Source organism: Prionailurus bengalensis, chromosome D2, assembly GCF_016509475.1.
Source record: "Prionailurus bengalensis isolate Pbe53 chromosome D2, Fcat_Pben_1.1_paternal_pri, whole genome shotgun sequence".
Classification (NCBI taxonomy): Eukaryota; Metazoa; Chordata; class Mammalia; order Carnivora; family Felidae; genus Prionailurus; species Prionailurus bengalensis.
The window spans coordinates 19,344,612-19,488,790 of NC_057351.1; the positions used below are offsets into that span (position 1 = coordinate 19,344,612).

At 37.8% G+C, this 144,179-nt stretch overlaps 2 protein-coding genes and 1 pseudogene across 7 annotated transcripts; 1 reads left to right on the forward strand and 2 right to left on the reverse strand.

Annotated features, from left to right (window-relative positions):
- LOC122492607 overlaps positions 1-9,753 on the reverse strand; it is an 18,361-nt pseudogene extending 8,608 nt beyond the window's left edge.
- Positions 9,754-17,571: 7,818 nt separating this feature from the next.
- On the reverse strand, positions 17,572-85,826 carry IPMK (inositol polyphosphate multikinase). 4 transcript variants are annotated; one of them, XM_043596361.1, is made up of 6 exons: positions 85,201-85,826; positions 71,840-71,934; positions 56,914-57,010; positions 50,664-50,836; positions 24,830-24,911; positions 17,572-23,349 (listed from the first exon to the last, which is right to left on the reverse strand). In XM_043596361.1, exons 1-6 carry the CDS (start codon positions 85,388-85,390, stop codon positions 22,727-22,729), a joined length of 1,260 nt encoding a protein of 419 aa, XP_043452296.1. In that variant the 5' UTR covers positions 85,391-85,826; the 3' UTR covers positions 17,572-22,726. The 4 variants fall into 4 exon arrangements, with proteins under 4 accessions (XP_043452296.1, XP_043452297.1, XP_043452298.1 ...); XM_043596362.1 differs by having other exon boundaries at positions 71,849-71,934; positions 85,201-85,740; XM_043596363.1 differs by lacking the exon at positions 85,201-85,826 and adding an exon at positions 73,321-73,491.
- Positions 85,827-86,762: 936 nt separating this feature from the next.
- On the forward strand, positions 86,763-106,056 carry CISD1 (CDGSH iron sulfur domain 1). 3 transcript variants are annotated; one of them, XM_043596366.1, is made up of 5 exons: positions 86,887-87,032; positions 89,713-89,926; positions 92,253-92,347; positions 93,750-93,955; positions 102,792-106,056. In XM_043596366.1, the coding sequence occupies exons 1-5, from the start codon at positions 87,008-87,010 to the stop codon at positions 102,879-102,881; spliced, it is 630 nt and encodes a 209-aa protein (XP_043452301.1). In that variant the 5' UTR covers positions 86,887-87,007; the 3' UTR covers positions 102,882-106,056. The 3 variants fall into 3 exon arrangements, with proteins under 3 accessions (XP_043452303.1, XP_043452302.1, XP_043452301.1); XM_043596367.1 differs by lacking the exon at positions 89,713-89,926 and having other exon boundaries at positions 86,794-87,032; XM_043596368.1 differs by lacking the exons at positions 89,713-89,926; positions 92,253-92,347 and having other exon boundaries at positions 86,763-87,032.
- Positions 106,057-144,179: the final 38,123 nt, after the last annotated feature.

Consider the following 144,179-nt stretch of genomic DNA (forward strand, 5'->3'; position numbering starts at 1 on the left):
CAACAAAAAAAGCTTAAGGCCAGACATAGAAGAGAAATAATAAATAGTAGAGTAGAAGTAAATTATACAGAAACAAACAAAAACACAGAGAACAGATCAAGAAATTAAGAGCTGGTTCTTTGAAAGAATAAACAAAATGATAACTCCCTAGCCAGTCTTATCAAAAAGAAAAGAAGAAAGACCCAAAAAGATAAAATCATGAATGAAAGGTGAAAGATCACAACCAGCACTACTGAAATACAAACAAATATAAGCAATTATATGCCAAAAAAACTGGGCAAGTTGGAAGAAATGGACAATTTCCTAGAAACAAACTACCAAAACAGAAACAAGAAGACATAGAAAATTTGAGCAAAGAAATTGAATCAGTAATTAAAAATCTCCCCCAAAACAAGAGTCCTCCAGATAGCTTCCTAGGGGAATTCTACCAGACATTTAAAAAGAGTTAATACCTATTTTTCTCAAACTGTTCCAAAAAATAGAAATGGGAGGAAAACTTCTTAACTCATTCTATGAGGCTAGCAGTACCTTGATTCCAAAACTAAACAAAGACTCCACTAAAAAGAAGTACAGGCCAATATTCCTGATTAACATGGATGCGAAAATTCTAAACAAGATACTAGCAAATCAAATTCAACAGTACATTAAAGGAATTATTCATTACGATCAAGTATAATTTATTCCTGAGCTGCAGCGTTGGTTCAATATTTACAAATCAATGTAATATTCCACATTAATAAAAGAAAGGTTGAGAACCATATGATCCTCTCATAGATGCAGAAAAAGCATTTGACAGCATACAGCATCCATTCTTGATAAAAAAAATCCTCAAAAAGTAGGGATAGATGGAACATATCTCAACATCATACAGGCCATATATGAATGGTCCACAGGTAATATCATCCTCAATGGAGAAAAACTTTCCCTTATGGTTAAGAAAAAGATAGGGATATCTACTCTCACCATTCATTAATATAATACTGGAAGGCTCAGCTTCAGTAATCAGATGACAAAAAGAAATAAAAGGCACAGAAAATGGCAAGAAAGTGGTCAAACTTTCACTATTTGCAGATGACATAATACTCTAGGTAGAAAACCTGAAATACTCCATCAAAATTTGCTAGAATTTTGAATTGAGCAAAGTCACAGGATATAAAATCAACATTCAGAAATCTGTTGCATTTCTATACACCAATAATGAAGCAGCCAGAAAAGAAATCAAGGAATCAATCCCATTCACTATTGAACCAAAACAATGATACCTAGGAATAAACCTAAATAAAGAGGTAAAAGATCTGTACTCTGAAAACTATAGAAGACTTACAAATGATATTGAAGAGAACACAAAGAAAAGGAAAAGCATTCCATAGTTATGGATTACCCAAAGCAATCTACACACTTAATGCAATAGCTATCAAAATACCACCAGCATTCTTTGCAGAGATCGAAAAAACAATCCTAAAATTGGTATGGAACCACAAAAGACCTCAAAAAGCCAAAGCAATCTTGAAAAAGAAAAACAAGACTGGAGACATCATGATTCCTAGTTTTAAGCTCTATTACAAAGCTGTAGTCATCAAGACAGTATGGTACTGACACAAAAACAGACACATACATCAATGGAACATAATAAAAAACCCAGAAATGGACCTATAACTATGTAGTCCTCTTCAACAAAGCAGGAAAGAATATCCGATGGAAAAAAAGATAGTCTCATCAACAAATGGTACTGGGAAAACTGGATGGCGACATGCAGAGAAAGAAACTGGACCACTTTCTTACACCATACAAAAATAAATTCAAAATGGATGAAAGACCTAAATGTGAGACAGAAAACCATTAAAATCCCAAAGAATAACACAAGCAGCAACCTCTTTGACCTCAGCCACAACAACCTCTTACTAGACACTTCCATGGTTTCAAGGGAAACCAAAAGCAAAAATGAACTATTGAGATCTCATCAAGATAAAAGGCTTTTGCACAGTGAAAACATCAACACTAAAAGCCTATGGAATGGGAAAAGATATTTGCAAATGACATATCTGATAAAGGGTTAGTTTTCAAAATCTCTGAAGAACTCTTCAAGCTCAATACCCAAAAAACAAATACTCCAGTTAAGAAATTGATAGAAGACATAAATAGAAATTTTCTCAAAGGCATGCAGATGGTTAACAGACACATGAAAAGATGCTCAACATCAGGGAAATACAAAACTATGATGAGACACCACCTCACACTTGTGAGAATGGTTATAATCAACAAAAGAAACAAGTGTTGAAAGGTTGCAGAGAGAAGGTTGCACTGTTGGTGGGAATGAAAACTGGTGCAGCCACTCTGTAAAACAGTATGGAGGTTTCTCAAAAAAATAAACAAAGAACTACCTTACTATCCATCAATTACACTGTTATTTATCCAAAGAATTTAAAAATACAGATTCAAATGAGTACATGCATCCTGATTATTATAGCAGTATTATCAACAATAGCCAAACATCAAAAGAGCCCAAATGTTAATCAACTGATAAATGTATAAAGAAGATGTGGTGGATAGATAGATGATAGAGATACAGAAATAGAGATAGAGATATATAATAGAATATTACTCAGCCATTAAATATAATGAAATCCTGCCATTAGCAATGACATGGATGGAGCTAGAATGTATTATGCTAAGTGAAATAAGTCAATGAGAGAAAGACAAATACCATATGATTTCACTTATAAGTGGAATTTAAGAAACAAAACAGATGAACACACGGGAAGGTGGGGGGAGAGAAGAGAGGGAAAAAAACACAAGAGACTCTTAATGATAGAGAATCAACTGACGGTTGATGGAAGGAGGTGGGTGGGGAATGGGCTAAATGAGTGATGAGTGTTGAGGGACTTTTTATGATGAGCACTTAATGTTGTATGTAAGTGATGAATCACTGAATTCTACTCCTGAAACCAATATTGCACTGTATGTTGACTGAAATTTAAATTAAAAAAATAAATAAATGCCTGGTAGAATGCCCCTGGGAAACCTTCTGGCCCTGGACTTGTGTTTGTTGGGAGATTTTTAATTACTGATTCGATTTCTTTGCTGGTTATTGGCCTGTTCTAATTTTCTATTTCTTCCTATTTCAATTTTGTTAGTTTGTATGTTTCTAGGAATTTATCCATTTCTTACAGATTGTCCTGTCCGCTGGCATATAATTTTTCTTAGTACTCTCCTATAATTGTATTTAAGTGCTGTAGGTTGTGATCTGTCCTCTTTAATTTTGATTTTATTTTGTTCAGTCTTTCTCTTTTCTTTTGATAAGCCTGGCTAGGGGGTTATCAATATTAATTCTTTCAAAGATGTAGCTTTTAGCTGTTCATCTAGTCTACTGGGTTTTTTGTTGTTATTTCTATATTGTTTATTTCTGCTCCAGTCTATATTATTTCCTCTCTTCTGTTGGTGTTTAGGCTTTATTCTTTCTTTTCTAGCTCCTTTAGGTGTCATTAGGTTGTGTATTTGGGTCGTTTCTTGCTTCTTGATGTAGGCCTGTGTTGCAATATACCTCCCTCTTAGGACTGCCTTTTCTTCATCCCAAAGGGTTTGGACTGTCATGTATTCATTTTCATTTGTGTCCATGTACTTTATTACTTCTTTAATTTCCTGGTTAACTCATTCTTTCTTTAGTAGCACGTTCTTTAACCTCCATTATTTATGGTCTTTTCAAATTTTTTCTTGTGGTTGATTTCAAATTTCATAGAGTTATGGTTTGCAAATACACATGGTATGATCTCAATCTTTTTGTACTTGTTGAGGGTTGATATGTGACCCACTGTGTGATCTCTTTTGGAGAATGTTCAATGTGGACTCAAAAAGAATGTGCATGGATTCTGCTGCTTTAGGATGAAATGTTCTGAATATATCTGTTAAGTGCCTCAGGTCCAGTGTGTCATTCAAAGCCATTGTTTCCTTGTGATTTCTTGCTTAGATGATCTGTCCATTGTTGTAAGTGGGGTGTTAAAATCCTCTACTATTATCGTGTTATTATCAATGAGTTTCTTTATGTTTGTTGTTAATTGATTTATATATTTGGGTGTTTCAAGTTTGGGGCATAAATATAATTTTTAGATCTTCTTGATGGATAGACCCCTTAATTATGATATAATGCCCTTCTTCATCTCTTGTTACAGTCCTTGGTTTAAACTCTAGTTTTTTTTTTTCTGATATAAGTATGGCTACTCTGGCTTTCTTTTGTTGTCCATTAGCATGATAGATGGTTTTCTAGCCTCTCACTTTCAATCAGCCAATGTCTGTAGGTCTGAAATGAGTCTCCTATACACAACAATTAGATGGGTCTTGTTTTTTGGAGCATTTTTTCGTTTGTTGGTTTTTGTTTTTAATCCATTCTGCTACCCAATGTCTTTTCATTGGAGCATTTAGTCCATTTATTTTCAGGGTGATCATTTAAAGATGAGTTTAGTGCCATTGTGTTACCTTTAAAGTTGGTGTTTCTGGTGATGTTCTCTGGTCCTTTCTAGTCTCTGTTGCTTTGGTCTTTTTTTCCCCCCACTCAAGGAGTCCCCTTTAATATTTCTTGCAGGGCTGGTTTAGCGGTCATGAACTCCTTTAGTTTTTGTTCATCTGGGAAACTCTTTCTCTCTCTTTTTATTCTGAATGGCAGCCTTTCTGGGTAAAGTATTCTTGGCTGCACATGTTTCCCATTCAGCACATTGAATATATCTTGCCATTACCTTCTGGCCTGCCAAGTTTCTGTGGAAAGATCTCCTGTGAACCTGGTATGTCTTGTCTTGCATATTAATGATTTTTTCCCTTTGTTCTTTCAGGATTCTTTCTTTGTGTTGTAAGGGTTAAATTGTAGTGTAGGGCTAATGCTTAGCTTGAAAAATAACAGCTTTGTGTTGACACTGAAGGTTAAGAGATAACAGCCTTGCTTTGCTCTGGTAAACTACGCCTCATACCCTTGTAAATTAGGCTTCACCAATTAAGGAAACAAAAGTTCAAAGAAAAGAGCATCAGAGGCAGGGTCAAGGAGATCCACTGGTTGCAACTTAGAGGCAGAAAGTCTAAAGTAAACACCTCATTAGACAACTGTTTCTAACTCATCTGGAACCTGTTTGTTCTGTTCCCAGGTGATGATAAAACGATGTGATTGGTTATAAAAACTCTGTACCCCGGCTGTTCGGGGCCGCACTCTTGTCAAGAGTGTTGGTCCCGATCGGTCGGCCTTGCCTCTCATTGTAATAAACTTTGTTGTGACTGTCACTGGTGCCCGTAGCATTCTGTTTCAGGAGTCGTGTGGATGCAATATTTGGTGCATTGGCCGGGAAAGTTAAAGGTCTGAAACAGGGCCCTTTTCCTCGGATTGCTCCGCCAGAAAGTTAAAGGTCTGAAACAGGGCCCTTTCTGCGGATTGCTCCACCGACCCCTGGGAAGAAGCTCAGGATTGGGAGAAGTAAGGAATTCTTGGGGCGCGCCATTTGGATGACTCAGGAGGGTCTGCTGGACGCGGCTATAGACCCAGAGTCAGGGATCCTACCGGGACGCTGGTGGACCCCATTTGGTTTGGTTTTTGTCAAGAAGGATCCTATTTTCAGGTGGCTGCCACAGCCTACTGGCCTAGAGATCTCAAACTTGTGTTTTCTTCATGTCTTGTCTTCTTCCTGTTGACTGTGCGTCCTTGTCAGTTCTGCCTATCTTTGTCATGGGTCAAAATCAGAGTACCCCCACCCCTCTGAGTCTCATACTAACCCATTTCCAGGACTATAAGAGATCTACCTCAGTTTTCCACCTCCACGTTAAGAAGCCAGTCCTTCGAATTCTCTGCGAGGTGGAATGGACCAGCTTTCAGGTGGAATGGCCTCCACAGGGGACCTTTGACCTTACATTGGTATATAAGTTTCATGATATTGTCTTTTCTAGGCACGAAGACCAAATCCCATATATTGGGGCATGGAGGACCCTCATCGAAAACCCTCCTGATTGGTTAAAACTTCTCTTTCCCCTTCCCCCTTGCTTCCCTAAAGTACAGGTTTTACCACTCAAAGGCAGCCCATCTGGAGCTCAAAATAAGAATCTTGATGGGACTAAGCGGCTGCGCCCTCTATCACCTGCACCGGAGGAAGAAGAAACCACCCGCCGCCCTATAGTTCTCGCCCAAAAAAAAAAAATACGGGTCAAGATGCTTCAGATCAGGAGGCAAGCCCGAGTCAGGACATTCCCCTGAGCTTGTCTCACACCCAGTCAGGGACTCCCTTCCACCCCCCCTCCCGCTGCCCTACCACTTTGTCCGGGGTCACCCCTGCAGGGTGATATCCAACCCTTTATGACTTACGTACCCTTCTCCAATAGTGACCTTTATAATTGGAAGCTTCAAAACCCCTCGTTCTCAGAGAAACCCCAAATATTAATTTCTCTTCTTGAAACTATATTTGTGACCCATCAGCCAACCTGGGATGACTGCCAGCAGCTCTTGCAGGTTCTCTTCACCACTGAGGAGCGAGATAAGATCCGTCGTGAGGCCCAGAAATTAGCGATGGGGTCAAACGGGCAACCCACCGAGGATCCTGCTGTGCTGGAGGAAGTTTTTCCTTCCTCACATCCTGAGAATTGGGACCAACACTCCTCACGGTAGGCGATCATTAACCCTATTTCGCCAGACTCTACTGGGAGGTCTCCGAGCGGCCGCCCGCCGGCCCACAAACATGTCTAAGGTAACAGAAGTAATTCAGGGAGCTGAGGAAAGCCCCTCAGCCTTCTTAGAAAGGCTCATGGAGGCGTACCGCACCTTTACCCCTATTGACCCTGAGGCACCTGAAAAATAGAAGGGCATTAAATCTGGCTTTTGTCTCACAGGGAGCCCCAGACATTCGGAAAAAGTTACAAAAATTAGATGGGTTTAAAGGAAAAAATTTATCTGAGTTGAAATAGCCCAAAAAATTTTCAACAATAGGGATTCTCAGGAAAAAAAAAAAGACAGACAAAAAATTAAGCAGGGTGCCCGTCCTGGATGCCCGTGAGGGAAGAGGACCCAGAACGCCCAAAGAATTCTGGTCTAGACAAAAGAAAAAAGATAAACAAAGGGTTAAAGTGTCACTAGGAAAAAAAATTAGTGTGCATATTGCAAACAAGAGGGACACTGGAAAAATGATTGCCCCAACTTAGTTCAACGCAAAACTCGGCCACCCCAGGTATCTGTGAGGGGAGTCAGTTTCGACTGATGGGGCCGCGGCTCGGTGGCCCCTTCTGAGCCGTTGGTTACTGTTAATATAGGGGGCCAACCTAAGACCTTCTTGGTGGACACTGGGGCAACATTTTCAGTTCTAAAACAAGATCCTGGCCCTACCAGGCAAGGGGCAACCCTGGTGCAAGGAGGAACTGGGTCCCAGACTTGTAAATGGACCACTGACCGACAAGTAGATTTAGGCTGTAAAACTGTTACACATTCTTTCCTAATCATGCCTGAATGCCCCTACCGTGGATTACTAGAGACCTACTGCATAAACTAACAGCTTTGAAATTCACTGAAGGGGGTTTGCATATTAAAGTCGGCCAGGATGGCCCAACAACAGTAATGGTGACTGTGCCACTTGGGGAAGAGGGCCTGCTCACTCCAGTGCCTAATGAAAATGTCCATGCAGTTGATCCCCTCCTTAAAAGCCTCCAGGCAGATTTCTCCAGGTATGGGCTGAAACCTATCCACCTGGGCTGGCAATTCATCAAGCTCCCATAATAGTGGAACTTAAGGCATCCGCACTTCTGATAAGAGTAAAACAATATCCCATGTCCCGGGAGGCTAGGCGGGGAATCGCTATTCACATCAAGCATTTGCGCGACTCTGGCATTTTGATCCTATGCAAGTCGCCATGGAATACTCCGCTCCTTCCTGTCCGGAAGCCTAACTCATCTGATTTCTGGCCAGTTCAAGACCTAAAAGCAGTAAACGCCAGGGTAATGGACATTCATCCCACTGTACCCAACCCTTATACTCTCCTTAGTTTGCTTCCCCCTTCTCAGGTGTATTATACAGTTCTGGACTTAAAAGATGCCTTCTTTGCCATCCCGCTGGCCCCACAAAGCCAGCCACTATTTGCATTTGAATGGACTGATTCTGAAGAGAGAAAAGCCGGACAGCTCACCTGGACACGACTCCCCCAAATATTTAAAAATTCTCGTACTCTTTTTAATGAAGCCCTGCACCAAGATTTAGAGCCATTTCGGATCTCCAACCCACAGGTAACTCTACTGTAATATGTTGATGATATCTTGTTGGCAGCCCCTTCTCATCTGAAATGCCTGAGTGCCACCAAAGAACTCTTGAGTCTTCTACAAAAACTGGGGTACCGAGTGTCAGCCAGAAAAGCACAGATGTGTCATACTGCAGTGACCTATTTAGGTTACAACCTTAAAAAAGGTAAGCACTATCTTGGTGAACAAAGAATCGGCCTATACTCGATATTCCTCAGCCTAGAACTCGCAAACAAGTCCACAAGTTCCTTGGGGCAACAAGCTACTGCAGACTGTAGATACCTGGTTTTGCTGAACTGGAGGCCCCTTTATATGCCACTCTCAAACGATCTCCAGAGTCCTTCATGTGAAGGGGAAACTCTAAAGCTTTACGAGATGCTCTCATAACCCCACCAGCCTTGGCTTTGCCAGATCCCACCAAGCCATTCCATTTGTTTGTAGCCGAAAAAGGGGGGGTAGCCAAGGGAGTTCTGACTCAGCGCCTAAGACCTTGGCACTGACCGATGGCTTATTTATCCAAACGGTTGGGTCCAGTTGCTTCCGATGGCCCCCATGCATTTGACAAATTGCCGCCACCGTGCTTCTAGTTAAAGATGCAGACAAACTAACCTTGGGGCAAGCATTGTCTGTCACGGGGCCCCATGAAGTGAAAGCTTTACTGCAGGCTCCCCCAGAGCGATGGCTGTCAAATGCTCAGATTATTCAATATCAAGCATTGCTACTCGACCAGTACGTTTTTGTGCCCCCACAACCTTAAACCCAGCCACTTCGCTGCCCGAAGGACAGAATCCCCCTCTGCACTCTTGCCCAGAAACCTTGGCAACAATCTCGTCCCTCCGCTCTGATCTTACAGACGTTCCTTTACATGACCCTGATAGCATGTTTTCAGACGGCAGTAGTTTTGTGTTTCAAGGGCAAAGGTATGCTGGTGCTGCGGTGACGACAGACCGTGAAGTTTTATGGCAACAGACCCTTCCCCCAGGAACTTCAGCCCAACGCGCAAAGCTCATCGCACTAACAAAAGCCCTAAGACTCAGAAGAAACAAGTCAGTTAACATTTATACGGACAGCCGCTATGCTTTTGCAACCGCGCATGTACATGGATCCATTTATCAAGAGCGTGGTCTCCTCACAGCAGAAGGCAAGGCCATCAAAAATAAAGCTGAAATTTTAGATCTCCTAGCAGCCATCTGGGAACCTGCGAGGCTGGCATTCACTGCCCGGGACATCAGAAAGGCAACTCCCTACAGGCAATCGAAAACCGCCTGGCTGATGCAGCAGCCCGAGAAAGCTGCCCCAACTAAAAGTAAAAGTGCCTTGGAGCTCCCCATCTTGACAGAGCCCCTGCTTCCACAGGAGCCCAGTTACACTCCTAAAGATTTGGAGTGGATTTCCAGAAAAGGGGGAACTAAGATGCTGGGACAAAAGTGGTTTCAAGATCCTGAAGGTAAGATACTCTTACCAGCGGCACTCGGGAGGCACATGGTGGGTCAGCTCCACCAAGGGACTCATCTGGGAAAAACGAGGATGGCGGAATTAGTGCGGAGAAGTTCAGGGTGCAAAGGGCTGGGAAAAGAGACTAAAGAGACGGTTGAAAGGTGTGTAAATTGTGCCCAAGTAAATCAGGGTGCAAATAGGAAGGTTTCAGAAGCTAAAAGAGATAGAGGAATTGAGCCAGGCCGCTTTTGGGAAGTAGATTTTACTGAGATTAAACCAGGGAAATACAGATATAAATGCTTGCTTGTTCTTGTAGACACCTTCTCCAGGTGGGTCGAGGCGTTCCCCACTAAATCAGAAACGGCTCAGGCGACAGTTAAGAAATTATTAAATGAAATAATTCCTAGATTCGGGCTGCCTCTGACCATAGGATCAGACAATGGCCCGGCCTTCACAGGGCAGGTGTCCCAGGGTCTAGCCCAGGCATTGGGAATAGATTGGAAATTACACTGTGCATATAGACCCTGGAGCTCGGGTCAAGTAAAAGGATGAATCGGACCCTAAAAGAGACCTTAACCAAATTGTCCCTTGAGACAGGCGAAAATTGGGTTGATGTCCTGCCTTTTGTCCTTTTGCGAGCGTGTTGTACTCCATTTGTCAAGGGATTTTCCCTTTATGAAATTTTATTTGGCAGACCTCCACCTATCCTGCTGAGGCTAGGAGACAACGTAATGGAACAGTTGGAATGGGACCATTTGCTGGCTTCGCTCATGGCCCTGCAACATGTACAGAAGGAAATAACCAGGGCCTTGAGAGAAGCCTTCACTCATCCTCCTGTTCTTCCCCACCCCTTTCAACCAGGAGACTTAGTCTGGGTCAAAAGGCATGAGCCTAAAACCCTGGAGCCGTGCTGGAAAGGACCACACACCATGATTCTGACTACGCACACAGCCGTCAAGGTAGATGGTGTCCGAACCTGGATTCATCACTCTCAGATTAAGAAAAACTGCGTGAAGGCGGGAACAACCCAGACTGATACAGAACCAGATAACAAACAGCAACGGAAGTTTCAAAGGCACCCAGAAGATCCTTTAAAGCTAAGACTGATGCGGGCATAATTTTTTGGGTTTGTATGGTGTTAAGTGTGGGGGACTGTATGAAATTGCATCCCCTATCTTTTTGGCCATACCAATGGGAACTCAGGGACACTGTCATGAGGAAGGTGATAGCATCTAATACCTCTTCCACTGTGCCTTGTTTTGTTTGTTTGATTTATGCGACTTGGTGGGGGACTCATGGGGGACTTTAGTTACTAATTATAAACAGCCAACAGGCTTTGCTCCTCCGGTCCCCGAAAACCCCTATATGGTTACCTATGGATGTGGACACAGGGATCAAGAACAAAAGTTGGCTAACATACCAGGGTAAAAAGGGCAGCACCAGTCCTCATTCCACTCCTAGTGGGACTGGGAATTGCGGGATCCACAGCTATTGGAACTGCTGGACTCATTGTGGGGGACCAAAATTTCAAAACTGTAAGCAAGTAGACTGAGACCTTGGAAACTTCAATTTCTCGGCTAGAACACCAAGTGGACTCTTTAGCCGAGGTTGTATTACAAAACAGAAGAGGGCTTGATTTACTTTTCATGAAGGAAGGGGGCCTCTGCATGGCCCTCGGAGAAACGTGCTGTTTTTATGCGAACAATTCCGGAGTAATCCGACACGCTCTCAGTTTGGTCAGGGATAATCTTAGGACCAGGGAACATGCCAGGGAGGCCAGCAATAATTGGTATCAGAGTTTATTCTCTTGGTCCCCCTGGCTCACATCACTGCTTACAGCCGTAGCTGGGCCACTGCTGTTGTTACTTCTCGGGTTGACTATTGGCCCGTGCCTTATCAATTGGTTAGTACAATATGTCAAGAAGAGAGTTAGTGAAATAAAAATTATGATGATCAGGTCCAATTATATCCCCTTAGTTCCTAATGATGAATCAAGGGATTGATTCACTGACAAGAAAAGGGGGAAATGTAAGGGTTAAATTGTAGTGTAGGGCTAATGCTTAGCTTGAAAAATAACAGCTTTGTGTTGACACTGAAGGTTAAGAGATAACAGCCTTGCTTTGCTCTGGTAAACTACGCCTCATACCCTTGTAAATTAGGCTTCACCAATTAAGGAAACAAAAGTTCAAAGAAAAGAGCATCAGAGGCAGGGTCAAGGAGATCCACTGGTTGCAACTTAGAGGCAGAAAGTCTAAAGTAAACACCTCATTAGACAACTGTTTCTAACTCATCTGGAACCTGTTTCTTTGTTCTGTTCCCAGGTGATGATAAAATGATGTGATTGGTTATAAAAACTCTGTACCCCGGCTGTTCGGGGCCGCACTCTTGTCAAGAGTGTTGGTCCCGATTGGTCGGCCTTGCCTCTCATTGTAATAAACTTTGTTGTGACTGTCACTGGTGCCCGTAGCATTCTGTTTCAGGAGTCGTGTGGATGCAACAGTGTATTTTGGGAATTTGACTATATGTTCAATGATGCTTAACTTTTATTGAATTTAATGGGAATTATCTCTGCTTCTTGGATCTTAATCTGTGTCTTTCCCCAAATTAGATAGTTTTTCAGCTAATATGCTCAAATAAAACCTCTGCCTCTTTTTCTTTCTCTTCATCTTCTGGGACTCCTGTTATATGAATGTTATTCCTCTTATATAAGTCGCCGAGTCTACTATTGTGATCCATTACCTTTGTTTCCCTCTTCTTTTCAGCTTTATTATTTTCTGCAATTTTATCTTCTGTATCACTAATTCGTTCCTCTACTTTATCCTCACTGTTATGCACTTGAGTGCATTTCAGTTATAGCATTTTTAATTTCAGCCTGACTAGATTTTAGCTCTTTTAGGTCTGCAGTAAGGGATTCTCTAGTGTCCTGTATGCTTTTTCAATCCTTATAATTTTTGTTTTAAATCCTCAGATATTTTGTTTTAAATTATATCTGTATTGATTAAATCCTGACCATTACTTCTTGTTCTTTTTGGGGGAGTGAATTCCTCCATCATGTCATTTTGGAGGGAAAAAATAATAGAAATTTAAACTTAAAAAATAAAGGAAACTAGACACTAAATGTGTTTGGGTCTGCTTGTTAAGCTTGATAGGAAAAATAAAAAGAGATAGAAAATTAAAAACTTAAATAAAAGTTGTTCTTTCTGTATCCAAGGGAGGGCGGGGGAACCAATAAACAACAACAACAACAAAAAACAAAGGAAACAAGATTCTGTTTCCCCTAGAGCTGAAGTTTTGCAGCACTCTATGATCAGTAAACTACTGCATGGGAGGTGTTTGTGCTGGTTTTCTGGGGTTGGGGCCTGTTGCTCTGATCCTTAGGTGGATTTGCTCTAGTGGAGATGGGCCTGGAGGGCTCAGAGCTCAGGGGGGTGGGACTTGGTGTAAGAAAGCTGTTTAGCTCACTGAGGTTGATCAGTGCAGAGGGACTAAGGGTTAAAATGGCTTAGCTCCACTCTGGTCTCTGGAGGGGGAAATTCAAGTGTTAACAGATGTGCAGTCACACCACCCCCCCCACCCCCATCTGACCTCTGCCTTCACCCTGTGTCTGAGCTGACTGCCAGGCAGCACAGCCCTCCTGGAGTTTATCTCAGGCATGGCTATGTTTCAAAACCCCACACTTCAGGGACCCCCACAGTATGGCCCCACTGATTCTCTAGAGGAGGATGTCACTGTGCGGTGGCCAGTGCGGACTTGTCACAGAAAATAGGTACACAACCCACAGTGGCAGTGGATCAGAGTTTATGGTAAATTGCAATACACAGGCTACACCAGGGTTTGCTGCCCTTAGTCATTAGTAGGGCAATTCAATGGCACCCATAGGGTCTTTTGCCCATGAAGAGGCCATATCACCTCTACAAAATGCACTCCAACCAGGGCAACTGCTTCTCCCAGAGGAACCCAGGAGATCCTCAGACTGTGCTACCCATTCCTGAGGCTCTCCCCTCCTTCCTTGTTGGAGCACTTCCAGGCACTGACCTCCCAAACTTCAGACTTTGCACTCCACTGTTTATAAAAAACTGGTGGTATTGAAACCCTCTCCTTTTTCCCATTAATGGTTTCAGGGAACAATTTTCTTGTGCAGTTCCCTGCATGAGTTTTCACTCTTTTTCCTTCACTTTAAAAAAAATTTTTTTTAACGTTTATTTGAGACAGAGACAGAGCATGAACAGGGGAGGGTCAGAGAGAGGGAGACACCAAATCTGAAACAGGCTCCAGGCTCTGAGCTGTCAGCACAGAGCCCGACGCGGGGCTCGGACTCATGGACCAGGAGATCATGACCTGAGCCAATGTCGGACACTTAACTGACTGAGCCACCCAGGTGCCCCTTTCCTGCACTCTAACTACTTGCTTGTGATCAGGGATCCTTCCCCACCAAGCACCCATGTCTCTTTTCTCCCACAAATCAACTCTCTGTATAGTTCCTACCCTCCACAGGTCATTTTTTTCTGTTGTAAATGTACAGCTTTGTTCTCTAAGACTTCCAATCGATTTCTTGGGAGTCAGAATGATTTGATATTTATCTAGCTGTTCGGGGGAAGGGGCAAGCCTAGGGCCTCCCTATTCTTCTGACTCTTAACCCTCTCCACAAGAGATGTTATTATTTTTTTTTTAATGTTTATTTCTGAGAGAGACAGAGTGCGAGCAAGGAAGGTGGAGAGAGAGAGAGAGGGAGACACAGAATCTGAAGCAGGCTTCAGGCTCTGAGCTGTCTGCTTCCAGACAGACTGGGGCCTGACAGTCCTTTTCAGCAATAGGAGTTCCTACAGAGATCCTCACTTGCCCTGCTCCTCCCTAGCTCCCTGGAATAAAATTGAGCCACTTTTGTTGGAAAAATGAAAATAAAAACAGAACAAAAAGTACTCGTTCAATTAAAAAAATAGTTTTATCACCAACTAGGGAACTGTATCTATAATATGCAATAGAAAGTACATGTCTTTTGCATAATTTTTGTCACAGAAACATAATTCATATATACACTTGAAAGAAAACTGACATTTAAGTCATCTCTAAGTAAGTCCATTAAGACAAGACTTTTTAGGATACTATTGTTTAGGATACTATACACACACTACACAGCGTCATATTATTCAGCCATAAAAAAGAATGAGTCTTGACATTGCAACATGGATGGAACTAGAGTATTACGCTAAGCGAAATAAGTCAATCAGAGAAAGACAAATACCATATGATTTCACTCATATGTAGAATTTAAGAAACAAATGAACAGAGAGGGAAAAGAGAAGAGAGGAAAACCAAGAAACAGATTTAACTATAGAGAAAAAAATTGATAGTTACTGGAGGGAAGGAAATGAAGGATGGGTTATATGAGTGATGGCTATTAAGGAGTGCACTTGTGATGAGCACCGGGTGTTGTATGTAAGTGATGAATCACTAAATTCTATACCTGAAACTAACATTACACTGTATGTTAACTAAATGGGATTTAAGTAAAAACTTGGGGGGAAAAAGATTGCTTAAGACACCAACCAACCCCCAAATGACAACATAGTACTACAAATTTAAGATGGCAACACTGTGAGACTACCCAGAGGGTTCCACCTTGGGAAAGTAATGAGAGGAAACCGGGGTGAAATTTTAAAAGAGGGAAAACAAACAAGATTTTAAAATTTGCAAATAGGGGCGCCTGGGTGGCGCAGTCGTTTAAGCGTCCGACTTCAGCCAGGTCACGATCTCGCGGTCCGTGAGTTCGAGCCCCGCGTCAGGCTCTGGGCTGATGGCTCGGAGCCTGGAGCCTGTTTCCGATTCTGTGTCTCCCTCTCTTTCTGCCCCTCCCCCGTTCATGCTCTGTCTCTCTCTGTCCCAAAAATAAATAAAAAACGTTGAAAAAAAATTTTTTTTAAATAAAAAAATAAATAAAATTTGCCTATACTGCTTATCTTGCTGCCCCTATTCTGATCAACACAATTAGTGCCCATATTGTCCACTTAATCTGACATTGCTGCCTGATGAAAACATAGACCATGACAAGCTAAAACTCCATATTTTTGTGCCCTATATGAATTGATCTAAGATTGGAACACATGGTTGATTGCATTGTGTCCTTCTTCCATATCTGCCCAAACTGACTCTGAATTTGGCAGTAGTAGCAAACTTGACTCAAACAAGCTTGAAACTTGTTTGCACATTTCAGCATCTTCTCTTGAACCCCTACCACCAAAAGAAAATACCAGGGCTAGCCTACTGAAAGAATGTGACATGTCATCCCAGCCATCCTAGACTAATTCACAATCCAGCCACCTTCCCAGCCCCCAATTCAGCTGACCTGCCAGCTGATTGTAAAAACATAAGTCTAGCCAAGATCAGCAGAATCACCCAACTGACTTGCAAATCCATACAAATGATAAAGGACAGTTGTTAAGCCACTTACATTTTAGGCTGTTATGCAGCAATCATTGCTGACAGAGTGGTCAGGTTAGCCCATTACTATGATTGTTCTGCCTCTGGCATAAGTCAGATTAATTAGTCGACCATAATAGGGAGTGGCAAATGGAAGTTAAGATTCATGAGACCTAAAAGTAATGATATAGTTTCTTTACAAATTCACAAAAATAAGGATATTCTTTGAACTGGATCCAAACCCTATAAGCTATAAATTAAGCCTATTTATCTTAAGCTTACAATCTTCAAAATGTCTGAAATAATACTGTTTACTCTTCCATAGACTTAACAAGTGTCTACGTGATACTTCCACATTCACCATCTCTTTTGTGCTCATCCCAAAGCACTTTGTCAAATTATATTAGCTTAATTAATAACAATTTTAAAGACCTACTTAACTTCTTTTAGAAACAAAGAGATTTGACTCAAAACATTTCAGAGCATCCAAACCAATTGTACCATGATTTCTGCCTTTAGCAGTACAATGTAATTAACAAGCATGTGCAGACTGTTTTCTTCAATTGGCAACGTAGGCATCATTCACACCCATGAAAAGCTAATGGCACAAATAGAAAAAGATTAGTTTATTATTAGAGAACAATTTAACGTGTAGGAGGAAAGTTTAGTGGCCTGACATAGCTGATGAACTTTTCTTCCAATTGGGAATGGTCAGTTTTAACTTGAGCCATTGCTGGCTGCATTTTCTCACATTTCTTTTCTCAGCACTCTCTCTTGCCTTTCAAACAGCTGTGTTGCTTGCATCAAAGTGATCCAAGTTCTACTGAACACTCTATGACTAAAGAACTTTTTGAAAAATCTTGCTGCTAGAGTGTTCCATGACCCAGGAACATCACAGACCCCATCCAGTTCTGCTGAATCCAAATCTGCATTTTTAATGAAATCCTCAAGTGATTATTTTCACTTTTATTTTATTACTATTATTTTCACTTATTCCATTTCAGCTTTTATTTCTTAACATTTTTAAATTTTTGATAGAGACAGAGCACAAGTGGGGGAGGGGCAGAGAGAGAAGGAGGCACAGAATCTGAAACAGGCTCCTGGCTCCGGGCTGTCAGCACAGAGCCTGACACGGGGCTCGAACTCACCAGCTGTGAGATCATGACCTGAGCCGAAGTTGGACGCTTAACCGACTGAGCCACTCAGGCGTCCCTATTTAGTTATACTTAGCTATAACTAGGAGGCTATGGCGGTGGGATTCCCTGTTATTCTCAGTAGTTAGCAGCTAATCTTAAACTACTTCCATAGTATTGCTTCTTCTCACAGTTCACAGTAGCAGGCATAAAAGAGGAATGCCATACAGTCTTCTGGAGCCACGACTCACAATTGCAATGAAGCTACAAATCACTCTTCCTCTTGCATTTTATCAGACCTGACTTCTCTTTCACAGCCCTGCTGGATATTGATAAGAATCAATTATAGTTCCAAAAATATTTTATTCCATATTTACATTTTTTTCTACCAGACAGTATATATCTTAAGAACATGTTCTGAAATCTCTTATGCAGCTTTTCAAAATCTCCAAAGGTAAATATAGTGCCTAGTACAGGATAGGTATTTGATAGTACCCTCTCTTTTTGATTAACAAATGAACATAACTAGGTCACTGATTAAGTAACTGATTTGTGAAACTTCAAATACAAGCAAAACTATCTTACCTACTTCTAAAGTTTTATAATTCTAGTATATTTTTTTTCACAGCCAAGTCAACTGGTGTCTCTTATAGTCCACTTCTCCTATAAGGTTGGTTCTAAAGATTTTAGTACATCTGATAGAAAAATAAATATTCAAGCAAAAAGTTTACATACTTTTTCATTTGCAATGAGTATGCTTTTTTCTGTTAACATCTTGTCTTAATCAGTTTTGAATCCCTAATGATTTCTGCAGTTTATGATACATAACATGCACTCAAATATTTGTTGAGTGAGTAAATTATTTTTAAACTACCATGAATTTGTTAGCATATTACAATTAATGAAGAAAAGTTCCAATGCAAAACATTTTAATAGGTTGTCAAATATACAGTTATTAGAATTATCTAAGTATCACTTATAAAAATCGGTATATCACATTAGATGACTCTATGAAATAAAAACACAAATCACACATTGACAATACCCCTGCAGTCCAAGAATACTCCCATCAATAATACAAATTACAAACACATTAAAAAGAGAGACATTGTTTAGACATATAAACCAAAGTAACTTTGACTACACTAAATACATTCACTCATCAAGTACAATAAATTTAGCATAGTCACTAATACAATTTTAGGTGCAATTTCACATGCTTTCATAAATCTTCCAGTACAGCTCCCTACAGTAAAGTGTCTTTGTGCACGCCAATTTCATTTATATGCAGGTGCATTCCACATCCTACTTGAAACTATTTCACTTCATAATTAAACTTAATATACGCTGTAAGTGAACACTAGGCCAAACTTTAACCCCATGATGACAAAGTTTAACAATTAAAAAAAAAATTCTTCAAAGTACATTATAATTTATTTAATCACATGAACACTATTTCCTCTCATTAGACACTATCAACATTAAATAACAAGAATTTAAGCATCAAAAAGCCAGAGATTCCAATCTTCCTAAAATATTAACAAGTAGTTTAATAATACAAGCATTCTGTAAATCAAAAAGTAATTTCATATTCATTGCCAAATTTAAAATACCAGTGATTTGAAGATGAAATTGAGGCCTAAAATATTTTTAACTAAATTGTAAAACACAATTTTAAAAATGTGCAGTAAGTTGCTTTTGAATACGTAATGGAATATTTTTCACAGTAACGCTATTTTAAAACACTACTCTAAATGGACGGCCTAAAAATAAACGTACCTTTACTGGCAAGAAAAGTGAAAAGAAAAATTAAGGCCTTTTTATGCTATCTATAATTGCTACCTGAATCCAAAAGTCAAATAGAGGTTATAATGATGCAACATATTATTTTTAACCTTTCTAACATATTGTCAGTTGCTTTAGCTCAGCTTAATAATTATCTTTACACAAATTCAAATGCTAGTGAACTTTATCATTAAATGCATATTTCTCTGTATCTCTATTTTAATTAAGTCCCCAACCCCACCCCATCTAGACAGAATGCTGAAAATGTTTAGGGCTTTGTCTGATTGGTTCACAACTGTATATTCAGGGGCTAAAAATGCTTGGCACATGGTAGAAATCCAGTAAATATTTTTGAATGAATTAAGAAGCCTGGCCTCCATTGGCAACACTACTTGTCTTTCCAAAGCATCGATAGACAATTGCTACCTCTTTACATGATAAAATTGACACTTTTTTTTTTTTTTAAAGAAACTGATGCCTGGGCTATAAAAATATTACAGGATGTAGTGGAAGGATAACTGAGGCTACAAACATATCAAATCAAGGTTAAAGGCACAGGATAAGGAAGATTATTACAAAGCATTGTAAACAATTTTAAGAGCAAATCAAGTTTTAAAGTATCAAATGCCTAACTGCTAAAAGAGTACTAAAATGATGACAATGTTTTAAAAACAGTGGACAAAATTTCTGTAATTTCACAAATAAAACAGTTACATACCATCTTCTTTCATCCCATATCTTCTCAGTATTCCCAATCCTAGAAACAAATGTTTTCAGTTGCATGAATATGAAAATTACAACTGAAATATCTCTGAAAATTAATTCCTTTTTCTTAAGCTATATTATTACAAATTTAATATATAGACTTTACAGAGATAATATGAAGAACATCATTTTGGAAATCATAAAATAGTAAGTTATACTCAATCAAAATCATAAAAAAAGTCCTTATTCAGTTGAATACAATCTAAAGCTCCACAATAGCAAATTGTAGTGTAAAGAGGCATAGTAAGTACGATCTTTCCAGACACGTAAAACAAAGAATAATGAATACTGAGTTGAAAATACAAGTTCCACGTTAGAGCCATTTAATATACACATTTTCACAACTGTTTCTTGAAAAACTATTTAGATAAAATATTTAGCATTTATCATCAATTTTTAATTTACTTGAATTTATGCAACTTCCATCCATATTAAAATATTAGTGTAAATACTTTATTATAAAACTATTACACAATTTAAATTTTTATTAGAGAAATGTATTATTCACTATCCACCATTTCTTAAAGTCCTTATCATGAGTGCATTCCATAAGAAATACACTAAAATCATTATTTATATTTCCTAGGGGGAATAAACTATGGTAATCCTATTAACCCAAACTATATCCTTATTATGCTTATTTATTAAACACGTACATGTTTAAACATGCTTGGTGAATAGTGATCATTCTTCCCCACAGTGGTAAATTTCAGCATAATGTTAAATGACTGGGCTAGATAGTAAAATATTCACATGTAGATTACATAAACAGAGACTTATTCTGTGACATGTAAGCTTACTTATAAAATAACATAAAATGGGCACTGGGTAACAGTGATACAAAATGTAAACAAACAGAATTAAATGTTAATCTCTTCCCTGAAAAATAAAAGACAAAAGCGCTTCCTGTTTTATTTAAAAAACAAAATATGATCTATTGTATCAAAAAGACATTGATTTTTACAAAACTATATTTCTACATATGGATAAAGAAAATCTAGAACAGTTGATTCACACTTTATTGAGCTAAAATGTGCAAAAAATCTGGTAATATTTAAATTTATTAAATTCATTGTACATAGCCTGATACCATCCCATTCAAAACAACCCTCTTGTTAAGACTCAAAATTGTTAATTATCTGAGCTTCAGACTTATGAACCCCTGTCCAAATAACAACAACAACAACAAAAGTCTATGTTGTGGGAGAAAAAAAATTAAAATAAAAAATTTTTGACTATTAGGACTTGAAATTCATCCCCACAAAGAAAAGCTACAGCCAATACCTATTTAGGCAGTAGAGAAAAATATGCAGTCTCTATAGAAAATACTTATTCTGACTCTAAATAAAAAATTAAAACCAAATTTTGCTGTAACAAAATGTATATGAATTTTAAAGTTATTCAGGTTTACTAGAGTTACTAAGCATAGAATTCATAGAGCATTTGGTACTTCTGTTTGTGCTCAGATATTTGTGAAAAACACAGACTGGGAAGGTGAAATAAACACAAAATTGTGATACTTTACACTAAAAAAAAAAAGACATTAAGATTTAAAAGTTTAATTTGTAATTCTAGGGGAAAAAGAGGGGAGAAAGTTCAACAGCTCACAAATATAAAACATCTTCCAAGAATACAGCAAAACTGTTAACTGCTTAGATGTGTTAGTGAATCAAAGTGCAAGTAATGCTTTCATAAATATCTAACATATTTGCAAATTTAATTTCAAAGTTTTAAATGTTTTCAATAACAAATAACTACTTATTTTTTTAAGGGTAGTAGATGTGAAACACAGATAATACAGATAATAATTTTTCCACTCATTACAATTTAAATTGTTATTTCTATCTGGAATAGGATATAAAACTGTTTTGAGTTAAGAGTGAAATAGAAGCATGGATTTAGATATGCACCAAACTTATAGAGGTGCACTAATTACCCGTGGTACTTTTGATACAATACTGGGTGGTGTCCTTCACTGCTTATTAGAATTCTAAGAAACACTTTTTAGCAATATATACTACTGTTTGACTAAATGGAGACATATAAATACATGCATTTTAAAAGAGAAAATTCTCAAAAGGTCTTTAAAGGAAAAGTAAGACAATCATCTACCTTTTGAAAAGGTAGGAAAAGGTATTATATGGTTTATGACATTTTTCACAATATAGTAAATACTTTTTCTAATTTTTGCATCAATTTAAGAGTTTAAAAGAAAACATTTTGTTCCTTGCAAATGCCCTTTTTCTTCTCCTAACCCTGGCAAGAATAATTATTAGTGAACTTAATTCCAAGAAATTTGTTGTTGTTGTTGTTCGCTTCAATTATCTTTATATAATATTTTGAAATATGCAAATAACTGGAAATTAAAGAGAAAATCTGCTTTTGGAATGCAGTAATTCTAAATCACTTTACTAAGAAGCACCTTTTGATATGCTGGTCTGAACTTTTAATATAAAACCTAAACAGTACTTAACTTTCTGAAGTAGAATTTTCTCCAGTTTTAATAACTTCATTCATAGCAATGCTAAGGACATCAACCTGTGCTTTCTAGATTTTTTAAAGTGTTCTAATAAATTAATGAGTTTAGATATGGCTCATTGTCAAGGTTGGGTGGGCAGAAATTTCATGACAAATTGGCTACAGAAAGCTAAATAAACTCTTAATGACTGAATAACGGTTTGCATTTTGCTTGAGCCAAATAGATGTTTAAGCCATGTACCACCACATTCCCTGCTTAACATTCCTAAGTTTTTTATTCTTCATAGTTTTCTAATGAACAGATAGTTTTCCTGAGTAAGATTATAAAAAAGATAACCCTTCTACCAAAAGTATAAAGACAAAATGTAGACTCACAATATAAATTTTTTACATAGCTTTACAAGTATAGAGATATTGACTGCTGCTTTTGTTATGATTGCCCCATCCTTAAAAAGACCACAGCAAAGGTTTCAATTGTCTAAAATACTTTGCAGTACAGTAATTAAATGCTTCAGCCCATAAACATATCCCTCATCTACTGTGTTGCTAGGGAACACATGAGCAAAATCTATCATTCGCACTTCTGCTTCTGAAATCTCCTGGCAACCAGTGGGAAGATGGCAGAAAACTTTTTCCAGTTGGGAAAGTACATTTCCATTTAAACGTTCCTGTGACATGCTTTTCCACCCATTGTCTTGCTCTGTATTTTCAGCTTTCAATGAAGTATGACTGTGATGCTTTTTTGAACACATTTTTCTGTGACAAGCATACATCTTGGACAAGCTTTTGCCTACTGAAACATCTATTTTTCCATTCTCTGTGGAATTTAACACATGAAAGTTATTATTGTACTCCAGTACATCTGTGTCTGACAGTTGTCCTTTGGACAAAAACTTTTCTACCAAAGTTCTGTCATTGGATTTTGTAGTAGTTGGCCGAGATGAGCCTTCATAAACAAACAGTAATGAACTTGCATAAAAGTTAAGCTGCTTCTGATTTTCAAACCATTGCAGAATATTCTGAATCTTCTGAATGCTGGCAGCAACAGCATCTTTTCTTAAGCAGAATCCATTATGAAAAAACCTGGAGACCCCTATAAAAAGGAAAATATTAGGATTATAATGAAATTATGAACTAGTTATCACTTGGGAAGTAAACTCATCTTAGATACAATTCTTCAAATTTCTCCCCCATTACCCCTTACAATAAACTGAACCGGCAAAATTCTAGTCAGACATAGAAACTTGGACCTCAATTTGATATCTAGTGAAGATTCTCTTACTAGAAAAAAATGACACTTATGTAAAGTGAAATATACTATTTAGATTAAAAAAATCATTACACACAGACTGGTAGTTTAATTCTCTCTATATATGTTCTCTTAAGGAATGTGATTCCAAGATCTGCTTCATTTGCTAGTGTGAGAGATTTTTTAGTAAGATTTCTTATTTGTTAGAATCACAGTCAGGAGCTAATCTAAAACCTAGAGTCAAATCATAACCACTTGTAATGGTGTCAACAGCCCATTACCAAATACCAAATCATACTATAATACTGTTTTCTGATCTTAATAATGTTGATTAAATCAGTCTTCACAAAAGTTACGCTCGCTTTGGGTATCAACAATACTTCAGGTTGAATATGTTATTCAAAATGGAGACTTTTACATGTTTTAACCTATCAGATTATTAGGCCTCTTTTAAAATTATTTATGCATATTTAAGTATTTGAGAATTTCTAGGTCTATGCAATTTGATTTGTTTTTAAATAGCTTGTTCCCCCTACTTTGGAAGAGAAATTGCTAAAAAGTATATTCACATCAGCCTGTAAAATATTTTAATAAAGAGCCAATCTGAATATTATCTGGCTATTAGTTAAGTAAACTGAGGCAAAATACTGTTAAGATCACAGTATGTACATTTTCTATACATACAATAAAAATTTTTCTTCAAACTACATTACACATAAGCTCCTTCTTATCTTAGGCAGAGCTAAGAATAAGCTTCTAATAGAATATTATTTCCAGAAACCTATTAAGATATCATTGCTTTTGTAATATTTTGGCTATAAATATTTTAGAGGCATGTTAGCAGATTTTATTTAAAACACTTCTAATGCCATTTATTATGTAGTACTAGAAGCTTATAATACACAGCTCAACTATACATGGGAGATTTTGATAAAAATGCATTACATATGACAATACACATTTTAAAGTCTCTTATGTAAGAAGTAGTTTTAATATACTATACTCTACGTATTTGGATTTTAAAAACAACCTCTAGTTCTAAGACTTGGGCTATATGGCTGGTTCACAGATGTTCATTTTTAAAAATATATTATTAAATAAAAATGAACTACAATGTAAAAGAAGGCATTCATGGATCCAGGGTTTTGGTGTAATACAAACCAGAAATTATGATTAGTACAACTGTGTAAATTTAAGGTTCTTTTATTTTTTTTAAGTTTATTTATTGCGGAATGAATCATTATACCAAAGAAGAATTAAAATTGAAACTACTTTAGAATTATTTTGATAACTGTACATTGAAATATGGTTTTTCAACCCTTACCATCCTTTAGAGTTTCTTTCGTTAAGCTTCTTCCATAGTGCTGGTTTTGTGTCTCATAGCTGTCAGAATGAATTTGGTAAACCTGTGACAAAAAGCACTGAATATTAAAAACTAATAGCCCTTGACCATGTGGTGTTTATCCAGCAAAGCAAGGATAATTAAAGATGGGAAAATCTACTCATATTTCATTCTAATGGATTTAAGAAGAAAAAAGTCATTATCATCATGTCAGTGGTTGCTAAAAAGGCATTTAACAGATTTATATCTTTTATTGATGAAAATTCTTTAAAAGGAGAAATGAATATTTCCAATATGAAAGAATCATATTGGTGGATCTGTATCAATCCACCAAAAGTTAGCATCAAGTTTAAAAAGGAAATTAAGGGGGGGTGGTGCCTGGGTGGCTGAGGTGGTTGAGCATCTGATTTCAGCTCAGGTTGTGATCTCATGGTTCGTTGAGTTTGAGCCCCGCATCGGGCTCTGTGCTGATGGCTCAGAGCCTGGAGCCTGCTTTGGATTCTGTGTCTTTCTCTCTCTGTTCCTCACCCGTTCATACTCACTCTCTCTCTCTCTCAAAAATAAACATTAAAAAAAATTTTTTTTAAGGAAATTAAGGAAGCAACCATCCTAAAATACAAGAAGTTTTTAGAAAAAGTATTCTACCACAGTGTCTTTTATCATCATTACTATCTAATATTGTTCTTGGAATTTCTACCAAATAGAAACGGACAAGACAAAGGGGTAAAACAATTTGGAAAGGAGATAAAAAATATTACTTTTTGTAGATAATGGTTGTATACTGGGAAATCAACTGAAAAATACAAACAATAAAAACTTCAAATGGTGAGTTCAAATTGGTAAATAGAAAATAAGTTTCCATATATAGAAATAACCAGTTAGAAAATATAATGGAAGACCCCACTTACAAATGCAAAAACAAAGCATAAACTAAGTGTAAGTCTATATAAAGACACCTTTAAAACATTCCTAAGACATACACACACATACCCATGTTCTCAAAGACGAAATTCAACAACGATTTGGGGTGTCTGGGTGGCTCAGTCAGTTGAGCGTGTGACTCTTGATTTTGGCTTAGGTCATGATCCCAGGTTCATGGGATCAAGCCCTGAGTCAGGCTCCGTGCTGAGCATGAAGCCTGTTAAGATTCTCTCTCTCTCTCTCTCTCTCTCTCTCTCTCTCTCTCTCTGCTCTTCTTCCCTGCTCACTCTCTCTCAAAAATAAAATTAAAATAAAAAATAAATTTAAAAAAGATATCAATTCTACTTAATCAACAACTAAAATGAGATTATAACAAAACAATTTCTTAAATATAAGCTAAATCTGAAGTTCACATTAAAAAGAACAAGAATAGGGGCACCTGGGTGGCTCAGTCGGTTAAACGTCTGACTCGATTTCAGCTCAGGTCATGATCTCACAGTTTGTGGGACTGAGCCCCACATCAGACTCTACACTAAGCATGGAGACTGCTTGGGATTCTCACTCTTCCTCCCTCTCTTTGCCCCTTCCCTGGTTGTGCTCTCTCTCTCAAAATATATTAAAAAAAAAGAAGAGGCAGGAAAAATCTAAGTAAGAATAATGAGGGAATAACCTTGCCACCCTACCAGATACTAAAACATATTTTATTTATATTTTTTCCAACTTTATTGAGGAATAAATGACAAATTATATACACACACACACACACACAAACACACACACACATATATATATGCTGTACATTAAATCCTCAGAACTTATTCATCCTATAGCTAAAAGTTTGTACCCTCTGACCTGTATCTCCCCACTTCCCCTCTTCCCTAAACCTCTAAGAACCACAATTCTAATGTTTCCATTAAATCGGCCTTTTATTTTTAATTTACACATTTAAGTGGTACCATACGGCATTTGTCTTTCTTTGGTTTACTCCACTTAGCAAAATGCCTTTAGGTTCATTCATACTGTTGCACAGCAGGATTCCTTCTTTCTTGTGGCTAAATAATATTCCATTGTGTGTGTGTGTGTGTGTGTGTGTGTATACATACGCCACATCTTCTTTATCCATTCAATTAGGTGACACTTAGCTGGTTTCCATATCTTGGCTATAGCTAATAATGCAGTAAACATGGGAGTGCAGATATCTCCAAGATAGTGATTTCATTAAAACATATTTTTAGAATCAAATACATGAGAAGTTAGTATGTGATAAGTTTGTATTTTAAATCAGTAGGAAATGGATTATTTATTAAATGGTGTTAGTATGATTAAGTACTGATCAAAAAAAACCCTGTATTTATACCTTATACCAGGATAAATTCCAAATACATCAAATATCAAAATACACAAAAGGAAATGATAAAAGTGTCCCCCAAAGATGGAAGAATCCTTGAATAACTGATAACTGGAGAAGGTATTTCCAACAAAAACTCAGAATTTCCCTTCATAACAGTATGTCTTAAAAAATGTTCACAGTGTTTTTGCCATGCAGAAATCAAAAGGCAAAAAGACACAGAGAAAAGGTTTGAAGATTACATAATGAGCAAAGGACATGATTACTCAGGGGAAAATGAACAAAGGGTGTGAATACTTCACATAAATCAAACAGCTGTCACACATATCAGGAGCACAGCCCTTCCCCAAATCGTAAAAAAAAAAAAAAAAAAAAAAAAAGTGTCCTCAGACTTTGCCAAATGTCTCCCTGGAGCAAAACTGCCCCTCGTTCAAAACCACTGCTCTGTATGAGGCAGATTGCCAATATCTACTAAAATCACAAATTCATAGAAGCCTAGCAATTCCCCTCTGGGAACTTATCCCTCATATAAGTATGCTAGCACATTGGTGGAATGAGGTAGGTCTCTGTTTAATCATTTATTTATTTATTATTCTTTAAAGTTTTTAAAATTTCATTTTAACCCAAGTTAATTAACATACAGCGTAACAACGGTTTCAAGACTAGAATTTAGTGATTCACCACTTACATATAACACCCAGTGCTCATCCCAGCAAGTACCCTCCTCCTTAATGTCCATCACCCATTAGCCCATCTCCCTACCCAATACCCCTCCAGCAACTTTCAGTTTGTTCTCTGTATTGAAGAATCTCTTATAATTTGCCTCCCTCTCTGTTTTTCTCTATTTTTCCTTCCTTTCCACTATGCTCATATTTTGTTTCTTAAATTCCACATATGAGTAAAGTCATATATCTGTCTTTCTCTGACTTATTTTCCTTAGCATAATACCCTCTAGTTCCATCCACCTTGTTACAAATGGCAAGATTTCATTCTTTTTCATCACCGAGTAGTATTTCATTGTGTATGTATGTATATATATGTATATGGATATGCCACATTTTCTTTATCCATTCATCAGTCAATGGACATTTGGGCTCTTTCCATAACTTGGCTATTGTTGATAGTGTTGCTATGAACATTTGGGTGTATGTGCCACTTTGAATCACCATTTTTGTATCCTTTGGATAAATTCTTAGTAGTGTAATTGCTGGGTCATAGGGTAGCTCTATTTTTAATTTTTTGAGGAACTTCCATACTGTTCTCCAGAGTGGCTGCACCAGTTTGCATTCACACCAACAGTGCAAAAGGGTTCCCGTCTCTCCACATCCTCGCCAGCATCTGTTGTTTCCTGAGTTGTTAATTTTAGCCATTCTGACAGGTTGAGGTGGAATTTCACTGTAGTTTTGATTTGTATTTCCCTGATGATGAGTGATGTTGAGCATCTTTTCATATGTCTGTTAGCCATCTGGCTGTCTTCTTTGGAAAAGTGTCTATTCATGTCTTCTGCCCATTTCTTCACTGGATTATCTGTTTTTTGGCTGTTGAGTTTGGTAAATTCTTTATAGATTTGGCATACTAATCCTTTATCCGATATATCATTGGCAAATATCTTTTCCCATTCTGTATAATGCCTTTTAGTTTTGTTATTTCCTCCATTTACTCATTTGAAACATTATTTGTAATAGCAAATGACTGAAAACAACAGATTCATGAGAGGGAGCTGGTTAAATCATGGTACAATAATAGTGTGCACTGTGGACAGATCTCTGTGATATGTAAACTGGGAAAAAAAGCAAGATATAGAACAGTGTTCAAAGTAGGTTTTGTGGTAAAAGAACACATATGTACAGTATTTGTGTATGTTAAAAATCTCCCTGAAAGGATACACTGGGGAAAAAGTATAATAAGTATGCTGTGTGGAAAGTTACTTCTCACTGCATATGTTTCAATACTTTTTTATGTTTATTATGTTTTTCATTAAAGAGAGCATGAGTGGGGGAGGAGCAGAGAGAGAGAGAGAGAGAGAGAGAGAGAGAGAACAGAGAATCTCAAGCAGGCTCCACGCTATCAGCACATAGCCTGATGTGGGGCTCAATCTCACAAAGTGAGACCATGTCCTGAGCTAAAATCAAAAGTAGGTGCTTATCTGATTAAGCCACCCAGGTGCCCCTATTTCTATACTTTTTGGAGTCTGAACCATACAACTATGTACTTTCTCAAATTTTAAATAAGTATTTTTAAAGAAGGAATAAGATTATACTGATTTAGAAACTGACATTTTAAAACTTTTAGTCTGTTATAGCTAATTACCATCTACCTCAAATGCTACAATTCACTGAAAAAGTTTAATTACAACCATGTGCTTAAACACATATTGCCTATTAAAGAAACAGTTTATCTTGAGCAAAGTGATACTATAAATGGAAGAAGACACTTTTATAAACATCAAAAATTACATGTGACTACAGAAAAAATCATTTTTATAAGAACAGTTCAGTATACTCAAAATGTGTTAACAAAAAAACCTCATGATCTCTATACACATAAATAATTTTTAAAAAGGATTCTCAAAATAGAGATGTTAGCTAACCTAATGCTTAAAGTAATCATACTGCAATATATAAAGGTATTAAATCATGTTATACACCTTAAAATTACACAATGTTATACATTAAAACCTTGGTTTGTGAGCATAATTCATTCCAGAAACATGCTTGTAATCCAAAGCACTTGTAAATCAGAGCGAATTTAGAAATAATGGAAACTCAGATGATTTGTTCCACAACCCAAAAATGTTCATAGAAAAATGATTATAACACTACAACATAATACAAAATAATAAAGAAAATACAAAATATAAAGAAAAATAAACAAGTTAACCTGCACTTACCTTTGAAAACCTTCGTGGCTGGTGTGAGGGAGACGAGAGAGGGTTATTGTGTAGGACTTTTACTCTCACTAACGGAATCACTGCCATCTATTGGCTCAATGGAATCTTTTTCTTTTCGTGCAACTTTAAAAAGGAAACTAACCAATGACACTTGCTGTTGCCTCCTTTTGAAGATTTTGCAGAAACGTGACAGTGCATTGTTGTTAAACAGATTCATCACTCTCACGCTTACAGCCTCATTCGGGTGGTGCTTTTCTACAAAATTGTGCATTGTTTCCCACATTTTACAGATCTCCCTTAACCTTATGTGAAGTGAGGGATTCCACATTTTTCTCCTCCTCCTGTGCAGACAAGATGCAGATGTAAACTTCTTATAAACTCTTGCAGTTTCAGCCACTCACTCACATACCTCATTCCTACTTCTCAATGATTTCCTTCTTAACTTCCATCGTAATGCTCTCCTTCTCACTCACTGCCTTTCTTTTCAACCTTTTTCTGCATGGGGGCCACTGTATATGCTCGCACAGGTGTTGACTAAGTACAATATTAATAAACTGTTGTCGTATACTGTATTTAATGTAACTGGCAATAAAACAGCAGAGGAAAGGGTTGATATCTGCAGGCAGCCTGACCTAGAATGAAGTAAAGCATTCCTAAGCTTACTGTTATATGGGAAAGCAAAGGACTGTCCATAGGTGCTTTCAAGTGACAAAAAATACACTAGCACCAGATGTGGGCACCTTCCAACATTCTGAAAAATCACTGGTTTCTGCCAAACACCGTGGCCTGAGACTGAGCATCCGAGCATGGGAGATGATCACCCATGATCCCACAGTGAGAGAGAGAGCGAGAGCGATTGCCTCAGTGGTGATGTGACGTTTGGCATCACATACTACTCATATTGCAAGACATCGCTTGTTTATGTTAAAACTTAGAAATGTTCACTCGTCTTGTGGAACACTCGCAGAACAAGTTATGCAAATACAAGGTTTTACTGTATATAAACTGTACTGCAATAAAAAGGATGAAAATGAGTAAATTAATCTGAGTAAATTAAATACAAAAATAAGAGAATTTTCAAATACATAGTTATGTAAACCACAAGTTAGGAAATGTACCCAAGAAATGGGATTTTAAAAATAAAAACTATCACCATTCTACTAAATCAGGGGTGTATTATCTCATCTAAATTAAATTTCACATACGAGAATCTAAATTTCACATACAGACTAAAACTAAGTTGTTTCTGTGGAACTCCTTTACTGATATTCTCTCTTCTATATATTTCCACTTTACTACCTAAAGCTAGAATGGGAAGAGATATGAGAACTTCTCCATCGCTACCACTGACCAGTCTTGGTCAGTAGCAAAGATCATTGTAAATCAAAAGGTACGCCTTAAAAACATCTAAAAATGTAGCGTGCGCGCACACACACACACACACACATTTTAATGGAAAGGAAATCTGCGAGACATGAGTAGGGCAGAATAACAAGCAAAGGCTGAGGTGCTTGGCTGGCTCTGTCAGTGGAGCACATGATTGCCTTTTTTTTCCCCTTATGATTTAAATCCAAGTTAGGTAACATATAGTGTAATAATGATTTCAGGAATATAATTTAGTAATTCATCACTTACATAACACACCCTGTGCTCATCCCAACATGTGACTTGACTCTTGATCTCAGAGTCTTGAGTTCAAGCCCCACGTTGGGCATGGGCGCACTTGAATTGCTCATTTTATGTGAACTTATATCAGGAGCAAACAAATTTAAATATCTTTAGCAAAACACCTTTCCTAGTTAATCAATTCATGGAAAGAGATATTTGAAGAGTTACTATCATCCAGTATTATAAAGAAAAAAAAAGATATACAGAGTCTTGATTTTTAGACAATATGATCAATAAAGATTAAAAAAGAAGTATCTTTTCCCCAAATAAAGAGGAATCAGTGACTAGGAAAAGGTACCTCTCTCAAAAAAAGCATTTCTTTCTAAAAACTTTAAGCTGTTGCCAACAATACACTGGAACAACTGAAAATTAAATCATTTAAATATTTTTAAATATTTATTTATTTTTAAAATTATTATTAATTTGCATCCAACTCAGTTACCATATAGTGCAATAATGATTTCAGGAATAGATTCTAGTGATTCATCACCTACGTATAACACCCAGTGCTCATCCCAACAAGTGTCCTCCTTAATGCCCCTTGCCCATTTAGTGTATACCCCCACCCAAAACCCCTTCAGCAACCCTCAGTTTGTTCTCTCTTATGTTTTGTCCCTTCCCTGTTTTTATATTATTTTTGCTTCCCTTTCCTTATATTCATCTGTTTTATATCTTAAATTCTACATATAACTTAAGTCACATATTTGTCTTTCTTTAATTTCACTTAGCATAATACACTCTAGTTGCATCCACATTGCTGCAAATGGCAAGATTCCATTCTTTTTGATCATTAATATTCTATTGTATATGCATGTATGTATATATATATGTATGTGTATATACATGTATATGTACATACACACACACACACACACACCAACTCTTCTGTATCCATTCAACAGTCGATGGACATTTGGGGTCGTTCCATACTTTGGCTATTGTTGATGGCACTGCTATAAACATTGGGGTGCATGTGCCCCTTTGAAACAGCAGACTTGTATCCTTTGGATAAATACCTAGTAGTGCAATTGCAGGGTCATAGGGTAGTTCTATTTTTAATTTTCTGAGGAAACTCCATACTGTTTTCCAAAGTGCCTGCACCAGTTACCATTCCCACTAGCAGTGCAGAAGGATTCCTTTCTCCACATCCTTGCCAACAAGCCATTCTGACGGGTGTGAGGTGGTATCTCACTGTGGTTTTGATTTGTATTTCCCTGATGATGAGTGACGTTGAGCATTTTGTCATGTGATCTGTGAGCCATCTGGATGTCTTCTTTGGAAATGTGTCTATTCATGTCTTTTGTTCACTTCTTCATTGGATTGTTTGCGGGGGGGGGGGGTTGTTGAGTATGCAAGATTCTTTACAGATTTTGGAGACTAACCCTTTATCTGATATGTCATTTGCAAATATCTTCTTCCATTCTGTTGGTTGCCTTTTAGTTCTGCTGATTCTTTGCTGTGCAGAAGCTTTTTATTTTGATGAGGTCCTTGCCTCTGCATACGTGTTGAGTAAGAAGTTACTGTGGCCGACATCAAAGGATTTTGCCTGCTTTCTCCTCCAGGATTTTGATGCCTTCCTATCTTAACTTTAGGTCTTTCATCTGTTTTGAGTTCATTTTTGTGTATGGTGTAAGAAAGTGGTCCAGGTTCACTCTTCTGCATGTCACTGTCTAGTTTTCCCAACATCATTTCCTAAAGAGACTCTCTGTTCCCATTGGATATTCTTCTCTGCTTTGTCAACGATTACTTGGCCATACATTTGTGGGTCTATTTCTGGGTTCTCTATTCTCTTCCATTGATAGAAGTGTCCGTTTTTGTGTCAGTACCATACTGTCCTGATGATTACAGGTTTGTAATACATCTTGAAGTCTGGGATTTTGATGTCTCCAGCCTTGGTTTTCTTTTTCAGGATTGTTTTGGCTATTTGCAGTCTTTTCTGGTTCCAAAAAAAATTTTAGGATTGTTTGTTCTACCTCTGTGAAGAATGCTGGTGTTATTTTGATAGGGATTACACTGAATGTATAGATTGCTTGGGGTAGTTATCGACATTTCAACAATATTTGTCCTTCCAATCCATGAGCAGGAAATGTTTTTCCATTTCTTTGTGTCTTCTTCAATTTCTTTCAAAAGCTTTCTATAGTTTTCAGTGTATAGGTTTTTCACCACCTTTGTTAGGCTTATTCCTAGGTATTTTATGGGTTTTGGTACAACTGTAAATGGGATCGATTCCTTGATTTCTCTTCTCCCTCATTATTGGTGTATAGAAATGCAACTGATTTCTGTGCATTTATTTTATATCCTTGAGACTTCACTGAATTCATGGATCAGTTCTAGTTGTTTTTTGGTGGCAAGTTTCAGGTTTCCCATGTAGAGTATCATGTTGTCTGAGAAGTGTGAAGGTTTGACTTCCTCCTTGCCAATCTGGATGCCTTTTATTTCTTTGTGTTGTCTCATTGCTGAGGCTAGGACTTCCACCACTGTTGAATGAGTGGATATCCTTGTCGTGTTCCTGACCTTAGCAGGGAAACTCTCCGTTTTTGCCACTGAAGATGATATTAGCACTGGGTCTTTCATATACAGCTTTTATGATCTTAAGGTATGATCCTTCTGTCACTACTTTCTTGAGGGGTTTAATCAAGAAAGGATGCTGCATTTTGTCAAATGCTTTCTCTGCATCTACTGTAACGATCATGTGGTTCTTATTCTTTCATTAATGTAATGTATCACATTGATCGATTTGTGGATATTGAACCAGTCCTGCATCCCAGGTATAAATCCCACTTGATTGTGAATAATTCTTTTAATGTATTGTTGGACCCAATTGGCTAGTATCTTGTTGAGGATTTTTGCATCCATGTTCATCTGGGAAATTGGTCTGTAGTTCTCCTTTTTAGTGGGGTCTTTGTCTGGATTTGGAATCAAGGTAATGCTGGCTTCATAGAATGAGTTTGGAAGTTTCCCTTCCATTTTTTTTTTCTTTGTTTTTGCTGTTTTGTTTTGTTTTGTTTTGTTTTGTTTTGGAGCAGCTTCAACAGAATAGGTGTTAACTCTTCTTTAAATGTTTGGTAGAATTCCCCTGGAAAGCCATCCGGCCCTGGACTCTTGTATTTTGGGAGATTTTTGATTACTGATTCAATTTCTTTACTGGTTATGGGTCTGATTAAATTTTCTATTTCTTCCTGTTTCAGTTTTGGTAGTTTATATGTTTCTAGGAATTTGCCCATTTCTTCCAGATTGCCCAATTTATTGGCATACAATTGCTCATAATATTCTCTTATTATTGTTTGTATTTCTGCAGTGTTGGTTGTGTTCTCTCCTCTTTCATTCATGATTTTATTTATTTGCATCCATTCCTTTTTCTTCTTGATCAAACTGGCTAGGGGTTTATCAATTTTGTTAATTCTTTGAAAGAACCCAGTCCTGATTTCATTGATCTGTTCTGTTTTTTTTTTTATTTTAATATCATTGATTTCTGCTCTAATTTTTATTATTTCCTATCTTCTGCTGGTTTTGGCCTTTCTTTGCTGTTCTTTTCCCAGCTCTTTAAGGTGTTAGGTTAGGTTGTATATCTGAGACCTTTCTTCCTTCTTTAGGAAGGTCTGGATTGCTTTATACTTCCCTCTTATGACTGCTTTCACTGTGTCCCAGAGGTTTTAGGTTATCATGTTTTCATTTTCATTGGCTTCCATGCACTTTTTAATTTGCTCTTTAATTTCTGGGTAACCCATTCATTCTTTAGTAGGATGTTAACGTCCCAGTATTCGTGGTCTTTCCAAATATTTTGTGATTGATTTCAAGTTTCATTGTGTTGTGGTCTGAAAATATGTATGGTATGATCTTGGTATTTTTGTATTTGTTGAGGGCTGATTTGCATCCCAGTGTGCGATCTATTCTGGAGAATGTTCCATGTGCACTCAAGAAGAATGTATATTCTGCTGCTTTAGGATGAAACGTTCTGAATGTATCTGTTAAATTCGTCTGGTCCAGTGTGTCATTCAAACATTGTTTCCTTGTTGATTTTCTGCTTATATGACCTGTCCATTGCTATTAAGTGGGGTGCTGAATACACCTACTCTTATGGTATTATTACCAATGAGTTTCTTTATATTTGTGATTCACTGATTTATATATTTGGGTGCTACAATGTTGGGGGCATAAATGTTTACAATTGTTAGATTTTGGTGGATAGACCCCTTAATTATATCCTCAATTATGACACAATGCCCTTCTTCATCTCTTGTTACAGTCTATTTTAAAAATCTAGTTTGTCTGATATAAATATGGCTACTCCAACTTTCTTTTGCTGACGATTACCATGATACATGGTTCTCCATCCCTACTTTCAGTCTGAAGGTATCTTTAGGCCTAAAATGGGTCTCTTGTGAACAAGATATAGATGGATCTTGTTTTCTTAACCATTCTGATACCCTAGGTCTTTTGCTTGGAGCATTTTTCCAGTGACATTTAGAGTACTGAAAGACATGAATTTATTGTCCTTGTGTTGTCTGCAGAGTTGGGAATTTCTGGTGGTGCTCTCTGGTCCTTTCTAGTCTGTGTTGCTTTGGGTCTTTTTTGTTTTGTTTCATCTTTTCTCCCCTCAGAGTGTCCCCCTTAAAATTTCTTGCAAGGCTGGCTTAGTGGTCACGAACTCCTTTAGTTTTTGTTTGTCTGGGAAACTCTTTATCTTTCTATTTTGAATGACAGCCTTGCTGGATAAAGAATTCCTGGCTTTACATTTTTCTGATTCAGTACGTTGAATATATCCTGCCACTTCCTTCTGGCCTGCCAACTTTCTGTGGATAGGTCTGCTGCAAACCTGATCTGTTTTCCCATAATTATAGGTTAAGGACTTTTTTTCCCCCTTACTGCTTTCATAATTCTGTGTGTATTTTGTGAATTTGACTAAGATATGCCTTGTTGATGGTCGGTTTTTGTTGAATCTAATGGGAGATGTCTGTGCTTCTTAGATTTTGATGTGTGTCTTCCTCCAGATTAGGAAAGTTTTCCACTATAATTTGTTCACATAAACCTTCTGCCCGTTTTTCTCTCTCTTCATCTTCTGGGACTCCCTATGATTCAGGTATTATTCATTTTTTAAGACACTGATTTCTGTAATTCTCAGATCATGCTCTTTTGCCTTAGTTTCCCTCTTTTTTCTGCTGCATTATTCTCCATAATTTTGTCTTCTATATCGTTTTTCCTCTGCTTTGCTTTACCCATCCTTACTGCCATGGCATCCATTCAAGATTCCATCTCGGTTATAGCATTTTAAATTTCATCATGACTCGATTTGCCTTCTTTTATCTCTGTAGAAAAGGATTCTATGCTTTTTTCAACCCCAGCTAGTATTCTTAATATTATGGTTCTAAATTCTAGTTTAGACAACTTGCTTACATCTGTGTTAAGCCTCTGGCTGTCATTTTTTCCTGTTCTTTCTTTTGGGGTGAATTCCTTCATTTTGTCATTTTGGAGAAAGAAAGAATAAAATAAAAATTTTAAATTTAAAAATTAAAAAAAAAACAAAAATTACATAAAGGAAGCTAAATCCTAGGTGTTTTTGTCTGCTTGTTGAAAGAAGTTTGATAGAATAGAGAAAAAAGGTAAAAAAAAAAAAAAGTTTAAAAATTAAAAAAAAAGTATACAATAAAATAGAATAAAGTGAAATGAGGTGAAATAGAATTTTAAAAATTTAGGGAAAAAACATAGTTAAAACAATAACTTTTTTAATGAAAGGAAGATAAAAATAATGTTTTTTTTTCTGTAGCCAAGAAAAAGAACGGAAAGGAGAAAAAGGTGGACATTTGGGCTCTTTCCATAATTTGGCTATTGTTGAAAGTGCTGCTATAAACATTGAGGTACACGTGCCCCTATGCATCAGCACTCCTGTATCCTTTAGATAAGTTCCTAGCAGTGCTATTCCTGGGTCATAGGATAGTTCTACTTTTTAGTTTTTGAGGAACCTCCACGTTGTTTTCCACAGCGGATGCACCAGTTTGCATTTCTACCAACAGTGCAAGAGGGTTCCCATTTCTCCACATCCTCGCCAGCATCTGTAGTTTTGTGATTTGTTCATCTTAGCCAATCTGACCAGTGTGAGGTGGTATCTCAGTGTGGCTTTAATTTGTATTTTCCTGATGATGAATGACATTGAGCATCTTTTCATGTGTCTGTTGGCCATGTGGATGTCTTCTTTAGAGAAGTGTCTATTCATATCTTCTGCCCATTTCTTCACTGGATTATTTGTTTTTCGGGCGCTGAGTTTGGTTAAGTTCTTTACAGATTTTGGATACTAGCCCTTTATCCAATATGTCATTTGCAAGCGTCTTTTCCCATTCTGTCAGTTGCCTTTTAGTTTTGTTGATTGCTTCCTTTGCAGTGCAGATTTTGATCTTGATGAGGTTCCAATAGTTCATTTTTGCTTTTAATTTCCTTGCCTTTGGAGATGTGTTGAGTAAGAAATTGCAGCAGCTGAGATCAAAGAAGTTGTTGCCTGCTTTCTCCTCTAGGGTTTTGATGGCCTTCTGTCTCACATTTAGGTTTTTCATCCATTTTGAGTTTATTTTTGTGTATAGTATAAGAAAGTGGTCCAGTTTCATTCTTTTGCATGGTGCTGTCCAATTCTCCCAGCACCATTTGCTAAAGAGACTTTTTTCCATCGGATGCTCTTTCCCGCTGTGTCAAAGATTAGTTGGCCACACATTTGTGGGTCCAATTCTGGGTTATCTATTCTATTCCATTGGTATAAAGAAGATGTGGTTTATATATACAATGGAATACTACTTGGCAATGAGAAAGAATGAAATTATGCCATTTGCAGCAACGTGGATGGAACTGGAAGGTATTACAATGAGTGAAATAAGTCAGAGAAGGACAGATATGTTTTCACTCATGTGGATCTTGAGAAACTTAATAGAAGACCATGGGAGAAAGGAAGGGCAAAAAAATAAAAGTTACAGAGAGGGAGGGAGGCAAACCACAAGAGATTCTTAATACAGAGAACAACTGAGGGTGGATGGGGGGGTGGGGGAGAGTGGAAATGGGTGATGGGCATTGAGGAGGGCACTTGTTGGGATGAGCACTGGGTAATGTATGTAAGCTAATTTGGCAATAAATTATATTCAAAAGAAAAAGAAAAAGAAAAAAGAAAGGAGAAAAAGAAAAAAAAAATTAAACAAAAGCAAAAAAAAACCCCCGAATAGATGAACTAGCAAACAGAATGAAATCTGGATGAAGTTACATCCAGTTTTCCCTACAGCTTAAACTATTAAACACTCTATCATCTGTACACTAGCCAGGCAGAGAGATTTGTGGTGGTCCTTTGGGGCTTGTGCTTGGGTGGTACAATTGGCTGGGGGCTTAGTGTAATGACTCCATTTTCCACTAGGTGGCACTGCTTACCTTACTGGGATGTATCGGTGTGGTGTGTGTTGGCGCATATGAGCATGAGTAGAAGTGGCGTCACCCAGCTTCCTAGTTTCTAGAGGGCACAGGAACCCTGCCCTCTCACCAAACTGCAATCAAGCAACCCTCCTTTGTCTCTGGCTTCCGTCCACTCCCCACTTCTACACTGTCTGTATCTAAGCCATTCAGCCTTCCAGGCAGCACCTTTCCCCCTGAATCGTATCTCAAGTGGGGCGGAGTTTCCAAACCCCTTGGTTCCGTGAATTCTGTGGCTTGGTCCTGCTCCGACCCTCTGGAATAGGGTCTTGATGAGTAATGGCTAAGTGCCAGCTTGCCCTGAGAATGTTCATATGATTATGTAGCAGCAGAGGTTCAGAGATTACAGCAAATCACAACACATAGCTGGCACCAGGTTTCACTGCACTCCGTGATCTTTGTTCCAATACCAGCAAATGTGGCTATTCTCCAGGGTCCACTGGGATCTTTGCCTGTAGGGAGGCTGTATGGTCTCTACCAAAGACACTCGAAGAAGGGGAACCGCTTCTCCCCACGTGGCCCACAGACCCCCTGTACCTCATTGCCTACTCCTAGGACTCACCCTTCTTCCCCATCAGAGCACCACCAAGTATTGAGCTCTAGAATTTCCAGCTCTGTGCTCCCCTATTTATAGAGTCCTAATGGTATTAGAACCGTCTCCTTTCTCACCATCAACGTTTTTGGGGAACAGATCTCTTGTTCAGTCCCTTGTCTGTGTATCCACTCTCTCTTTCTCTTCAGCTTTTAGGGGGAGTGCTTTTCCTGTACTCTCCTGATGTGCCATACTCTATCCCCCTTTCTCTGTCCTCTCTCCACAAAAAACGGCTCCCTGCTCTCCATGGCTTCTCTCTCCCTCAGTTCACCTCTCCACACCATGTCTCTGCCTAGTTCTATGGCTCAAGTTATACAGATTGTTGTGTTAATCCTCAGATCAATTTCCTAGGTATGGTGCTGATCTAGCTGCACTTCAGTGACCAGAGAAGCTGAGAACTTCCATGCTACTCTGCCATCTTGGCCGCTCCCAAAGTACCCACCTAAATCACTTACAGTCTTGAACTACATGGTTTTTTTTGTTTTTTTTTTTAATTTTTTTTTTCAACATTTATTTATTTTTGGGATAGAGAGAGACAGAGCATGAACGGGGGAGGGGCAGAGAGAGAGGGAGACACAGAATCGGAAACAGGCTCCAGGCTCCGAGCCATCAGCCCAGAGCCTGACGCAGGGCTCGAACTCCCGGACCGTGAGATCGTGACCTGAGCTGAAGTCGGACGCTTAACCGACTGCGCCACCCAGGCGCCCCATTGAACTACATGTTTTAAAGAAATTTCACGTATATTTCTATAAATTGTATTTTAATTAATTTTGGCTAATAAATGTAATAAATCCCTGTAACTATATAGCACTTGTTTTCAGTCAGTACACAACTGGGAAATTAAACAAGAATATATAGAACCGTTAACTGGTAAGGTCACTATTTCAAAAACCAGTAAGTCCCAAAGCAAGTTGCTGATACTAACTTCTCCAGTCTGGTAGTTTAAGATAATATACACCCTACATACCTATATACAGTATGTTCCAGTCACCTTACATAAACTTGTTTCACAATATGCTTACTTCATAGTTTTCTATCTGTTACTTTCTGCTATTGTTAGTTCAAAATACAGGTATCCCCTGCTTTTCAAAAGCTTGTGTTATGCCACTTCACTTTTACAAAAGAACTACAATAATACCTGTTTTTGCTAACCAGAAGAGATCCTAAGAGGATTTTCACCTCTATGGGAAAAAAGGGGAAATTGTGTGCAGTCTTTGTTTTGTAGTAAACATTATAGACACAACATGAACACCAGCAGCAAGACTGGCACTGCCAAATTCCATCCCAGAGAACTGCTCTCAGCATTCTAGCATTAAGCCACCATAACTCTGAATTGTCTGTGAGCATCTGTGCTTTATCTTGATTTATTTTATGCATCCATTAGCAAGATGTGGCCTAAAGTATCAGAAAAGCTAAAAGAGGTTATTGTTTGGGTCTGGGAACACTCAAAAAAATTTCCATACAAATTAATGGTAAGTGCGTTTTCACTTTACACCATTTTCAGATTACAAAAGGTTTTACATGAACATCTATCTACTTTCAGATAGCAGGGGAAACCTGTACCACCTATTTCAAAGTCACTCTATAGCCTTCCTCTCTTGACCCCCTTGCAATTACAGGCTCTACTCTGTTTCTGCCTTTTTTGTAACACATATTCCAATAAATCTTGTTATTAAATCAATGATGAGTCTTATCATCTATACCATCTTGGGATCAAGGAAATATAGTATAAGTACTGAAAGTCATTAAGAATTCCTAAATCAGCACAGAAAACTGGCAAGTTATTCAACCCACCAAACCTCTTCTACCACTGGTTGAACACAACAGAAAAATATTTAAATATATTTTAAATATTTGGTATATTTGATATAGAGTAAAACCCTGGATAGCAAATAACTTGTTCTGCTAGTGTTCTGCAAGATAAACATTTCTAATAAATTTTAACGTGATAAACAAGCGATGTCTTGCAATATGAGTAGTATGTGATGCCAAACGTCACATCACCACTGAGGCAATCGCTCTCGCTCTCTCTCTCACTGTGGGATCATGGGTGATCATCTCCCATGCTCGGATGCTCAGTCTCAGGCCACGGTGTTTGGCAGAAACCAGTGATTTTTCAGAATGTTGGAAGGTGCCCACATCTGGTGCTAGTGTATTTTTTGTCACTTGAAAGCACCTATGGACAGTCCTTTGCTTTCCCATATAACAGTAAGCTTAGGAATGCTTTACTTCATTCTAGGTCAGGCTGCCTGCAGATATCAACCCTTTCCTCTGCTGTTTTATTGCCAGTTACATTAAATACAGTATACGACAACAGTTTATTAATATTGTACTTAGTCAACACCTGTGCGAGCATATACAGTGGCCCCCATGCAGAAAAAGGTTGAAAAGAAAGGCAGTGAGTGAGAAGGAGAGCATTACGATGGAAGTTAAGAAGGAAATCATTGAGAAGTAGGAATGAGGTATGTGAGTGAGTGGCTGAAACTGCAAGAGTTTATAAGAAGTTTACATCTGCATCTTGTCTGCACAGGAGGAGGAGAAAAAGGTGGAATCCCTCACTTCACATAAGGTTAAGGGAGATCTGTAAAATGTGGGAAACAATGCACAATTTTGTAGAAAAGCACCACCCGAATGAGGCTGTAAGCGTGAGAGTGATGAATCTGTTTAACAACAATGCACTGTCACGTTTCTGCAAAATCTTCAAAAGGAGGCAACAGCAAGTGTCATTGGTTAGTTTCCTTTTTAAAGTTGCACGAAAAGAAAAAGATTCCATTGAGCCAATAGATGGCAGTGATTCCGTTAGTGAGAGTAAAAGTCCTACACAATAACCCTCTCTCGTCTCCCTCACACCAGCCACGAAGGTTTTCAAAGGTAAGTGCAGGTTAACTTGTTTATTTTTCTTTATATTTTGTATTTTCTTTATTATTTTGTATTATGTTGTAGTGTTATAATCATTTTTCTATGAACATTTTTGGGTTGTGGAACAAATCATCTGAGTTTCCATTATTTCTAAATTCGCTCTGATTTACAAGTGCTTTGGATTACAAGCATGTTTCTGGAATAATTTACACTCGCAAACCAAGGTTTTACTGAATTTGGTAAACTTCAGTATAGTTTAGTGATATTAAAGGAATTTTTTGTTCAAAGGCATGATTTTCCTGGAGGGAATTTTTTTTTTTTTTTTTAAGTTTACTTATTTATTTTGAGAGACACAGAGACAGCCCAACGCAGGGCTCAAACTCACAAAACCATGACATCATGACCTGAGCTGAAACCAAGAGTGGGAGGCTTAACTGACTGAGCCACGCAGGTACCCCATAGAGGGAAATTTTTAAACTTTAGAATATCAATTCTAAAATTATCCAACTCTAACCTTATTAAGTCTACAAACAGGGGCGCCTGGGTGGCGCAGTCGGTTAAGCGTCCGACTTCAGCCAGGTCACGATCTTGCGGTCCGTGACTTCGAGCCCCACGTCAGGCTCTGGGCTGATGGCTCGGAGCCTGGAGCCTGTTTCCGACTCTGTGTCTCCCTCTCTCTCTGCCCCTCCCCCGTTCATGCTCTGTCTCTCTCTGTCCCAAAAATAAAATTTAAAAAAAAAAAAAAAAAGTCTACAAACATATTGTGACTAAAAAGTTCAATGAATTTACCACCTTCCAAAGAAATAAACTATTTGAAAATTTTAACCCAAGCATTACTTTTATTAAAATTCAATGTTTATCTCCCAATTTTAATAACCTAGATTTTTATAACTTACCTATATTCACATCATTTTCATTTATCTCATACTTCAATCATATACTTTCTCAGATAAGTAAACAATATATTAAATACTATATAAAGGGAGTTCTAAGAACAAAAATAACAGGAATTCAATTGATCTACAAATCCAATACGATCCCTACCAAAATCCAAACCGGCACGTTTTTGCAGGACTGACGATTACAACGTCATCCTAAAATTCATGTGTAAATTGAAGGAGGACCCAGAATTAGTCAAAACAATCTTGAAAAAAGAAGAACAAAATCAGAGCTGTCACAACTTCTGATTTCAAAACTTAAGGCTACATTAACAGTGTGGTTCCAAAAAAATATCTGTGAATCATGTATTTGATAAGGGATTAATATCCAAACTATATAAAGCACTCATACAGAAAATCTAATTAAAAAATGGGCAGTGGGACTGAATAGACATTATTCCAAAGAAAACATCTAAGCAGCCAACAGGAACATCAAAAAGTGCTCAAGGTCACTAATCTCAGGGAAATGCAAATCAAAACCACAATGAGATACTTACTGTGTTAGAATATCTCACACCTGTTAGAATGGCTATCATTCAAAAAGATAAGAGATAACAAACAAGGATTGGCCAGAATATGGAAAAAAGGGAAATACACTTAGCATCTTAGCATCAAACTGCCAGAGGTTTGAAGTATATAGTTCAAATGGTAGGAATGTAAATTGAGTATAGTGACTATGGAAAACAGTATGGAGATTCTGCAAAAAATCAAAAAACAGAACTATCATATGGTCTAGCAATTCTACTTCTGGGTATATATTCAAGGAAATGAAAACATCGTAGAGATATTCACATTCCAATGTACACTGCAGCATTATTCACAATAGTCAAAATACGGAAGCCAAAATGTCCATCAAAGGATGAATGAATAAAGTTATGGTGTATATATATATATATATATATATATTCCATTATATATATATATATTCCATTATATATATATACATATATATATATACATATATATATATGTATATATATATAATGGAACTATTTATTCGTGAGAATAAAGAAAATCCTGCAATTTGCAATAACTAGGATGCATCTTATTGGCATCATGCTACATAAAATTAGCCAAAGAAAGACAAGTACTTCATGGCATCACTCATATGAATAATCTCAAAAAAATAAATAAAACTCAGAAACAGAGTAGAAAAGCAGTTGCCAAGGGCTGTGAGGTGGGGGAAATAGGATAACGTGGTTAAAAAGTTACAAACTATCAGCTATAAAATGAATAAAGTCTGAGGATCTAATGTAAAACATGGTGACTATAGTTGATAACACTGTATTGTACAATAGAATTGAAATCTGCTAAGAGGGTAGAACTTAAATGTTCTCTCAGACACAAATAAATGATAAACACATGAGGTGATTGATGTGTTAATTAACTAGCTGGGGGATATCCTTTCAAATGTATATCAAATCACCATGAGGTACACTTTAATTACCTTAAAATTTTAGAGGTCAATTATACCTCAATAAAGTTTAAATTAAAAAAAAAAAAAGAGTATGATACTAGCATAAAGATAGGTAATATGGATCAAGAAAACAGAACTGAGAGTCCAGAAATAAATTCTCACATTTATAGTCAACTTATTTTGAATAAGTGTCAAGACCATTCAATGAGGTAAAGAATGGTCTCTTCAACAAATGGTGCTGGGACCACTAGATATCCATATGCAAATTTGTTCCCTTCCTGAAACCACATCCCCCAAAATCAAAATGAATCACAGATCTCAATGTAAGAACTAAAACTATAAAACGTTTTGAAGACAAATAGGAGTAAATCTTCAAGACTTTAGGTTAGGCAATGATTTCTTAGCTATAACACCAAAAGTATAAGTAACAAAAGAAAAAAATAGATTTCAAAATGAAAACTTTTGTGCTTCAAAGGCACTGTCAAGAAAGTTAAAAAGGGGAGGGGAGGGAGAAAATACCTGCAAATCATGTATCAGGGATTTGTATAAAACTCATTAGTAAAAAGAAATAAAATATCTGCAAATCATATATCAGGGATTTGTATAAAACATTAGTAAAAAGAAATATGGGGGTGCCTGGGTGGCTCAGTCAGTTAAGCGTCCCAACTTTGGCTCAGGTCATGATCTCGCGGTTTGTGAGTTCGAGCCCTGCATCGGGCTCTGTGCTGACAGCTCAGAGCCTGGAATCTGCTTCAGATTCTGTGTCTCCCTCTCCCTCTGCCCCTCCCCTGCTCACGTTCTTGTTTCTCTGTCTCTCAATAACAAGTAAACGTTAAAAAAAAAAAAGAAAAGAAAAGAAATATGACCCAATGGGCAAAGGATCAGAATAGACACTTCTCCAAAGAAGATATACAAACGGTCAATAAGTGCATGAAAAGAAAAGATACTTAATATCATTAGCCATTAGGGAACTGTAAATCAAAACCACTGGAGCACCTGGGTGGCTAGGTTGGTTAAGCATCGACTTTGGCTCAGGTCATGATTGCACGGTTCGTGAGTTCGAGCCCCGTGTCAGGCTCTGTACTGTCAGCTCAGAGCCTGGAGCCTGCTTCGGATTCTGTGTCTCTCTCTCGCTCTCCTTCCCCCCCTGCCCCCCCACTCTGTCTCTGTCTCAAAAATAAATAAAAAACATTAAAAAAAATTAAAAAAAAACATAATGACATACTGCTTCACACCCATTAGGATGGCAGTGGTTTAAAAAAAAAAAGACAATTAACAAGGGTTGGGCAAGGATGTGGAGAAACTGGAATGCTAATACAACACTGGTAGGAATGTAAAATGGTGCAGTAACTGGAAAAAGACTTTGGCAGTTTCTTAAAAAGTTAAACAAACTTAACCACAGGACCTGTCAATTTCAAACTTAGAAATCTACACAAAATAAGAACATATGCACATGTAAAAACCTGTACATTCATGTTCATAATAGCATTATTGATAATAGCCAAAAAATGGAAACTCAATGCCTATCAATAAATGGATAAAGAAAATGTGGCATATATATATACAATGAAACATTACTTAGCAAAAAAAAGGAATACAATACTGATATATGGATGCACTTTGAAAACATTAAGTGGAAAGAATCCAGTCACCGTAGACCATCCAGTGTATCACACAGTTTCATTTATATGAAATGTCCAGAAGAGGCAAATCTATAGGACAGAAAGTAGATCAGAGTTACCTAACGCTAGGGGGCATTGAAAGACTGGAAGAAAATGAGGGGTGACTATTAACAGGTATGGCATTTCTTTCCGGGGTGATGAAAATATTCTAAAGTTGAACGTGGTGATGGTTGCCCAACTCTATAAATATACTAAAGTCAATGAACCATATATTTTAAGTGAGTGAATTGAGTGATGTATAAATTATATCTCAATAAAGTTTTTATTAAAAAGATACAAACACAGGGAGCCTGGGTAGCTCAGTCGGTTAAGTGTCCGACTTCAGCTCAGGTCATGACCACATGGTTCAATGAGTTAGAGCCCCATGTCAGGCTCTGTTACTGACAGCTCAGGGCCTGGAGCCTACTTCAGATTCTGTGTCTCCCTCTCTCTCTGACCCTCCTCTGCTCTCACTCTGTCTGTCTCTCTGTCTCTGTCTGTCTCTGTCTCTCAAAATAAAACATTAAAAAAAAAAGAGAGAGATGGGAATGCAAGCTGGTGCAGCCACTCTGGAAAACAGTATAGAGGTTCCTCAAAAAACTAAAAATAGAACTACCCTACGACCCAGCAATTGCACTACTAGGCATTTATCCACAGGATACAGGTATGCTGTTTTGAAGGGACACATGCACCCCCATGTTTATAGCAGCACTATCAACAATAGCCAAAGTATGGAAGGAGCTCAAATGTCCATCAATGGATGAATGGATAAAGAAGATGTGGTATATATGTATAATGGAGTATTACTCGGCAATCAAAAAGAATGAAATCTTGCCATTTGCAACTATGTGGATGGAACTGGAGGGCATTATGCTAAGTGAAATTAGTCAGAGAAAGACAAAAATTATATGACTTCACTCATATGAGGACTTTAAGAGACAAAACAGATGAACATAAGAGAAGGGAAACAAAAATAATATAAAAACAGGGAGGGGGAGAAAACAAAAGAGACTCATAAATATGGAGAACAAACTGAGGGTTACTGGAGGGGATGTGGGAGGGGGGATGGGCTAAATGGGTAAGAGGCATTAAGGAATCTACTCCTGAAATCACTGTTGCACTATATGCTAACTAATTTGGATGTAACTTTAAAAAAAAAATTAAATTAAATTAAAAAAAAAAAAAAAGAGAGACAGATACAAAAAGAAGAACCTCTATTTGTCTGGGGAAGCCACATATCCCAAGAATGCCAGATCATGCAATGCCTTATTTATCCTGTATACGTACCCTAAAGGTAATGGAAACCCACTAAAGAGTTTTTAAATAGGGAAATATGATAATTAGTCCTTTTGCAATGTTTGATGAACAGACTGGAAGAGAGCAAAATTGAACTTGAGATATCGGTTAAGAGACTAGAGTCTGAGAAGAGATAACTGGACTCAAGAGGTGTTAGGGAACTAAGATCAATAGGAATGATGGATGGTTCTAAGATGTGACAGTACTACAAGCTTTCTCCTTTGTAAAACTTTGTATGGTGATGCCTTTATTGGGATAGGGAATAACAGATGTTACTATTTATGTGGTTGTAGTTTGTAAGAGGGATGTGTGTCCGTTTTTTATGTATTCATTCTAGATGTCTTTACATTATCCCAGTATCTAGCTATACAGATTAGGAGAGCAAAGAAAAACCAGAGGCAGGAGATATATATTTGGGTGTTATCAGTGTAAGTGAAAAATGAATCGGTAAGAACAAAGACACTGCTTAGGAAGAAACAGAAAGAAAAAAGGAGGCAGTAAAATGGAACTGAACAAAATACCTCAATATTTAAAGAATAAATAAAAAGAAATGAGCTGGACAAGAAGACTACAAAGTGGTCTTAGGAAAAAGCCAGGAGACTATGTAGTGTCATGAACACTAAGAGGACAATTTCAAGAAGGACTTAGCACTGAAAGCTGCTTTTCAAAGCGAAGTAAAGTGAGTAGAGGGAGGGAGCCAAAACATAAGAGACTCTTACAAACAGAACAAACTGAGGGTTGATGGGGGTGGGAGGGAAGGGTGGGTAGGTGATGGGTATTGAGGAGGGCACCTGTTGGGATGAGCACTGGATGTTGTATGGAAACCAATTTGACAATAAATTTCATATTTAAGAAAAAAAATGCCATTTGGATCTAGTAACAATGGAGATGTCTTCAGGGATCTTAGGGACGTGCAAATCTGGAGGCAGGATGGAACAGAAGCCAGATTGGAATGAGTTTAAGAATACTAAATGGAAATAACTAGTTCAGTTGTAAAGGGGAGTAAGTCTCTCTGCTGGAGAGCAGAGCACAGTAATTATGGGTTTTGAGGTTTTGTTCCTGAAAAATGTGAGTAATTTGATCATACTTAAAACAAAAGTTAAAGAGTCAATAGAGAGAGAAAGACACATAGAAGTTGAACATATAAGAAAAACAAGTGAAAATCAACAGTATTTGGTTCCTAAAGAGGTGGAGAGGACTGAGATCCAGAGAACATAGGAAGAGTTATGCTTAGACAGAAGGATGGAAAATTCTTCAACGTGACAGGAATAAAGAGGGAATGAAAGTACTTGCAGTTTAGGTATTTATATCTGTCAGCAGAAAATTAAAGGAAATCCTGTCTTATGGCTTTTATTATTTTTTTTTTTTGAAGGCAAAGTCATCTGCTAAAAGTGAGAATGGAAAGTAGGAGAGAAAGGGATTTGACAACAGTGAAGGTTAAAAAGTTGCCCAGTTAGATTCCCATGGGATGTTTATTCCTTGTTTGTTTTAATATTATTCCATTACCCTTTTTTTCTTTACCATATACCCATATTTAATTATAGTTTTCTATTCTAATTTCTTTGGTTTTATTTACAATCAGAATACCAAATTCAACTGTGCTGTTATTACCATCACATTAACAATTCATCTATAATGCTTCCTATTAACTTTCCTGTTTAAAAGTCAAAAGGAAAACCTATATATCATCTTACATGATGATATTAACTTACCTGTTTAAAAGTCAAAAGGAAGACCTATATATCATCTTACATGATGAATTTCAAAACTACCCATTATGCTTATAAAGGTAAGCAATCATTTATCATATATACAAATTTTACCTCCACACATTTAGAAGGCATACCATTTGCTTAGAGGATTTTATTCCACATCACTTTTTAACTGTGGCATATTATTTACAAAGATAGCCTCAACAATCCTTCCCATTCTTGTGTGCACTACCATTTGTATTGCAACTTCTCTATTCCTACAATCAGAAGTGGAGTCTGTTTCTTTTCCCTATCAATACAGGCTGGCCCTGTGATATACTTTGACCTATAAAATTCCATAGACATGACAGTAAATGACTTTTTAATGTAGCTTTCAAGAGCCCTTTTAGCTCTCACTCTTGCATTCTTGGACTGTGATACATGAAGAAGCTCCAGTTAGCCTTCTGGAACATGAGAGATCACAGGGAGAAGGATCCAGCCAACAGTACCATTTCCCAGACATGAGAGTGAGGTTGTTTTAGACTGTCTAGCTCTAGCTGACCCATCAGATGAGCATAGCCATATGTGTCCCTGTGTGAGATCAGCAAATTGACCACCTGAGCCCAATTCAAACTGCCAACCCACAGAATCATGAGCAAATTTAACCGTTTTAAATCACAGCTGAAGCAATAACCTAATTTTTAATTTTCCTTTTCTATTTAAAAAAATATAGAAAAATAACTGAACATATAAACTTAGCACTTTTCTCATAGCAAAATCATAATAATATCACGTTTACTTATCATGCTATTTACTTTGCACCTAAACTTAAGCTTCCTAAAAACAAAATTACCTGAGCGAGAGTCTTGCAGTTCAGCCATTTATTCATTTATTAATTACATACTGTGTGTCGGAATCATTCCAGACACTGACCATGTATTAGTGAGCAAGAGATAAAAATCTCTACCCTCATTGGGGGAAATATGGACAACCCAAATCCAAAATATATTATCTTCTAATATATAGCTATTATAATAACATCTATAATTTTCAAGGGAAGAACATGTAAAAAGAAATGTTACAAATAATCACTCTTACCCTCATGCCAAGCACCAAGAACCCAATCTCTTCCATTAATGGGTACTTGCTGACCTGTTGCTTAATCTTCTCAGATGAGGCAAAAGGATCATAACTCTTTTGCCCTATCTTTACATCCATTATACAGGGCTTATTAAATTTATGGGTCACATCTTCCAGTTTTAGGTATAAATCTGTTATTAAAGAAAAACCTTAATTAGTAATAGGCAAACATATTACTACTCAAATAACTACCAGGGGAAAACAAAATGAGGAAATCTTAAAACTGAGAAAAAAGTTAAAACAAATCCAGAGTCAACAATTATTATTACTCCATCTGGGAAAAAAAAAAAAACTGACCAACAAATTTATAACAAGTGTAAATATCACTCAGAAACTCTTCAGGAGGTTATTAAACAATATTCATAAGCAAAGGCATGAAATAGATATAAGGACATTAAAAATAACTTATTTTAAAAGCTATTCCAGAAATGTATTCCTCTTTGAGAATACAGTTTATGTCATCTATGCCTCACTAGATCTCTCAGTATTTTAATAATTTTCAATTCTTCATTGAAAATTAGTAATAGGAGGGGCACCTGGGTGGCTCAGTCAGTTGAGCGTCTCACTTCAGCTCAGGTCATGATCTTACAGTTCATGAGTTCTAGCCCCATGTCAGGCTCTTTGCTGATAGCTCTGAGCCTGGAGCCTGCTTCAGATTCTGTGTCTCCCTCTCTCTCTGTCCCTCCCCCAACTCATGCTCTGTCTCTCAAAACTAAACATTAAAAAAATGTTTAATTAGTAATAGGAATAAATCCTTCGCACAGAGTATACAACAGAACTATAGCTTAAGAAAAGTAAGTCAATTTAAAATATGGTCACTGCCAAATACACATTTTAGTCTTAATACTCTAAAAAGGAAAATAAATATCTTGCTTTTTAGAATATAGGCATTCATCAAAAGTTCATCTGTAAACCACTTTGGCATCCTGCATACATCTTCCCATAGAAAACCATTATAAATGGAGATTCAAGTAAAAGATTATAGAAGTCCCAGTTATTACATACTATAGCTGAACTAATTATAGCTTTAGCCTTAAAGTAGGGATCTAGCTACACTAAAGGAATGGAGGAAAGAAATTCTTCCCCTTTTCATTTGAAAGAATCTTCCCAAAGTTCTGAATGAGATCATAATTTTCACTTATGAACATGAGAAACATTTCTCCTAAAAACTTTTTCTCAAAAACCGAATTTATCTGCTTTTTAAAAAATGTATATTTATTTATTTTGAGAGAGCAAGTGAGCGAGAGCACAAAGCGGGGCAGGGAAAGAGAGAGAATCCCAAGCAGACTCCATGCTGTCAGTGCAGCGTCTGATGCTGGTCCGATCCCACAAACCCTGAGATCATGACCTGAGCCAGATGCTTAACTGACAATGCCACCCAGGCACACCTCTGCTTTTCACCAAAGTGACAAAGTTAGAAAAGGTATGTATTTTCAATTAATTAAATAAAAGGCCACCAGACAAAAAAGACTTCACCCTTTTTTCTTTTACCTTGACCCACCAAGACTAGCATAGTTATTAAATTACAACAAAGAAGTCTGCATTGAACCAAAAAGGAGAACAACCCTGACAGGGCTTGAGAAAGTGCTAAGCCCCTCAGATTTAAGGGCCATAAATCTTTTCACTGAAAGGATAAAAAATAAAGACATAAATTTTATCCCTTAGTCAAAGGAAGACTGGGGAAAGGTTAGGACTGTGTAGAAGTAGGTTAAGTCAAGCCCAAATATGATAAAAAGCTATAGCGTAAGAGACCAGCACTGGCACACAAGGAGTATGACACATTAAAAAAATTTTTTTTTTCAACGTTTATTTATTTTTGGGACAGAGAGAGACAGAGCATGAACAGGGGAGGGGCAGAGAGAGAGGGAGACACAGAATCGGAAACAGGCTCCAGGCTCTGAGCCATCAGCCCAGAGCCCGACGCGGGGCTCGAACTCCCGGACCGCGAGATCGTGACCTGGCTGAAGTCGGACGCTTAACCGACTGCGCCACCCAGGCGCCCCAGGAGTATGACACATTTTAAAGAAAGCCTCTCACAAACAGACTTGTTCAATAAGAGAAAACAAAAGGTCTGGACACAGACATGGATTGTTGATAGTGAAAGGTAATGGCACAGTGAGACTATCCTGTTCAAGACTGGAACCCACCCAAGCTTCTGTGCTTTAAAAAATAACCACAACCGGGGCGCGCCTGGGTGGCTAGGTTGGTTGAGCGTCCAACTTCAGCTCAGGTCATGATCTCACGGTCTGTGTGTTCGAGCCCCGCATCGGGCTCTGTGATGACAGCTCAGAGCCTGGAGACTGCTTCGAATTCTCTGTCTCCCTCTCTCTCTGCCCCTCCCCTGCTCAAGCTCTTTCTCTCTGTCAAAAATAAATAAACATTAAAAAAAAAAAAAAAAAAACCAGAGGATGGGGTGAGAAGATGGGGGAAAAAAGCACAGAACAGGCCCCTTCTGATTCTCTCCTCCCATCTCCAGCTACCTTGAGAGAAAGTACACAGATCCATCCCTCTTTCCGTAGCTGTGTAAAAATTTTAGCAACAAGGTTTATATTTCAAATATAATACTTACATTGGTTTTAATACTTTAAGCATAAAAAATTCCTATAGCAAGTTTTCTACTGCTGGAATATATTTCCAACCCTCTAAGAAAGAGGCAGAAAATTCCCAGTGTCAAAAGAGAAAAAAATAGACATATGAAATATTGTGGAAAAATTGAAAGACCTGTATTAACTAAATAGTAAAGATGAGACAATTAGTTCCTTTAAAGGAAAGACAAGGCAGAACGCATTTAGGGAGCTGAAGAAAAACTTATTTAGATCCCCTTACTGAATATTATTGATTGTATAAATTATGAGAATACAGATTCCAAGTTTCATCAAATTCTTCCCTGCCATATCTAGAAAATCTACTAGGTATTGATTACCATCTTCATTTCTGAACCTCTCAAAAAGGGGAAAAGGCCACATAAGGAACCCCTGGCCAACTATGAAGCCATATGGAAAATCAGAGAAGGCCTTACTTCTGCCTTCCACTTCAATCATCAGTCATTTCCAAGAGCAAAATAAGCTGAAAGTAGAATTATAAGCAGAGATTTTGAGCCTCCAAATTTGATTTAAGTGTAAAGGAGAGAACAGACATGTATGCCAACTTATTTCAGTCCACGCTTCCTAAAATTTGACTAGTAGCTAGATCCAGAAACCTAATAATCAATAAGGCTGATTGAGATTACAATTGAAAACTCTCAATTTGTTCAAACCTACTTGAAGATACACTTCTCTATTTCCCTAAAGAACTATCAATAAAAGGCTTTTGACAGTACATGTACTAGGCATATGTTTATACACAAATACAAATGTAATTTAATATATATAACTGGCTCAAAATCTTTAAAGATAGTATCAGCAAAAAATGTTTCACCTTTCAAAAAAATCCCATTAGTCATGCTCTAAAATTAACTAATGGTGATGACTGTACAACTCCACGAATATACTAAAAACTACTGAATTGTATAGTTTAAATGGGTGAGTTTTATGGTACATAAATTATGCCTTGATAAAGCTATCATAAAAAATCAAAAGAAAAAAACCTTATCAATCAGCACATTCTTAGGCTTCTCTCAAAGTTACAATAATTTGCTGAGCAAACTGGCAGTACTTTCTACATTTTACTACTTTGGATTGTAAGAACTGTATCAAGTTTTATAAATCTCTACTCTGAGCACCTAAAAAAAAGATGCCCAAAGGGGGAATAAAAGGCCAGTTATTTCATATGTAAAATAAAGTAATGCTAACCACAGTATTCTACTAAAATTTTTAAAATATTTTTTAATGTTTGAGAGAGAGCACCCACAATGAGTTGGGGAGGGACAGAGAGAGGGAGAGAGAGAATCCCAAGCAGGCTTCACACCAGCAATGCAGAGCCCAACATAGGGCTCGATCCCATGAACTGTAAGACCATGACCTAAGCCAAAATCAAGAATCGGACACTTAACCAACTGAGCTACCCAGGCGCCCCAGTATTCTACTAAAATTTAAGAGAATTTGTTTTCATGACCCTGTTGGCTAAACATGTACAGAAGTTTCCCATTTTATATTGATTTTCATTTATAATCAAAAGGATAAAAATGCAAAAATGATTCCATAAACTCTCTATTAAAATCAAAGCTAAGCACCTGCATGGTGCAGCAGTTCTCATCTAACTTCTTCCAGAGGTAAAAAATTGAAAAGGCATAGGAAATTCCCTGAGGCAGTTGTTGCTAGTACTGAGCCACTCTGTACATATATACTTTTTATTCCTGTTCTTTTACTCCTTTTATTTGCATTTTCTCCTCTCTTCTTTCATTTTCCCTACTTCATCTTCTCATCTCAGTAGCACCAAATTTCCATTTATATTCAAATAAGAATACAGAGTTTTCAAAGCATTCTCACATAACATAACATGCATCTTCTCAACTCTCTGTGGTATTATTTTCAATTTATAGTAGAAAAAGTAGAGATCAGAAAGGTTAACGAGTTAGCCAAATTTCTATTTAGTTGTTCTTTAATTCACATATTTAGCAGTTTCTTAGTTCTCAAAATTTGGACATAATCAAGGTAGAAACCAAGTGTTTGACTTCAAAGTTACTGCTCTTTCTATAGATGCATAGATGGCCATTTAGTACTGAAGATGAAAAGGTTGTTGATTGTGAGCAAGTCCTTGATTTTTAAATCATATGCTAGTAATCACAAACTATAAAATGTCATTTTTAATTAAAATATTTCTCTCACCCAAATTCTTTCTGTATACCTACTTTTCAAAATAATGATGCCATTTGCTCAGTATTCTACTCCTTCTTAATAATCTTTTTTTTTTTTTTTTTTTTTTTTTTTTTTTAATTTTTTTTTTCAACGTTTATTTATTTTTGGGACAGAGAGAGACAGAGCATGAACGGGGGAGGGGCAGAGAGAGAGGGAGACCCAGAATCGGAAACAGGCTCCAGGCTCTGAGCCATCAGCCCAGAGCCCGACGCGGGGCTCGAACTCCCGGACTGCGAGATCGTGACCTGGCTGAAGTCGGACACTTAACCGACTGCGCCACCCAGGCGCCCCTTAATAATCTTTTTAAACTGAGTATTTACTTTCTAGATGTTGAATCTAGTCCCATCCTCAGCAACCTTTGTTAATCTTTCAATGTCACTTTACTGAAGAGTCATGATTTGCTCAAAATTAAATAGCAATTAGTAGCAAAGTTTGATGGAATCCAGATATCTTACATTACAATGGAAATCTCTATAAAGTAAAGGTGGTCATAAAGATTTGTGAAACAATTTAAGGTGCTGATCTGAATCAGGGATATATGTATGTATAACATATGTATTATATATATATGAAATGTATGTATATTGGACTAAAGACAAGAAAGAAAGAAAAAAAGAAAGGAAAGGAAGGAGTAAGGAACAAAAGAAAAAAGAAAGAAGGGAGAAAGGAAAAAGAAAAGCTAGGCTCACTCTTTTTTCATATAACTGAAATACAGAATTCCCAGGGAATCATAGATTTACTATTACCTAACTGAGGATACTCACAGGGAGATACCATGATTCCCCTAAAAATGAAACATGGCATACCTAGTAAGTTAGTAGAAGGAAACCCAGTCAAGTTTAAAACTCTTCCCCCATTCATGAACCTTCTTCAATTTTTAGGCAGTCATGTTACTTGTTTAAATAAAATTTGTTCTGTCAAAGGCCTTGAAAAGGCAAACACTGCTTCAAGCATTCACTAAGAAAGAAATGCTGTGACTTTACATAGATCATTTTGTCCTCTAACCATGAAACTTAGCAGTAGTTTTTAAAAGACTGCAATTTAGAACCTAGAGATGGGGATAGGAGATACAGAGACAAAGTCATACAAAGAAAATATTTTTTTTTCCTACTCAAAATGGGAAACTGTCCAATAAATTAGGAAAAAAGAACATCTATAAATTAATATAGTACTAAGTATGTAGATTTTTTTATTCAATTACAACAAATTGGTCATTAATGTTACATACCATTTAAGAAACTGGTTATGAAAAGCAAAAGTATTAAGTTTTCCTTAATGAAGTAGAAAAAATACTAGAAAGAAAAGCACACATATATTGTTTGTATAATACTAGGCTTGATTTTATATACAGACTTTTAAAAAGCTACTCTCATGAATTAATACTAAAGGATGTATTCTTAAGAAAAGGTTACCATTTGGTGCAGTTGGAGGTGACCAGATGCCATAATATTTTGGCAAATATTTTCGTAGCTCTAAAAGAACACCATCAGTACAATCAGCAGCATAAACCTGAAATATAGATAAATAAAACATTTGCATGTTGGTTTTTTATAATGCTTTATAATTGCCCTACATATTTCTCAAAAAAACCAATACTGTTGAATCATAATTTATCTGGTATGAGTTTCAGCTGGAAATACATTTGGAAGCAAAAAAAGATTATTGTGTATCTCCAATGAAAAACTGCATATTGTTTACAGCACATTCTTCTTCATCTAATTCTAGCTTTTCACTGTCCTTGAACTATTTTACAACTAAGTAAAATGTAGATAAAGCTTTACGCAAATACAAAATAATTCCTGTCCACAGAAACATAAATAAATTCTGGCCAGAGGAGGTTCAACTGACTTCCCTCCACCCTCTACCCACCATGGGAGGGGGAATTCAGTATCCACACATATATACTTATTTTCACTTCCCTTATTCCTTATAAATTTGTTCTTCTTTGGCTTCTCTTCTGAACCAGTTTCAATATCTGCTTGGTTCCCTCATTAAATAATGAGTTCAACAAAATCTTTAACAACTATTTATTTCATGTATACAAGGGAGTTATGATTTTACCTTTAAAAAAATTATCCTTTAACTTAATTAAGTCCAATTATTGTGCATTTAATTCCTTGATTTATAACCAATAATAATTCTAGAAAATACTAAATGTTCCTGTATCCTGGAACTAGATTCTTTGTTTGTTTCCTAAAAGATGAGGGAAAGAAAATATTTTTGTTTAAAACACAACTTATAAGACATTTTATCCAACAAACTCTCACAATATGGTCTACCTAATTATCCAAAACCATTAAAGTTTATGGGTGTAAAATGTTTATGAAATCTTAGTATTACAATTCTATTTGTCAAGCCATATTCATGTCAAGTAGTTACACCTACAAGCCAATTCTACAGAATGAACTCAAGTGTGGCATAAACTCACCAGATATCCATGTGATCTACTGAAATGTGAGCAGAAGTGGTATTAGTCACTTCTAGGCCAAGGTAATTAAGAGAAGGGTGTACCTTATCATCTCTCTGTTCCTGGCCTAAGGAACAGAGGGCAGAGTGTTCATGATGACATAACAACAAGATGGAGGAACTAGGTATATCTCTATGTACTTAGTAGTTAAAGAAGTTGATGATATTTTTATTCCTGAAAAAGATAAAAGAACTGGAAGAGTAGAGAGATAAACTTTCCCTTTTTACTTTAAATATTTTTTTAAAGTACTAGGCCTGGTATTTACTTCAACACACCGGACTAGATAACCTAAAAAACTTTTCTCTCTAGTAGAGAGATGTAGGATAAAATATAACAAATATTTTCTTAAATGCATAGCTGAGCTCCCAAGGAAAGAAAGGAAATTCATAAGGGGTCTATGTAAGTAAAGAGGAAATCAAAAGCAGTAAGCTAAGCAGTGATGTTTGGGCTTCATAAAGGCCCACTCCAAAGACTTCAACCAAAGGATCTCTGAATTTAGGGTCTAGGCATAAAGGTGGACACAGAGGAGGTCAGAGTTACTATCCTAAAACAGGGAGAGTAAATGAAAGTCTAACTACTGAACAGTAAAAACTTTGGCATCTTCTCCCTTCCCCTACCATTGTACTCCAAAAATGCTGGGGGCAATGCTGATATAGAAAAAGATAGAAGCAATAAATAAACAACATCAGGAATAAAAAAGGAGTCATAAGTAGATTATAAAAATATAATCCAACTACATTTTACTATCACATTGACAAAAATTCAAGATATTTAAGAAACTGAATCAGTGGTTACAAATCTATCTTTTCCCAGGAAAGAGAATGAAATGAAAAAAGGATAGGAAAAAAGGAAAGGGAAAAAGAAAAGACAGAGACAGACATTTGGCTACTCTGATGAATTCAGTTAAGTTCTATCAGCCTTTAAGGAACAAAATCCTTATCTGATACAAATTCTTCCACAAAACAGAAAAATAAATGCTCCTCAACTCATATCATGAAGCTAAAAAAAAAACTGATATCAAAACCAAAGAAAATATGTGACGAAAATAATAGTTCAGATTGAACAGATTAAAGGAGGAAACTCATAAAATCATTTCAATAAATACAGAAAAGGTAGGTGAAAAATATTTAATACCCATTCATATTTAAATTGTTTCTTGAAATAAAGATAGAAAAGATGCTATGTATCTTCCTCTTTTTCCAAGAAGCTAATTTGACTCAACTGTATCAATGGGGGTCCCTTGTTGCTTAATGGAGCAAGACAGTGGAGGGCAGGAAAAGAGTTGAGGTCAGGTTATTTACTTCTCTAATTCCCTCCTTCTCAGTACAAGACTTCTGGTAAAGTTAACTTCCCTGGGTTCTAGTAACCACTCCCTTTCTTTGCCCTTTTAGGCCCAGGGATAGTATAGCATTATCTCTTGCAAGTGGCCTTAAACTCTAACCACACCCTGGTAAATAAACAAAGTGTACCATTTGTTTCTTGACTCACACAACAGGCAATTTCCTTAACCTGAGAAGAAATTTGTAATCAGAAACTTAGAAAGTCATACTTAAATGGAGAAATGTTAACTGAGAGGAAGATGCATCCCCCCCTCCCATCATTGCTTCTATATAGCACAGAACTGGAACTACTTGACAGAAATATATGGATTCAGGAGTGCCTGGGTGGCTCAGTCAGTTAAGTGTCGGCTCACATTATGATCTCACAGCACTTGAGTTCAAGCCCCAAGTCAGACTCTGTGCTAACAACTCAGAGCCTGGAGCCCGCTTCAGATTCTGTGTCTCCCTCTGTCTCTCTGTCCCTCTCCCACTCATGCTCTATGCTCTCTCTCTCTCTTTCAAAAATAAACATTAAAAAAAAAAAAATATATATATATATATGCAAAAGGAACAACAGCAACAAAAAACCCTTCCAATCACAGAACTGCTTACATAGAAAACAATTAGAACTGTTATAGTTCAACAAGATTACTAGATATAAGAAACACTGTACAAACGTTTTCATTCTTATATTAGCAATCACTGGGAAACTTACCTCAAAAAATTTTACAATAATAAAAAAAATAAGGTACCTAGAATAAATTATGTACAAGACTTTTACAGAGTGAATATAAAATACATTCTTCAAACAAGAGACAGTGTGTAGCAGTTAAAAGCACATATTCTAGAACCAGACTGCCTAAGTTCAAATCCTGGGGCCATTGTTAACTATTTAAATGATCTTGGACAAAAAAAAGTTTTTTTTTTTTTTTAATTCAAGTTAGTTAACATATAGTGTATTATTGGTTTCAGGAGTAGAACCCAGTGATTCATCACTTACATACAACTCCCAGTGTTCATCCCAACTAGTGCCATCCTTAATGCCCAAAACCCATTTAGCCCATCCCCCCACTCAACACCCCTCCAGCAACCCTCAGTTTGTTCTCTGTATTTAAGAGTCTTTCATGGGTTGCCTCCCTCTCTGCTTTTATCTTATTTTATTTTTCATTCTTTTCCCCTATGTTCATCTGTTTTGTTTCTTAAATTTCACGAGTGAAATCATATTTTTCTCTTATTTCACTTAGCATAATACACTGTAGTTCCATCCATGTTGTTGCAAATGGCAAGATTTCATTCTTCTTCGTTGCCAAGTAATATTCCTGTGTGTGTGTGTCTGTGTGTGTGTATACAGACATATACATGTGTGCATCTTTATCTGTCATCAGTTGATGGACATTTGGGCTCTTTACATAATTTGGTTACTGTTGATAGTGCAGCTATAAAAATTGCTTCAAATCAGCATTTTTGTATCCTTTGGATAAATTGCTAGTACTGCAATTGCTGGGTTGTAGGGTATTTGTAATTTTTTGAGGGACCTCCATACTGTTTTCCAGAGTGGCTGCACCAGTTTGCATACCCACCAGCAGAGCAAAAGGGTTCCCCTTTCTCCACATTCTTGCCAACATCTGTTGTTTCCTGGGTTAATTTTAGCCGTTCTGACAGGTGTGAGGTGGTACCTCATTGTGGTTTTCATCTGTATTTCCCTGATGAGGAGAAATGTTGAGCATCTTTTCATGTGTCTATTAGCCAACCGGCTGCCTTCTTTGGAAGGCCCCTTTATCAGATGTCATTTGTAAATATCTTCTCCCATTCTGTCAGTTAGTTGCCTTTTACTGTTGTTTATTGTTTCCTTTGCTGTGCAGGAGCACTGTATCTCAATGAGGTCCCAATAGTTCATTTTTGCTTTTGTTTCCCTCGCATCTGGAGACATGTCTAGTAAGAAGCTACTGCGGCAGAGGTCAAAGAGGTTACTGCCTGTGTTCTCCTATAGCATTCTGATGGTTTCCTATCTTACATTTGGGTCTTTTATCCATTTTGAATTTATTTTTGTGTATGGTGTAAAAAGTGGTCCAGTTTTCCCAACATTTGCTGAAGAGACTTTTTTCCATCGGGTGCACTTTCCTACTTTGTCAAAGATTAGGTGGCCATACATTAGTGGGTCCATTTCTGGGTTTTCTGTTTTGTTCCATTTATCTATGTGTCTGTTTTTGTGTCAGTACCATATTGTCTTGATGATTACAGCTTTGTACAGCTTGAAGTCCCAAATTGTGATGCCTCCAGCTTTGGTTTTCTTTTTCAAAACTGTTTGGCCATTTGGGGGGTCTTTTCTGGTTCCATACAAATTTTAGGATTGTTTGCTCTAGCTCTGTGAAGAATGCTGTTATTTTGATAGGGATTGCACTGAATGTGTAAATTGCTTTGGACAGTATCGACATTTTAACAATATTTGTCCTTCCAATCCATGAGCGTGGAATGCTTTTCCATTTCCTTTTGTCTTCTTCAGTTTTTTTCATAAGCATTCTATAGTTTTCAGTGTATAAATTTTTCACCCATTTGGTTAGATTTATTTTTAGGTATCTTACGGGTTTTGGTGTACTTATAAATGGGATCGATTCCTTGATTTTTTTCTGCTGCTTCATTATTGGTGTATACATTCGCAACAGACTTTTGTATGTTGATTTTAAACCCTGTGACATTGCTGAATTCATGTATCAGTTCTAGCAATTTTTCAGTGGAGTCTTTTGGGTTTTCATGTAGAGTATCATGTCATCTGCAAAGAGTGAAAGTCTGACTTCTTACTTGCTGATCTGGATGCCTTTTATTTATTTCTGTTGTCTGATTGATGAGGTTAGAACTTCCAGTACTATTTTGAACAACAGTGGTGAGAGTCGACATCCCTGTTGTGTTCCTGACCTTAGGAGGAAAGCTCTGAAATTTTCCCATTTAGGATGGTATAAGCTGTGGGTGTGTGGGTCTTTTGTACGTAGACTTTATGATGTTGAAGTATGTATGTTCCTTCTATCCCTACTCTCTTGAAGGTTTTTATCAAGAAAGGATGATGTATTTTGTCAAAAGCTTTTTCTGCATCTATTGATAGGATCATGTGGTTCTTTCTTTCATCTGTTGATTTGTGGATATTGAAACAGCCCTGCAGCCCAGGAATAAATCCCACTTGATCATGGTAAATAATTATTTTAATCTATTATTAGATTCAATTTACTAGTATCTTGTTGAGAATTTTTGCATCCATGTTCATCAGTGAAATTGGTGTGTAATTTTCCTTTTTAGGAAAGGTTTGGTTTGGTTTTGGACTCCAGGTAATGCTGGCCTCATAAAATGAGTTTGGAAGTTTTCCTTCCACTTCTATTTTTTGGAACAGTTTCAAAGGAATAGGTATTAATTCTCATTTAAATGTTTGGTAGAATTCTCCCAGGAAGCCATCTGGCCCTAGACTCTTGTTTGATTTTTAAGTTTATTTATTTGTCTTGTTTGATTTTTTTTTAAGTTTATTTATTTTTGAGAGACAGCACCAAAGAAAGGGAGAGAGAGAGAAACCCAAGCAGGCTCTGTGCTGCCAGCGCAGAGACTGACGTGGGGCTTAAACTCATGAAACTGTGAGACCGTGACCTGAGCCAAACCAGGAGTCAGATGCTTAACTGACTGAGACACCCAGGTGCCCCTTGTTAGATTGATTTTTTATTACCGATTCAATTTCTTTAGTGGTTATTGGTCTGTTCAAATTTTCTATTTATTCCTGTTTTAGTTTTTCTAGTTTATATGCTTCTAGGAACGTACCCATTTCTTCCAGAGTGTCCAATTTGTTGGCATATAGTTGTTCATAATATTCTCTTATAATTGTATTTCTGTGGTGTTGGTTGTGATCTCTTTCATTCATGATATTCATTTGGGTCCTTCCCTTTTTCTTTTTGATAAGTCTGGCTAGGGGCTTATCAATTTTGTTAATTCTTTCAAAGAACCAGCTCCTAGTTTCATTAATCTGTTCTGTTTTTTTGGATTTCGATATCATTGATTTCTGCTCTAAACTTTAATATTTCTGTTCTTCTGATGGTTTTCAGCTTTACTGGCTATTCTTTTTCCAGCTCCTTTAGGTATAAGGTTAGGTTGTGTATTTGAGACATTTCTTCCTTCTTTCAGAAGGTCTGGATTGCTATATACTTCCCCCTTATGACTGCCTTTGCTGCATCCGAAAGGTTTTGGAATGTCTGTTTTCATTTTCATTGGCTTCCATTCACCTATCTGATATGGGACTTTTATCTATACATAAAGAACTCCTACAACTAAATAAAAAAGACAACTCAATGAAAAACTAAGCAAAGGATCTGAGTAGATATGACTCCAAAGAAGAAATACACATGGCCAGTAAGTATATGAAAAGATGCTCAACATCATTAGACATTAGGGAAATGCAAATCAAACAAACCACTGAGATTAACACTTTACTACTCACTTGGATGGTCATTAAAAAAACAAACAAAACCCTAACAAATGTTGGTGAGGATAAGAGAATTGGAAACCTCATATATTGCTGGTGAAAATATAAAATGGTAAAGCCACTCTGGGAAACACCGACAGTTCCTCAAAAAGTTTAATGTAGAATTATCATATGACCCACCAATTCCACTTATGGGTCTATATCCAAAATGGAAACAGGTGGGAGATGGCGGCGTAGGAGGACGCTGGGCTCACCGCGTGTCCTGCTGATCGCTTAGATTCCACCTACACCTGCCTAAATAACCCAGAAGACTAGCAGAACAGAGTCTCCGGAGCCAAGCACAGACGAGAGGCCCACGGGAGAGGGTAGGAAGGGCAGAGAGGCTGTGCGCGCTCCACGGACTGGCGGGAGGGAGTTGGAGCAGAGGGGCGGTCCGCCGGCCAAGCAGAGCCCCGAGTCTGGCTTGCAAAAGCGAAGGGGCCGGACGGAGTGTGTTCCGACAGCAAGCGGGACTTGACATCTGGAAAGTTATAAGCTAACAGCTCTGCTTGGAGAATGGGAGGGCTGGAGGACAATGGGAGGGAGAGTTGTTGAGCCCCGGACGACAGAGCTCAGCTTGTTGGGGAACAAAGGCGCTCGCCAGCGCCATCTCCCTCGCCCATCCCCCAGCCAAAATCCCAGAGGGAACCAGTTCCTGCCAGGGAACTTGCTTGCACCCCGCAAACACCAAACGCTGTGCTTCTGCGGATCCATCCCTCCGGCGGGTCTGACTCCCTCCCGGTGCCCCAGGGCCCCTCCCGAAGCGGATCACCTAAGGAAAAGTGAGCTGAGCCTGCCCCTCCCGCCCCTGTGTACCTTGCCGATCCACCCTAGCTAATACGCCAGATCCCCAGCACCACAAGCCTGGCAGTGTGCAAGTAGCCCAGACGGGCCACGCCACTCCACAGTGAATCCTGCCCCAAGGAGAGGGGAAGAGAAGGCACACACCAGTCTGACTGTGGCCCCAGTGGTGGGCTGGGGGCAGACATCAGGTCTGACTGTGGCCCTGCCTACCAACACAAGTAATTCAAGACAGCACAGGGGAAGTGCCCCAAAGTTCCGCACCACTCCAGGGACTATCCAAAATGACGAAACGGAAGAATTCCCCTCAGAAAAACGTCCAGGAAATAACAACAGCTAACGAACTGATCAAAACTGATTTAAACAATATAACAGAAAGTGAATTTGGAATAATAGTCATAAAATTAATCGCTGGGCTTGAAAACAGTATAAAGAACAGCAGAGAATCTCTTGCTACAGAGATCAAGGTAAAAAATGCTATCAATAAACTGCAAAATAAAATGGAGACAACTACGGCTCGGATTGAAGAGGCAGAGGAGAGAATAGGTGAACTAGAAGATAAAATTATGGAAAAAGAGGAAGCTGAGAGAAAGATAAAAAAATCCAGGAGTATGAGCGGAAAATTAGAGAACTAACTGATGCCCTAAAGAGAAATAATATACGCAAAATTGGTATTCCAGAGGAGGAAGAGACAGGGAAAGGTGCTGAAGGTGTACTTGAAGAAATAATAGCTGAAAACTTCCTGATCTGGGGAAGGAAAAAGGCATTGAAATCCAAGAGGCACAGAGAACTCCCTTCAGATGTAACTTGAATCCATCTTCTGCATGATATATCATAGTGAAACTGGCAAAATACAAGGATAAAGAGAAAATTCTGAAAGCAGCTAGAGATAAACGTGCTTTAACACATAAAGGGAGACCTATAAGACTCGTGACTGATCTCTCTACTGAAACTTGGCAGGCCAGAAAGGAATGGCAGGAGATTTTCAATGTGATGAACAGAAAAAATATGCAGCCGAGAATCCTTTATCCAGCAAGTCTGTCATTTAGAATAGAAGGAGAGATAAAGGTCTTCCCAAACAAACAAAAACTGAAGGAATTCGTCACCACTAAACCAGCCCTACAAGATATCCTAAGGGGGATCCTGTGAGACAAAGTACCAGAGACATCGCTACAACCATGAAACCTATGGACATCACAATGACTCTAAACCCGTATCTTTCTATAATAACACTGAATGTAAATGGACTAAATGCGCCAACCAAAAGACATAGGGTATCAGAATGGATAAAAAAACAAGACCCATCGATTTGCTGTCTACAAGAGACTCATTTTAGACCTGAGGACACCTTCAGATTGAGAGTGAGGGGATGGAGAACTATTTATCATGCCACTGGAAGTCAAAAGAAAGCTGGAGTAGCCATACTTATATCAGACAAACTAGACTTTAAATTAAAGGCTGTAACAAGAGATGAAGAAGGGCATTATATAATAAACACAGGGTCTATCCATCAGGAAGAGCTAACAATTATAAATGTCTATGCGCCAAATACAGGAGCCCCCAAATATATAAAACAATTACTCACAAACATAAGCAATCTTATTGATAAGAATGTGGTAACTGCAGGGGACTTTAACACTCCACTTACAGAAATGGATAGATCATCTAGACACATGGTCAATAAAGAAACAAGGGCCCTGAATGATACACTGGATCAGATGGACTTGACAGATATATTTAGAACTCTGCATCCCAAAGCAACAGAATATACTTTCTTCTCGAGTGCACATGGAACATTCTCCAAGACAGATCACATACTGGGTCACAAAACAGCCCTTCATAAGTATACAAGAATTGAAATTATACCATGCATACTTTCAAACCACAATGCTATGAAGCTTGAAATCAACCACAGGAAAAAGTCTGGAAAACCTCCAAAAGCATGGAGGTTAAAGAACACCCTACTAAAGAATGAGTGGGTCAACCAGGCAGTTAGAGAAGAAATTAAAAAATATATGGAAACAAACGAAAATTAAAATACAGCGTCCAAACGCTTTGGGACGCAGCGAAGGCAGTCCTGAGAGGAAAATACATTGCAATCCAGGCCTATCACCAGAAACAAGAAAAATCCCAAATACAAAATCTAACAGCACACCTATAGGAAATAGAAGCAGAGCAGCAAAGACACCCCAAACCCAGCAGAAGAAGAGAAATAATAAAGATCAGAGCAGAAATAAACAATATAGAATCTAAAAAAACTGTAGAGCAGATCAACGAAACCAAGAGTTGGTTTTTTGAAAAAATAAACAAAATTGATAAACCTGTAGCCAGGCTTCTCAAAAAGAAAAGGGAGATGATTGGGGCGCCTGGGTGGCGTAGTCGGTTAAGCGTCCGACTTCAGCCAGGTCACGATCTCGCGGTCCGTGAGTTCGAGCTCCGCGTCAGGCTCTGGGCTGATGGCCCAGAGCCTGGAGCCTGTTTCCAATTCTGTGTCTCCCTCTCTCTCTGCCCTTCCCCCGTTCATGCTCTGTCTCTCTCTGTCCCAAAAATAAATATTGAAAAAAAAAAAAAAAGAAAAGGGAGATGACCCAAATAGATAAAATCATGAATGAAAATGGAATTATTACAACCAACCCCTCAGAGATACAAGCAATTATCAGGGAATACTATGAAAAATTATATGCCAACAAACTGGACAACCTGGAAGAAATGGACAAATTCCTAAACACCCACACGCTTCCAAAACTCAACCAGGAGGAAATAGAAAGCTTGAACAGACCCATAACCAGTGAAGAAATTTAATCAGTCATCAAAAATCTCCCAACAAATAAGAGTCCAGGACCAGATGGCTTCCCAGGGGACTTCTACCAGACGTTTAAAGCAGAGATAATACCTATCCTTCTCAAGCTATTCCAAGAAATAGAAGGGAAGGAAAACTTCCCGACTCATTCTATGACGCCAGTATTACTTTGATTCCTAAACCAGACAGAGACCCAATAAAAAAAGAGAACTACAGGCCAATATCCCTGATGAATATGGATGCAAAAATTCTCAATAAAATACTAGCAAATCGAATTCAACGGCATATAAAAAGAATGATTCACCATGATCAAGTGGGATTCATTCCTGGGATGCAGGGCTGGTTCAACATTCGCAAATCAATCAATGTGATACATCACATTAATAAAAGGAAAGATAAGAACCATATGATCCTGTCAATCGATGCAGAAAAGGCCTTTGACAAAATTCAGCATCCTTTCTTAATAAAAACCCTCGAGAAAGTCAGGATAGAAGGAACATACTTAAAGATCATAAAAGCCATTTATGAAAAGCCCACAGCTAACATCATCCTCAACGGGGAAAAACTGAGAGCTTTTTCCCTGAGATCAGGAACACGACCGGGATGTCCACTCTCACCGCTGTCGTTTAACATAGTGTTGGAAGTGCTAGCATCAGCAATCAGACAACAAAAGGAAATCAAAGGCATCCAAATTGGCAAAGATGAAGTCAAGCTTTCGCTTTTTGCAGATGACATGATATTATACATGGAAAATCCGATAGACTCCATGAGAAGTCTGCTAGAACTGACACATGAATTTAGCAAAGTTGCAGGATACAAAATCAACGTACAGAAATCAGTTACATTCTTATACATTAATAATGAAGCAACAGAAAGACAAATAAAGAAACTGATCCCATTCACAATTGCACCAGGAAGCATAAAATACCTAGGGATAAATCTAACCAAAGATGTACCAGAGCTGTCTGCTGAAAACTATAGAAAGCTCATGAAGGTAATTGAAGAAGATATAAAGAAATGGAAAAACATTCCATGCTCATGGATTGGAAGAATAAATATTGTCAAAATGTCAATACTAACCAAAGCTATCTACACATTCAATGCAATCCCAATCAAAATTGCACCAGCATTCTTCTCGAAGCTAGAACAAGCAATCCTAAAATTCATATGGAACCACAAAAGGCCCCGAGTAGCCCAAGTAATTTTGAAGAAGATCAAAGCAGGAGGCATCACAATCCCAGACTTTAGCCTCTACTACAAAGCTGTCATCATCAAGACAGCATGGTATTGGCACAAAAACAGACACATAGACCAATGGAATAGAATAGAAACCCCAGAACTAGACCCACAAACGTATGGCCAACTCATCTTTGACAAAGCAGGAAAGAATATACAATGGAAAAAAGACAGTCTCTTTTACAAATGGTGCTGGGAGAACTGGACAGCAACATGCAGAAGATTGAAACTAGACCACTTTCTCACACCATTCACAAAAACAAACTCAAAATGGATAAAGGACCTGAATGTGAGACAGGAAACCATCAAAACCCTAGAGGAGAAAGCAGGAAAAGACCTCTCTGACCTCAGCCACAGCAATCTCTTACTTGACACATCCCCAAAGGCAAGGGAATTAAAAGCAAAAATGAACTACTGGGACCTCATGAAGATAAAAAGCTTCTGCACTGCAAAGGAAACAACCAACAAAACTAAAAGGCAACCAATGGAATGGGAAAAGATATTTGCAAATGACATATCAGACAAAGGGCTAGTATCCAAAATCTATAAAGAGCTCACCAAACTCCACACCCAAAAAACAAATAACCCAGTGAAGAAATGGGCAGAAAACATGCATAGACACTTCTCTAAAGAAGACATCCGGATGGCCAACAGGCACATGAAAAGATGTTCAACGTCACTCCTCATCAGGGAAACACACATCAAAACCACACTCAGATATCACCTCACGCCAGTCAGAGTGGCCAAAATGAACAAATCAGGAGACTATAGATGCTGGAGAGGATGTGGAGAAATGGGAACCCTCTTGCACTATTGGTGGGAATGCAAATTGGTGCAGCCACTCTGGAAAACAGTGTGGAGGTTCCTCAAAAAATTAAAAATAGACTTACCCTATGACCCAGCAATAGCACTGCTAGGAATTTACCCAAGGGATACAGGAGTACTGATGCACAGGGGCACTTGTACCCCAATGTTTATAGCAGCACTCTCAACAATAGCCAAATTATGGAAAGAGCTTAAATGTCCATCAACTGATGAATGGATAAAGAAATTGTGGTTTACATACACAATGGAGTACTACATGGCAATGAGAAAGAATGAAATATGGCCCTTTGTAGCAACATGGATGGAACTGGAGAGTGTTATGCTAAGGGAAATAAGCCATACAGAGAAAGACAGACACCATATGGTTTCATTCTTATGTGGATCCTGAGAAACTTAACAGAAATCCATGGGGGAGGGGAAGGAAAAAAAAAAAGAGGTTAGAGTGGAAGAGAGCCAAAGCATAAGAGAGTCTTAAAAACTGAGAACAAACTGAGGGTTGATGGGGGGTGGGAGGGAGGGGAGGGTGGGTGATGGGTATTGAGGAGGGCACCTTTTGGGATGAGCACTGGGTGTTGTATGGAAACCAATATGACAATAAACTTCAAATATTGAAAAAAAAAATTGGAAACAGGTACTCAAACAAATACTTTTACAGGAACGTTCACAGCAATACGATTTACGAAAGCCAAAAGATGAAAACAACCCAAATATCCATCAATGGGTGAATGGATACACAAAATGTGGCATTAAGTAAAATTGAGTATTACTCAGCCATAAAAGAGAACAAAATACTAATGCATACTATAATGTGAATGAACTTTAAAAACATTATGCTGGGGTGTCTGGATGGCCCGGTCTCTTGAGCATCAGACTCTTGATTTCAGCTCATGTGATGATCTCAAGGTCGTGAGATTAAGCCTCATGTCAGACTCCATGCTGGCCATGGATCCCGCTTAAGATTCTCTCTCTCCCTCTCCCTCTGCCCCTCACCTGCTTGTGTGCACACGGTCTCTCAAAAAAAAAAAAAGTTATGCTAAATGAAACCCAGACACATATTTTATAATTCCATTTATATAAAATATCCTAGGGGCGCCTGGGTGGCACAGTCGGTTAAGCGTCCGACTTCAGCCAGGTCACGATCTCACGGTCCGTGAGTTCGAGCTCCGCATCAGGCTCTGGGCTGATGGCTCAGAGCCTGGGGCCTGTTTCCGATTCTGTGTCTCCCTCTCTCTCTGCCCCTCCCCCGTTCATGCTGTGTCTCTCTCTGTCCCAAAAATAAATAAACGTTGAAAAAAAAAAAATTAAAAAAAAAAAATAAAATAAATAAATAAATAAATAAAATATCCTAAATACGTAAGTCCATAAAAAACGGATTAGTGGTTGCCAGAGAAGGCTTAACATGTACAGGGTTTTCTTTTCTGTGATGAAAATGTTTTGTAATTAGACAGAGGTGGTGGTTGAAAAAATTATGAATGCACTAAAAAGTATTTCCAGTCATAGAGTTAAGTGGATGTTAAGTATGCCCTTTTCCCCCTTCCTCACTTAGGAGATTCACAATGCACATTAGCACATTTAAGATTCTAAAAAATTCTGTAGTGAAAATAAAAAGACTTATTTAAACTCAGCATTTCTGAGAAATACAAACAGTCCCTCAGTTAAGTGTTTTTTAAAATGTAGGTCAAAACCCCATTAATTGAAATCAATCTAGTGGATCAGAATAAGGATCTTTAAAAAATGAAGTAGAGTAGGGGTGCCTAGGTGGCTCAGTCTGTTAAGCGTCTGACTTTGGCTCTGGTCATGATCCCATGGTTCGTGGGTTCGAGCCCCACGTCGGGCTCTGTGCTGACAGCTTGGAGCCTGGAGCCTGCTTCAGATTCGGGGTCTCCCTCTTTCTCTCTCTGCCCCTCCCCTGCTCACGCTCTGTCTCCCTCTCTCTCAAATATGGATAATAAAACCTTTAAAAAAATTAAAAAAAAAGAAAAAGAAAAAATGAAGTAGAGTAGAAAATACAAGACTGTATCAGTAAAGACAAGCATTTTGCTTCTTGAAGATTTTGTTTCAGTGACATATACAATATACCAGGACAAGCTATTAAATGTATTTCTTTTTTTTTTTTTTTAATATTTATTAAATATTGTGAGAGAGAAAGAAAGCATGCATGAGGGAGAGGAGCAGAAAGAAAGGTAGAGAGAGAATCCCTAGCAGGCTGCAAGCTATCAGTGCAGAACCCAATGTGGGGCTCAATCCTACGAACTGTGAGGTCATGACCTGAGCCAATATCAAGAGTCAGATGCTTAACTGACTGAGCCACCCAGGCACTGCTGTCAAATGTATTTCTTACCAAGTCATCATCAGAAAACTATGAAAAACTCTTTGAATACAACAAAACAAATCTTACCTCACTTACCATATTATAGAATTCCAGCTCTCTTGGACCCCTGGGAGGTGGCTGTAACTGTTTCAAAACTGTGCCATCTGGATGTTGCAGGATACCTATAGAACAAAATTTAGGTATTTTTTAATGCTTTGATAACAGTATACCTTGCATCACAGAATAGATGTGTTCCTAAAGTTACCGATAAATCACATTCATAAAAATCAAGGGGTCTGTCTTCCTTATTTCAGAAATTTTAACATTTAACCGATACATTTCAGTGCTTGTTATATGCAAAGCACCAGAACACAAATTCCAAATATTATGGTTTTATTGTCTCCAACTACTACTCCCCTTAGAGAACCTCTCAAAAATTCTAATAAATAGAATATATTCCTAAATTTTTATAGAAATTCTTCAGTAACAGTCTTTCTGGGAGATGTTAATTTATAGTTAAACAAGAAGTTAAAAGCAGTAGCATAAATTGATTATACTCTTGTAAACAGAAAAAAAATACACGTTAAATGTGGAACTATATGAAGGTTCTATTGTGTAACTTTTTAAAGTTTCTCTTGTTATAAGAAAGCAACTAAAATCTTTTCCTGATTCAGATGTACAATGCACAGATAGTATGAAGCCACCAAGCCACTGGGAAAAGTGGGGGCTGAAATCAGACACCAAGCCGGGAGCAGGAAGGGACAACTTTTCATAACCAGCTCACTCAAAGGAGCAGCCCTTACCTAAAGTCATCACATATGTACCAGCACTGGCCCTGTCTCTATACCATGAAGAATCATTCCCAAATGTATACGTTAAACTCTTAAATTTTCAAATACTAAGATTTCACAAAATCATGCCTGTTAAAACACAATAGGGCTCAAATAACCTATTTATTTTGAGAAAATATGCCACTTAGGCTTCTCTTTCTTTTGGCAAGTCAGGAATTTTGAATCATTACAAAAATATAGAATTGAATCAACAGAAGCAGAAAATCTGAAGAAGTACAGTTATCAAGTTTATTTAACACCTAGATATACAATAGAAGAAAGGTAAATATTCAGCCATATGTTAAGACTGGTTGGTAAGTAGTTGAAAGATTTTGGGAATTTAAGGAGTAATCTAATATAACTAAAAATTACTGAAGAGAAATTCTGTTCCTGAAGTTTGGGATGTTGAACAAAAAAGGCCTGCATTCCCTTAGCAATAAGATATTTTCTACGGGCTAATGAGGAGTGGTAGAGGCAAAGAAGCCCTGATGAACTAAATTCCACAGGGTCAGAGAATGGAGCATTCATATATGGGGAGTGAACCATGCTGCTTCCCTACCTTGGGCCAGGGACCTACTCTAGATACAGGTGAACCTACCATTAGGCAAATACATTTTATCAGGCAAACAGAAATCAGCTAGACTGTAGACAACAGTGTGGTGTAGCAAAGTGGTTTAGAGACAATAGTCCTCTAACACAAAAACAGACTACTTGGTTCAACAATTCAACACTACTCACTCTGCAACACATGCCCTCCAAGTTTTTTAAAGAAAGTAGCTGTGGAGGGGAAAATGGTACCTCCAGACATTGCAGAATCCAAAAGTAAACCAAAACAGCCAAATCACTCCAGCTGAAAAACTGTCAAGATACAAAAGAAAGCATCTTGGAAGCCTGGGTCAATAACAGATTAACTGGTAAAAATGTCCATACTACCCAAAGCAATCTACAGATTTAATGCAATTTCTATCAAAATAACATTTTTTACAGAACTAAAATAAAGAATTCCAAAATTTGTATGAAGCCACAATAGCCAAAGCTGAATAGCCAAAGCAATCTTGAAAAAGAAACCAGGAGGTATCACAATCCCAAGTTTCAAGATATATTATAAAGCTGTCATAATCAAAACAGGATGGTACTTGCACAAAAACAGACACATAGATCAATAGAACAAAACAGAAAACCCAGAAATAGGCCCATGATTATATGGTCAAAGAAGGAAAGAATATACAATGGAGAAAAAGTCTCTTTAACAAATGGTGCTGGGAAAACTGGACAGCAACATGCAATAGAATGAAACTGGACCACTTTCTTACACCATACACAAAAATAAACTCAAAATGGACTAAAGAGCTAAATGTGGGACCTGAAACCATAAAAATCCTAGCACAGGCAGTAATTTCGCTGATATTGGCTGTAGCAACTTCTCTCTAGATATGGAAACAAAGGAAAGGCAAAGGAAACAAAGGCAGAAATAAACTATTGGGACTACATCAAAATAAAAAGCTTGTGCACAGTGAAGGAAACAACCAACAAAACTAAAGGACAAGCTAATGAATGGGAGAAGATATTTGCAAATGATATAGCCAGTAAAGGATTAGTATCTAAAATACATAAAGAACACACACAACTGAACATCCAAAAAACAAATAATCCAATTAAAAATTGGGCAGAAATTATGAACAGACATTTCTCCAAAGACATCTAGATGGACAGGAGACACATGAAAAGATGCCCAACATCACTAATCATTAGGGAAATGCAAATCAAAACCACAATGAGGTATCACTTTGCACCTGTCAAAATGGCTAATATAAAAAATACAAGAAGCAAGTGTTGGTGAGGATGTGGAAAAAAGGGACACTTCTGACTGTTGGTGGGAATGTAAACTGGTGTAGCCACTGTGGAAAACAGGATGTAGTTTCCTCAAAAAGTTAAAAAAAAAAAATTACCAGGGGCGCCTGGGTGGCTCAGTTGGTTAAAAATCCAACTTTGGCTCAGGGTATGATCTCACAGTTTGTGAATTTGAGCCCCACATGGTGCTCTCTGCTGTCAGGGCAGAGCCCATGTTGGATCCTCTGTTCTCTCTCTGCCCCTACCCCACTCACGCACTCTCTCAAAAATAAACATTTAAAAAAATATAGAATTACCATATGATCCAGTTCCACTAATGGGCATAAATACCCCCAAAATACAGCAACACTAATTTGGAAAGATATATACACCGCTACATTTATTGCAGTGTTATTTATAACAGCCAAATAATGGAAGCAACCCAAATGTTCACTGACAGATGAATGGATAAAAAAAAATGTGGTACACACACACACACACACACACACACACACACACACAGGAATATTACTCAGTAATAAAAAAGAATGAAATGTTGCCATTTGCAACAACACAGATCAAGCAGAAGAGTGTAATGCTAAGCAAAATAAGTCAGTCAGAGAAAGACAATTACCATATTATTTCACTCATATGCAGAATTTAAGAAAAAAAAACAAAAAGACAAGCAAACAGATGGGAAGTAAATACACTTGTAATTGACCCAGGGATCAAAATTCACAAGGGAAATTAAAACACACTTTTGATGAAATGATAATTAAAACTAACATATCAAAATTTGTGAAATGTACCTAAAATAGTACTTAGAAGAAAAATGTGTAGTTTTAAGTGCTTATATTAGAAAAGAAAAAAAAAGATTCCAACTTATGATGCTAGAAAAAAAGTAGTATATTAACCCCAAATAAATAGAGCCAAAAAAACAAAACAAAACAAAAACAAACAATGAAATAAGAATGGACAACAGAAAAAATTTCAGACTCTCAGAGGCACCTGGGTGGCTCAGTCAGTTAAGCTTCCAACTCTTGGTTTTGCCTCAGGTCATGATCTCACAGTTTCCTGAGTTCATAATATTAAATATCCTGAGACAACTGTAGGCCAAAATGAGGTGAACATTAAGTTCTATCAAACATTTACAGAAAAAAAGAATACCAATCTTATCAATTTCTTTTCAGAAAACAGAAAGGGAACAGTTCCCCACTAATTTTATGAAACCAGCATATTCTTTTTAAAAATCCCAACGAGGACTTAAAAGAAAATTGTAGACAATTATCTCAAATGAACAGTCACAGAAATCTTTAATGAAACATCAGTAAATCTAATTAATCCAGCAATATACATAGGATAATTTATCATGACCATGTGGACTTATTCCGGGAATGCAAAGTTGGTTTAAGTACTTCAAAATGAGGAAATATATTGATATTTTGGGTGAGACAGAATTCTCAATGAGAAAGAAAGGATATAAAAATATAGAACAGGTGAAGGTAAAGAACAATCCTGTGGTATTAGGTTTGAATTATAGGTATTTAAGTATGATCTCAAAATTTTAAAATTTGAAATTATGTACCTTTTAGTCCAATCTGCCAAAAGGACAAACAGCAACCACACCAAAGGAACAATGACTACACCTGGTGCCCATAGTTTGGTTTTTAAATACCATTTATCCCTGGGGCGCCTGGGTGGCGCAGTCGGTTAAGCGTCCGACTTCAGCCAGGTCACCATCTCGCGGTCCGTGAGTTCGAGCCCCGCGTCAGGCATCTGGGCTGATGGCTCGGAGCCTGGAGCCTGCTTCCGATTCTGTGTCTCCCTCTCTCTCTGCCCCTCCCCTGTTCATGCTCTGTCTCTCTCTGTCCCAAAAATAAATAAATGTTGAAAAAAAAAAAATTTAAAAAAAAAAATACTATTTATCCCTAAAGGAATCAAGTTCTTGAAAAAAAATTAGCTCATTCCAGGCCTGGAACAGAGAAAGTACACGATGAACATAGAACAATTTTTTATGCCAGAAAGTGAAAAAATGCTTTAAAAGAAAAATGGGAAATGTTGAAAAGACCCAGGAGCCAGCTTGAAGAAGCTTCCACTGCGCAAATTTGGGACAATCTGAGCATCAAAATAAGCAGTTACAATAATGGATAAGATCCATCTATCAAAGTTTCCAAAATCCATTAGTCTATGCTTATAATGAAAGAAAGCAAGAGAGAGAAAAGAGAAACCTACAATTCCCTAAAGAAGAATGCAACTAAACAAATCTAAGAGGAATGACAGAGTTAGAAAATTACCATTTTGCAACTACCATATAGTAGTGAGTTGGTCAAATACTGTCAATGGATGCTTATGATGTTGGGTGAAAACTGATGAGGAACAGGATTTGAACAGTCTCAGTCTCTTTATTCCTTTCAAATTACTTAATTACAATAGGAAAAATGAAAACTTTACAGTGGAAAATCCAGCAGATATCACCTAACCAGGTGATCAAAGTCACAACACCAGTAATGAAAGTGACATTCTGTGCTTTATGATATACTTCAAGAACTCAAAATAACTAATACAGTATTCTGACCAAAATGCCTTAATCTGAATCTAATCATGAAGAATTAAGCAAACTTAAAGAATATTACAAAAAGCCTTGGATATACTCTTCATATATTTCAGTTATGAAAAAACATAAAGAAAAAACTGAAAACCTGCTCCAAATGACAGGCAACTAAAGAGTCCTAATAACTAAATGCAATCTGTAGTCTTAGATGGGGGAAAATTGCTACAAAGAATATTATAGAAAAAATACCAAAAACCTAAAGTTAAATATTCTCAGTTTGATCATTTTACCATGGTTAGGTAAGAAAATGTTCTCATTTTTAGGACAGACTGAATTATTTAGAGAAAAGAGATCCTGATGTCTGCAATTTAATCCTAAATGGTTCTGCAAAATCATTATCAAATACAGAGAGTGATAAAGCATATGTGGCAAAATATTAATAGGTAAACCTAGATAAATGGTATACATTACTTGATTGTACCATTCTTGCAACTTTTAAGTAAGTTTAAAATTTTTCCAAAATAAAATAAAAATTCTTTAAAAGGCAGTACAATTTACAGTAGCATCAAATACTTAGGGAAAATCTAATGAATGCTGTGTAAGATCTCTACACTGAAAACTATGACTAAGAGAAATTTAAGAAGGCCTAAATAAATGGAGATATACCATATTCACGTATTGAAGACTCAGTATTATAAAGAAACCAATTTTCACCCAAGCAACCTACAGACTCAAAGCAGACATAAAACCTTACCTTTTCTCGGGAAAAATGACAAGTTGATTTAAATTTTATATGGAAATGCAAAGGACCAGAAACTGTCAAGACAATCTTGAAAAAGAAAATGGGATGTAATCAAGATTCAATACCTCACTGAATTAAGACAATGAGATATTACTGCTAGGATTAACAAATAAATCAATGAAAATAAATAAAAGTCCAAAAATCCAGGAAACCTGATTGAAAAAACTGGGGTATATGCACAATGGAGTACAGCAGAGATGTAAAAGTGGATGAGGAAGCACTCTATGAACTGATACTACTGATTTCTAAGACATACTAAGTTTAAAATGTGAAGTGCAAAACAGTATATATAGCATACTACTTTTTGTGTCAGAAAGAAAAATGTGAAAATTTATACATATCTGCTTATTTTTGCAACAAGTAACTTAGAAAGGATAAATCAGAAAACAATGACATTATACCTACAAGGGATGCTAAGAAATGGGTGGAGTGACAGAGAATGGAGTGATACTGTTTTTAAAAAATTTTTTTTGAACATTTATATTTATTTTTGAGAGAGAGAGAGAGTGTGTGTGTGTGTGTACATGCTAGCAAGTGGAAGAGGGGCAGAGATAGGGAGACAGAGGATCAGAACTAGTCCTCACTGCGAGTGCAGACCCCAATGTGGGGTTTGAACTCACAAACTGGGAAATCATGGCCTGAGCCAAAATCAAGAGTCAGACGCTTAACTGACTGAGCCACTCAGGCTCCCCTGGAGTGACACTTCTGATAGACCTTTCTGTAAACCTTTTGAAAGCATGTTCATTTTACAAGCATTCAAAAATACATAACTAAATAAAAAATGAAGGGAAGGAACTGAATTTAAACAGAAACAAATAAATCCAACTGTATTTCAAATAAATAATATTACCTTGAAGAAGGGGTAAAAATAACAACAACAAAAAAAAACAAAAACAACAAAACCCTAATCCAAAAAACTTTTACAGAGTTTCCAACCACACACCCTTGGTAAAAGGGAACTTCATTTTGAATTCTTTATTCTAGGTTTGTTTTCTACAGTAGGGTGTGTATAGAAATTCTGAAAATTATAGGATCAAGCAAAAGAACAACAACAACAGGAAAACCCAAAAAACCCACAAAAAACATTAACAATGTTGGGAGCCAGAGTTCTCACTGAGGAAGATGGGAAATATAAATTTAGAATCGGGAAAGGAAAGGAAAGGAAAGGAAAGGAAAGGAAAGGAAAGGAAAGGAAAGGAAAAGGAAGAACTCTGTGAAGTTGGAATGACATCGGAAGTATTAGTAGGAAATTAGAATTTCTAAAATATTTACACATTCTTTTCAGTTACGTTTACTGAAAAGGCCAGGAAGCAGTAACACTCCAATGGCACCCAGATCTTGGTTTCCAAATACAATTTCCCACTGAAAATGAACCAGGGCCCCTAAGAGAAATTGCTAGTTCTAGAACTGGGAAGGGAAAAGTAGGAGATGAGTCTAAAATAACTTGTGACATAAAGAAAGGAAGTGCTCCCACTAACCAAATATGGAACAATTTGAACAGCAAAATAAATACGTTCTATAAAAGGTCATGACACTTTATAAAATAAGAATCCATGGGTCCAAACTGACAGTATAAATGACAGGGGAACCTGGGTGGCTCAGTCGGTTAAGTGTCCAATGCTTGATTTCAGCTCAGGTCATGATTTCACAGTTCATGAAATCCAGACCTAAGCTGGGCTTTGCACTCAGAGCACAGAGCCTGCTTGGTTGGGATTCTCTCTCTCCCTCTTTCTCCCTGCACCCCCAATTCCTTCCACGTGAGCCCTCTCTCTCAAGATAGTAAATAAACTTAGAAAAAAAAAGGACATACATATATAGGAGTAAAGGGAGGGCTATTTCTCAGACTGCTGTTAAAATAGGAGTGATAGAATTGGGAAGAAAAAAAACCACAATTTTTCAACTCTCAGAGTAAAGACTGCTTCAGGCAAGAATCATCCATAAATGCCAAATCTAGGGCTAGAATATGATGAAGATCTGGATATATCATGATCTCAAAGTGTCTCTTCACAAACAGCTTGTTAGTTGCAAAGGGAAAAATATTAACCATACTGGAGAAGCCAGACCACAACTGGACAGGATGATCAAAATTAATATTACTAATAATGGGCAGATGCACACTATGAGCCCCCAGATGTGATACCTTAAGGAGAACACACTTGTATAATGTTCAAATCAGAAATGCATCACCTGAATCTCATCCTGACAACCCATCAGAAATTCAAATTAAAGAACATTTCATAAAATAACTAGCCTGTACTCACAAAGAATGACAATGTCATAAAAGACAAAGGCTGAGGAATTGTTATAAATTAAAGGAGTCTAAGAGACAGGACAACTAAATGCCATAAATGATCTTGAACTAAATCCTGGACTGAGAAAAACAAATACGATAGATGTGATAAAAGGCATTGGAACAGTTGCCAAAATTAGATTACGGACTACAGATAACAAATTAGATAAAACGCTGTATCACTGTTAAATTTCCCATATTTGATAAACATGCTATGGTTACAGAAATACACACTGAAGTATACTCCTAGAAAACACACACTGTTATCCAAAGGATACAAAAATACTGATTCAAAGGGGCACATGCACCCCAATGTTTGTAGCATCACCATCAACAATAGCCACATTATGGAAAGAGCCCAAGTGTCCATCAACTGATGAATGGATAAAGATGTGGTATCTACATACAATGGAATATTACTCAGTGATCAAAAAGAATGAAATCTTGCCATTTGCAAAAGCATGGATGGAACTACAGTGTATTATGCAAAGCTAAATAGATCAGTCGGAGAAAGATAAATATAGGATTTCACTCATATGTGGCATTTAAGAAACAAAACAGATGAACATAGGGGAAGGGAAATAAAAACAAGATAAAAACAGAGAGAGCCACAAGAGACTTAAATACAGAGAACAAACTGAGGGTTGCTGGATGGGTGTTAGGTGGAGAGAGGGGCTAAACGAGTGATGGGCATTAAGGAGGACACTTACTGGGATGAGCACTGGTGTTCTATGTAAGCGATGAATAACTAAATTCTACTCCTGAAACCATTACCACACTATATGTTAACTAGCTTGGATTTAAATAAAATTTCAAAAAAGAAATAAATAAAAACAAAAAACAAAAATAAAGAAAATACACACTGAAGTACTGCTGTGTAAAAAAGGGGCAAGATATATGCAACCTATTCTCAAATAGTTCCCCAAAATAATGGGCATAAAGAGAGAAATTCCACAAAATGTTAAGTTCTCTGTATTGTTCTTGCAACTTTTCTGTAAGTCTGAAAGTATTTTAAGTCAATTAGTTTCAGAGCATATCTAATAAAATAGACCATAAACCAAAATAAGTAACATCACTTTAAATTCTTCTTTTACCTATAGACTACCTCATTTCTATATCCTTAGTTGGATCAAGAAACAAATACCAGATTTCAAATATTTGTTTGAAAGTTTAAGGACCTTTGAAAGAAATTAATGGTACATGTTATATGTCAAAACAAAATGAAGATTTCATGCTAACTTTGGTGAGCTCTGGGAGTTTAAATTGATCGCATTTATGCTTTTGTGAAACCTCCCTATAGAAAATGTTGCACGATGTGTAACATACACTATACTATAATGTACAAAATGCTTAACACATTATTTATAATAGCAAAAATAGAGTGAAAATATAAAAATCCACCACTAGAGGAATAGTTAAATTATGATATACTGTAGAACACAATAGTTTTCTAAAAGAATGAAGTATATTATATATAAGCATATAATGAAGTGTATTTTAAAAGAATGAAGTGTAGGGGCGCCTGGGTGGCGCAGTCGGTTAAGCGTCCGACTTCAGCCAGGTCACGATCTCGCAGTCCGTGAGTTCGAGCCCCGCGTTGGGCTCTGGGCTGATGGCTCAAAGCCTGGAACCAGTTTCCGATTCTGTGTCTCCCTCTCTCTCTGCCCCTCCCCCGTTCATGCTCTGTCTCTCTCTGTCCCAAAAATAAATAAACACTGAAAAAAAAAATTTTTTTTTTAAATAAAAAAAAATAAAAAAAAAAGAATGAAGTGTATTATAAGTATAAAAATATGGATATACTACATAATACAGAATGAAAACAAAAAGTTGCTGATACATGTTTTCATACAAAAAATCAGAGTTGTATTAATGTTCTTATGTATGTGCCCAGAAACAAAAACCTCAAAGGATATAGGAGGAATAGTTACCAGTGACTACCTCTGGAAGATGGAGAGGAGGGGAAAGGGTACAATTATGTTGTTTGAATTTTTTTCCGAAAAGATCATGTACTACTTTAACAATTAAAACACACACACACACACACACACACACAACTTTGTATTGTTAGAAATGACTGAAATGTTCTTCAATGAAATATGATTCATGAAATCTTATTTCATCGAAAAATATAAAATATAACTGATAACAAAACTATAACATATTCTTATTACTCAACTGTAACAAAATCTATTTTTGTGTTCAAGTGCCTTTGTGCAATTGGTTCCATGTTCTTAATTTTTAATTTAACGAAGCCAACAACTCCTTTTTGGAAATAGGTTTATCAATCCTAAACTGATAAACCTTTACTTAATGACAGTAACAAAAATTTTAAAAAGCAAAACAAATATCCACACAATGTCTTTAAGAAAGTTTATTCTGAGAATTTCAGTTGACAGCCAAACTGAAGTATGATCTACACAACGTACTTTACAACTATAAGTGATTTATGATAGTAGAGAGACACTCTTGAACTTTGAATTACTGACTATCTTGTTATCCATTTTATGAACAGGGAAGATTATCATCCTCAGGTGTCCTTCCACTAACAATATATGTTAGGTTGTGTACATAATTGACAATTAAATACAACAAAATATTTATTAGGTTGTTAGTACAGTATGTTTGAAGCTACCCCTTGTCAAGAGAACCTTACAAAATTGAAAAAAAAAAAGCTTATTTTACATTGAATACAACAATAAATAAAATTAACAACTATTTAGAATCTCAACTACTTTAATTAGGTAATTTGGGTGACAAATTAACTCTCTCAGCCACTGTTTTGAAAGGTGGCTTAAAGTCACATTTAGAGTACATTTGTAATTAGTGAACAGGCAACAGGCTCACTATTACATACTTTGATAAGCAATGGTTACAATCTCAAATGACAATCACCACTGAGACTGTGTTTATGTTGGGATTTTTTTGTTTATCCATATACTCTGTTGCACATGAGCCGATCTCTAGGGACCCTTAGGGAAACAATTATTTTTTTCAGCTTCTAAAATATTATTAGGAATATTATCATTACAATTCATTAAAATAAATCAATAAGTATGCAATATAAACCTATTAACACTAATTCCATAATTACTCTCAAACTCTCATTACCAGAAGAGACACACACAAGAATGCATTGCTTCCTTCCATTTAGGCTAAGCATCTTGAGAACTGTATTTGTTTCCTTACCTGTGTGTACTAAAAAAAAAAAAAACTGTCATTTTTCACCCTTTCAACATTTCCCAATTCTTTTTTTTTTTTTTTAACGTTTATTTATTTTTGAGACAGAGAGAGACAGAGCATGAACGGGGGAGGGGCAGAGAGAGAGGGAGACACAGAATCAGAAACAGGCTCCAGGCTCTGAGCCGTCAGCCCAGAGCCCGACGCGGGGCTCGAACTCACGGACCGCGAGATCGTGACCTGAGCCGAAGTCGGACGCTCAACCGACTGAGCCACCCAGGCGCCCCTTCCCAATTCTTTTTAAAGTCTTATTTTATTTTTATTTTTTTATATTTTATCTTAGAGAGAGAGGAAAAGGGAGGGGAGGGGAGGGGAGAGGGAGAGAGAAAATCTTAAGCAGGCTCCTCACTCAGCAAAGAGTCCAACACTGGCCTCATCCCACCGCCCTGGGATCATGCCCTGAGCAGAAACCAAGAGATGCTCAAACAGACTGAGCCACCCAGTCACCCCTCAACATTTCTCAATTTAATCTCTAATACAAGACTATGAGGATAAACATATTTGGTCTCTAACTTCAAGGAACACACAATTCAGTGGGGAGAAAGGCATGCAATCTACAGGATATGATCATTAATGCTTAACTTTCTACAAGAGAAAAGAAAGGTTAGGTAAAGATAAAAGCAGGAAGAAATGTTACTCTTTGAGAAATAACATACATGCATTCAAAAGAGTACTCATCCATTTTCAAATACCCTTGTTGAGTTGTTAATCTGTAAGAACAATACACAGTGGGAAAATACAGTGCTGAGGCAGGACCCTTGGTTTCCCAATTCTAACACACGGTAGCTTGTGTGCCTTCAGGCTTGTCACATAACCAGGGTTGGTCTCAGTTATCTCATCTAAAAAGGTCAGTATTATCTTACCAGCCTAAACCCGAACCATTTTACTAGCATAAACCAAAGTATCTAGTGGTTTCCAAGTCTAAGACCCCCACTACTCACATTCTCATATATCAGATTCCCCAAGTAATCATGGCACAGAGTACCAGTGTGAGTAAGCTAGGTGAATTATGGTTCCTAAATTGAACTTTTACATCACCAAGAGAATAAACTATGATAGGTCCTGTATCGTACTTCGAATGTGGTAGGCTCACAAAATGCGTTACACAGACCATGACATAGTCTTAAAAAGATAATCGAGAATAACTGAATGTCTATAACTGTGTATGTACCATTCTAGTACTACAGCAGGGTTTATTTCCTACCCTGAATTCGAGTTTCTGCACTACCGGAACCACGCCTCCAGAGAACCAGGGGATAGCAGAAAAACCTCTCAGCGGGGCAGGGAGAAAGATCCTGGGTAAGTCAAGACAAGCGTTCCCGAACAGTCAGTCAGTCAGTCAGTCAATCAATCAATTAATGAAATAAGCCATATATTTTTTCTTGCTCTTAATGAATCAATGAAATAAACCCTGTATTTTTTCTTTCCCTCCAGCTATGCAGCTGCACAAAGAAGAGAAGCACCAGATTAGCATCATCTGCATTTCATTCCTTTTCTTGTGCAATAGCTACCCGCCTATAATAAACAGACCTTGTGCGCAGGGGAGAATCTACTTCCCCGTCCAGTGAAAATGAAGTTCCTTTTTTTTTTTTTTTTCCACTAACAACGCCGTCTCCAACCAACATCCACCCTCCTGAAGAGAGCAGGCACTCCTCTCCCCGCCACCTCCTGCCGCTAGCCTGACGCCCCCAACCCTAGAAATCGCCCCTCTTTCGAGCCCTTGCTGCAAGGGTCGCGAGGAGAGCTCTGGGTGACAGCGGAAGAAGCCGGCGGGGGGGAGGGGGGGGGTAGTTGATCGCCCAGACCGCAGGGAGTCCAGCCCTGCCGGTGAGCGCCAAGCTGCCTCTGCCGGCCGGGGGTTCGCGGAGGCGGAAGGGGAGCGGCGAGCCCCTTGCTACCCACACTTACCGACTTTGTCCTTTCCGTACATGTGCCCGGCCACCTGATGCGAGAGGGGCACGCAACCATTGAGGAAGCGGAGCCTGCCGCCTGCCGGCTTCGGGATGCCCTCGGGGGGGGGCTCGCTCACGGGTGGGGTCCGCATTTCTGGGGGGCCAGGAGCCTCGAGTCGGAGGGGGGATGGCGGCTCCGTTGCCATAACACAGAGCCGAAGCTGTAGCCGCAGCGAGAGCAGGAAAAAAATAGGGCGGAGGGAGGGGGAGCCGGAGAACCCGGGGGTCGCTCAGGCTTGGCCGCGAGGAGGCCCGGGGGTTCCCGCGGCTGGTGCCCGTTGAGGCCCGGGAAGGGGGCCCATGACGCCGCGGAGGCGCAGGCGCTCCCCTGCCCAACTCTCGGCGGAGCGCAGCTCCTGACTCCCGCTGCTCTGCAGCTGCGGCCACAGTTACCGCCGCAGTCCTGGAGCCGGAACCGAGACGAGGAGAGGTGGCGGCGGCGCCCCGCGTTCCCAGGGGCCCTGACGGCGACGGCGGCCCCACCTCCCGCGCTCCCGCCCCCTCCCGCCGTCCTCCAGTCCCCTCAGCTGCCGCGCGCGTCAGCGCCGCCTGCACAGCCGCCGCAGCCGCGAGCTTCCGACTGCGCGACCCGCGGCTGCCGCTGCTACTGAGCATGCCCAGAGGCTGCCCGACGGGACCCCCCGCAGCGGGGCGGGAGCTCGGCGCCGCCCCGGAGAGCTGATGGATACCGGGTGGGGCGAGCGCGTTCCAGGTCTTTCTCACACCCACTCCTCAGCTGGCGTTACAATGCCAGCGGAGCTGTTGTACCTTCATTCATTCAGTGGGAGTTTCAGCGCTTATTGGGGTCCAGCTCAAGACGCCAGAGGCTCCCAATGATGAAGAGCAATCAGTCAAGTGTTGAGAGTTGGGAGGTAGTAGTTGTGCCAAGTATGGCTTCGGAGGCTACAATCAGCTCCCTCCAACTCCCACCCTGCATAGAGACAATAGGAGTTATAAACAGGCAGCTTCTTTAAAAACGTATCTCCAAAACATCCATTGAGTCAATTCCAACCCCCCTAAACTGCTTTTATAAAAAAATATTTTTTAACCGACACTAATTTCAGACTGTAGAAGATAGAGAATAATCTTGGGGGGAGGGGGGCAGTACATTTTTCTGTAGAAATAAGCCGCTCCCCCCCCCCAACCCTTAGCTCAGGTTCCAAGGTTCCCAGAGATAACTGACTCAAAAGCATTAGAAAGTGATGCACGCCAGGAGTGAGGTTTTGAAATAGCACTCCACAATTGATACCTGTGTGTCTGCTACTGGCATTTTCTACGAAGACTGGACCCGGTCTTGCAGGTGCAGAACTGAGCAAGAAAACTGTGGATAAGATCTTAGATACCTGATTATGGCAAGTGTTATTACAGCACCTGTCCTTTGCCCAGAGAAACCCGCACACCTGGAAGAGACTAAAAGTCTGGCCTAGCTTGTCTATTCTCAAAGCCCTGCCCCCAGGCTCCAGGACTCCGCCCCTTAGTGTTGCGCACACTCAGTTGCTACCTACCTAAGTCTCTTCCCGCTCCCCAGTATTGGGGCTGTCAAAATCCCGACTCAAGACTTCTTTAAGGCCGGGACACAGCTCCGCGCATGCTCATCATCAGCCAGGGTGGCAATACACACGTGCTTACGGCCAGCCGCGGCGCCTGCGCCGTAGCGGCCTGGAGTTGGTGCACGCAGGACGTTTCTCGCACCTTGACTCCTGCCCTCCGTGGGAGCCTGTTTGTGCTTAGTCCTGTGCATACGCCTTGCAAGCGACGGCGCCATGAGTCTGTCTTCCAGCGTACGAGGTGAAGTGGGACCTGGGAGCGGGTGAGGCTGGAGGCCTGCGCACCGATTGCAGCTTCCTCAACTCCTGTCTGGGCTGTTACCGCTGCCATGCGAGCCCGCGAGTCCTGTAACCTTGAGATGTAGAAGGGCAGGGGCTGGGCGGGCCTGCGAGCTTCCTGGGCAAGACCGGGAAAGGGGGCGATGTCAGGGTAAGGATTGGTTATCTCTCTAGGCATGGGGGCCACGGAGGCATCTACCCGTCTGGACCAAGTATTCCTAAACTAGCCAAACCCTAAAACCTAATGGTCCCGCCGCTAGCTTTTTTTTCTTGTTCTCCCATGAGACACTTCTGTGTTAAGTCACAGGGCCTGGAAAAGAGGAAAGGTTAAAAAAAAAAAATCGGTTCCCCCTTCTCAGGTTTAAATCACCGTCAGACTGTCGATTTCCTGCAAGCCTGAAGCAATGTTTGAGTAATCACATCCTAGTTTTGCATATTTCTTTTTTTTTTTTTAAGGAAAGAAAACCAATCCGAGTTCAGTTTTCCCAGTTTTTTTGTTTTTGTAATTATAGCCCTCTGGCATCTGGCACTCAACATCAGCAGTAGTCCAGGAGAGAGGATTGAAAACGGAGTTCTTTGAGCTCTCAGCTTTCTCAGCCATGCTTTCCTTGTGCTAGTCTAGCTTTGGAAACATAGGTCCAATTAAAATTAAGAGACTTTTCTAGCAGTCGATTAGTGTAGACCTTCACATTGTAATAATCCTTGATGGTGGTATAACTGTTAATGTAATACTGTGTGCACCAGCTACGTGATACACGCGATCTCTCTGCCCAGGTATAAAATGCCATGTCTCATAGTTTGGTTGTCTGTAACAGTAGTTAAGTAAAGGTAAAGAGGTTGTCCAGAAGTTAATTTAAAAGAGCCCTATTGATTCATTTAGTAAATATTGAGCATCTAGAGTCAATGCCAGGTTCTGTAAAGGCTCCTTGTTAACTTGAGACCTAATTTTGTAATCCACTCTTTAAGTTGGAGAATTCCACTTCTGTTGCCAAAAGTTACCTGGCAACCTGGCAGAGTTACGTGGATAACCCATGACATTTTTAAGTTACTAATGAAGTATGTAGGAGGTGATTATTTGCAAAAATTGTTTCAAAGGATGCTCATCTTGAGAGTCCTTTAAATAGAGGCACCTTGGTGCATTTAAAATAGGGATTTTTGTTTTTGATTTAAAAAAAAAACCCAAACCTGTATTTTCTCAGGAATAAGACTGTTGTGTAAAATAAGATACTCGTGTGACTTAAGCCACTGATCATTCTATAGGAAGACAGTTTGCACTTACGTGATATAGGCTGGAAGGTTCCAACATGGGTTTTTAAAATGTGGAGTCATTTGGTGTAAATGGGCACTAAACCATTGAGATAGCATACTATTGAAATGTGAAGTAGGTGAACTCTAGGACTTATTAACACTATCTGCAGGCTAATCTTTCTTGGAATCAAGACAAGTTTGTGGTTGCTTTTTTTAAATCTAACCATAGGGGAATCCAAAGGTGACTTTCCCATTAACTTGCCCTTCTCTAAGGTACAAGAAATTGCTTGGTGAAGAGGGTGATCAGCTTAAACTTGAAGTACTCAACTTTGTTAGAAGTAACTACTTTTTATTTCGCCTAAAAACATGAAGGCTGTTAGGAGGACTGCCAAAAGACACAAAACCTTTGTAAAACTCTTTAACCAGCACCTTCTTACTTCCTCAAATGTAGTATAGTAATGTGGCAAGGTAGGGACAGATAATGTCTTAGGAATCCACCTTGTAATGTTTAGATTTCATTTTTTTCTGAATTTTTAAACCACACTAAAATCTGCATTTTTGAGTTTGGGGAAGATGAATTAAGATACTTGTTTTCAACTAAATAGGTTAATAATTATAAAGGGCTTAGAAAAGTATTTAGCAGAGGTAAGCTGTTTTTAAGTATATGTTAAATAAAAAATAAAAGGATGTGTCTATGCATGCAGACTTCTCCTTTATATTCAGAAGAAAAATAATGGGTGGTGGGTTATAAATAAAATTAATGGGGATCAGGCCAGGACATGAATCTGGGAGAGGCAGTGAAGATAAGTGGAATTAAAATCCTAAGATCCCATGCAGTGAGATGATTCTTAATACCCATTTGGTGAATGATACCAGCCTTTTTTTTTTTCCCTTATTGAGGCATAATCAACATACGTATACCGAACTTATTTTTTATTTGATACCAGATACTAGTTTGTTATAGTCACTACTATGGAGTCCCCAGTCTAGTGACTCCTCCTCATACCCAGTATATGACTTTTAGGAAGTTTACTAAATGTCTTGCTCCTTGATACCTCCAAAACTCATTGAATCTGCTCCTTCAGGTTATAAACAGTAAACAAATATTGGGGTTGTTGGGGTCTATAGGTGTAATAGGATTGGTAGTGAATTGATACTTGGTGGAGCTGGGTGAGGGTACATAGGAGTTCATTATAGTAATCCCTGTATATATGTCTGAAATATTCCATAATAAAGGTTTATATTTAATCTGAAATGTTTAAATCCCACACTTTGATACAGTAGTTAAGATGAGGTCAAAGATAAGTCATTTGGTATAAGAGCAATGTGATGGTAAGATGGACAGATGGAGTTGCAAATTCAAATTAGTAATCTATTATTTTTTTTTTACCCAGCTAACATTGAACACCACCTGTGTGCCAGGCCTGAGAAAAAAAACATTACCAGGCACACCCTACCAATCTGGGGAAGAGACCTAGGGAGGCAAAGATTTAAACACAGCTCCCCTTCCCCTCTCCTGAGAAGAAAAGAACATTCTGATTCTGTGGCAGTTGACACTGGGCAAGAGAGGACCGTTTTGGACAGAAAAGAGGTTAAAGAACAGAAAGGGTGAGATTTCTAAGTTAAAGCAAAATTATTCCCACAGTAGAGAAAAGCTGAGGAATGGGTTATAAACAAGGGATTTGGAGACAAGTTTATGTTTTCTCAATCTCTGAATAATGCTGAGAGAAAACCAATATTATGTTATACAAACCAGGGTTATACAGTAGTAAACCAAGGGAAGAGTAAGAATGGGAGGGATTATTTAGAAAGGTATTTTCTGCATTTTGTTCTTTATATTGGCTTATCAGTTGTATTTCTTTGTGTACATAGAAAGCACTGTTAAGCAAAATTGGGCAGAGTGGAGTTTGATCTAACTGTAGAAATACTGTTACCTGTAGAGAGCTATCTATAGAGAAGGGAAGTGAGGATAAAATCCGACGAGGCAGAAGTAGTGCTCAAGATAAAGAGTGTCTGAGAGGTGCCAACTGAAATGTCTTTAAAAATTGAGTCTTGGTAAAATCTCTTTTTGCCTCTGAGATTGTGTTTATTCTTAATAGAAGATATCTGCTACCAAGAACTAAGTATCACTTCGGTTTTATTGTTTTTATTTGTTTACTATCTTGGGTTTTCAATTCTTTCTCTATTCTAATTATTGACTTTTAAATCCATTGTCATTCTTGACTATCTCTACATTGTTTCCTTTTCCTTCTTTTCTCTAGGGTTGCCAGTGGCATCCACAGCTTTTTGCCAGGAAAAAAAACTGATTCAGGCTGCAATAAGGAAATGATAAAACAAATTTCTTATTCTGGAAACTTTTCCATTTGTTTCTAATGAGACAAATTAGAGAATTAGGATTTGTGAAGAGGGGAAAGGGAAATTCTTAAGAATTTATCTGGCTCTATGATTCTGAAAAATCAATTGGAGCAAATGCAAAGCCGTTTTCCTAGCACACATGGTACTGTGACATTTATATAGGTTCAAAAGTGACCCTTGTTAAGGGGTACGGTTACAGTGCATGTTTTGATTCCCCATGGGGCAGCTACTTTTCAGTAATATCTAGAGTCAGTTCCCATTTCTTTCATTTTCTATTGCCTCTTTTCTGTGTCAGTTATTCTGTCATTTATTCCACTGTCAAAAATTCCAGGGAGGTAAAGTTTTAAAAGAAAAGTCACCATATGGGTTCAGTGGCTAATATTGGATTCAGAGGAAAGAGACTACAAGAATGTTTTCATGGTTAAAGATTCTTTTAACCTATCATTAGCTTCAGACAGAAATTCCTATAGGACTCCCTCTTTATGTCGAGACAAATTAATCTTAACCAATTTTAGTTGTTCCTTGGATCTCAGGCCTTTTTGTAATATGTAGGCACCATTAAAATAAATCGTTAGTGATTACTTCATAATTCACCTAAAAAGTAAGGTGTAACTAAGATCAACAGTATCTAGGGAGTTGTGTTATTTTATTCTTTTGGGATATTTCCTCCTTTTAAGTTTATACTAATGATAAAATTTAGCCAACATAATTGAGCATATACCAAGGAAAGGAATATTTTACCCCATTTTGTTACAGGTACATTAGCTGTTCAGAGTGACTTTCCATTAGCTTAGAAGTGCATTGCTACAGCTCCTGACATAGAGAATACTTTCTCAAGAGAGTTCCATGGTAAATAATACATCAAAAAGGAAGATCATGAACCAGGCTAGAAATCAGAGCAAAGTTTGAGCCCTGCTTGGAATTGCTGCAGGGTAATATCATGAAGCAGCACTAAAATTCAAGACCAATCTACAAAAATTGTGTAGTCAAAAACATTCTTCAATGAGTCCAAAGGTTTGAAGCTGTCAAATAACTTACTAACTTGTTTTCTCAGTCACGCAGCACCTGGGAAGGACATCACGTTTGTTTATCTTAGGGGATTTCAGTAAGGAAGAATGAAAATGATGTAGGAAGAAAATAAACTATTAATGTAAAGAAAAATACTATGGTTGAAAATAGAATCCAAGGAACATGCAAACATTTGATAAAAAATAAATTGTTAAATAAGGTAAAACAGAGGACCAAGCTAAAAGGAACTAAGTGTGAGAATGGTTGTTCCTTCCCATTACAGTTTTGTAAGAATGAGCTTGCTCCAATTTAATGTAGGGCACTATTAGGAATGGTGATTAATCATATTAGTGCAATAAGAAATTTGACTCTAGTGCAAGTAAGCCATACAGTTAATTATTCATTATATGTTTTTATGTGGCCTTGGAATATGTTTTTTGTACTTATCTCTCTAGGGCTTTATTTGATAGTTTGGGAATTTATTTGAGATACTGTGAAGATCTGACTCAGGAAGTGCTGGGAAGCAGTCCAGTGTGTTTACCCTGACCCCTGTTCAACTTCTTCCTTGCAGTCCACTCCATGCTGGGAATAGACAACTCTCCTCTGAGGCTGAGGCTAACCAGACTATGCAGAGCTTTCTTCTCTCCAGCGTTCTGTGGAATTGGGGTAGTTAAGTGCTTGGGTTTCTAAGGGCTCCTTGAAGGCAACATGAAAACATGGCCTGTTAGTCAAGCAAATAATTGAGTAGAAAAATGTCATTAAATTTAAAATGAAGTTTGTAGAGAATTAAAATCCTCATACACTGGTGGATAATGGAAATTTAGAATATATTAAGTGAGAATATTATATTCTCTGTAATTAGAGACTAATTATATTCATCTTTTATATGAAATTAATACATTCTGATTTTTATTCTAATGAGAAAGCACTTTGAAATTTAAAAACAAACACTTTTGAATGACTTTGAAGCCCAGAATCCTACTGGATATATTTCTTTGAATGTTTAGTGTTAAGGGGTGGTTTTGTTTTATTTGTCCTTTATTTGTTTTGTCTTCAGATACCAGTTATGTTTTGTTTCATTTGTCCTTTTTTTCCTTCAGATACCAGTTCTGTTTTACATTAAAAAAATTTTTATGATGTTTTTTATTTTTGAGAGAGAGAGAGACAGAGAGTGAGGGGGGAGGGGCAGAGAGAAAGGGAGACACAGAATCTGAAGCGGCTCCAGGCTCTGAGCCATCAACACAGAGCCCAGTACAGGGCTGGAACTCTGACCAGGAGATCATGACCTGAGCAGAAGTCAGATACTTAACTGACTGAGCCACCCAGGCACCCCTATTTTACATTTTAAAATCACTATAGGACCTACTATTTAAATGAACTCTGATGAGTCATTTTATTAACATAATCACCTCCTGATTTTGGGGGGGAGGGGAGTCTTTGTAATCTGAATTTTTTTTTTTAACATTTATTTTGAGAGACAGAGAGAGGCAGAGCATGAGCAGGGGAGGTGGAGAGAGAGAGAGAGATACAGAATCTGAAGCAGGCTCCAGGCTCTGAGCCGTTGTTAGCACAGAGCCCGACTCGGGGTTCGAACTCACAAACTGCAAGACCATGACCTGAGCTGAAGTCGCACACTCAACCACTGAGCCACCCAGGCACCCCGTCATCTGAATTTTTTAATGTATCAGGGTTGGTTTGTCTGTTTTTAAGCAATAGGTATCTACAGGCTTACGTGTATTTTAAATCTATTTATGAGCACTTTAAAAATTATTAAGCATGGTTTTTCCTTGTCCATCTATAAAATAATTTTTAAGTTTCCTTCTACCTTGATTTAGCCATCAGCACTCAATAGAAAATACACAATTACCTCAGTAAAGGCTGGGGAAAGTCTTAACAAGAACTATTACACCAATGTGTTGTGATCATTTTGTTAACAGTAAAAACCTTTGATTATTGGGATGCTTAACTCAAAAACTGGATTTCCTGAATATTCATGTTAGTAAAAATACACATTATTAGCATATATTTTGGTTTTGATAATTATTCCTGTTTTCCTTCCTTACTCTAGTTGAATGGATCGCAGCAGTTACTATTGCTGCTGGTACAGCTGCAATTGGTTATCTAGCTTACAAAAGATTTTATGTTAAAGATCATCGCAACAAATCTATGGTAAACCTTCACATCCAGAAAGACAACCCCAAGATAGTACATGCTTTTGACATGGAGGATTTGGGAGATAAAGCTGTGTACTGCCGTTGTTGGAGGTCCAAAAAGGTGAGGATAAACAAGTCCTTTATATTAGTGCCATCTTTAATGTTGCATTTCTTTTTAAACTATTTTATCAAACATATATCACCAGATATTGTTAGGATATCCGCCCCCCCCCCCCCCCGTTTTTAAGTAATCTCTGTGCCCAACATGGGGCTTGAACTCACAACCCTGAAATCAAGAGTCCCATGCTCTACCGACTGAGCCAGCCAGGTATCCCTTTTCCTTTTCTTTTTCTTTCTTTCTTTTTTTTTTAATGTTTGTTTATTTTTGAGAGAGAGAGAGAAACAGAGCCTGAGTGGAGTTGGGGGACAGAAAGAGAGGGAGACACAGAATCTGAAGCAGGCTCCAGGCTCTGAGCTGACAGCACAGAGCCTGACACAGGGCTTGAACTCATGAACCACAAGATCATGACCTGAGCCAAAGTCGGATGCTTAACCAACTGAGCCATCCAGGTGCCCCTCTTTCTTTTTTTTTTTAATGCATCTTATTCTTCTCTGTTTTCCATGTACTCTTCAGGAATATATTTCCTAGAACATCTAACTACTGTGCAATAAAATTCTATTTTCCCTTATTGAGGTCAGGTGAATGTAACTGTATTCTTGGCCAAGAAGAGAGAAGAAGAGAGAAGAATCCCTTTATTTATTCTTAGGATTTCCTCCCCACATGGATCTTTACCTCCACTATACCAGGAAAGAGAGTATGCAGCCTAAAACATTAAAGAGGCACAGAAAAAGTAAATTCTTTTCTTGAGCTTTCAAGCTCATGGACTCTAGAATAAGTTTTTAAAAATTCAAGAGAAACTTGGAAACTGCCCTTGAAAATTTCTTATCTGGGGGCACCTTGGTGGTTCAGTGGATTAAGCATCCAACTTTGGCTCAGGTCCATGATCTTGTGGTTTGTGAGTTCGAGCTGCGCGTCGGGCTCCATGCTGACAGCTTGGAGCCTGGAGCCTGCTTCGGATTCTGTGTCTCTGTCTCTCTCTGCCCTTCCTCTGCCTGTGTGCGCTCTCTCTCTCTCTCTCTCTCTCTCTCTCTCAAAAATAGACAAATATTTAAAAAAAGAAGACAAAGAAAATTTCTTATCTGGTAAATACATTTGCCCTGTATCTAAGCTTGCTTTTTTTTTTTTTTTTTTTTTAAGATTTTATTGTTTTAAAGTAGTCTCTCCACCCAATATGGGGCTTGAACTTACAACCCCGAGATGAAGAGTCACATGCTCTACGGACTGGTGCCTTTAAGCTGTAGCTCCTATACTTAACTATCGAACAGGACTTTTTAAAATCTTATTTCCTTTTGTGTTAATTACATTTCACCAGGCTTCCATTTGGAACTATCATCTATAATACCTGTAGCTGTTAGGCAGCTTTTAGACAGTGATGCCAGCTAGTGACCTAAAGATAGTAAAATGCTTTCCTAAGGTCATCTTGAAAAGCTTCATATATTGAATGACTTCAGAATTTCTGATATATTGTGAGAAATATGGGAAAAAATACTGTATGTACTGCCACTATTAGCATTTAAATTAAACAGATTTCACTAAAGATAACCCTATAACGCATAAGAAAATAGACAATAAAAAATGATATATCTGTTTCGGAAAGCACTTCTCAGGAACTACCTTTTCCCACAGTGGAAAGCCATTACACAATTAAGGAAGAAGTCCCGTACTAAGTACTGGAAAATGTATTCTAACTCCCTCCCCCAATACAATGATGCTGTATAATCCAGTGACACAGTACTTACATAATGTCATTGTATCTGAAAACTGATGAATATATGGAATGTGCACCAAAAATTAATAGCCCCACTGCAAGTTGTACCTTAAAAAGAACACTGTTCATTTGGTGTGTGGGATTATTTATAAGTACTAGTAGGGTCTCTAGAAAATAACCCTCAATAATAATTTATAGACTGCACCTGGTTTGTTTGTTTTTTTTAATTATGCTCATACTAGGTTTTATTCTCCTGTTGCTCACCAAAATATAGAAACAGTATCTTTAGAAATTCAGGAATTTATAAGTCAGAGTGTGGTCGTTCTTTAGTCAGTGATCATTTAGTGTCTTCTATATATGCATGGGAAAAGTTAAATAGTAAAATAGCAGGTATCATAGATGTGTACAGTAGACTCACAGGTGATTTAAGTGGAATAAAGAGCTTACACTGGGCTAGAATTTTCTGGGAAGGCATAGTGATAAACATGGGAGTTAAATTGCCCCTGGAAAGATTGGTAGTATTTGAATAAACTAGCAAGTTTGGGGAACTCTTTCTCAGAATCTGTAGGAAAGGACTCAAGTGATCAAAGCTGAGATCAATGTAGAATCTAGTCTGGTCCTTGCTCTCCTGAGTAACTGTGTAAGGAGTTTGTGCCTCCAGACATTGGGGAGCTTCTTGTCAGGAATTTAAAAGTCATGATACTTACACTGGGTGCTAGCTCTAGGAAAGGAGAAAAATGGACAGATATTGGAAACATTTTGAGGGAAGGATCAGCCAAATGCACTGACTGATTTATATGGGAGATTGGGGGAGAAAAACAAACTCATTAAAGTTTCTAAACCTGTAATAGTAGAAGAGATGATGCTGTTAACAGAAATAAGAATTCAAGAAGAAAAGCTGATTTTCTAGGACAAGGAGTTCAGTTCCAAAGTGAATTTTGAGGTGACATTTGAATGGAAATGTCCAGCAGACAATCTGAAATGTGGGTCTAAGGCTGAGACATCAGAGTTCGAGATGGAGATCAGCAAAACTAAGCCAAGCATAAGAATGCCAGCAGATCCTTCATGCAGATGAAAATCAAGGGCTAAGTATGAAATCTTAGGGAATTATTTGCATTTTGGAAAGAGGAATAAGAGCCAAAAAGGAAAATGAAATCTTGCCAGAGTTAGAAGAAAACTAAGAATATCATGGTTTCACAGTGGAAAACGGAAGGTTTCAAAGATTTGACTGTGAATATCAGCTTGTGCAAAGACAACTAGGTGAATATTATAGTAAGAGTTGGGTTAAACAATTAGGCAATTGACCTTTTGGTGTCATTTCAATGGAATAATGCTAGAAGTCTGAGTGTATATCAGAATTTCAGTAAATATGACAGTGAATGGAAAGCAGGGGAAATACAATGACTGCCTGAGTGAACTCTAAAGCATAGATTTGGGGGGTCAAGTAAAAGATGTTTGCTTTGGTTTGGTTTTCCCAGAGGGTAAAGGTCAGTAAAGCAAATAGGGACTTAAAAGGACTAAGATTGTAAGTATTTCAGGAAGAATCACAAATGGACACAGTGGTTTAAATGGTTTATTTATAAGCCTTTATAATTCAACAAAACATTCCAGGATTATTTTTTCATCATGCAGTTTAGAGTTTCTAGATGGTTAAACTAGAGGTGGTTATTCCCACAGGTAGACTTCAAGGAAAGGAATGCCAGACCAGTCATTTCCCCCCCCTTTTTTTAAAGCTTATCTTTTATACTGTTAGTGATCCCCTTTGCCTTTAGGATTTGTCAGTTATGAATTTTCACTGAATCTTAGAAACTTTTTATTCCCACAGAATCAATTAAGAATTTACCTTTAATATTATTCATGTTAATGGATGTTCTTATTCTTCAGGTATCGTTGGAAACTCCCCATGTTCCTGAGGTACCTAAGGTTATCATAGGGGTGCCAGCTCACACATTTACGTGTCAGTGCACAAAAGACTTGTAATTAATACCTTTGATTAGATGACTCTGTTGATTTCATTTTCAGTAATCTTTTCCTCATACAAACCAGTTGTGTTTATAATATGACAAAATTATACCTATCTCAAGAAAAGTTACATGTGATAGAAACTTTAATTCAATTCTAATTTATTCTTAATGTACAATCACTGGTAACCTATTGTGTGGGTCTAACATTTTTAGTGTTTTTTCCAGACCTCATGAATCAGATCTCTTAGCAGTGTGCAGAAATTACATTTTGCCTCATTAGTCTTCTCTTCCCCCCAGGATTGGTATGCCCTCTGCTGTTTGAGAAACTGGCCTCTTCATAGGATTTCACAAAAGGGCTATCCATATGTGACTTGAGAAAGAAAGGAGCCAATAGAGTAGAAACTATTAAAGTGACTGTAAGGAAGTATTATTTGAGACAGTGCCTTCTTGAAAGAGAGTGGAAGGAAATGAGAGTAAGAGCACAGAGGTGAAACTCAGGAAGGAAGGGAAAGCCTTATTTTCGAAATAAGGAAATGAGAGAACTTTGATGTCAGAGGAAAGAGTATGCAACCTAGTCTTGCTAATTCCCCCTCTCCCAGTTGTATTTTGGCCATCCAGGAGGCAGGAGAGGGTGAACAAGGACAGTAGAAGGATGCACACTAAGAAATCAAAAAAAGGAGGAAAGACATGCCAGTTACTATGGGACGCTCAATTAAAATTGAAATGCAACTGAACATACTATATAGAATCATTTTGTTTCACTTACAACTTCATGATTTGAATTGGGTTTTTTTGTTAGTAGTGGGCTTGTTTTTTGTTTTAGGGTATGTGTGTAATAGAAAGTCCATCCTATTGATGGTTTGGAGGTGGGTGCACTGAGCCCATTTCTTCATAGAAACAAAATTCTGAGTGTTGGTTACATAGCTTGTCCAAATCACATAAGGACAGTCTTGTAATTCTGTTATATCTACTATCTTACATTTTACTAAAGTAAGTACCTAAGAATGGAATAAAATGTCATATTCTCTCAGTATCAGATCTTACTGCTTTTGTTTTCTTTCTCAACCAAAGCAAGACTATTTCTGAGAGCAGTTTATGATAGTGAGTCAATATAGCCCCAGGCAACCTCCTTGGGAAATAAAATCCAAACTCATTAAAAATACAAAGTTTGGAGAAGGAAGATAAATGTTTTTTTCTTTTAATTGTTGCAGAGAGAAGAGATATGGAGGAACATTTATTTATTATTTATCTTGAAAAATCCAAAAAACAGAAACATAATTTGAGATTGGGGAGATTGAAAAGAAACAAATCTTGGGGCGCCTGGGTGGCGCAGTCGGTTGAGCGTCCAACTTCAGCCAGGTCCCGATCTCGCAGTCCGTGAGTTCGAGCCCCGCGTCAGGCTCTGGGCTGATGGCTCCGAGCCTGGAGCCTGTTTCCGTTTCTGTCTCCCTCTCTCTCTGCCCCTCCCCCGTTCATGCTCTGTCTCTCTCTGTCCCAAAAATAAATTAAAAAAAAAAAAAAACTTTGAAAAGAAACAAATCTTGTATATTTTACATAAGACTGATGATGTTGCTAGCTTTCCAAATCGGAAGCAAGAATCTCTAGTTTTATTTATCCTAATCATTTATTCTAGTCCCTTTTCTAAACCTTCTCTTGCCTAATTTTAAAAATAATTTGGGATTAGTTTTCTAATTGGGTTAACAAACATAATAGGATATTTTCTGGACATACAGGAAATTCAGCCAATTTAATTTACAAACTTTTCTCCAGGATTTGTTAAATAACAAACACTGGCATCTTTGATATTAGAATCACATATGAGCTAAACTTTTTTCCATCAGTTATTTGATTCTTTAGGTTTTACTTTTATGTATTGATATATTGAGAATCATGAGTTAATTTCAATAAGCATATTCCATTAATATGGACAATGTATTCTTAAGAGATTGCTAATCCAACTTGAAGTAACTCATTTTGGTCCTTGGTTGAAAAAAAAATTTTTTTTTTGCTGTTTTCATTAACTTAAAATGAAAACTCTCTAATGAATAAATATAATCACATGAAGTTGGAAAGAGGATTCTGACTTAAGTCAGTAATTCCTGGGATTAGGTGATAAAGAAAGTACTAAAGAGACATCTGTGTCTCTGAACAAAATGATTTTTAACGCTTAGTTTACACTTTAAAGTCATAAAAAGCTTTATATATTATAAAAGCAGGAAAGTTTATTAAAGAAATAGGATCTACTATTTGCTGCTTTTTAAAGAAATACTTGGTTTTTTTTTCTTTTAAAACAGGAAACAGGCATATTTTAGTTTTTAGGCAGAATTAGATATTATATAAAAAGCATATTCTCATTTTAGATGTATGGCTTTCTTTCATTAGATTATCTTTGTATATTTCTCTATAGATTTCTCTCCTGTTCTTCTGGCATCTAGGCATAGTAGTTATCAGTGCCCACAGTGCTTTTCCCCCCCCCCCCCTTAAGCTCTATGCCCAACATGGGGCTTCAACTCACAGCCCCAAGATCAAGAGCCACATGCTCCAGCGATTGAGCCAGCCAGGCACCCCGTCTCCTGTTCTTGAGTCTATATATAGAGAAAAATTATTTTTTAAAATAAGTTATTTTTCTAGTATTTAAGATGAGATTTAAAAAATACGCATTCTATTTCAGTAAGTTCTTTGAGGCTTTTTAATTGATAAATACTTCATTTTTCAGAAATACAATTTATACCATATATGTAAAACTACAGTAACATGTTTTGTGTGTGCTGTATATAAAAAATAGTGTCTTTTACAATGTAAACCTTTATTCTCACTGTAAAATCACCTGTGTTGATTAAACATACGTCACTTTGAAATGCTGTTCTTTGCTACAGGGTACATTTTAGTTTGATTTTTTATGGATTGTTATGGCCTTTTTCCTCATCCATACCAAGAAAAAAAGCTTAAGTCGATGTTTTTGCTATAAGGACTTGTTTTTAACACGAATATACTGTGTACCATATCTTACTGACCTAAAAGAAAGAAAGACAGAATGAAAGCTTTATATATGTTACATTGATGTTGTCATCTACCCCAAAAATAGAATTTTTACTTGGAAATATTAGATATGCTGATACCTTAGGTTTTTCTGTAATTTTTAACTAATTTACTGCCTCTTGAAATTATATATAAATTGTAAAATTAAAATGGAATTTCCTTAACATCAATCAAATATTATTTTATTATTCGACGCTTCTAATGTCAGAGTTTAAGATTATATACCTTCACTGTCTGATTTCAGGTATCTAAAATTATACACCCTTCACTGTAATGAGGCAATTTTAATCTTTTTTTTTTTTTAATGTTTGTTTATTTTTGGGAAAGAGAGAGACAGAGTGAGTGGGGTAGGGGCCTAGAGAGAGGGAGACAGAGACACAGAATCCGAAGCAGGCTTCAGGCTCTGAGCTGTCAGCACAGAGCCCAACACAGGGTTCAGACTCATGAACTGTGAGATCATGACCTGAGCCCAAGTTGGAGGCTTAACCCACTGAGCCACTCAGGTGCCCCGAGGCAATTTTAGTCTTAAAGCTAAGCCTCCTATTACTTTACTCTTCTAAATAGGCCTCTTCGGTGCAATAGTGAACATTATACTAAATAGTGACACTTTAGATTCAGAGTGTAGGTACGTTTAAGAAATCAAGAACAAAACCAAGATGCTAGCTATCATTGTTTATTGTGAAATGAAAATAAATGGTATAAATATAGGAGGAAACAAAATAATTCACTGGTGTAATTGGACCTTCTAAGTGTAAAAACCTGAGGAGACACCTAAAATATTGTTGAATTCCTATTTTTATCATTTAACAGTAGGAAAGATATACGGTACTTACAAAAACCATTGATAATATGTAGTATAAGTAGTTAAGTATGAAAATATACCTAATTATGATGACTTTTATAAAACCTATACAGAAGAAATAATGTTATCAGAGTATACATGAGACCTGAAGATGAAAATTATAAGAAAATCTAAATTGTACTTGGCAAAAGAAAATCCTCATTTGTCTAGAAGAGTAAATAGGTAACGTTTAATAAAGGTAGGTAGAGACTAAACAGGGAAGGTCTAACAAGAGTAATGTGAAGGAAACCTAGCCATACCAAATAGTGAAGCATATTTTTTAAACACAGTTTTTATCCCAGCAGTGTAGGCAATGTAAAGCCTATAAATAGACATTTATGGGTAGAACTTACTTTGCTAAGATTATGAATAGAGGTATAACAATAAATGTACAGCCTCTAATATTGAAGCAACAGGATCTTAGAACAGCATTTTGTAAAGTGTGCTGTATAGAACACTAGGATAATGCATATCAAAGCTAAAAGTGTCCATGGTTCAGTCAGTCTGGGAAATTTTGAGTTAAAATAGTATTTTTTAATAGCAGGATTTCTTTTAAATAATAATGTATGCTACAAATCAGGAGAATTACCTGGTATGTTTTTAAAGCAGTGAAACCAAATCAGAACATCTTTCAGGACTTAACTTCTTTGAAGCATACTCTGAGAAGCACTGTTAAAAATTTACTTCTCTCACTTTTTCTCCCACTGGACCCCAAAATATTAGTTATATCTAAAATGTGAAATCATGGAGAGTAATGAAAGTACCACATCTCTAAGAGAAAGATGTCTCCATGAAGTATGTTAAAAGGGGAAGTACTGGCATATGTGTATGAAAATGAAGAAATTAATATGAAAAACTAAGCAAAATAATAAGGGTTGAGAAAATTGCTACAAAGGTGATCAGAAAAGGGATAATAAATACACAAATTGATTTTAAACAAATGTACTTAGGCTCTTACAAATAAATGGGAAATGGACATAGTTCACTGGAAGGGAAATATAACTGTAAGTAGCTTATAAACATGAAAAAGGTATTCAGCATCCATAAATATCACAAATGGAAATGCAAATAATGATCTGTGTATTATTCACAAGTTGATTTCTTCCTTCTACTTGGTATATATACTTGGTATATATAGGCTCTTTATAAGAACACCTAGATAAGGTGGTCTAGGAAAATCTTTTTAAGAGTTGTCATGTTCTATATGAGACTTAAGCATCACCCCTACTCTACCAAATTAATACTGATGTTGCAATTAGACATTGACATTCTCTCTTTTCCTAGTTCCCATTCTGTGATGGATCTCACACAAAACACAATGAAGAGACTGGAGACAACGTGGGACCTCTGATCATTAAGAAAAAGGAAACTTAAATGAACAGTTTTGATGCTGCAAACCAACTAGTCATGATGTTACCTGATTGTTTAATTGGAATGGCTACCACTTCTGTCTATTTCACTTCCCCTGGGTTCTAGATGTGATACATTGAAAATTGCAGCTTTCATACTCACAGCATTTGCCTTACTTGTTGAACCATCGTGGTACACATTTGTTTAAACAAAAAAAGGAAAAAGTAAAAACGAACCTTATGGCCCATGGGTTATCTTGGTCTTGTAAGGATCCGTTTCTTTACGTTTAAAATAATTACATTAGAATATAGTTGTATGTTGAAGTTAATACATTAAATTATTCTCAGAATGATGTATATGTAGATTGTACTTTCAAAGAAAAATCATCACCTTTTAATATTACTTAGTTAACCTAGAAAGTAAATTGGGTGTGATTAAGCTATATTAATCTCTTAATATAGGAAAAACCTGTTATGACCTTGATTCTCTTCTTGACAAACAGAGGTAATAAGAAAATATAGCTTTATGTTTTCACAGTTTTTAATCAAAATGAACTTTGAATGTTATTCTGCTTAATTATAAGTGGTCCAGGTCTAAAATGAAAGGGCACAGTAGCTTCTTTATTCATTTGCATGGATATTTAATTGACCCATTAAAGGAGCCAATACTGGGAATTTAGATCAAAGTGGTAATAGTCTTAAAGTAGTCATGAAGAAAGTTGTAAAATGTAATGCTCCAGAATTCCAGCCCAAGAAGTGTCAAGCACTTGAAGCGGGGACATTGAAGGAATTGGAACACATGATGTCCAGTCTCTTGAACACAAAGCTGCACATCCATGACAGAAATAGTAGTCACAAACCTAGATCAAAAGGCGCGAGAAGATTTATTTCCCACTCTTGATTCAGGCACATGCTATTCGGGGAAGAAAAATAATTACATTTTCTTAAATTGTATGATTTTTAAAAGCAAAAAAATTTGAAGACAAGATTTTGTTTATATAATATTCTTTGAAGACTCAGATCATTGCATTCATTTAAAAAAATGTGAAAACTGAAAATACTAGGGGCAAAAAAATATGAAGACAGGAGTAGTAATACATGTATTTTTAAAGGAGATTAGTTCTTTGGGTTTTGTGAGTCAGAAGGAAAAATCAGGACAAGATATATACATAATACAGGCATACAATTGAAATTGACAAAGGTAATGAAAATATTCCCATCATTTCTTTTAGTATACATGAATTCTCAGTAGTAGTAGGTAACACGTTTCTACTTGATAAAATTCAGAATTACCTTGGAAATCACAGGAATCAACAAACCAACTATCAGCATTCCTATATTATGTAGGATCACTGATATTTTTTAATGTACAATTTTGTGTATTACAGCACATAAAGTTTATACCAAAATTGTGTATACTGGTTTTAAGCAGCTTATAGGACTTACTTAGACCTGTCTTTAAGGCACATCTTCAATACAAAATCTAAAATACTACAAACTCTGATTCTACCTATCAGTTCCTTAAGGTGATTTTCTTTCCATGCCTCTTCCTCCTGTTTTAAGTAAGTACCAGTGGGTCTGCAAAAGAAGCACCATGCTTTTGTCAGACTCTGTGCTGACAGCTCAGAGCCTGGAGACTGCTTTGAATTCTGTGTCTTCCTCTCTTTCTCTCCCCACCCCCCCAACCTTGTGCTGTCTCTCAAAAGTAAATAAACATTAAATTTTTGTTTTTTTTTAATTTATTTTGAGAGCAGGTGAGAGAACAGGAGAGTGGCAGGGAGAGAGAATCCCAGGCAGGCTCCACACTGTCAACACAGAGCCTGACAAGGAGCTCAAATCCATGAACCATTAGATCATGACCTGAGCCAAAATCAAGAGTCAGAGGCTTAACCGACTGAGCCACCCAGGCACCCCAAGAATTGTCATGCTTTTAAATGTTAATTGTTTAAAAAGTAAGTCCATGAACTCGCAGTTTCTGATACAGGGACATCCTTTTAATAGACTAAACGGTTTCCTTAACTTTGAATTTGAAATTGCATTATCAGTCATGCACTTTTATGGCTAGTGGGAGAGAGGGGGAAGAAATTAGTGCCAATTCTGAAAACTTTTTCAAAGTGATAAGACTATGTGTATGTTTATAGTGAAATGAGAAGTGATCACCTAATTGAAATGCATATCTACTGTAGCATTTTGATCATCCAAAATATTTAGATAAATGTATTCCCAGGGTCATGTTAAAATTTTGGTACATGCTTTTGAGTTAGAATTCCTTTAGAACTTTCATGTTACTTAACCTAAAAAGGTGAAGTGGGTGTGGTTAAATTAATGTGATGTTTTTATACAAAGTCCTTGTGTGCAAATACTGTTCTTATTTAAGCACGCTGAAGCTTCTGATTGCTTTTTCATTTGAGGAATCAGGCATATAGGGTTCCCCCACACCACCACCATCTTTTTGTGTCTGTACATACATGTTCCAGTGATTTCCAAAATAGAAATTTGTGCGAGGTTGAGAGTTTTTAATGTTACAAAGAAATTTGTTTTGCAGTGACTGAAAGTGGCACTCATCTGTGCAACAGACATTTATTAAGCATCTTCCATAAACCATATAATTGAGAATGAACATTTTGGAGAATTAAAAGCTTACAGATAAGATTATATCATTTGTAACATAGGTTATATAATTATGATAACTTATGTGTTGGGGTTTTCCTTCACAAATTGTAGCAGGTACAGTTGTGTATACCAAGACTTTATACTACAAAGTACATGGATTTATTTGATTTTTTTCATTAATTATGAAGGATTTGGGTTTGGTTTGGTTTTAAGATAAACATTGATTTTGGTTCCTAATTGGCAACATGTTTAGTGCTTGTGTACTGTGAGAGTATGTTATCTACTGGTTGTTAGAAGCTATTCTTCACAAACTGATTTCAGGCAAAGCCACTCACCTCTCAGCCCCTAAAATGGTTGAACAAAATGGCGTTTTAGGCAATTTGTTTGCAAATTCTAGGCCAAGCCTAAATTTTCAGCATCCACAAAGGAAAAAAGAAAAAGACTGATAGGTTATCAGTTTGAATTTAATTTTTATTATAAGATTATTCCTACTTTTGTGGTATTGAACTATCCTTTTATGAAATGTTGATGTAGTATTAGTTGCTTTAAATATCTTTAATTGGCAAAATAAAAAGTTGGCAGCCCTATATTGGTCCCCACTTTTTTTTTTTTAACTACTCCATGAAATCTAAAAGTCTGGGAACCACTAAGCCAAGGTCCTGAGACTTAACTCTTTTATTAAGGTATTAATACAGTTTTATTCATTTTGATACTTTGTATATTTGAATTTTTTAATGTTTATTTATTTTTGAGAGAGTGAGACAGAGCGTGAGTGGGGGAGGGCAGAGAGAGAGGGAGACAGAATCCGAAACAGGATCCAGGCTCTGAGTGGTCCACCCAATGCAGGGCTCGAACTCACGAACCATGAGATAATGACCTGAGTCAAAGTCAGACGCTTAACTGACTGAGCCACCCAGGTACCCCAATACTTCATATATTTGAAATTTTTCATATATGATGATTAGCACAATATTGAGGTTTTCTGCAAAGTTGTTAATGTATAAGAATACATTTTTATTTCTGTTCAAGTGTACTATCATGGAATGGATCCAAACTGAGAGTTAAAACTATCCATCCTAATCGTTAAAGGATTAAATAAAATACACAACACAGAGATTTAGAAAGGATGATTGTTAATTGGGTTTATGCCTTTCCTAAGAAACATCTATATTTTTAGGGATTTAAGAAGTATTTCATAAACAAAAGAATTGCATATGTTAACTAAAGTTGCCAGGAATTATGACAAAGGGAAAAGATTGGGAATAAGATTTTGATAAATTGAGGACTATAGTTAGGATTATAGATTAAGGGTATTAATACGGTGTTACCCCTAAGGTCTCTGAACAACAGAAAAGGCATTTCAACCTCAAACATGCAACAGTAGAATACCAAGCTGAAAATGTCGGCTACACATTGTGTAAACTAGATGTTCTCTTTCAGTCATACCAGTTATCTATGAGGATATTCTATTTCTTTCCAGTTCTTACAGAATTTTTTTACAGATCAGTAGAAGTCAATTTCTGTTAAGACCTGGTTCTCTGAGTGCTAGTTCAAAAGTTGTTTTCATTTATAAGTACACAGAGTTGTATAGATTCCCAGCCTTATGTTTAAAATAAGGCCTACCTGCCTGCATGCTCACTACTGTGGGATAATTTCTTTTTCTTTTCTTTTTTTTTTTTTTTTTTTTTGCTAGTAATATGCGTACTAACATTTCTATTATTGGGTTAGGCGGTGAGTGGCTCATCTAATCCATATTCAAGATAGACATGAGAGATGATGTCTCTTACAGACTTATCATCCATTAAACTTAGCTAAATCTATTATATTTCAAAATCTCCCAACCCTGAAAGGTAGAGTTTCATTTATGTACTCCATCTGCACAGAAATCTTTTTTCTTTATCCTAAAATTTCTTGATACAGGCTTCCTCTCCTCATTTGAGACAGGACTGTGTGTTCACTTTAATACCCTTTATTTTATACTTTTAAAATTCCTCCACCCTCATCTTTCCAACTTGTAGTCTGCCCTGTAGCCATCACATGAAACTTTTCCTTATCTCTTCATCTCCATGTCCCTTCCAATGGAGAGCATTTTGGTCATCACTTAGAGTAGCCAATTATCTTTTAGTACTATTGCTCTTAGGATCCACTGGGAAACTGCTAGCACAGAAGCAAAAATACACTGGCTTTCCATTGCTGGTTACTGCTTTCATTCTGACCCTGGATGCCATCTAGTATAGAGTCTCTGATAATGAAAATATTAAATCATGAATTACGTTTCATAATTTAACACTACCATCCAATGTATGCACTTAAGTTCCTGTTCCTCCAGTAGATCTGTACCCCCAAAGTCTGGTCACTTGTAAGAGTTTAAATGGTTCTGTGCTTCCTTTATGCTTTTAGCATCTTGTTTACCAAAGCCATTGGTCATGCTACATGGCTCACTTTTTTTTGAAACCCTGAGAAAGAAAAATTTTCCAGTTTTGGTCAATACAATAGACCCAGTACCCAAAACAATTATAAGCACATAGCAGGTACTCAATAAACACTTGTTTTAATTAACAATGAGATTTGAATGTAATTTTAAAAGGATACAAAAATCACTCCCCAAAGTCAATATTTCTTTTTAAAAATTTTTTAAAGTTTATTTATTTTGAGAAAGAGCAGGGGAGGGAGAGAGAGAATCCCAAGCAGGCTCTGCACTGTCAACACAGAGCCCAATGCAGGGCTTGAATTCATGAACTGTGAGATCATGATGTGAGTCAAAAACAATAGTCAATGTTTAACCGACTGAACCACCTAAGTGCCCCTGAAAGTCAATATTTCTTGTTCTCCCCCAAATCCTGATTATCCTTTTTTCCAAGTTTTTCTCCTTTACATCCAGTATTATAAACTTTTAGACATACCTATTAGGAAAATTTACTGAGTAGCTAGCTATCTTAACCTGACATGATTGGCTATAATATAGTCTAATCAATATTTCTGTCCCTAAACTTCTAGTATAAAAATCAACACACAAATACTAATATCCAGATCAGCTTGTTTAAGCCAGTATGCACACAAATGCCTTATAATCAGGGGAAAAATATATAGCACTTGGAATATTTAAAATCTGTGTACATTGCTTTGGGAGAAGAGAAACCTGCTATAAAAAAACCCAAAAGTTCTGGAGTTTGTCAACCTAAAAGGCTTTCTAATTGCATTTATTACCTCTTTGAGACCATGTGCACCAGTGCAGCAATCATAAGCTTCTAAATCACACCTGTTCAAATCCATGCTCTGCCACCTGAAGAAATAATTTTCCATTGGCCTCTGTGATGGTTAGTTTTATATGTCAACTTGACCACAAAGTGCCCAGATACTGGGTCAAGTTCTGAGGGTGTTTTTGGATGAGATTAACATTTAAATCGATAGATTAAAGTAGATTGTCCACCCTAATGTGATTAGGCCTTATCCAACCAGCTGAAGGCTTGAATAAAACAAAAAAGCTAACCCGCCCCGGAGGAAGAATTCTTCCTGTTTGACTGCCTTTGAACTGAAACATCTGTTCTTCCTGAGTCTCCAAAGCCTGCCAGTCTTTGGACTAGAACTAAAACATTGGATCTCCTAGGTCTCCAGCTTGCTGACTCACCCTGCAGATATTGGGACTTGTCAGCCTTCATAATCTCATGAGCCAATTCCTTCTAATCACACAATACAAACCGTCTTGGCTTCCTTACCATAAAATCAAGTCCCCTGCTAAAAGTAGTACAAAAAACAAAGATTCAGCGTTGTTTTGTGCATAAATAACACTGAGAAATGATTGAATTTGGCATGCTTTTGTCATCACTCCCAGATGTTTTTCTAAAATGGTCCTGTTTTTCTGCATGAGGGAAAAGCAGATTTTTAATTATAGGGCCTTAATAATAAGATGGGGTCTTTCTAAAGCAATTCCTACAAATAATTACTCAGCACTAGCTGTTTGCCAGACTGTAACAAGACTCAAACAATCCCCACCCTCACAGTTTATCAGCCCCTAACTCTTAGAAGGGGTGAAGGTGCTCTGTTAGTGCAGAGCCAGATATGGGGGTTAAACTCACAAACTGTGAGATTATGACTGGAGCCAAAATCCAGAGTCAGATGCTTAACTGACTGAGCCACCCAGGTGCCCCCCAATAGTGATGTTTTAATTTCTTTTTTAATTTTTAATGTTTATTTTTGAGAGAGAGAGACACACACAGTGTGAGCAGGGGAGGGTCAGAGAGAGAGACACACACACAGAATCTGGTGCAGGCACCAGACTTAGCTGTCAGCACAGAACCTGACGAGGGGCTCCAACTTAGGAGCTATGAGATCATGACCTAAACCAAAGTCGGACACTTAACCAACTGAGTCATCCAGGTGACCCAATAGAGATGTTTTAAATTAAGCTATCCCATAATGTAATTTTGAAGAGGAAAAATAAGTGGGTATTTATATCAAAACCATTTTTAGTATTCACTGCCCATCAGTGAACACCCTAAAAAGTCCCTAACAAAGCTAAGAACTAAAGACTCCTCCTTTTCCACTGTGTGACCTTAGTCTGATCACTTAACCTATTTGAGTCCCTATAAAACATGTAATAAGACTATCTCACAGCACTGTTATGAAGATGAAATGCATGTGAAATGTGTATTAAGTCTTTACATAGTGCCCAACACCTAGTAAGTATGCTCAATTGTTCTGTCCGTTCGCCTGTTTAACAGCTTATCAGAATGCTGTAGGAATCATTACTACTGCATAGCCATGACCATTTTAATTCAAAGAAACATTTTTCTTGATCAAACACTGTAGTTTGGTCCAAACTGTAGTCAACTAAACTATAGTTGGTTTGAGTATAAGATTGCTTTAATTAATATACTCTTTGTTTGATTGATACTGTCTAAAGACCCAGAACAAGAAACTAAAAAAGAACAGAAGCAATAAACACACCACACAAAGTTTATGAGATTGGAAATTTAAACTGAAAGAAGTAACCCAAACATTACTAAATTTTATCCTTCTCCTTTCGTCCTTTGGCCTCTTACGTTAGTACCTTCTCCATAGAATAAAAGCCTAGTGAGAAATGCAAAATTCTGAAGATTCCCATGTAGTTGTTACCATGACCACCAAGGGGAGACATGGGCACACCTTGCTGGGGCAAGGCAATAGAGTGGAGTAAAGTCTCTTTTTTGTAAAAGTTTCTCATTAACATTCAGTCAAGATTAGGAAAATTGTGGTACTGTTGACTAATGGAAGTGGACCACTTGATTTCAAAAAACCAGTTCCAACTAGCTAAATTTTTATTACTGTCCTAAGAAAAAAAGAGAATGTAAACCCTGAGGGCAGAATCAAACTCCAAACTGTAAACAGTTCAAATTCAGCAATTTCAGACTGTTCTTTTTATCAGTAGGCACAGAAAAAAGTACACTTGCAGGGTAAGTGCTCCAAGAAACTTCATATGTAGTATCAAATTTCTTTTTTTGTTATTGTTGTTGTTTTTTGTTTGTTGAGGTTTAGGTTTGGGGGGTATTTTTGTTTTTGTTTTTAATTTTCAAGTTTGTTGACCTACAGTGTAGTCTTGGCTTCAGGAGTAGAACCTAGTGATTCACCTTGTACACCCAGTGCTTATCCTGGAAAGTGATCTCCTTAAATGCCCATCACCTGTACAAACCATTTTCTCTCCCACCCACCCCCCACTCCATCAACCCTCTGTTTGTTCTCTATGTGTAAGGCTCTCTTATGGTTTGCCTCCCTCTATGTTTTTATCTTATTTTTCCTTCCCTTCCCCTATGTTCATCTGTTGAGTTTCTCAAATTCTGCATAGGAGTGAAATCATATGATCTCTGTCTTTCTCTGACTGACTTATTTCGCTTAGCATAATACACTCTACTTCCAAAAACATTGTTGCAAATGACAAGATTTCATTCTTTTACATCACCAAGTAGTATTCCATTCTGTGTGTGTGTGTGTGTGTGTGTGTGTGTGTGTGTGTATGCATGCCACATCTTTATCCATTTATCAGTAGATGGACCAGTAGATGGGGTATTTCCATAATTTGGCTATTTTTGATGGTGCTGTTGTAAATATTGGGGTGCATGTGCCCCTTCGAATTAGCATTTTTGTACCTTTGGATAAATACCTAGTAGTGCAATTGCTGGGTTGTAGGGTAGTTCTATTTTTAATTCTTTTTAATCTTTTGTTTTTAATGTTTGTTTATTTTGAGGGAGAGAGACAGAATGCTAGTGGGGGAGGGGCAGAGAGGGAGGGAGACACAGAAAACAAAGCAGGCTCCAGGCTCCAAGCTGTCAGCACAGAGCCCAATGCTCATGGACCAATGAGATCATGACCTGAGCCGAAGTCAGACGCTTAACCGACTGAGACCCCAGGTGGCCCTCTATTTTTAATTTTTTGAGGAACCTCTATACTGTTTTTCCAGAGTGGCTATAACATTTTATACTCCCACCAACAGTGCAAAGGGGTTCCCCATTCTCCACATTCTTGCCAACATCTGTTGTTTCTTGGGTTGTTACTTTTAGCCACTCTGACTGGTGTGAGTGGTATCTCAGTGTGGTTTTGATTTGTATTTCCTGGATGAGAGATGTTGAGCATCTTTTCATGTGTCTGTTTGCCATCTGGATGTCTTCTTTGGAAAAGTGTCTATTCATGACTTCTGCCCATTTCTTCACTGGATTATTTGTTTTTAATGTGTTGAGTTTGGTGAGTTCTTTATAGGTTTTTTATATTAACCCTTTATCTGATATGTCATTATCCCATTCTGTTGGTTGTCTTTTACTTTTATTGATTGCTTCCTTTGCTGTACAGAAGTTTTTTATCTTGGTGAGGTCCCAATAATTCATTTTTGCTTTTATTTCCCTTGCCTTTGGATACATGTTATGTAAGAAGTTACTGTGGCTGAGATCAAAGAGGTTGCTGCCTGTTTTCTCCTGTAAGATTTTGATGGTTTCCTGTCACATTTGAGTCTTTCATCAGTTTTGAATTTATTTTTGTGTATGATGTAAGAAAGTGGTCCAGTTTCATTCTGCTGCATGTTGCTGTCCAGTTCTCCCAGCACCATTTGCTCAGGTGACTATCTTTTTTCCATTGGATACTCTTTCCTGGTTTGTCGAAGATTAGTTGGCCATATGTTTGTGGGTCCATTTCTGGGTTCTCAATTCTATTCCATTGATCTATGTGTCTGTTTTTGTCCCAATACCATACTGTCTCGATGGTTACAGCTTTGTAATACAACTTAAAGTCCGGGATTGTGATGCCTCCTGCTTTGGTTTTCTTTTTTAATATTACTTTGTCTATTCTGGGTCTTTTGTGGTTCCATACAAATTTTTGGTTTGTTTGTTCTAGCTCTTTGAAGAATGCTGGTGTTATTTTGATAGGGATAGGGATGGCATTGAATGTATAGGTTACTTTTGGTAGTATCGACATTTTAACAATATTTGTTCTTCCAATCCATGAGTATAGAATGTTTTTCCATTTCTTTGTCTCTTCTTTGATTTCTTTGGTAAGCTTTCTATAGTTTTCAGCTTTTACCTCCTTGGTTAGGTTTATTCCTAGGTATTTTAGGGGTTTTGGTGCAATTGTTAATAGGATCAATTCCTTGATATCTCCTTCTGTTGCTTCTTTATTGGTGCATAGAAATGCAACCAATTTCTATATTGATTTTATTTCCTGTGACTTTGCTAAATTCATGTATCAGCTCTAGCAGATTTTTGGTTGAGTCTTTCAGGTTTTCCATGTAGAGTACAACGTCATCTGTGAACAGTCAATTTGCATGCCTTTTATTCACTTATTTTTTTATTGTCTGATTGCTGAGGCTAGGACTTCCAACACTATTTTGAATAAGAGAGGTGAGAGTGGACATACCTGTGTGCTCCTGATCTCAGGGAGAGAGTTTTCAGTTTTTCCCCATTGAGGATGATTTTAGCTGCAGGTCTTTCATTTGTGGCTATTATCAGGTTAAGGCATCTTCCTTCTATACCTACTTTCTTGAGAGCTTTTATCAAGAAATGATGCTGTATTTTGTCAAAAGTTTTTCTGCATCTATTGACAGGATCATATGGTTTTTATCCTTCCTTCTACTAATGTGGTATATCATGTTGATTGATTTGCAAGTATTGAACTAGCCCTGCAGCCCAGGAATGGATCCCACTTGATCATGGTGAATAATTTTTTAATGTACTGTTGAATTTAACTTGGTAATATCTTGGTGAGAATTTTTGCTTCCAGTTTCATCAGGGATATTGGCCTGTAATTCTCCTTTTTAGTGGGGTCTTTTTCTGGTCTTGGAATCAAGGTAATGCTAGATTGATACAATGAGTTTGGAAGTTTTCCTTCCATTTCTATTTTTTGGAACAGTTTGAGAAGAATAGGTATTAACTCTTCATTAAATGTCTGGTAGAATTCCCCTGGGAAGCCATCTGGCCCAGGACTCTTATTCTTGGGAGATATTTGAAATCGATTCAATTTCTTTGCTGGTTATAGGTCTTTTCAAATTTTCTCTTTCTTCCCATTTGAGTTTTGGTAGTGTGTGAGCGTCTAGAAATTTGTCCACTTCTTCCAGATTGTCCAGTTTATTGACATATAATTTTCCATAGTATTCTCTAATAATTGTTTGTATTTCTGTGGTGTTGGTTGTGATCTCTACTCTTTCATTCGTGATTTTATCTATTTGGGTCCTCTCTCTTTTCCTTTTGAGAAGTCAGGCTAGAGGGTTATCAATATTGTTTATTCTTTCAAAAAACCATGTCGTACTTTCATTGATCTGTACTACTGGTTTTTTTGGATTCTATATCATTTATTTCTGCTCCAATCTTTATTATTTCCCTTATTCTGATGGCTTTAGGCTTTATTTGCTGCTGCTTCTCCAGCTCCTTTTGATGTGAGGTTAGGTTGTATATTTGGGACCTTTCTTGTTTCTTGAGACAGGCCTGAATTGCAATGTATTTTCTTCTTAGGACTGCCTTTGCTACATCCCAAAGAGTTTGAACTGTCATGTTTTCATTTTCATTTTCTTAAATTTTTTTTTCAACATTTATTTATTTTTGGGATAGAGAGAGACAGAGCATGAACGGGGGAAGGGCAGAGAGAGAGGGAGACACAGAATCAGAAACAGGCTCCAGGCTCTGAGCCATCAGCCCAGAGCCCGACACGGGGCTCAAACTCACAGACCACAAGATCGTGACCTGGCTGAAGTCGGACGCTTAACCGACTGCGCCACCCAGGCGCCCCATCATTTTCATTTTCTTCCATGCATTTTTTAATTTCTTATTTAATTTACTGATTAAACCATTCGTTTTTTAGTAGGATGTTCTTTAACTTCCATGTATTTAGGGGCTTTCCAAATTTTTTTCTTGTAGTTGATTTTAAATTTCATAGTGTTGTAATATGAAAATATGCATGGTATCTCAATCTTTTTGTACCTGTTGAGGGCTGCTTTGTGATCTAGTATGTGATCTATTTTGGAGAACGTTCCATGTGCACTCAAGAAGAATGTGTATTCTGCTGCTTTAGGATGAAATGTTCTGAATATATCTGTTAAGTCCATCTGGCCCAAGGTGTCTTTCAGAGCTGTTGTTTCCTTATTGATTCCTGCATAGATGATCTGTCCATTGTTGTAAGTGGAATATTAAAGTCTCCTACAATTACAGTATTATTATCAATAAGTTTGTTTATGTTTGTGATTAACTGATTTATATATTTGCAATGTTCCATGTTGGGGGCATAAATATTTACAACGGTTAGCTCTTCTTGATGCGTAGACCCCATAATTATTATATAATGGTCTTCTTTGTTTCTTGATACAGTCTTTGTTTTAAAACCTAGTTTGTCTGATATGAGTATGGCTACTCTGGCTTTCTTTTGATGTCCATTAGCACCCCCTCACCTTCAATTTACAGGCATCCTGCAGTCTAAAATGAGACTCTTGTAGGCAGAATATAGATGGATATTATTTTTTTGTTTTGTTTTGTGTGTGTATGTGTGTGTGTTGTTTGTTTTTGTTTTTAATCCTTTCTCATGCCTTATGTCTTTGGGACATTTAGAGTGTTTGTTGAAAGATATGAATTTAATGTCATTGTGTCATCTGTAGATATCATGTTTATGTTTAAGTTCTTTGGTCTTTTGTAGTCTTTTCTACATTCCACTCACAGAGTCCCCCTTAGGATCTCCTGCAAGGCTGGTTTAGTGGTCATGAACTCCTTTAGTTTTTGTTTGTCTGGGAAAGCCTTTATCTCGCCTTCTATTCTGAATGACAGCCTTGATGAATAAAGGATTCCTGGCTGCAGAGTTTTCCTACTCATCCCACTGACTATTTCCTGCCACTCCCGTCTGGTCTGCCAAGTATCAGTGAACAGGTCTGCTACTAACCTTATGTGTCTACCCTTGTAGGTTAAGGACCATTTGTCTCTACCTACTTTCAGAATTCTATCTTTGTATGTTGCCAGTTTCACTATAATAGGTCATGGTGTTGACCTGTTTTTGTTGATTTTGAAGGGAGTTTGTTGTGCCTTTTTGACTTGGATGCCTGTTTTCTTCCTCAAATTAGGGATGTTCTTAGCTACAATTTGTTCAAATAAACCTTTTGCCCCTTTCTCTTGCTCTTCTTCTCAAACTCCTAATGATACAGATGTTGTTTTGTTTCATGGAATCACTTAGTTCTCTAATTCTCCCCTTGTGATCTAGTAAGTTCCTTTCCCTCTTTTTGTCAGCTCATCATTTTCCATAGTTTTATATTCTATTTCACTTATTCCTTCCTCTGCTTCTTCCATCCTCGCTGTCACTGTATCTAGTTTATTTTGCATCTCAGTTCAACATGGGTAGTTCTTAGGTCTTTGATCTCTGCAGCAAGAGTTTCTCTGGTATCTTCTATACTTTTTTTAAAGCTCAGCTATTAGTCTGATGACACTTATTCTAAATTCTTTCTCACACGATATAGTTTATGTCTGTTTTGAGCAATTCTCTGGCTGTGATTTCTTCTTGAACTTTCTTTCAGGGAGAATTCCTCCATTTTCTTATGTTGGCTGAGTTTCTGTCTTTTGCATGTTTTAGAACTTGTTATGTGCCCTGCACCTGAGAGTAATACTATATTAAAAAGGGGCCATGTACTGTCCAGGGCCTGGCACTTCAGAGATGTTTTTGTTGTATGTCGCATGCACTCTGTTGTTGCATTTTGGCTGCTCTGTCCCACTGGTCAGTCCTCTGCAGAGCTCTTCCTTGCTTATTGTGATAAAGTGTTTGGACCTTCAACCAGGTGTGCTTTGATTTGTTTGTTGAAGTAATCCTGGGAGAAAAAAGGAATAGTTGAGGGGTGGGGGGAGGGAGGGAGGCAGAAAGCCTTATCCCATAAAAAGACAAAGGGGAGAAAAGACCAAAACAGAGAATCAAAAAAACTGTAAGGCTAAATCCAGATAAAAAGAAAGGAAAATAAAGAAGAAAGAGAAAAGATGGAAAAAGAATAGGATAAAAATGCTTGATCAAACAAAAAACTATATATATATATACACACACACACACACACACATGTGTGCACAGATACACACACACACATATGTATAATCTATATCTATATCTATCTATTTATATATAAAACAAGAATTGACTAAATTCAAACTGACCAAAAACAAATCAGAAACTATGAGTCTGATTCCAAAAGAAAAAAGAAGAGGGTAGAAAGAAAAATAAAATAGAATAAAAGAAAATAATAAAAGAAAAAAACCCACTGTTGTCTGTTGGTGCCTAAGACCAGTGGCTGTGCTAGTCTGGAGTAGAGGCTGACTACATTGGCTCCCAGTCTTCCTCCAGCGTAAGCAGTTGCCAGGCATGGAGGAACAGGGTTTGGTGTAAGTGTGTCCTGCCTCCACTGGGGGCCGCTGTGCTGCTCTCTGAAGTCCCACCATTTTGGTGTTGGGAGGAAAGATGGTGACACCCCAATCTCTTCTCCCCAGACTATCTCAACCCACACAGTTCAGGCAGCCCTCACAGAACAGGGAGGGCGGTCAGCTTGCCCTGCTCCACAGTTCTCCCATGCCTTCTAAGCACTTGGCTGGGATTCAAAACCCAAAGCCTTCAAGGGACCTAGCTTATTGTGGCTCCTCTCCCCTGTTCCAGAGTAGAGCCTCTCCGCCCTGCTGATAAAAGGCCTTTGGCTGCCATCTGCAGGGTCTTTGTCTTTGGGGAGGCAATAAAGCTTCTTCCCAAATTACTCTGGAAAGGGGACTATTCTCTCCCAGTGCACCTGAGATTGCTACACCATATTATGCACTCCAGGGCCAGCTACCTCCTCCCCAGGAGCACAAGCCAAGTCTCCCGACTTCACTCTAGAGAAAGTCACACACTTCTGAACCTCTGAGTTTCAGTTCCTAAAGCTGTTTGCAAAAAATAAATTGGCAATGTCTGTATTTCTCGTTCCCCAGTCCAGGTCCAGAAAGGTTTTCCTCTTATGCTAACTCAATGCCATATTTTCACAACCCCTCTCTCTCTCCCTTTTGTCTCTCGACAGAGAGGGTTCCCTCCCCTCCATGCCTATGCCAATTTATCTCCCCCAAGTCACATACATGCACCTTGATCCTGCCAAGCTTTCTCCCTCCAACTATGGAGATCCTTCTGCCACTCCACAGATTGATTTCCTGGTTATTCCAAGTGATCTGACCTCAATACAACTGTGTATGAGGGACGAGAAAAATCCTTGTCCCCTTATTCCCCACCATCTTAACTCCCTTCCTCCTCAAATTACTTTTTTTTAAATGTTTATTTGTTTATTTTGAGAGAGAGAGAGAATACCAAGCAGACTCCACACTGTCAGAGCAGAGCTCAATTCAGCACTCAATCCCACAAACCAGATCATGACCCGAGCCAAAATCAAGAGTCAGGTGCTTAACTGAATGATCCATGCAGGAACCCCTATAGTATCAAATTTCCAACCTCCCATTGTCTTCAAATATATTTAAAAAAATAAATGTTTAAAATAATACATTTCTTGAGTGAAGCACATTTCTCTAACCTTAATCAAATTTTTTTTGAAGAGTAATGAGATGTTTTTACCTTCTTGGTAAGGTTTCCATATATTCATAATTCTTTGAAAGAGTAAAATGAAGGGTTATCTATGTATATTTATGTATATTTATGTATGTGCTAAATATTTATAATGTCTTGTAATATCAACTGCAAGCCAAAAAAGGTCACTTTACAGATATAAATAAAAATCTAAAAAAATTCATTTACAAAAAAAAGTAAACATGCCTTTAATGTTATAATTTATATTGGAAAATGTATCAGCAGAAAGTCCAGAGGGATTCAGAAAAAAGAAGGGAGTCCCTAAAGATTTCAATAATTGGAAAAGACTGCATTGAGAAAGTCAAACATGAACTTGGTATTAAAATACACACAGTAAGGAAAGAAAGACCTGTCATAGTTATCTGTTCAACTGCACTAACATAGATAAACAAATAGCTTCACCTCTTCAGAAATGTTTGAACACAGGTCAAAGCAGTGGAAGAACTCAGTGTGAAATGGAATTTCATAACAACCTTCCTTTTATGCAAATGCCATCAAATTTGCTTGATCCCCACTAATCCATTGGGCAGCTAATTTAACCCAGTGACTTAATACAAAATATATTTGCTCCTGCTATTCCATTTGTATGATATGGCCTTCCTCACTCTTCTTTTGTGTGTGTGTCTAATTTACTTATTATCAACATCCTCCTCAAATGCTATTTCTTCTGAGAAGCCAATGACAATCCCTTGTTCCTTTTGTACTCCCAAAACACTAATATGTAGATATTTACTCATTCAAGGAATAATATGAAGTATCTTACAGACCCTTTGGATACCAAGATGAACTTAAAAACAATAAACTTTAAAAACTTAAAATGATTCCAGCCTAGCTGAAAAACTAATAATAATAATTATTATTAGATAATAATTAGATAATAATTAAATAATTATTATAGAAGATAATAGATAATAATAATTATAAAATAATAATAATTAGAGCTAAAATATAAGTATGTACAAAGTAAAGTGGTTCAGTCCATTCAAATTTTGTTCCTGGGAGTTGGAAGTTGGGACCATTTTTCCAGAAAAACTTGCATTTAACCTGGTATTTGAAGGATAAGTGAGATTTCGCCAGAGAGTTAGAAGAAAGAAATTATAGATGTGGAGAGAAAAACCCATTGGAAAAAAAAAAAGCAAAGAGGCATTCATTTGCATTGTGTGCTGGTCTCACATGAAGTTATTCAATATAGTTCTGATGACCAACTTTGACTACCCTTTGGTACTTTCATTCATCATTCCCAGCCCATGCTCTGGAATCAGCTATTCCAATCTAATTCATACCCCATATCAAACTGCTCTCTCTTCTTGGAAGGCCTCCCCACAACTTTTTTTTTTTCTCCTGGATAAACCCAACTTCTTCTTCAAGAATCAAATAATTATTTTAGATATTGCCTCCTGTGAGGGCCATCTCTACTTTTTCATTTAGGATTAGGTGCCCCTTCTTTATAGCCTACAGGACTATGCTTATTTTTTGTCCAAGTCCATCTGATACTTATAAGACTGTTCACTTAGGTTATAGTATTTTCTGTTTCTCTGCTATCTAACATATGTTGAGTGAATGAATCAATCAACAAATAAATGCATAACACCCATTAAGTACCAAAACTATGGTAGGCAGAAGGAGTGGAGAGGGGATGCAATGAGAAGGGAAGGGATGCTCTGAAGGAGTTGACAGTCCATGTAAGTCATAAGTGGCATTATCAGTGGCTGAGGATGAAGGGAGAAGAGAAGGGAGCATTGGCCTGTAGGAGCTTATGTCTGACACTGAAGGGAGGAGACAATAAAGGCATTTTTTTTTTATGTGTCCCCAGTACCTACTAACACAAATACTGAACACTGGTAGACTCATGGTCAGAATAACCAAAGGCAGTTTTTGCTTGTCTCTTCAAGTTAACATTGAAAATTCAGAAGATTTTATAAAATGGATTTCTGGCTTCATTTGAATAATTTGGTAACATAGAGTCACATACTCAGAACTGAGGAGCAGGTCCCTTTTTCAGGTAAGGTATTAACTCTCACATTTGCCTTTTATATTTTAAACTTATTTCAGTTAATAAATGTGTAATTAGAGGGAGGGAGCTAAAATGGTGACATAGTAGAAGGATCCTAGGCTTCCCTTGTCCCTCCAACACAGCTAGATTAACTATCAAAGCATTCTAACTACCCAAGAAATCAACCTGAGGACTGACAGAACAAACTGCACAACTAGAGGGAGAGAAGAGATCAGCCACAGGAAGGAAGTACAAAGATGTGGTTTGGGGGAGAAGCTGGATCATGGGTGGTATGGATGGGTTGGAGTCCTGGTCATGGAGAATGCACATGGTATGCAGGAGGAGAACACTTTTCCAAAGCCATTGGTTGGTAAATCAAGAGGGTCTGACTTTTTTGAGCTTTTGCAACCAGTGGGGCTGGTTCAAAGACTGGAGTTTTAAAGGTCCTTGGGCTTGGCTGGGATAGAGCCCTGAGGGCACTGCCCTGTTTCTGGAGACAAGGAGTACAAGCAACTACAGGGCAGATGGTGTAGTTTCTAAGGACCAAAATAGTAGGCTTCTTCCCCAGATACCAACACAAACCCTTTCATGCACCACATCTACTGACCATAGAGTTCTCCAAGGGTTTAGGTCTAGTGAAAGTAGCATCAGGTCTACTTGTTAAATGCAGCATGAGAGTGTATGCAGCACACACCAGAAGCACTAGGGCCTGGACACCATATGACCTCTTCTTCATAAAGCCATTACTCTCAGAAGCATGAAACATAACAGGCTTTTCTAGCACACAGAAGACAGAGACCTAGACAAAATACCAAGACAGAGGAATTCATCCCAAAAGAAAGAACAAAAAAAGTTCATGGCCAGAGCTCTAATCTAAACAGATATAAGCAATATGCCTGATGCAGAATTTACTGCTTGGGGTTCTTTTTTTTTTTTTAAGTAGACCATGCACAGCATAAAGCCCAAAGCAGGGACAGAACTCATGATACTGAGATCAAGACCTGAGCTGAGATCAAGAGTTGGCCACTCAACCAACTGATCCACCCAGGCACCCCTGCCTGATGGAGAATTTAAATCAACAATCATAAGAAGGGACACCTGGGTGGCTCAGTTAGTTAAGCATCTGACTTCAGCTCAGGTCTTGATCTCACAGTTTATCTATTAGAGACCCTCATCAGGCTGTTGACAGCTCAGAGCCTGGAGCCTGTTTCAATTTCTGTGTCCCCCTCTCTCTCTGCTTCTCACCAACTCATGCTCTGATTCTCTCTCAAAAATAAGTAAACATTAAAAAAAATTGAAGCAACAATCATAAGGATACTTCCTGGGCTTGAGAAAAGCATGGAAGAAATCAGGGAGACCTTAACCACAGAAATAAAATAGTTAAAAAACAATCAGGTAGAAACAAAAAATATAATAACTAGATTCAAAACAGATTTAATGTAATGAACACCAGGATGGAAGAAGCAGAGGATGAATGAGTGGTATAGAAAACAAAATCATGGGGGCGCCTGGTTGGCTCACTCGGTTAAGCGTCGGACTTTGGCTCAGGTCATGATCTCGCAGTCTGTGAGTTCAAGCCCCGCATCGGGCTCTGTGCTGACAGCTCAGAGCCTGGAGCCTGCTTTGGATTCTGTGTCTTCCTCTCTCTGACCCTCCCCCATTCATGCTCTGTCTCTCTATGTCTCAAAAAAATAAATAAATAAACATTTAAAAAAACAAAATTATGGAAAATAATGAACTGAAACAAAAGAGAGAAAGAACTATGGATCATGAGAGTAGACTTAAGGAACTCAGTGACTCCTTCAAACATAATAACATTCATATCATAGGAGTCCCAGAAGAAGAGAAAGAAAAGAGGGCAGAAGGTTTATTTGAGGAAGTAATAGCTGAAAACTTTGCTAATCTGGGGAAGGGAACAGACATCCAAATCCAGGAGGCACAGAGAACTCCCATCAAAATCAACAAAAGCAAGTCAACACCAAGACATATTGTACTTAAATCTGCAAAATACAGTGATAAAAAACCCTAAAGCAACAAGACAAAATAATTCCTTATCTTCTAAGGGAAGACCCATAAGGCCAGCTGCAGATGTTTCCACAAAAACTTGGCAAGCCAGAAGGGAGTGGCACGCTATACTCAATGTGCTGAATGGGGAAAATCTTCAGCCAAGAATACTCTATCCAGTGTCATTTACAATAGAAGGAGAGATAAAGAGGTTACAAGACAAATGAAAACTAAGAGTTTCTGACCACTAAACCAGCCCTGCAAGAGATATTAAAGGGGTCTCTTTGAGTGGTAAGAAAAGACCAAAAGTGACCAAGACCAAGTGGGATTTATTCCTGGGCTGCAAGGGTGGTTCAATATTCACAAATCAATCATCATGATATTCCACATTAATCTCCACAGATGCAGAGAAAGCATCTGACAAGTTACAACATCCATTCTTGATTTAAATAAACCCTCAACAAAGTAGGGATGGGGTAATATACCTCAACATAATAAAGGCCATGTATGAAAAATCCACAGCTAATAACTCCTCAATAGGGAAAAACTGAGAAAAACTTTTCCTCTGTGGTCAGGAATAAGACAGGGATGTCCACTCTCACCACTGTTAATTTAACACAGTACCAAAAGTCCTAACCTCAGCAATTACACAACAAAAAGAAATAAAAGGCATCCAAATAGACAAGGAAGAAGTCAAATTTTCATGATTTGCAGATGACATGATACTCTATATAGAAAACCCAAGACTCCACCCAAAAATTGCTAGAGCGAATCCACAAATTCAGTAAAGTCACAGGATACAAAATCAACATACAGAAATTTGTTGCATTTCTATTCACCAATAATGAAGCAGCAGAAAGAGAAATCAAAGAATCTGTCTCATTTACAATTGCACTAAAAACCATAAGATACTTAAGAATAAACCTAACCAAAGAGGTAAAATATCTGTACTTTGAAAACTATAAAACATTGATGAAAGAAGTTGAAGAAGACATAAAAAAGTAAAAGACAAGGGGCGCCTGGGTGGCGCAGTCGGTTAAGCGTCCGACTTCAGCCAGGTCACGATCTCGCGGTCCGGGAGTTCAAGCCCCGCGTCAGGCTCAGGGCTGATGGCTCAGAGCCTGGAGCCTGTTTCGATTCTGTGTCTCCCTCTCTCTCTGCCCCTCCCCCGTTCATGCTCTGTCTCTCTCTGTCCCGAAAATAAATAAACGTTGAAAAAAAAATTTTTTTTTAAAGTGAAAAGACATTCCACACTCATGAACTGAAAGAACAAATATTATTAAAATGTTAATACTACCTAAAACAATCTACACATTTAATGCAATCCCTATCAAAATACCACCAGCATTTTTCACAGAGCTAGGACAAACAATCTTAAAATTTGTATGGAACCACAAAAAACCCAAATACCAAAGCAATCTTGAAAAAGAAAAGCAAAGCTGGAGGCATCACAGTTCTAGACTTCAAGTTGTATTACAAAGCTGTAATCATCAAGACAGTATGGTACTGGCACAAAAACATATACACAGACCAATAGAACAGAGTAGAAAACCTAGAAATGGACCCACAATTATATGGCCAACTCATCTTCAACAAAGCAGGAAAGAATATCCAATGGAAAAAAGACAATCTGTTCAACAAATGGTGCTGGGAAAACTGGACAGCAACATGCAAAGGAATGAAAGTGGACCACTTTCTTATACCATACGCACAAAAAAATTCAATTGTATGAAAGACATAAATGTGAGACAGGAAAGCATCAAAATCCTAGAGGAGAAAAAGGCAGTAACCTCTTTGACTTCAGCCATAGCAACTTCTTACTGATATGTCTCCTGTGGCAAGGGAAACAAAAGTAAAAATAAATTATTGAAACTTCATCCAGATAAAAAGCTTCTGCATTGCAAAGACAATAACAAAGCTAAAAGCAACCTATGGAATGGGAGAAGATGTTTGCAAATGACATATCCAATAAAGGGTTTGTGTCCAAAATCTATAAAGAACTCATCAAACTCAACACATTAAAAACAAATAATCCAGTGAAGAAATGGACAGAAGTCATCAATAGACACTTTTCCAAGAAGACATCCAGATGGCAAACAGACACATGAAAAGATTCTCAACATCTCTCATCATCAGGGAAATACAAATCAAAACCACACTGAGATACCACTCACACTGGTCAGAGTGGCTAAAATTAACAACTCAGGAAATAACAGATGTTGGTGAGGATGCGGAGAAAGGGAAACCCTTTTGGATTGCTAGTGGGAATGCTAGTGGGAATGCAGCCACTCTGGAAAACAGTATAGAGGTTCCTCAAAAAATTAGAAATAGAGCTACCCTATGACCTGGCAAGCACTACTAGGTATTTATCCAAAGGATAGAAAAAATACTAATTTTGAAGGGATACATGCATTCCAATGTTTATAGCAACATTACCAACAATAGCGAAACTATGAAAGGAGCCGAAATGTCCGTTGACTGATGAATAGATGAAGAAGATGTGGTATATATGTATAATGGAATATTACTCAGCCATCGAAAAGAATGAAATCCTGCCATTTGCAAGGACATGGATGATTATGCTAAGTGAAATAAGTAAGTCAGAGAAAGACAAATACCATATAATTTCATTCATGTGTGGAATTTAAGAAATAAAACAGATGAACAAAGGAGGGGAAAAAAGAGAGGCAAACCAGGAAATGGACTCTTAGCTATAGAGAACAAACTGATGGTTACCAGAGGGGAGGTTGGTGGGGAGATGGGTTAAAAGAATGATGGGGATTAAGGAGTGTACTTGTTGTGATGGGCACTGGGTGATGTATGGAAGTGTTGAATCACTAAATTCTACCCCTGAAACTAATATTATACTGTTTGTTAACTAACTTCAATTTAAATAAAAACTTAAAGAAAAAGAAATATGTCATTTTAAAGAGAACATTATGGTAAATAACTAGACAATACTAGGATGTGACCTAAAAAGCAGAGGTGGCACTTAAATGATGGTTCAAAGCCACAGAAAGCAACGTGCAGGCCTCCAGATTTTCTGCCATTGTCCATTCCCATTCTCATCTACAATTTCCAGTAAGTTTGGTCAAATTGTCCATATAAGTTGGGCATATCATTAAACTTTTATTATATATTGAACTCTTTATAAAGTGTCATCTTTATAATTACTTCCCAGAATTTAAATCATCTGATATTAATATTGCAACCCCTTTCTTTTATATATGTATTTTCGGGTATCTGGGTGCCTTAGACAGTTAAGGGTTTGACTTTGGCTCAGGTCATGATCTCACTGTTCATGAGTTTGAGCCCCACATGGAGCTCTGTGCTGACAGCTCAGAGCCTGGATTCTGTTTCAGATTCTGTGTCTTCCCCTGTCTCTGCCCCTCCCCTGCTTGCACTCTGTCTCTCTCTCTCTCTCTCAAAAATAAATAAACATTAAAAATTTATATATGTATTTTCATAGAATATCTTTGTTCATACTTTTATTTGCATATTTTGAGTAGTCTTAATTTAGTGCTTTCTCTATGTAGAGAATATACTATGTAGAATGTTCTTTGTTTTAAAATTCAACCAGTCTTTTTTCTGATAGGCAGGTTTTAGCATATTTACATCTATGAATATAATAAGTGAGTTTTAGTTCTATCATTTTTTTATGACTTCTTTCTTATTTTTGGCCTTTTAAATATAATTTTTCACAAAATGTTCTGTGTTGGTTTTGTGTTGGTATGTGTATTTCTTCTGACAATTTGGGAAGTTTGTATTTTACTTTTGTTGTTAACTTTATTATGAAATATACTCTATATTCTGTTTGTTTAGATAAGTGTCTAGCTACTACCTATTCAGAAATTATAACAGGAGAATATCTGAACTTTTTTCTATCTTCCCTCTTTGCCACCAGCCTAAATAGATATCTGAAAGAACCAAGTTGCAGGTAGCAGATCAGCAAGTGAAAAGGTCTGGATAAATTATGCTACTTTGTTTGTTTGTTTGTTTATGTGTTTGTTTGAAGAATAGCAGGGAGACCCCTGTGGCTGGAGCTGAATTAAGGAAAGAGTGGGAGGTAAGGAAGTCAGAGAAGTCCCTGGGGCTGTGTATTTGTCTTTTACTCTGAATAAGATCAACTGCTACCAGAGGATTTTTGAGCAGGAGGCTGACATCTGACTTACATGTAACCCCACTTTAGTATGGAGATGAACTGTAGGGACATCAAGCACAGAGGCAAGAAAAGAGTTTGAGAGGCATCTGTAATAATCCGGATGAGAGAAACGAAGGCATCTTCAGGTAGGATGGAGCAGTAGAGAACAGATCAGATGCAGGATATGTTTTGAAGGTAAAATGGATCAGGTTAGCTGATGGATTGGATATAGAATGTGAGAGAAAGAAGAAGGGTCGTGGCAAGGCTTTGACCTGAGCATTTCTGAGATGTTCTCCAGAGTGCTATAGGAGGGTAGCAAAACCTATAACCCCAGATAGTTCAACCTATTATTAAACTATGATAATAATTGAAATGGTGTAATAATGAAGCATGAATTTACACTAAAAAAAAAACTCTATTAAAAAGAATAGATGTTTAAAAAGGACCTTAATTCAAATTGGGATTTAAAATAAAAGTGTCATTTTTAATAACTTTAAAAATATGAGTAATTCAAAGGATTGTACAACTAATAGCCAGCTGGATATTAGATACCTGGCATCACCTGATACCTTACAATAATTGATAATCCTACACCCAAAATATAAAGGCAGGGAGAGATTATAAAGTTCTGAAAGGAAAGAGAACAATATTTTTAAACACATAAGTAGGAAAAACTTTTATAACATAAAACTCAGAAGCCATAACTTTTGACTTCATTTTAAAAAACAAAAAAAATATTGGGCAAACACCCAATAAATAAAAGAAACAATAAACTGGTGGAAGGGAGCTATATTTGCAAGAATCATAGACATACATGCTGTTATTTGTCAATTTTCTGTATTAACAAAAAGTTTTGTTTTTAAAATCTCATAATAAAAATAGTAAGAAGAAAAAGAGAATTCTATAGAGATTTAGGAATTGGGGTAACTGTGAACATGGGGGAAGGGGTACAGCTTTGAAAACAAGCAGATACATTAAATATCTGACTAGCAAGCTATAAATGCCCTCCACCAAATTCCCTGTCAGACAGGCCCACATAGGCAGTTAACTGGCCCTTCCCCCACCCTTGGAAAGATGACTTGAGCCTTACTCTGAGGAAGGACTGTCATGGGTGGTACTGAATTCCAAGACTCTAGAATTGGCAAAAAGCTGGATTAAAAACAGGAGGGCTAAGAAAAAATCTGTATATTTAATAGCAAGGGCTTGCTATTAAATATTAAAGGAAAAGGGGTGATTAGCCCCTTTTCCTAATAGGTTGCTTATAACTCCTCTCCATATCTCTTCCCCACCTTATTTAGTTCAGGCTACTGTAAGAAGAATAGCCATCAGCTGGGTGGCTTAAATAACAAACATTTATTTTTCACACCTCTGGAGGCTTAGAAGTGCAAGATCAAGTTGCTCAGTAGATCCTGTATCTGATAAGAGCCCACTTCCTGGTTTGCAGATGGACATCTCATTGTATTCTTACATGGCAGAGAGCAGAGAGCGAGGACTCTCTTCCTCTTATAAGGACACTAATCCCATCATGGAGTGTCCATCCTCCATCCTCATGAATGAATTACCTCCCAACAGGCCCACTTTCAACTGCCATCACAGTAGGACTTCAACACAGGAATTTAGGTGGAGACACAAATATTTGGTCCATAGCACCAGCCCAGCCAATAGAATAGTAAAGGGAAAGTACTGACATTTGTAACTCAAATAGACAACCCTAGAGTAATACACATTGTCAGTAAATCCTACTTATACATGCAAAGACTCAAGCCAGCTTTTTAAGTGCCTCCTCTTAAAAATGAATTGATATGCAATGATTGTCAGACCTGTGAGGTAAACATCTAATGTGGAAAATAGAAGCAAATAACAGAGAAAATAATTTGGGAATTAATAGATGCATTATAAACTCCAGCACAAGTAAATGTAACACAAGAAAAGAAAAAGTCTTGTGTGGCTGTGTTGTGAATAATATTTATCCAGTTATAATAATTAAACCATTAGTTTTGATTTTACCAAAACTAGATAGGTAGGAAAGGACAGCTGCTTTCTCTTCAGGACCTTGTTGTCTACTTGGCTATTAAAACTATGTTCAGATGAGTCTCTGGAAGTCCTAGTCAGTTTAAGAGGAGATGGGGAAAAGAGAGAGAATAAGATAAATAAGAGAAAAGGGATTGAAAAGAACAAACACAATTCTAGGTGGTCTATTTGTTATTTGGTGATTTGCAGAGTCTTAACTATGACTTTATAATTTGTCTGGACTTTGGGGTACACTTTGACATACACTTTGACTTTGATGCCCTAAAGATTATCAACATGAAAGTCTTGGGAAAATTAAAATACGTAAGATCATACAGAGTTCTGAATACAAGATTATGATACCAAAATCAATTATATTCATATAAACTAGCAACAAATAATGACAAAAACACCAAGAAATTAATTTAACAAAAGGTGCAAAGGTCTTTATCGAAAAAAGTATACCAGTTTCAGTAAAGGAACACTTAAGAAGACATAAGTAAATGGAGACTATAGCATGATCAAGAATGGTAAAAATGACCATTACAAGGATACCAATTTTTCCCCCAAATTAATATTTACATTTAATGCAATTACAATTGAAATAACTATAGGATTTTTCATGGACTTTGACAGGCTCATCCTAAAATTCCTATGAAAGGGTAAAGAATAGGAACTTACTTTTCAAGGCGAATAAGAAAAGGGTACTTGTCCTATAGGAAAGTAAAACTTATAAAGCTAAGGTAATGGAAATAATGTGGTTTGGTACAAGACAAAAATACCAGTGAAAAAGAACAGAGAGCCCATACCAGATCTACATATAAATGAACAGTAGTGGAGCAATTATCTAACCATTGGAAAAAGATAAAATTAGATTCCTGTATCCTTCTATATAAAAACAAATTCCAGGAGGAGGGAAGAAGATGGTGGTGTAGGAGGACGCTGGGCTTGCCGCACGTCCTGCTGATCACTTAAATTCTACCTACACCTGCCTAAATAACCCAGAAAACTGCCAGAGGATTAGCAGAACAGAGTCTCCGGAGCCAAGCGCAGACGAGAGGCCCACGGAAGAGGGGAGGAAGGGCGGCGGAAGGGCGGCGAGGCGGTGTGCGCTCCACGGACTGGCGGGAGGGAGCCGGGGCGGAGGGGCGGCTCGTCGGCCAAGCAGAGCCCCCGAATCTGGCTGGCAAAAGCGGAGGGGCCGGAGGGACAGAGTGTGTTCTGACAGCAAGCGCGACTTAGCGTCTGGGAGGTCATAAGTTAACAGCTCTGCTCAGAAAGCGGGAAGGCTGGAGGACAAAGGGAGGGAGAGCTGCTGACCCCCGGACGACAGAGCTCAGTTTGGTGGGGAACAAAGGCGCTCGCCAGCGCCATCTCCCCCGCCCATCCCCCAGCCAAAATCCCAAAGGGAACCAGTTCCTGCCGGGGAACTTGCTCACTGTGCGCAAACACCCAACTCTGTGCTTCTGCGGAGCCAAACCTGCGGCAGCGGATCTGACTCCCCCCCGCTGCCACAGGGCCCCTAATGAAGTGGATCACCTAAGGAGAAGCGAGCTAAGCCTGCCCCTCCTGCCCCCGTGCACCTTGCCTACCCACCCCAGCTAATACGCCAGATCCCCAGCATCACAAGCCTGGCAGTGTGCAAGTAGCCCAGACGGGCCATGCCACCCCACAGTGAATCCCGCCCCTAGGAGAGGGGAAGAGAAGGCACACACCAGTCTGACTGTGGCCCCAGCGGTGGGCTGGGGGCAGACATCAGGTCAGACTGCGGCCCCGCCCACCAACTCCAGTTATACACCACAGCACAGGGGAGGTGCCCTGCAGGTCCTCACCACGCCAGGGACTATCCAAAATGACCAAGTGGAAGAATTCCTCTCAGAAGAATCTCCAGGAAATAACAACAGCTAATGAACTGGTCAAAAAGGATTTAAATAATATAACAGAAAGTGAATTTAGAATAATAGTCATGAAATTAATCGCTGGGCTTGAAAACAGTATAGAGGACAGCAGAGAATCTCTTGCTACAGAGATCAAGGGACTAAGGAACAGTCACGAGGAGCTGAAAAGCGCTTTAAACAAAATGCAAAACAAAATGGAAACGACGACAGCTCGGATTGAAGAGGCAGAGGAGAGAATAGGTGAACTAGAAGATAAAGTTATGGAAAAAGAGGAAGCTGAGAGAGAGAGAGATAAAAAACTCCAGGAGTATGAGGGGAAAATTAGAGAACTAAGGGATACACTAAAAAGATATAATATACGCATAATTGGTATCCCAGAGGAGGAAGAGAGAGGGAAAGGTGCTGAAGGGGTACTTGAAGAAATTATAGCTGAGAACTTCACTAAACTGGGGAAGGAAAAAGGCATTGAAATCCAAGAGGCACAGAGAACTCCCGTTAGACGTAACTTGAATCGATCTGCACGACTATCATAGTGAAACTGGCAAAATACAAGGATAAAGAGAAAATTCTGAAAGCAGCAAGGGATAAACGTGCTCTCACATATAAAGGGAGACCTATAAGACTCGTGACTGATCTCTCTACTGAAACTTGGCAGGCCAGAAAGAATTGGCACGAGATCTTCAGTGTGCTAAACAGAAAAAATATGCATCTGAGAATCCTTTATCCAGCAAGTCTGTCATTTAGAATAGAAGGAGAGATAAAGGTCTTCCCAAACAAACAAAAACTGAAGGAATTTATCACCACTAAACCAGCCCTACAAGAGATCCTAAGGGGGATCCTGTGAGACAAAGTACCAGAGACGTCACTACAAGCATAAAACATACAGACATCACAATGACTCTAAACCCGTATCTTTCTATAATAACACTGAATGTAAATGGATTAAATGCGCCAACCAAAAGACATAGGGTATCAGAATGGATAAAAAAACAAGACCCATCTATTTGTTGTCTACAAGAGACTCATTTTAGACCTGAGGACATCTTTAGATTGAGAGTGAGGGGATGGAGAACTATTTATCATGCTACTGGAAGCCAAAAGAAAGCTGGAGTAGCCATACTTATATCAGACAAACTAGACTTTAAATTAAAGGCTGTAACAAGAGATGAAGAAGGGCATTATATAATAATTACAGGGTCTATCCATCAGGAAGAGCTAACAATTATAAATGTCTATGTGCTGAATACAGGAGCCCCCAAATATATAAAACTATTACTCACAAACACAAGCAACCTTATTGATAAGAGGTGGTAATTGCAGGGGACTTTAACACCCCACTTACAGAAATGGATAGATCATCTAGACACACGGTCAATAAAGAAACAAGGGTCCTGAATGAGACATTGGATCAGATGGACTTGACAGATATATTTAGAACTCTGCATCCCAAAGCAACAGAATATACTTTCTTCTCGAGTGCACATGGAACATTCTCCAAGATAGATCATATACTGGGTCACAAAACAGCCCTTCATAAGTTTACAAGAATTGAAATTATACCATGCTTACTTTCAGACCACAATGCCATGAAGCTTGAAATCAACCACAGGAAAAAGTCTGGAAAACCTCCCAAAGCATGGAGGTTAAAGAACACCCTACTAAAGAATGAGTGGGTCAACCAGGCAATTAGAGAAGAAATTAAAAAATATATGGAAACAAATGAAAATGAAAATACAACAATCCAAACGCTTTGGGACGCAGCGAAGGCAGTCCTGAGAGGAAAATACATTGCAATCCAGGCCTATCTCAAGAAACAAGAAAAATCCCAAATACAAAATCTAACAGCACACCTAAAGGAAATAGAAGCAGAACAGCAAAGGCAGCCTAAACCCAGTAGAAGAAGAGAAATAAGATCCTGAGAAACTTAACAGGAACCCATGGGGGAGGGGAAGGAAAAAAAAAAAAGAGGTTAGAATGGGAGAGAGCCAAAGCATAAGAGACTGTTAAAAACTGAGAACAAACTGAGGGTTGATGGGGGGTGGGAGGGAGGAGAGGGTGGGTGATGGGTATTGAGGAGGGCACCTTTTGGGATGAGCACTGGGTGTTGTATGGAAACCAATTTGTCAATAAATTTCAGAAAAAAAAATATGAATCAAAAAAAAAAAAAAGAAGAAGAGAAATAATAAAGATCAGAGCAGAAATAAACAATATAGAATCTAAAAAAACTGTAGAGCAGATCAACGAAACCAAGAGTTGGTTTTTTGAAAAAATTAAAATTGACAAACCTCTAGCCAGGCTTCTCAAAAAGAAAAGGGAGATGACCCAAATAGATAAAATCATGAATGAAAATGGAATGATTACAACCAATCCCTCAGAGATACAAACAATTATCAGGGAATACTATGAAAAATTATATGCCAACAAATTGGACAACCTGGAAGAAATGGACAAATTCCTAAACACCCACACTCTTCCAAAACTCAATCAGGAGGAATAGAAAGCTTGAACAGACCCATCACCAGCGAAGAAATTGAATCGGTTATGAAAAATCTCCCAACAAATAAGAGTCCAGGTCTAGATGGCTTCCCAGGGGAGTTCTACCAGATGTTTAAAGCAGAGATAATACCTATCCTTCTCAAGCTATTCCAAGAAATAGAAAGGGAAGGAAAACTTCCAGACGCACTCTACAAAGCCAGCGTTACTTTGATTCCCAAACCAGACAGAGACCAGGTAAAAAAAGAGAACTACAGGCCAATATCCCTGATGAATATGGATGCAAAAATTCCAAATAAGATACTAGCAAATCGAATTCAACGGCATATAAAAAGAATGATTCACCATGACCAAGTGGGATTCATTCCTGGGATGCAGGGCTGGTGCAACATTCACAAATCAATCAACGTGATACATCACATTAACAAAAAAGAGATAAGAACCATATGATCCTGTCAATCGATGCAGAAAAGGCCTTTGACAAAATCCAGCACGCTTTCTTAATAAAAACCCTTGAGAAAGTCGGGATAGAAGGAACATACTTAAAGATCATAAAAGCCATTTATGAAAAGCCCACAGCTAACATCATCCTCAATGGGAAAAAACTGAGAGCTTTTTCCCTGAGATCAGGAACATGACAGGGATGCCCACTCTCACCGCTGTTGTTTAACATAGTGCTAGAAGTGCTAGCATCAGCAATCAGACAACAAAAGGAAATGAAAGGCATCCAAATTGGCAAAGATGAAGTCAAGCTTTCGCTTTTTGCAGATGACATGATACTATACATGGAAAATCCTATAGACTCCACCAAAAGTCTGCTAGAACTGATACATGAATTCAGCAAAGTTGCAGGATACAAAATCAATGTACAGAAATCAGTTGCATTCTTATACACTGACAATGAAGCAACAGAAAGACAAATAAAGAAACTGATCCCATTCACAATTGCACCAAGAAGCATAAAATACCTAGGCATAAATCTAACCAAAGATGTAAAAGATCTGTAGGCTGAAAACTATAGAAAGCTCATGAAGGGAATTGAAGAAGATATAAAGAAATGGAAAGACATTCCCTGTGCATGGATTGGAAGAATAAATATTGTCAAAATGTCAATACTAGCCAAAGCTATCTACACATTCAATGCAATCCCAATCAAAATTGCACCAGCATTCTTCTCGAAGCTAGAACAAGCCATCCTAAAATTCATATGGAACCACAAAAGGCCCCAAATAGCCGAAGTAATTTTGAAGAAGACCAAAGCAGGAGGCATCACAATCCCAGACTTTAGCCTCTACTGCAAAGCTGTCATCATCAAGACAGCATGGTATTGGCACAAAAACAGACACATAGACCAGTGGAATAGAATAGAAACCCCAGAACTAGACCCACAAACGTATGGCCAACTCATCTTTGACAAAGCAGGAAAGAACATCCAATGGAAAAAAGACAGCCTCTTTAACAAATGGTGCTGGGAGAACTGGACAGCAACATGCAGAAGGTTGAAACTAGACCACTTTCTCACACCATTCACAAAAATAAACTCAAAATGGATAAAGGACCTGTATGTGAGACACGAAACCATCAAAACCCTAGAGGAGAAAGCAGGAAAAGACCTCTCTGACCTCAGCCACAGCAATCTCTTACTTGACACATCCCCAAAGGCAAGGGAATTAAAAGCAAAAATGAATTACTGGGACCTCATGAAGATAAAAAGCTTCTGCACAGCAAAGGAAACAACCAACAAAACTAAAAGGCAACCAACCGAATGGGAAAAGATATTTGCAAATGACATATCAGACAAAGGGCTAGTATCCAAAATCTATAAAGAGCTCACCAAACTCCACACCCGAAAAACAAATAACCCAGTGAAGAAATGGGCAGAAAACATGAATAGACACTTCTCTAAAGAAGACATCCGGATGGCCAACAGGCACATGAAAAGATGCTCAACGTCGCTCCTCATCAGGGAAATACAAATCAAAACCACACTCAGATATCACCTCATGCCAGTCAAAGTGGCCAAAATGAACAAATCAGGAGATTATTGATGCTGGAGAGGATGTGGAGAAACAGGAACCCTCTTGCACTGTTGGTGGGAATGCAAATTGGTGCAGCCACTCTGGAAAACAGTGTGGAGGTTCCTCAGAAAATTAAAAATAGACCTACCCTATGACCCAGCAATAGCACTGCTAGGAATTTATCCAAGGGATACAGGAGTGCGGATGCATACGGGCACTTGTACCCCAATGTTTATAGCAGCACTCTCAACAATAGCCAAATTATGGAAAGAGCCTAAATGTCCATCAACTGATGAATGGATAAAGAAATTGTGGTTTATATACACAATGGAGTACTACGTAGCAATGAGAAAGAATGAAATATGGCCTTTTGTAGCAACGTGGATGGAACTGGAGAGTGTGATGCTAAGTGAAATAAGTCATACAGAGAAAGACAGATACCATATGGTTTCATTCTTATGTGGATCCTAAGAAACTTAACAGAAACCCATGGGGGAAGGGAAGGAAAAAAAAAAAAGAGGTTAGAGTGGGAGAGAACCAAAACATAAGAGACGCTTACAAACTGAGAACAAACTGAGGTTTGATGGGGGGTGGGAGGGCGGGGAGGTTGGGTGATGGGTATTGAGGAGGGCACCTTTTGGGATGAGCACTGGGTGTTGTATGGAAACCAATTTGACAATAAATTTCATATATTAATAAATAAATAAATAAATAAATAAATAAAAACAAATTCCAGGTAAATTAAAGAACTAAATATAAGATATGAACTTTAAAATGTTTAGGAAAAAATGCAGGAGACCATTTTAAAGAGATAAGGAGAGATTTCTTAAACAAGACCTCAAAAGCATGAACTTTGAAGGGGGGAAGGTCTGATTATATAGACCATATAGATATTTGATTACACAGATATTTAAACATTTGACAAAAGAGAACCAATCTGGTATCCAGAATAACTTCCATAGACTCATGAAGAAAGAAAAGAGAAAAATTGACAAAAGATGTGAAAAGGTAATTCATAGACAAGGACACCCAAATGATCAATAATCAGGTAGAAGACACTTAATCTCTTGAGTAATTAGTGAAATTCAGGTTTTAAAATAATAATAATTTGACATTTATCTGATTATTAAAAAAGACTAGCAATACTAAATATTAGGAGAGAATGAGGGAGTACAAATTGGCACAATAATTTAGACAGCAATTTGGCAATATCAAGTGAAGTTAAAGATGTGTAAACTCTATGACACAGCGATTTCAATTATAGAATTTAACCCAGAAAAACTTCTGCTTAATTTTAAGATCCAAAAAGCAATAGCCATTAGGGACACATTATTAGTAATAGCAAAAAATGGGAACAATCTATTTGTCCACTGACATGAGCTAATGAATAAGTTATGGTATATTTATATATAATATACAATAATTAAAATTACTTAGCTCCTATATGCATCAAAATGAATAAAACTCAAAAACACTTTTCTTGAGCAAAGAAAAGATATTACAGATTAAGTATGATAACATTTGTGTACAATTTTAAGACAGAAACCAACATGGTATACAAAACAATATTATATATATTTAACATTTTAATATCTATATAGCTACATATCTAATATTATATAAAGCTATATATTCATAAATGTGTGATCAAGTTATTAAAACATGCAATGAGAGTCAGAAAATTTCAACAAAGGAGCCACCTCTTCAGGAAGAAGTAGGGGAATTAAACAGCTAACTTTGTCTTTAATAGTAAATATTTCAAAATATAAATATTCATTATATCTGGGTGGTGGACACAGGAGTGGGGGGAGCTTCACATAATTTTGGCATTTTCTACATGTTTAAGATATGTCATAATTTAAAAAGAGAAAAAGAAGCAGACAAACTTAATCTAGTACTAAAGCCTTATTTATCACTGGGAAGGAATGATTTTAAGTAACACATGATTTTTCTACTCACATTCTTCATTGAACCAAGTCTCCACTCTCCCCATGTGTTTACTCCCAAAGTTTTCTTGAGAGAATTGGAGATGAGGACAGGGAGAAGGAGGGAAATGCTTCAAATGTAAACTGAAAGTATAGTTTCCTTAAAATTCTAGGATACATAGTGGTGCAAGGCATGGTAGGGCAAATATTTTCTCACACACTTCCTTTTTGAATCCTGGAATGTACTGGGGCTGAGAAAACAAAAAGTAGCCTTGGCAATGTAATTAAAAGCCAAGAGGGAAATAGGAAGCTAATTTTTTTTTATGGAAGTATAGTTGATACACAATGTTACATTAGTTTCAGGTGTATAACTTAGTGATTCCACATCTCTATGCTATGCTATGGTTATGCTATGCTCACCACAAATGTAGTTACTATTTGCCACCATACAACTTGGCAGAGACTAATTTTAACAGTCCAAAAGGTTCTTTCTTTTAGGTACGCCACCATAAGACCAGAGTACAAAGCAGACTTGTTCCCCATTGCTTGCCCTGCCTTCAAAATCTGAAAATCCCTGACCATCTGATAACCTTAGCAATAAGAACAATTTAAGCTCTGTGAATGAGACAGGAGAAAAGAGATTTTAAAGGACTGAAAAGATGAAGAGAAGGAAGGAGATAGAGTAAGCCAAGTTTGGGGGCAACTGAGGAGAGATTGGTCTTGCAGAATGTCCCTAAATCCGGGAACTAAGACCATATCTGATCCCTTTGGAAAAGATAGAGAGTCCGTTGTCCCTTGCACCACACATAGTGTAACAGGACACAGAGAGCACAGTGCCATTTAAGTGCTGTATAGATCCAGAATATGAATGTTTGTTTCTTTTGGGAAGTCTGATGGAACCAGCAGAAGTAGGGCTCACTGCACATGACAAGTGCCCTGTGGAAGCAGCTCTCCTATGGGCACTGAATGTAGCAGCAATGTGGCACCAAGCCCAGTGACGACGCTGGAATCAGAGACACACCAGCACACATACTGATGGTTGGTTTCAAATGGAGGACTACAGAGAAGCCCTTGGGATTCTACAATCTGGAGTTGGATGACTTCCAGGCTCTTGTCTATGATGAGTCTATGCTCCTAAAAGAGTACTGGTTGTTTTCCTTTGTTATATATTGTGTGTCTTTGCTTCTGGAGTTTGTAATTTTGGGATGGTCCTTGTGAGATTTTGATATGAAGTGGGAAAACTGTGAAAGACTGATCAAGATTCATCACATAGCAATTTCCTTTAAAATGTGTGTGGGTGCATGTGTGTTTGTGTGTACGTGCATTTAGTCCAATGCCCATCCCTGATTCCAGGAAACAGTAGTAAGAACCTGAGGGGGCTCCTCGGTTGACACTGATAGGGTTGATGTTTGGCCCAGGAAGCATCAGGATGACCATGACAGATACTAAATTATTGAAATTCCTCCAAACCAGTTGGTGAGTGACCACTGCCAAAGATGACCCCCTTAACTGCTATCCTGGCTTTCCTGGGTCTTCTTCCAAACTCTGCTTTCCCACCTAGTTCCCCAATAACCCAAAAACTAAAGGCCTCCACAATCCTGTTCCAATATTACAGTCCAAAAGAATGAGCAGAAAAAGGTCTCTACTAATTCTGCTTCAGCTTTTGCATCTTTTCACAAACCTCATTACATCCTCTCCTACTGGATAAATTCCCTTTTTGCCTCCCTTTTCTACCGCCCATATTTAGTTAGCACTTATTTTTCTCTATATACTTACTTCCACCAAGTCCATTTTCTCAAGGTAACCTTTAAGAGACCTAGGAAGTGCTGATGCCAGCCCTGGGATCTTCCATGAGAGAAATGTCTAGCTCATAGACCATCCAGTTTCTAGGAGGCCTTGGATCAGCTTATAAAGGCCTTGAGAGTGATTGAGTGAAGAAAGGAAGGGGAAATTTCTCCAAAACACATTCCTCCTAACTTCCTTATTTCCTTTCCTTCATTTCTGACTTCTTTTCTTTACCTTATTCCTTGGTTTCTCTCCACTAGTCAGGAAGTGGGACTATCAGGCCCTGGGGTGCAGACTCACACATACGGAGGCACCTGGCCTTGAAATTGGCCTTTCACCTCCTGGTATACATCTGTTCGGAGCAGGAACATAGCCAATTTGTGTTCTGTTTTCTCTTCTCTTTTAAAAAGTATAAGGAATGTGGGTTTTTCCCCCTAACACATTCAACTACTTTCCTCTACAAAACATTTTCTCATTTCTAGAACAAGTGAATTTTTTAAAATGCGTTTTGTCTACAATAGACACTAGGAATATTCTTTAAGTGACTGGTTTCATCAGAGCATGCTAAAATGGGGTCAAGTCTCTAAAGCAATATAAAGGTCAAATAAAAGCAAAGTTGAAGGGGCGCCTGGATGGCGCAGTCGGTTAAGCGTCCGACTTCAGCCAGGTCACGATCTCGCGGTCCATGAGTTCGAGCCCCGCGTCAGGCTCTGGGCTGATGGCTCAGAGCCTGGAGCCTGTTTCCGATTCTGTGTCTCCCTCTCTCTCTGACCCTCCCCCGTTCATGCTCTGTCTCTGTCCCCCAAAAAATAAATAAACGTTGAAAAAAAAATTAAAAAAAAAAAAAGCAAAGTTGAAATTTCCCATTTCAATAGGTTGAATGAAATAAGTAAAATATCCTTCCTCTAATAAATAAGTAAATTTTCTTTTCAGAACTAACCAGGAATTGAAATTTAATACCTAATGGTATTTTTCCCAGATGATATAAGAATGAATTGCTCCTTTAGAATCAGGACTCTTTTAATATTTACACTAGTTAACATTAGGTGGCATTGCTAGAGAGAACTACTAGCCACTGATCCTGCTGCTATTCAGTTGAAAGCAGTTTTTAAAGTTGCCTGTAGAAGCAGCTTAACTATGATAAAATTTATGAAATTCATAGCTTCCACTCTGGTTAATTATTTTTGTACACATTTCACTGCAAGCAAAGTTCAGAGAGGTTAAATAACTTGCTTACATTCACAATGCTCTTAAGCAGAGGAGTCAGGATTCAAATCCAAGTCTCTCTGACTCTAAAAATCGAAGCTATTGCACACAATTCCATTTTTCTTTCAAACCCAGACAAAGATGAGTGCTAAAGTTATTACTTGCTGTATCTCAAGAGGAGAGAGAACATTCTGGAGCAAGTCTGACAGAAAAGTCAAAATAAAGAAGATAAAAGAGTGGGGAAAAAAAAGAATAGGAAGAGAAAAGGCATAAGGGGAGTGTATTAGTTATCTATTGCTGCATAGGAATATTATCAGAAATTTAGCAGCTTAAAACAGCACATGTTTATTTTCTCACAATTCTGTGGGTCAGAAATCCAGACATGGCTCCACTTCAGGGCCTGAGGCTGGCAATCAAGGTGTTGGCCCGATTGTGGCTTCATCTCATGGTTTGACTGGAGAAGGATCTGTTCCAAACTTATATGATTGTTAGCAGAAATCAGTTCTAGTGGCCTGTGGACTGAGAGCCTCATTTTCTAGCTGTCAGTAGAAGCTATCTTCAGTTTCCAGCTAGTCATTGGCCAAAGGACACCCTCAGTTCCTTGTCACATGGGTGTCCCCAAGATGACCTTTGCTTCATCAATGCCAGCAAGATGGGTGTTATACCCCATGCAATATAATTATAGAAATGACATGCTGTCACCTTTGCAGTATTCTAGAAGTTAGAATACTTAGAAGGAACTAACTGGTTAGAAGGAACTAACAGACCCTGCCACAATGAAGGGGAAGAGATTTCACAGAGGCATATGTACTTGTAAATAGTGATCTTTGGGAGCCATTCTGTCTGTCCACCATAGAGAGCAAGGAATTTTAGGACTCCAGACTAATTTGCCTCTCTCTAAGCACCCCCCCCCCAAAAAAATCCGTGAAACCAAAACCTCCTAAATTCCCTTCCATTTCTTCACTTGCCAAATACATAATCATCTTTCAAAACACAGATCAAATATTTATTTAAATGTGAATATGGGTGTTATCTTGTGGTCCTCTATTCACACATCCCATTACTCCCTCCTCTGTTGTCCCATATTGTTTTGTTCAAATCTCTAGCGGAGATTCTAACACAGTTTTTTGTTATGTGGGTCAGTGGCTTGGGGACTCCTGTATTTGTTGAACCATGAGACAAAAAGTGACTGACATCTTTTTTTATAAAGCTACTGCACTTTTGCTTTCACCTGGCATTTCACCTATATTTTCTTCTTGAGTTTGGCATATAAGGAGATTTTTTTTTCCTTGGGGGACATAATAAAATAATTCAAATTAGAAAGAACTCAGTTTTTTTCAGCAAAGCAAACCCTAGCCTGCATCCAGATGATTGATTCACCCTACATAATGCACTGTCCATTGGGGTGGGGAAGAGATACAGGGGTAAGAATTCTGGTTCATAAATGAAGTAACTATTGGCACAGGTTTGTACTAACCATTTGTGCAGAGAACAAAAGAAGTGAGAAGAGAGCAGACATCACATGCTTTGGCCTGTGACACAACGGAAATGAAATAGGAACGATGTGAATTTAGGTGTTAGGGGCCCATTAAAATGGTTTTTAACAGACAAAACTTCAGAGATAATGACAGGAAAGAAACTGTAGTGAAACTTTTCAACAAACTTCATTCTCCCCCCCTCCACTTCTCCTGTATAAACCACTTCCCTTTTCCTGGCCCCTAAAATGGCCTTCTCCCCAAGATATTTTCCCTCTGTCCCCCAAGAAGCCCATCCCCTCTTCCTTCCTGATTCTCCTCCAAGGCCTTCATCCGCCTTTCCATCTCCAAACCTTTTCTTAGCTAATCACCTTGGTTGTGTTAATTTTTCCAGTGAATTTACCCCAGCCTGACTTCTGTTGCTGGAGTCTTCTGCCTGTCTGAAAACTGGGACAGCCAGGATTCTGACCTTCCTGTCCCAGACTTCTCAAGGCTTTGAGAGGGGCCTGGGAAGAACACCAAAGGCCTCCTTTCAAGACTTCCCTGTACTTTCCACCTGTGTGAAAGTGGGTATGGTAGGATTTTTTTTTTCTTTTCTAGTTTGCAGTATGTCTCCAACTCTCCCCCTCACTGTCTATTTTCTTTAAAAAATTGTTTTTAATGTATGTTTATTTGAAAGAGAGAGAGAGCAAGCAGAGGAGGGGCAGAGAGAGCAGGAGACACAGAATCCAAAGCAAGCTCCAGGTTCTGAGCTGCCAGCAGAGAGTCCAATGCGGGGCTCAAACTCACGAACTATGAGATCATGACCTGAGCTGAAGTTGGATGCTTAACCAACTGAGCCACCCAGGCACCCCTACTCACTGTCCATTTTCTTGCTCACTATTTCAAGTTATGCTTTGCACTAGCACAGGCTCCCACAAAGTGGGATGAAATGAATCGAATGCACTTTAATAGTGGACTGTTTAGTTGGACCCAGCAAATAGTACAAAGCATTAATGGATCAATCTTTTGAAAAATAATTTGGTTCAAGATACATTAAAAACCATCAGTGTCAATTTCTATGAAGAGGATTTTGGTACTATCCTTAAAAATTGATATACATTTGATCCAGAACTCGCATTTCCAGGAGTTTATCCCATACATTTATTCACACATAATCAGAGGGTATAGTTTTAAGGTTACTATATGATACACTGTTTGTAAGAGCAAGCCAAAAGGAAAAAACCCAAAGGTTAAAAAATAGGGTTCAGAACAAATAAATTATAGCATATGGCTACAATGAAATAAAATGAAGCTATTAATACTTTCTATAATATATGTTTACAGCATGTTAAGTAAAAAAAAAAATAAGCTGCAAAGAGTATGTATATGTTTTATTCATGGCTATCTTTTGTGTGAAAATATATATTTGGGTATAGTTTTGAGTGTATATGCATACATATAGAAATTAAAAATCATAAACTTTTAAGAAAAATCAAAAGCTTTATCCACAGCTACTATGTTCTAAATATTTGTTGTATTGGATACAATGGCATTAGCTTCTGAAGTCCAAGCCCAAACTTGAAGATAACTGGAAATGGTTGGTACAATTTTGTCTTACTTATGAAGGTAGACCGAAAAGGCATGACCTTTCGTTTCTAAGCATGTCCTTCTAAATCAATTAAATTCAGCACTTAGAGTCCTGACAGGTCAGGAGCAGACCCAACTTTGCACATTTCCTCATACAGATTACTTTCTTTTATAGTTCTGTATTGAAATACTCCTTGTCTGGTCCTGCCCAGCCCTTTTCTCATAAATCCTTTTCAGCTGTAAGAGCTACTAGTGATGATCCCTTTTCTTGATGCAATAAAGGTCTTGGTTATGTCTTTATGGGCAGTTAGCATATATTATTTATATTATTTTATCCTTTGTTTTCATTTATGCATTCTAAATTCCCAGTTGGACTGTAAACACCTACAGGACGATACCACTCATTGCAGACAGATCTAGTTAGAAACCACATTAATAAAACTTGTTTGCTTTGGTAAACCTTTCTTAACCTCATCTGTAAAATGAAACGAATAAAACCTACCATGTGGGGTTGTTATAAGGGTTGAGTTAAGCAACATATGAGAACTGCTTGTCCTAGCATCTGACACATGTGAATACCAGATGTGAATCATGTTTCCCCCCAGGTCCTAAAAGAGTAATTTTCAGGAAGTCTTTAGTATATCTTTATTCATGATAACATATGTTTTTTAAAAGGAAACCAAACATAAAAGTAATTTTCAAAGGTTATCAATGTAGTGATCAAATATCTTGCATATCTGACATCTAGACATACCCATTCTATATGACAAAACTTGTTTCAGTAATATAAAAAGAAATGAATAATAATAATGGCCAAAAAAGAAATGTCAATGGAGAAAATTTTCTTTTTTTTTTTTTTAATTTTTTTTTCAACGTTTATTTATTTTTGGGACAGAGAGAGACAGAGCATGAATGGGGGAGGGGCAGAGAGAGAGGGAGACACAGAATCGGAAACAGGCTCCAGGCTCTGAGCCATCAGCCCAGAGCCTGACGCGGGGCTCGAACTCCCGGACCGCGAGATCGTGACCTGGCTGAAGTCGGACGCTTAACTGACTGCGCCACCCAGGCGCCCCAGAAAATTTTCTTTATTTAACCTCAAATATATAAGCATGTTGGTAAAAATAAAAATTT

Coding starts and splice junctions, on each gene's coding strand:
- IPMK (XM_043596361.1), bottom strand. CDS start 85,390: ATGGCAACGGAGCCGCCATCCCCCCTCCGACTCGAGGCTCCTGGCCCC. Junction 71,935..85,200: donor GTACGGAAAGGACAAAGTCG/GTAAGTGTGGGT, acceptor TTTGTTCTATAG/GTATCCTGCAACATCCAGAT. Junction 23,350..24,829: donor GAAAGAAACTCTAAAGGATG/GTAAGGGTTGAA, acceptor TCCTTTTTATAG/GGGTCTCCAGGTTTTTTCAT.
- CISD1 (XM_043596366.1), top strand. CDS start 87,008: ATGAGTCTGTCTTCCAGCGTACGAG. Junction 89,927..92,252: donor GAGGTTAAAGAACAGAAAGG/GTGAGATTTCTA, acceptor TCTTCCTTGCAG/TCCACTCCATGCTGGGAATA. Junction 92,348..93,749: donor CAGCGTTCTGTGGAATTGGG/GTAGTTAAGTGC, acceptor TCCTTACTCTAG/TTGAATGGATCGCAGCAGTT.